We start from the raw sequence: 121,896 nt of genomic DNA on the forward strand, positions 1-121,896 counted from the left end.
GGTACAGTTAAAAGTTATCACCCTGGGGCCGCTCTGGTGGCCGAGCGGAATAAACCGCCGTTCTTGCAACCCGCTCGTCATGTGGATGGGAAGTTCGTATCCCAGACTCGCCATAACCGGTCACGGCCAGAGCGTCCACAGGGTAAGGCATTCATTAGGCCACCCTTACCCGAGGGATAGTGGGTGTAGATCGGTGTAGTGTTCGGGGACTCGTCGTTCTCCAGCGACCCCTCTGGCCCACCCAGGCGCCTGCAGCAAAGCAACTGAAAGCATTCTCTGTACGCCTCCTTCGCGGCCTGAAGGTGATGCAATCCATGCGAGGCTTCAGCATGTAAAATAGCGAGAGCAGCCGACACGAGTTTGAAGGAAGCTGGTGTAACGACTATCTCCTTCCTGTGTAAACGTGAGCCAGGGGAGTTATTCGACAAGAGTTCCAGCCATATGCCATTGGGTTAATCGGGTGGGATAAGGGGAAAAACTAGAAATAAAAAAAAAGTTATCACCCTGAAATATCTATTATAATGGTCCATGGTATTGCTGACTTTTTGGTTCAGCTTGCAGAAATGACTGGCCTCTACTTACCAGAGGTATCAATCTGCACACACAGCTCTGTTTATAGTGTGTGTGTCCCACCTTTACATAAGCTAACATGTAAAATCCAAATCTTAGTATATCTGCTGCAATGGATGAATATTTATCTGACTGTTAGGAGGATGATCGGGTTAAATTGGACTTGCTGAAATTTGTCTGATGCTCATATTCCGTGGGCCCAAAAGACACCATTTTCAAGCTGTGCCTGTGTCCAAAATCTCTACCATGATGCCGGAGAGTACAATGATGTCATAAGAAATATGCATGGTGGCAACAACTATGAAAAAAAAAGAAAAGCCTAGCTTGTAAAAAACAGAATTATCCTTTATGACTGGTAGGGCTACGGGAGGTTTGTCTTCACTGCAGGAAGGACAGTTTCCCAGTTCATTTCTCTCTGGGTTTCTGTCTCACAAAGGATAAACAGCATACCTCACCACAGATTAACTTTTTGCAGCTTTTGACTGTGGTACACACACTGCTCTAGGGGGAGCTGGAAAATGGTGTTTGCTTAGTCCGTAAACACACGGTCCAAGATCTGGTGGGGGAGACTCACGGGGCAAGCCAGTGTGGGCAAACACTTTGGGTTGACTATGTCGGGCCATTACATTACAGACGGCATTAGCTTTTATTAGATTTTCCCCCCCGATTTTTTCCCCTTTCTCTTCCCAATTGTATCTAGCCAATTACCCCACTCTTCCGAGCCGTCCCAGTCACTGTTTTACCCCCTCTGCCAATCCGGGGAGGGCTGCAGATTACCACATGCTTCCTCTGATACACATGGCGTCACCAGCTGCTTCTTTTCACCTGGCCGTAAGGAGTTTCGCCAGGAGAACGTAACGCATGGGAGGATCACGCTATTCCCCCCAGTTCACCCTCCCCCCTGAACAGGCGCCCCGATCGACCAGAGGAGGCACTAGTGCAGCGACCAGGACACACACCCACATCCGGCTTCCCACCCACAGACACGGCTTAATGTGTCTGTAGGGACGCCTGACCAAGCCAGAGGTAACACCCCATGTTGGTAGGCAACGGAATAGACTGCCACACCTTTATTAGCTTCTGACGGAGAAACCCTTGGGACGCCAGGCAGGCGGGCCGGTACACAATTTCTTGCCCAAGTGCAAGCTCAACCTGAGAGTGTTAGCATGAGGTCTGAACCGACAAACAAAAAAAGAGGAGTTGCAGGATCTATAGCAAAAAGTGTTGACTTTGCTCTCCATCCTGGTAAACTGCAAGGCATCAAATATTCTTAAATCCAAGTTAAACACATTCACCTGAAAATATCCCTTTTCATCTTACAGGGTTTCTCATTTAATGTTCATATTGATATCTCACGAGAGCTGTCCAAGTATCTGTTTTTAACTTGTTTCTTAACTAACTTCCAACATGTCTTGAGATCTATTTCGGGTGCTGTTCTACACTAAGCTGCCATTTAAACATGCAAGAACTTAAACAAACAACCAAAAATATTTGACAGGGGCCATGAGAGTACATTTGTGAACTACAATAATTTCCTTTTAAATTAATCATTTTGAAATTATTCATTTGACTTAAATCAGAGACTGCCGTGACCACAACATCACTAAATAGAATGGCTGAATTTCAAACGTACCGCCACAAAAGGAGGCAGTTCAACCCACATCTCTGAATCTTTCTCTATGTTTAAATCTAAACTTAAAACAAACAGCCTTTGGATAATATGTGAGGTCTGGTTTTTCCTTCTTCTCAGATGCTTCCTATTGCCTGATTATAATACTTTTGCCTACTTTGGCCTTGGTTTGCAAGTTATTTTATCATTGCAGTTTTATTTATGTTTTGTCAGTAGTTCTTCCTCTTTCATTGTGTATGGTGTCCTTTGGTGAAAGGTGCTTTCTATCAACTGTATTATTAGTAGTAGTAGTACGGATTTTAAAAACAAGCCTTGCTCGGCTATGAGTGTGGATCCCTCCCTAGCTGACAAACTGAACGTGTTTTACGCACGCTACAAGGCTAACGACACCAACAACAACCAAGTGGCCAGTAGACAGTGGGGAACCCCCATTCACCGTCACTGAGAGTGATGTGAGGAGGGTCCTTAGGGGGGTAAATGGCAAGAAAGCTGCAGGGCCTGACGAGATCCCTGGCCGGGTCTTAAAATCCTGCGCTAACCAGCTAGCTCCAGTATCTAATTACATCTTTAACACATCCCTGGCCCATGCCGTTGTCCCCTCATGCGGTCCATTATTGTCCCTGTGCCAAAGAACAACAGTCCATCATGCCTGAATGACTACCGACCAGTGGCCCTGACGTCAGTCGTGATGAAGTGCTTTGAGAGGTTGGTGAAAGATTTCATCTGCTCATCCCTGCCCAGCTCATTCAACCCCCTCCAGTTTGCCTATAAAACAACAGGTGCAGAGATGATGCCATCTCCAACCTCTTGCACACCACCTTAACCTACCTGGATGGCGGGAGAGGGAACTACGTACGTATGCTGTTCATTGACTACAGTTCAGCATTTAATACTATAGTCCTCCTCAATCTGGTCACGAAGATGAGGTCGCTAGGAATCAACACCCCGTTGTGCAATTGAGTGTGTAACTTTCTCACTGACCGGCCCCAGGTGGTTAGGGTGGGCGGCCTAACCTCTGGAACATTGATCCTCAACACAGGTGCTCCTCAGGGTTGTGTGCTGAGCCCTCTGCTGTACAACATCTACACACATGACTGAAAAGCCACGGACAGTTCCACCTCCATTATCAAATTTGCAGACGACACAGTGGTAATAGGCCTGATTTCCAACAACAATGAACAGACCTATCTGAACCAAGAAGATGACCTGGCACAGTGGTGCCAGTCCAACAACCTGACCCTGAACATCGGCAAGACCAAAGAAATGGTGGACTTCAGGAGACAGCAGGGGAAAGGATACAACCCACTAAAGATCAACGGGGAACCTGTGGAGAGGGTCTCCATCTTTAAATACCTCAGCGTACACATCGCTGAGGACCTCACCTGGACTCTTCACACTCAGCACACTGTAAAGAGGTCCAGACAAAGGCTCTATTTCCTCCGAAGGCTGAGGAAACCCTCACCCTCCATCCCGAAGACATTCTATTCCTCTGCTGTGGAGAGCGTCCTAACAGGTTGCATCATCGCCTGGTATGGAAGCTGTTCTGCCCGTGACCGAGTTGACCTGCAGAGAATGGTGCGTTCAACTGAACGCACCACCAGAAAATCCCTCCCCATCAAGCAGGACACTTACACCAGAAGGGTGAGGACGAGAGCCAAGAAGATCATGAGCGACACTTCTCACCCAAACAACGGACTGTTCAGGCTATTGGGGTCTGGTAGACGCCTCTGCAGTCTTAGGGCCAAAACAGAGAGACTAAAGAGAAGTTTCTATCCACAGGCCATAAGAACTCGCAACATATACGACCTTTCACATACTTGAGACAGCTAGGTTTTTGTTTTTTACTTATTGTTTATTTTGACTTAAGGATGCACTGATCTTTTGTCTTTTATCTAGGCCTATGTCTTTTTTCACACAGTGACAGATGGAGTACCCCCCCTTCATTTCACTGCATGTTTTACTTTGTATTTCTGTGCATGTGACAAATAAAGTACTTGAACTTGAACTTGAGCAGGAGGACTAAAAGTACTAGTAGGACTAGTACTAGTAGTAGACGTAGTACTAGTAGTAGTAGTAGTACTTCCTTATCCCATGCGAGGGTCTAAGGACAGGATTTTGTGTTACTGTAAAGCCCACTGAGGCAAACTTGTAATTTGTGATATTGGGCTATACAAATAAAATTGACTTGACTTACTAGTAGTAGTAGTAGTAGTAGTAGAAGCAGCAGTAGTAGTAGAAGTAGCAGTAGTAGTAGTAGTAGTAGTAGAAGTAGTAGTAGTAGTAGAAGTAGTAGTAGCAGTAGAAATAGTAGTATAAGAAGTAGTAGTAGTAGTAGTAGTAGCAGTATTACATGAATTAGGTGAAATTATCTTTGCTTCAGATTATGCTGCACTAGAAGTTTAAAGAATACATGTTTCATGAATTGAAATGAAAAACTTTAGCCTCGACTGTGGCCTTAAGGCAGCCCACACAACATTTAGGCTTGTTGTGGGTAAGCTATGGGCATCCCACAAGTAGCTAGAGCTGAGTTAGGGCTGCCTGCGCAGGCCCAACATTAAGGGGCCAAGCATTTGCGAATGAGCAAATTATTATGGATAAATTGTCCCATGATGGGTCCAGTAGAGGCAGCCCACATAACGTTTTGGCTTCATGGTCAGCCATGGGCAGCCCATGATTAGGGCTGCCCGTGAAGGCCCAACACTAAGGGGCCAAGCATTTGCCAATTAGCAAATTCTAATGGGCCCTGCCCTTAGTCCAGACTCAAGGGGGCCCCTGCAGGGCCAGAGCAGGCTTGTTAGCGCAGCGCCTGAAAAGAAACAAAAAAGTAATATGGATTTTGCTTATTTATGTGTCAAAAACAGTTGCCAAGTTAACTACTTTCAGTGAACCAAACTGTGTGAAGTACTGTTTTCTTGTGTTCTATCAATTCAAATGCTATAACATTTAAGCAACTACTATATCTTAAGAAACGCTGTTCTACTATATTTGAAATCCAGTCCTGCATGTGATAACTATTAAAGTACATTGACAGTTGTAAAATAAAGGGCAGAATTGAGTCCTTCCTGCTTGGTTATTTCTTAAATTTAATCATGAGAAACTGGCCATCTTTGTTTTTACTGAGATGGGAATATGAGGAATGTGATTTTATTATCTGTCGAAAAAAATCCCCATTTCTTCCTGGTGTCACTTTATATAGTGATTTCGCTTGTACAGTAAACCACTTCTGAAAGTTATGGTGACTGCATGTATGTGAAAGTATTTGCAATGAAATCAGTTACCTGATTTCCCTCAACATGCTTTTACGTCAAAGCTAATCCAAACTGGACATATCATTGCTCATAGACATTGAACAATATGGGTCAAAGGTTCACTATCAGGGTAGCTAATCTCTAATGTGCAGGGAGGATGTGGATCATATAACTGTTTGAGAGCAAAAGGTACTGAGTCCACTTTACAAACAATAAGGAAGCTAATGAGGACTGAGACTTAGGCCAAGAGATAACCGGCATGTCAGCCAAATCTGACTGAACCTGTTGCAGACAAAACTGCTGCAATTCGGAACTGACTCTCAGCAATTTTTGCTGTATTTTAGCTTGGACTAATATAATGATTTGAAATTTGATCTCTTTAAACATCAAAGGATCTACAGATAGCCCATTTGATTAATGTAAATAAATCTCACAATGAGGGAAACTTTTACTTTATAAGTAAATAAAAATCAATAAAATCAATGGGATTAGGGAAAATCCAGTAGATCTTTAGGTAAAGAAACATGTGCAGGCTGAATGATGTGGTCTAATAAGATCCGCTGTGTTACTGATTAAACAAACACGACTCAGACGGTCCTCAGACTTCTTGTGCTTTGGCCTGTCTACCTGACTTGAATGAACATGCTCTTTGTGTGCCGACTGCTTGACATTAATTCTTTGTGAGTGTGACATTCCTCGTGGTCCAGCAGGCACGAGGAGGAGGAAGGGAGGGAGTGAAGTCAGTAAAGTATGAGAGAAGGGGAGGGAAAACGATGGGAAAGAGCGGGAAGAAATTTTAAAATGGACCGATGGAGTAAAAGCTGGAGGGATGAAGAAGGAGAAAGCGGCAGAGGGGAAAGGCAGAGAACGTGGATGTGAGGGAGAAAAGTGGCGGGACGTAAAGAAAGCACTGGAAAAAAGGGGTGTATAAAATGGGGAGGGAGGGTGGGAGAGATAACAGAAAAGCAAAAAAACAGGAAGGAATTCAGGCTGTAGACAATGTCTGGGTCAGAGGTACATAACAAGAGGGTTTGACCATGTCGCTCAGAAACATCTAACAGTAGGTCAAAGTCGTCAGCTTTGAGGCTGTCATGTGTGCCATTCAGGTTGTCCTTTTTCTTGGAACCTCTGTTCCATCATTTACTGTTGGGGTTGCATTCATCATATTATGAGTGGGATTTTTGAGGTCAGTACACTCTGGATTTTTTTTGGCAGATTAGATAATGGATATTTTGGAGATGACATATGCACGTATGGTTATATAACTAGCTCACCTGTTTTTGTCAGTATCTCTGCCCCTTGGCAGGGATACTGACAAAAAAAGAATCTTGCCATTAAACACAGTGGGAGCAAATATACAGTGTGTGGACTACCTTTTTCCAATTTGATGATGATGATGATTACTACAGCTTCTCAAAATTATAAGCAAGCGTATCTGGCTCTATTTTGTTTAACCTTCTGTCTTAAAAATTAGCCAAAGTACGCGACACAAATGGCATACATGGCCTTCTTACTCAAATGGGCCATTAGACAATATTTCCCCAAGATTCTTTTTCACGCAGGGTAATAGGCTCCCCAGAGTCGCAGGTGCCATCATGGGGAGCTGCTGTGCCTAATGACTTGTTTATTGAAATTTTAATATTTCCATTTCCATAGTGGCGTCGAAGGTTATGTGGGGTTGCCCACCCTCCCAAGACAATTGTAGGAGAGTATCTGCTAGACCTATTCAGGCAAGACCGCAATGTGCCCCATCTTATACACCAACACTGGAGGGTTTGCTTTAATATATGGACAACAGCAATGCTCTTCTTTAATTTAATTACACATAGCTATATAATATTTTATGGCAATAAGAAAAATGACTGTTGATGACTTGCATATTTCCAGAGCAGGAAGTCTCTGCAACAATGTGGAGAGTCTGGTTCAATTTTTAAGACAGCATGAACTCTTTGCAACAATGTGGAAAGTCTGGTTCAGTTTTGGAGACAGAGAAAAGCTGTCGAGGTCATTGTCTTACAAATGGGGAATAACCAATGTATGCAGATGAAAACATGAGGGTTTATCAGCTGTAGAGTGTCCATCACCCAAAATGTTAATCATGTCAAATGCTATCTTTGCAGTTCTGTCAGTATTTGTTTAAGGCGATGATAGGCAGGCAGACAGGCTGTCTCTGTCTCCCACCTGTGCCTGAGGAATGTGTATGCATCCTGCCCAGCTGTGCCAGAGCAGACAGCCCAACCAGAGAGGACCTCAAGTTAACTATGTGGACAGGTGGTGGAGATGAAGACACGGGGGTGCTGTCACTCTCTGTGTCTGAAGCCCCACTAGCAGAGTGAAGGAAAATAGTCCTAAAATCCCATCAAATAACTAAGATTGGACACTAAAATGTTATTTTTATCATTACCATTTATTCTATTTTATATTTATTTTTGAGCTAAACATATGTATTTATCCAGAGGGGAGATAAGAACATTTTGTAACATAGTGACCCTTTAAAAAAAAAAAAGATTAAAGGAAAACAATCGCAATTTTCAAATACAACATCAGCATCTGTGGGAATAAGACTCCATTAGCAGCCCTAATGCTGACCACTTTACCATGTGTCTCTGAAACCTCACCAAGATGTGTCCGCTGGTGACATCACGAGCACCATTGTTTCCCTTTAAATTACTCTATGATCAAGGTCATCTCTCACTATATATACTGCAGAATACAACAATGGAATGAGCAATATACACTCACTAAGCACTTTCTTAGGAACACTATACTAATAAGTGTCACAGAAAGGTGATTCAGTTCATCTGGACACAACATTTAGTGGGAGAAACATTTCATCACTCATCCAAGTGACCTCATCAGTCTCATCTGACTGCAGGTATCCTTCAACCTTATAAACAGCACAGTTGCATAATGACTCAAACCAACAACTGGTTTCATATGCACATAGGCATGACCATTAACTACTGTTTCAATGGCCATGTGTACTATTCACAGAGGATTGGGGAATACTTGCAATCACAACATTATAAGATGGCGACAGATGTACTCTTAGCCCCCCCCCCAGTTCAGCGACGGTCGTTCCCGCTGATGGTTGATATGAACATTAACAGAAGCTTCTGACCCGTATCAGCATGATTTTATGCACTGCACTGCTGCCACATGATTGGCTGATTAGATAATTTCATGAATGTGTAGGTGTAAAAGTGTTTCTAATAAAGTGCTCAGTGAGTGGGTGTCCAGGTAGCGTAGCGGTCTAGTCTGTTATCTACCAACACGGGGATCACCAGTTCAAATCCCCGTGTTGCCTCCGGCTTGGTCAGGCGTCCCTACAGACTCAATTGGCTGTGTTGGCGGGTGGGAAGCCAAAAGCCGGACACATACCCAGATGTGGGTATGTGTCCTGGTCGCTGCACTAGCACCTCCTCTGGTCGGTCGGGGCGCCTGTTCAGGGGGGAGGGGGAACTGAGGGGAATAGCATGATCCTCCAACGTGCTACGTTCCCCTGGCGAAACTCCTCACTGTCAGGTTAAAAGAAGCGGCTGGCGACTCCAAATGTATCGGAGGAAGCATGTGCTAGTCTGACAAGCGAGACTTGAGCCCCCAGTCCGACCCCCGTACATGCACGCACATGTATGCACATGCATGGTGTTCAGATCTGAAAACTGTGAGATCTGGCAACCCTAGCTATGATATGATTACCATGTAGCACGTTATGAGTCCAAACAGTAACATTCAAATTTATATGCTAACTGCTGATTCTCTTGGAAGTCACTTTGGATAAAGGCGTCTGTTAATAAGTAAATGTAATTAACAATTTGGCTAACAAATTAAAGGCTGTTTGTCTAAAATAATTACAGGAATGGAAGAAGATTCATACCTTCGTCATATCTCTGCCTGGATACACTTCCTGGAGATGCACTAGGCACGCCTTCATAAAGACCTTCACCCACGAAGTCTGTGTAGAAGAGCATGAAAGACATGACTGCCATCCAACTGCAGAGCTGGGCCACACACAGCTGCCTCATTACCCGAGGAACATGGCAGTAGCTCCTGTATATTGCCGGGGTCATGGACCAGCATGTTCGCAGCAGGCACAGCAGGGGCCCAGACTTCAGCAGCCTGAGCTTGCATTTCAGTAGGTAGCAGCAAGAGCGGGGGATGCCACACCGTCCGGCTTCCAGAGAGCCAACTCCTGACTCCAGTAAAGCCCCTGATCCAGCCATGCTGGCACTGGCGCAAGAGGGTTCCTCAGATACCTTCATGGTGATGAGAACACTGGAGACAAAGATGAAGATGAGGAGGGAGAAGAGACACTCAGCTTGACCCCCCAGGTAGATGGAGAGCAGACCGCGACTCCAGTCCAGTGCAGGCAGCAGGTAGCCCACACAGCCTCCCAGGCTAACCATGAATGAGAACATGGCAAAAGCCTGACCACAATCTTCCTCATCCCGGTATAGGTCCGACAGTAGCGCCTCCAATGGGGTAAAGCAGACTTGGCCACAAAAGTCAAGAAGCCCTACCCCAAGGATGAGAAAGCCCACCTAGTGAACAGAAATGAAGACATTAAAAAGAGGAAATTATCATAATCCTTAACCAGCATTGCCTAACTATTCTTCATTATGCAAATCCAAAAAATGAAAAACGGATAAGCCCAACTGAAAGTTCACTTGATTGTCCAATTTACACAAGGTAATTTGAATCTCTCTTTTTGCATATCCTAGATACGCAATGGTTCAAAGATATCAAATATGGTCCGCTGCAATGCACAGGGTCTTGGGAGTTTGGTGACTTGCAATTTGAGGTAGATCGTGTCAATATAATACCAAGCACCCTTCAGTTTCAATCTCACAGCTAAAAGACACTCTTGTGCTAATTCCACAGATTGATGGTCTAGCTGTTTCACTGCAACTGTCTACATTAAAACCAGTCTCGCAGCTCCCAACCACAAATTTGATAGTGATTAGTGAACCATACACTTGGTCATATAAAACAACAATTTGGTACACTGTGTTGGTCTAAGTGACCAAAATTTAATCTGATCACCAACAAGTGAACAAGTATCTCACCTGGAGTGTGCGTCCGCCCCATGCAAGGCGTGCAGCCAGGACATCTGCATTAGGGATGATAATGAGTGCCAGGAGCACCCCCAGAGACAGCAGCCAGATGAAGGGGCGCCGTCGGCCGTAGCTGCTGTTGCAGTGGTCACTGGCTGAGCCAATCAGAGGGATAAACAGGAGGCCCAGCACAGGACCAATACCTGTGGAAAGATCCAGGGAAACATGTAGTAGATGAGAGACAATAATAACATAGTGCAGCAAATGCAGAGGTACCACAGAGCCCGTGAAGAAACAGAGGGTATGGATGGAGTAGTAGAGAGAAGTTAAATACTTTTTCAGAAAGCATGTAGAGGTTTAATTACTTCAGCTGAAGAAAAACTCACATTTAGCACTACCAAAAGATAAAAGCAAATTGACATCAATCTTACACAGAGTACTGGGAAAACTCAAGAGAGATAAATTAACAAGTCTAAGTTTGCACTGAGTCTTTCATTCCACTTCGACTCATATATTACTATATTAATAATGTCTTTCCACAGTATTATTCTCTAAACAATCAGGAACTTCTGGGTTTGTTAAATGTCAGCTTTAGTAGTGTACAACAGCTACCATGGGCACATAGTGTATGCATGCTGTAGTAGTCTTACTGACTGGTGTTTTCCATTCTGCCAAGTCCTACTAGATGAGAATTTACCAGGCGTGCACACAGAGTATACTATATATATATATATATATATATATATATATATATATATATATATATATATATATATATATATATATGTGTGTGTGTGTGTGTGTGTGTGTGTGTGTGTGTGTATGTATGTATATATGTATGTGTGTGTGTGTGTGTGTATATATATATACACTACTGTTCAAAAGTTTGGGATCACATTGAAATGTCCATATTTTTGAAGGAAAAGCACTGTACTTTTCAATGAAGATAACTTTAAACTAGTCTTAACTTTAAAGAAATACACTCTATACATTGCTAATGTGGTAAATGACTATTCTAGCTGCAAATGTCTGGTTTTTGGTGCAATATCTACATAGGTGTATAGAGGCCCATTTCAAGCAACTATCACTCCAGTGTTCTAATGGTACAATGTGTTTGCTCATTGGCTCAGAAGGCTAATTGATGATTAGAAAACCCTTGTGCAATCATGTTCACACATCTGAAAACAGTTTAGCTCGTTACAGAAGCTACAAAACTGACCTTCCTTTGAGCAGATTGAGTTTCTGGAGCATCACATTTGTGGGGTCAATTAAACGCTCAAAATGGCCAGAAAAAGAGAACTTTCATCTGAAACTCGACAGTCTATTCTTGTTCTTAGAAATGAAGGCTATTCCATGCGAGAAATTGCTAAGAAATTGAAGATTTCCTACACCGGTGTGTACTACTCCCTTCAGAGGACAGCACAAACGGGCTCTAACCAGAGTAGAAAAAGAAGTGGGAGGCCGCGTTGCACAACTGAGCAAGAAGATAAGTACATTAGCGTCTCTAGTTTGAGAAACAGACGCCTCACAGGTCTCCAACTGGCATCTTCATTAAATAGTACCCGCAAAACACCAGTGTCAACATCTACAGTGAAGAGGCGGCTGCGGGATTCTGGGGCTTCAGGGCAGAGTGGCAAAGAAAAAGCCATATCTGAGACTGACCAATAAAAGAAAAAGATTAAGATGGGCAAAAGAACACAGACATTGGACAGAGGAAGACTGGAAAAAAGTGTTGTGGACGGATGAATCCAAGTTTGAGGTGTTTGGATCACAAAGAAGAACGTTTGTGAGACGCAGAACAAATGAAAAGATGCTGGAAGAATGCCTGACGCCATCTGTTAAGCATGGTGGAGGTAATGTGATGGTCTGGGGTTGCTTTGGTGCTGGTAAGGTGGGAGATTTGTACAGGGTAAAAGGGATTCTGAATAAGGAAGGCTATCACTCCATTTTGCAACGCCATGCCATACCCAGTGGACAGCGCTTGATTGGAGCCAATTTCATCCTACAACAGGACAATGACCCTAAACACACCTCCAAATTGTGCAAGAACTATTTAGAGCAGAAGCAGGCAGCTGGTATTCTATCGGTAATGGAGTGGCCAGCGCAGTCACCAGATCTGAACCCCATTGAGCTGTTGTGGGAGCAGCTTGACCGTATGGTACGCAAGAAGTGCCCATCCAACCAATCCAACTTGTGGGAGCTGCTTCTGGAAGCGTGGGGTGCAATTTCTCCAGATTACCTCAACAAATTAACAGCTAGAATGCCAAAGGTCTGCAATGCTGTAATTGCTGCAAATGGAGGATTCTTTGACGAAAGCAAAGTTTGATGTAAAAAAAATCTTATTTCAAATACAAATCATTATTTCTAACCTTGTCAATGTCTTGACTCTATTTTCTATTCATTTCACAACATATGGTGGTGAATAAGTGTGACTTTTCATGGAAAACACAACATTGTTTAGGTGATCCCAAACTTTTGAACGGTAGTGTATATATGTGTGTGTGTGTGTGTGTGTGTTGGGTGTGTGGGTGTGGGTGTGTGGGTGTGTGGGGTGTGTATAGCGTTTTTTTTCTTCTTCCGGAAACCATCAATGTACTAGTAAGTGCTCAACAAATGAGGAGCGGAATATTAAGATTAAGATTATATATATATATAATCCAGTGAGTCAAGTAAATTCTTTATGAGACAGTACAAGCCTGTTTCATGCCATAAGCAGGGGTGAAAATCTGATATCAACGTTGGAGGGGACAATTACATGACATTTTCTCAAGCGCAATTCCTGAGGGGGACACCAAAAGTACTGCTGTAACCAGGGGCGAAAAATTTGGGGGGACATCCCCCCGGGATTTCCGCCTATGGCCATAAGCAATCATCAGCTGTCAATCTATCTATTTATCTATCTAACTAACTATCTATCTATGTATATATATATATATATATATATATATATATATATATATATGCGTGTGTGTGTGTGTATGTCGGTATGTGTGTGGGTGTGTGTGACCCTCACAACTACCGTCATCTCTCAGACTACTGGTGATAGCTGCCTACAGATGGTCCAATGCCTGAAGGTAACTCATGCCCAGCTCTCTTACCACTTGGCTGGGACTGGCTAATTAGAACACCCCATGGTGCATGCCCATGCACATGTCATCTAAAATGACAAGACGTAGGGACTAAAGTTTCACAAATAGCAGCATGCTTGTCTTGAAAAAAACAACGTTTCTAAGTCCTCCAGCACATGAGAAAAAATATCAAGTCAGGCAAAAATTATCAAGTCAGGCGCACACACACAAAATTTAACACAAAACTGGGGAGAGAGTTTGTGGTTTGCGTGTCTAGAACCTATTTCAAGGCAGAAATTCAGGCAACACCGACAGGAGCACAGACGAGATGAGCAGACAGATGAGCAGAAAGAGAATCAGGTTGGGCTAGCAAAGAGAGACATACTGAGATAGACTGGGACAGAGAGACAAACAGATAAGCTGATGGCAGCCAGGTGGTGTTTTTCCTTGACACGTTTCTTCCCGCTGCAGCTGTGGAGGCCCATCATAACAATCCACTCCATGCACAGCTACACAATACTCTAGAAAGAAGCTGCTCTCTTCAAACCATACAGCTCAATCAACTGTGTGTGTGTGTGTGTGTGTGTGTGTGTGTGTGTGTGTGTGTGTGTATATATAAAAACCTTGTTAAAAGAAACACTCAACGGTAGGAATAGTGCTCAACAAAAAATAAGGAGCAAAATAATCCAGTTAGTCAAGTGAATTCTTTGAGACAGTACAAGCCTGTTTCATGCTTGCTTATAGCATGAAACAGGCTTGTACTGTCTCATAGAGAATTTACATGACTAACTGGATTATATATATATATATATATATATATATATATATATATATATATATATATATATATATATATATATAAAACAAGCAAACACACACACACACACACACACACACACACACTCCCCAATCTATAACCATATATACACCCACAAACCACAACATGATTTCCAACCTCTGAATTATTATTGCCAGCTTTCCAACCTGCTGATGCTGACACATGCGTCACTTACATACAGCACACAGGAAGGTCTGAATTCTACCGATGCAAGACATATGACACCAACAAAGATAGACCACGGACAGCCCACAATGTGACTCAAATGACTCAAATACACACACCACAATGGACTCCAAATATGTGTAATGGACACCACAAGTCATCTAAAAAATCCTGGACTCTCCTCTCCTCTGACAGAGGAAGAGAGGAAACTGGAGAAAGAGAGTAGCAACTGGGGGATATAGCAGCCAACAAATGGCTATTAGATAAAATAGAAGACGGCCATCTGAGAACCTGACACTATTGCTCGGGGAAATTGGCTTTAAGCCTCCCAAGACACAATATCTATCTTCATTCACGTAACATGCAGCCACTCCGTTATAATATGAGGTAATGAGAATTAGGTTGGGTACCCTTTCCAGATTTGCTTACAATGCAGTCTGTTTGGGAGGAACTTCACAATGACATCGTTTTTCTTCATTTAATGAGCAGCTGCTACATTGCAAGAGAGAGAGACAGAGAGAGAGAGTGAGTGTGAGAGAGCGAGAGAGAGACACGCACACACACAGAGTGAGAGAGAGAGAGAGAGAGAGATCGTGCAGAGCTGAGAATTTTAGTTTACAAACATTGCATTATCTTTCTATTTGAATGCTTCACTTCTAAAAACTAAAAACCAAATAGATGTTTTGGTTCGGTGAAGTTGTATCTTTCATCTGTTTGGTCACAAGACAATCTCTCAAAGAGATGCATTTACACAAAACCATGTGAATGTTATTTGTGCTGACAGGATAATGCAACTATTCACATCTTCTACAGGAAAACTGCGCACCAGTGTCTAAATTTATACCGCATGGGCACTATCAATAGTGTGTATTTGTTTTTGTGTAGGTGCACACACGATTGTGTTTTCTCTGGAATAAACTCAACCAGTGAAACCCAGTTAAACACAGTAAGTGAACAATGACTTTGTAGCAACAATGCAACTAACTGATCATATTCAAATGAGTAAGGACTTTTTTTGTACTTATTCTGTCACAACTGACCCCCCCACCAAAAAAAAAAAAAACAATAGTTGGGGCATCCAGGTGGCGTAGCAGTCTATTCCGTTACCTACCAACACGGGGATAACACGGTGATCGCTGGTTCGAATCCCCGTGTTGCCTTCGGCTCGGTCAAGTGTCCCTACAGATACAACTGGCTGTGTCTGCGGGTGGGAAGCCGGATGTGGGTATGTGTCCTGGTCGCTGCACTAGCACCTCCTCTGGTCGGTTGGGGCGCCTGTTCAGGGGGAGGGGGAACTGGGGGGAATAACGTGATCCTCCCACGCGCTACGTCCCTCTGGTGAAACTCCTCACTGTCAGGTGAAAAGAACTGGCTGGCGACTCCACATATATCGGAGGAGGCACATGGTAGTCTGTAGCCCACCCCGGATTGACAGAGGGGGTGGTTAAAGTGGCACAGAGGTTAAAGTAAAGATTGTACTACGAAATATGCCCTTACTGCTATGTTTATATTTTTAGTCAGTCATAATACAATGCTTGAAAAGAATAAAAACATAACAGGAAAGGTACTGGTAAATTGCTTCTTCCCATATGCAACCTGATACATGTAAACAGCATTGAATAATGGTTCAGCAATGGGATGCAGGCTTACAACCAAAGAGAGCAGTCAACAGGGGAACACTACAGCCAGCTAACCACACTGGGGTGGTGAAGTCTTTTTGTCAGAGAAAATAAAGTTATCCTTCCTCACACTCTATCCATGTCCTTCTTGACACCTTGGCAGTGATCCACACTGAGACTATCAGGGACGTCTCTGTGGGCCTCAGTCCTCTGGCCACACCTAAAACTACAGGCCTCCGCTGTAAACACATCATTGTTGAAATATTGCAACAAGAGAAGTGACACCGTCTAAATATTGTTGGTATGCAACATTTGTCGGAACTAGGTGAGATCAAATTAGTGCTAGGCAATATGGAAAATATTATGATCATGGGGAATTATATATATATCACAGTATCTGTTTACAAATTCAGATATACCATATTTAAGAATCCAACTGAGGGGCATCAAATTGAACTGTTTGGTACTGCAAAGTATACACTCTTAAATATTTCAGACCTAATTTTGTGTGTGAATTTTTGGGTAATAGATTCTTGTTGTGTCTCCCCGCCTGCCGCCCAATGACTGCTAGGATAGGCTCCAGCATCCCCGTGACCCTGAGAGCAGGATAAGCGGTTCGGATAATGAATGGGATGTATGGATAAATTCTTGTTCATTTAGGCAACAGAATTGTGTATCACGATATGACAATGTCTAAATTTCACCCCAATATACAACGACTGAAAGAAATGACACTGAATTATTGCCCGGGCCTAGATTAAATACTTGTGAATGGCAGCATTCATTATATTCTGTCTTTTGAAGAAGAATGTGCCTTGGTAGGACAGTTCATCTAACCTGGAATATTCTCATGGTCTGATCCTCATTATTCAAACCCACTAAGACACCATCAGCTCTCCACAGCTGGTCGGTACAGGACAAACTGGGGTCTATAATCTGATACTGGCAACTCCAATGTCATCCAAAACATTTAATTCCACAGTAGTAAAAACAATTTCAAGGCATATCAACCACTGCAGCTTATCTCTGCAGAATCATGTCTCCTACTCAGCTGTATAATGTCTCTATTGCTGGTGTCAAACACCAGCAAAGGATAAAGGGACTCAAATGTCCCTAATATAATGCCTCAATTGCATCATATCACAGCTATGTAATTTTCCCAGAAACTGACGTCTTGAAACTTTATAGTAATTTGAGTGTGCAGACTTTGCCACGATAACATCAAGACGATGTCATGAATTGACATCAAAAAGCAAACACAAAAACATGCTCAGTGAAATCATAGGTGCTCCTCATTTCATTACACGAAGTATAAGGGTAACTCTCTTTGTGTATAATCAGACAGGCTACGTGTGAGAGTCTGTCGGAGAGACAGTTGCTCTGCCCCTGGCAGTTTCCTCTCCTGCTGCCTTTCAATTAGCATGTGATTACCACCTCCACAAAACAACAGGTGATTTGGCCGCTGATTTGCGTAACAGCCCCAATCATGTCTTTACAAAACTGGGGGCCCCGAGGCAGTCACACCCTTATACAGTACATTATCAAACAACCCCCGCAAAACACACGCACATGTGCACACACACATGCACGGAATGTTTTGAGTATCCAAATTAATTTGCAAACACACACGCCTTTGGAGGACACAGGCAGGCAATTTGATCAGTTAAGGGCCATCTACAACAAACAAGTCAAGTCATCAAACAGTAACTGATGTGCACATTTCTGTTATGGCTTTAGCATATATTAACTATTCATTAAAATGGCACTGATGCTTCATATGTCAGATAGTGACAAAAAAGGACCACACATGAAATATGACAAAGTGAGATAAACCATAATCAATTTTTTAAGCCCCACTGACATAAGCAATATACTGCAGATGAATAACAGCATCTAAACACTGTAAAAAAAACAAAAACTACAAGATAAAAAAACGCTTGATTACAATCAATCATTTATGCGGTTAGCAAGCAAACCACACAAAAGCCAAATGAACCCCAGCAACTCTCCCATTCCTCCCTGAGGGGAGTGTGTGTTTGTTTGTGCATGTGTCTGTGTGTGTTGCACAGGCCCGTGTGTGCACATGTGACTGAAGGAGGATCTCCCTCTCTATTTGCCTTTCATGTTTAATGAATGTCCTGTCAGAGAGACAGGTAGAGAGAGCATGCATACGTGTATGAGAGAGATAGTTACCAAACACGTGCCACACACACACACACACACACTCTCTCTCTCTCTAAGGGAGAGAATTGAGGCTCAGCAATCAGCTCCCCCTCCGTCTTCACCTAGTCCTTACCTAAGACCATGGTCATATAGCGCTCCTCGACCCCAGCTTCCAGTAGCAGCGGGGGCACGTATGTGATCCCTGCTGCCACGCAGATCTCCAAGCCACAGGTCATGGAGTTCAGCAGGACGAGACGCCACTGAGACCTCCATCCAGGCATATTTACAGGGGCTGGCTCGCCTTTCCTCTCCTCTGGGATGTCCCCTACTGAAGGAAGGGGAGGAAGGAGAGACCAGGGCAGGGACCAGGAGGGCAAAGAGGGCAAGGGGAGGCAGATGGTGCCCCAGTGGGACGAGATGGCCACCTGGGAGGGACAGCAGCAAGAACACGTGGGCTTCTCAGATGACTGGGAGGATCCATCCTCTTCTTAGCATTCTGGATCTGTGCAGAAGAGAGGAATGGACAATGGTATGGTAAAACTGTAAAGTGAAAGACAAAAGAACAAAAAACATATGGATGTGATGCACTGTCATTGAATGGCACATCTTATACCATGGACCGCGCAGAAAAAGGACTTCAATGCAGAAGTGAACAGTCACACAAAGGAAATGGTACCACTAAGAACAAGACTAGGTCAAAACCTAGTATATGGCTGGACCATGTATGGTCAATGCTGTTACAGGGATAGTCAGTGGTAGTGTCTATTATGTGAATTCCTGGATATTAAATATTAATCAGCAATTTTCTGTAGTGGTCCCAGTAATATTTGTTATTAAAATTTACTGAAGTAGCATAGCACGTGACATGGTTAAGCTACGATTTTAGTAAAAAAAAAAAAAAAAAGAAGTTGCAAGAACGTCTTTCCACTCATATCGTGGGATATTTAACTTGAAAGAGAACTTGATTTAATTGTAAGTATACCTATCTAATTAGCTGTTAACTCTCCCTCCTCTTTCATCTGTTTCTATCTGCGGATGTCTCATTTGGAGAATTCACAAAGAATGGATTGAGAGGCCGCTGACAACACCATGAATTGCGCTTCACTTGCAACTGCTATCTGGCCCGTCACAAGGTCCGATTCACAAAAGATATGCCACGATAGGGCTGGACGATTAACCGAATTTCAATTACGATTTTTGCTTCCCACGATCATAAAAACAAGATAATCGAAGTAAAACGATTATTATGCCGCATGCTGCGGCGTGTAGGCCAGTGTTAGGTTGCGCTGTAAATGCAACGCACCCATCTTTTCCAGCTAGTTGTGTGCCCCGCCCTTCCCCTAAAGCTCAAACAGTTTCAATTTTCCCGTTTGTCTTAAGAGGTCGGAGGGGCGGCGTGCGTTTTTCAGTCTTCAAGTGAAACAACGTTTAGAAGATGGCGGAAAGGCGGCCTTTGGTGGAAAAGAAAGGTAAAACTAATTCAGTCGTCTGGAAGCATTTTGGTTTCGAGGAGTCGGATGTGGTGGCCAGTGATACAGAGAAATTGCAAAAAAAGTCAATGAGACAAGGATCCTTCAAAATAAGACTTTTATTGACGTATCAACAAAGTCTGAGTAAGGTCTGCAGAGTGACTGAAAATCAGACAAAAGCCTCCCTGTCTTTATACCATTTAAAAATCTAGTGAACAATCTACTTGCGTCAGTCAATGTCCTGCTTTTAATCAGGGACCTTGTCGATCAGGACATGTTGGCGGAGCAGGAGCCTCTCTATCGATGCAAGGATGACGTTAGGATGTCGTCAGTCCTCCCCCTTTGACAGTCTAATGGTTGTCTTGCTATGCTGCTACTACTGCTACTACTGTTTCCTGCATAATAATGGTTACTCTTACTTGATGGAATGTCACTTATCATACTTTTGGGCATAAACAAGTTTACCTTCTACTATCGTTCTATCCTGGTTATATGGCCTTGTGCTACTTGCCACAGTTACTTGTCACTCTAGTCACATAAAATGACAGATACCCACATGTGCCCTTACGTACTACCATACGGACTTGGAATAGACTAAAATAGTGTGCAAGATTTGTCACACGGTCGTGTCTGCACCCCAAAGCAACACGACCAATTTATTTAATCACCTGAAGTCCACTCACAAAGTGGTCTATGACGAAGTTATAAAGGAGCAAAAGACACAAAAAAGTAAAAGCTTGTCGACTTCAGCCAGTTCCACCGCAACATATCTTCTATTAAGGACACGCTCTACAATGCCACCGCATATCCCACCAGCTCCAGGAGACATCAAGAGATAACAGATGCTGTAACATTCATGCTAGCTAAAGACATGTGCCCTCTATCAGTACCGTTAGCAACCCGGGGTTCAAGAAACTAGTGAACACTTTGGACAAGCGTTACGTGTTGCCATCGCGTAAACATTCCAGCAGAGTTGCACTGCCTGTCCTGTATGATAAATGTCGTGCTGAAGTTGCAAAAGATGTCTCTACAGCAGGGTATTTCAACACGTTAACAGTTTTAACATGCTGATTATACTAGGTTTTGTAGGGGGCTGGGATAGAAGTACGGGACCGGGATAGAAGTACGGGACTGGGTGGCTACACCATTTAAAAAAAAAAAATCCTTGGCAGCCAGGTGATTTTTTTTTTTTGGGCAATGTGTGTTAGTGGTGTTTCTTGGAATATTCATTTTTGACACAAGTGCGCCAGTACCTCAAATTATAGTTTACATGTTAATAGTTTTTAATAATGATACGGATTATAACAAAGCGTGTTAAATAGTTTTTGCTGTAGGTTGTGCTTATGAGTGCACTAAAACATAGTTGGTGATATTTATTTTTATTTGTTTTTACATATTACTATCATTATTTTTTACTTGATTTTAATCTATTTCTTGTTTTTCCAGTTCAATTATATTTTAAGTTCAAAGTCATTGTGTTTTAATGGTTCAATAAACGCATGTTTTCAAATGAATGAATAATCGTGTTTAATAATCGGGATTTCAATATCAATCAAAATAATCGTGATTATGATTTTTGCCATAATCGTCCAACCCTATGGCGCGAATTATATTACAGCCAAAAACACGCCCATAAAGTTTTGCAGCTGAGTGCAATTTACCCTTGTTGTGCGTCTGACTGCAATTTATCCATGTGGGAAAGTATAAATGGTGGCTTTGCTCCAGGAACACAGTAGGCAGGTTCAATGTCATCCTTGGTGTCATCAAGTATAGGAAGAATTGTTAGACCTGACAACCTGTATCTGCGAATGATTTTGGTCTCAGTTAAATCAAAAAGTGATATTCTCCTGCAAAATATCCTCTCGTGAGCACGCCTGGCATGACGATGCCTTTGCCTGGCTACAATCACTGCTGCCATGATCACTGGAAAGTCAGGGCGTCAGTTACCACCAACTCTCTGAAGATGGCAACACTTTTCACTCTGAGTGTAGCTATTAGCGCTGGTGTTTTTAATGAGGCTCATTTGCATAGAAAGGGGTTAATTTTGCGCCAAATGTACGCATATTACCTAATTTAAATACATGCAAATAGCACTGGAGCACCAAGACGCTATTTGCTTAGCCGCACAGTTAATGGTGCATTTCACCCTTTGCGGTTGCATTGAGAATTACACGGTTTGTTTTTGTCTTATTTGTGCAGGTTTAGCGGCCGCAAAAGCCGTGCAATCCTTTTGTGAATTTGCCAGTGAGTGCTTTGTCAGAGTAATTGTTATTTGGGGTGCGCTCTCCCTCATGTCTCTTGCCGCTCGGACGACCAATCGTGTAACTTCAGGGACATTGTTGGTCACCTGATCCAGCAGCCCAACCATGTCAAACTTGATCACTCAGTCAGTCAGCCAGGGACATTCGTGTTTGTCGAGTTGGTCGAGCGAGCTAGAGAGTGAATGGAGAGAGGGAGCGGTGATAGTGAGAACAAACGTTTTTTTAAGGTTTTGAATCACTGCAACCATGAGATTCTTCATCATACAATCATTCGTAGCTGCACAAAAATTTTAGGCTGATAGGCCCAGTTGTTTGCAAGATTAGCAGTGAATCGACACATACGCGCGCGTGACCAAACCCGTAATCCCCTCTGGGCTACCACCGCATGGTGGAGATAATGACAGCCTTCACCGTGTATCCATGGAAGAGCACTCACAAAAGAGAGAATATGGGAGACAATCTCATTCTCACATTGAAGGTAGCAGAACAATGAGTCACATTACTATGTTATGCATACACCAAGTGTGTCAACAGATCTGTGCCTATGCATTTGAAGCAAAGTCAAATTAATTTCAAAGCAACCCAGTCTCTTCTTATTAAACACATATGCTACTTGCACTTTGTACCAAAACTGTAAAAAAAAAACACTCAGGTGAACCACCATGACTATCTAATGTTCTCTCATTATCCCCTAGAGACAGATACGTTGATCTAGTCACCGAAGGACACTTCCCTGACAAGGAAAATGAAAAGATTGACCCTTCTCCATTACATGGCTTGGTGCAAAGACATGCTCATTCCGACATTTGATCTTTTTTCCCTATAGTTAAAACTGCTTGTTAATACAAACCACAGCATCTTCTTTCACTAAGTACAATACCTTGCCTGTTGCATTTGTAACAGTGGACGTAAAAGGTCACACTGTCATATCAGCAGACCTGTGTCAGTCCTCTTTACAAAATGGCAAATACGACAGGGAGCAAAAAAAAAAGTGCTTTTGTGATTTTAAAATGAACATTTCCAATTATCTGGATGCATAAAGAATATACAAGTGCTGCCTAAATGATAACTGCACAAGTTATGAGAAAAAAAGACAGGCCTCTTATTAGTCTCTGGTTTTAGAGCTATTCTAAAACAGTCATTGTAGCTGTGTCTTCTTTAGGCCATTTTCAAGTGATGTTTGAAGTTGTGAATCAAAAGTCAAATATCACAAACACATTTTTATTAGCCATTTTGGGAGCTATTTTGATAAAAACACAAACAATTCACTTGAGGTCTGTGCGCATGTGTAACTTAGATGAATACAGACAGCCTTAGAGAGAGACAGAGACAGAGAGGAGAGAGAGAGAGAGAGGGAGGCCGTTTTTACATCGCTGTAACATCCTCAATTCTCACTCAAATCAGACATGATACATCAAAATGTCTGTCAACTTCTTGTGACACTCACGATGAGAAACTCTAAGCTGTGCAATGTAGATGTGTGTGTGCATGGTGTTATTATTTTTTAATAAATGAAGCACAATTGACTGAATTTTTTTTACTGAAGTGACTGAATGCATTTTTATGGGGGGGGGGATTCGATGGGCTTCCTTGCCTGGGGCCCCCCCAGAGTCTAGGATCGCCACTACATGGAGAGTCATGTGTAAGCAGGTTTTCATTCTAATCCTACAATTTCAACAATACACCAGCTGTTTTCACTATTTAGGCCTCCCATGTCTGGATGAAGGTGTGTAAATAATTGAAATCAACAGGTGAAATGTGGGGATGGAAAGAAAACCTGCATACACAGGACACCTCCATGTGACATGATTGGGCAACCTGTGAGCTGTCCAGTCTCCCTGGGGAGCCTTCTGGCTTGAACGGCCAGGACCAACCAGGTAACTCATCCCAGATGCTATGATTGGTAATACTATTCAGCCGTGAAGGGGAAGTCTTGCCAATGTGGAGAAGATTGGAGCTGGTCATGGTGCTGAACAGGTTAGCTCCATTTGACCATTGCTTGACCTTTGTCTATGGTCCACAGCCTTAACACTAGTAAAGAAGTGCCTACATCTGCAAGTAACACAGGAAGGAAAACAAGATGGAAAGGCACAAGAAAAGAGCAATATATGATCTATGAAAAGTGTTAAGCCGCGTTAGCCTCGAAGGTTAAACATAAATTAATCTAACAAGGACACAGTATCATGGATGCATAGATTGGACGGTTCCCTTTGGCTATAGATAAGATTTATGAGATCTCCAAATTACCAATACACTACCCGGGTAGTATTAGCAGTAGTAATAGTACATGTATGTACAAAGGATCTGGATCTGAGCTTGGAAACATGCCAAGGAACTGAACTGAACTGAGTTTTTAAAAACTGACTGGATTGTTTATACACTGACTCACTATTAGGGGGGAAATTGTTCATTATTTTGTTTCCCACACGTGATTTACAATTTTATGGAATACTGTTAATAAACATTTACCAGTAACAACGTTTATTAACAGTTAATGTTTATTAACCATATTTATTATATCAGTTAGTCAGTGTATAAATAGTCCAGTCAGTATATACACTCAGTTCAATTCAGCTCCTTGGCACTACAATTTCAACACACTCCCAAGTATCCGGAATCGCTGGCTCGCCGTCAGAACGATCACAAGTGGCAGAATATGCACCAAAAAAAATAGGGAAAAAACAACTCTGCACACAACAGTGCAAAAATCTAACATTAGTACTTTACAGTATCTTGTTATTATTAGCAACATTCATTCTGTAATCACCGTCGATAATCATACAGATAATTAACATGAGGTACTACATGCTTCACAAATTTATATCTAAATAGACGCCTTATCTAAATAGCCGTTTAAACCATTATCGTCATGAGCTATGTGCTAATCCACTCCATGAAAGTCGCTTAAAAGAAGTTTATGAACATCTTCACAATGGCTTTAAGCCTCGAAACATTAGCCCGTTATAGTTACCTCATAGCTGGAAAATATAACGTGGAACATGCTAGAACACACTCCATTTCATTTCACTAATGAGCGCTCATGTATATAAAGAAAATGGCGTTCTAGCTTGCAAAGGGAAATTAACACCGATCTCACGTTCATCTGCCAGCTAGCTAGCATTTTTCCTTCAGCTGCACTCACTGGAGAATCGCTCGAACTTTGTCCAGAAGGGGAAAAAATAATGTATCAACAAAAAGGCTTCTGATGATTACAACTCGCTAATAACCAAAACCAACTATTGAGTAAACCTTTTGCCTTCTGGCAGCTTCTCACAATTTTCACTCTCAAAACAGGAGACTGATCTGAGCTAGGCCACAACTACTACTACTACTACTACTACTACTTTCGGCTGCTCCCGTTAGGGGTCGCCACAGCGGATCATCCGTTTCCATTTCTTCCTGTCTTCTGCGTCTTCCTCTGTCACACCAGCCACCTGCATGTCTTCCCTCACCACATCCATAAACCTCCTCTTTGGCCTTCCTCTTCTCCTCTTCCCTGGCAGCTCCATATTGAGCATCCTTCTTCCAATATACTCAGCATCTCTCCTCCACACATGTCCAAGCCATCTCAATCTTGCCTCTCTTGCTTTGTCTCCAAACCGTCCAACCTGAGCGGTCCCTCTAATATAATCGTTCCTAATCCTGTCCTTCTTCGTTACTCCCAGTGAAAATCTTAGCATCTTCAACTCTGCCACCTCCAGCTCCGCCTCCTGTCTTTTCGTCAGTGCCACTGTCTCCAAACCATATAACATAGCTGGTCTCACAACCATCTTGTAAACTTTCCCTTTAACTCTTGCTGATACCCTTCTGTCGCAAATCACTCCTGACACTCTTCTCCACCCACTCCAACCTGCCTGCACTCTCTTTTCACCTCTCTACTGCACTCCCCGTTACTTTGGACAGTTGACCCCAAGTATTTAAACTCAAATGCCTTTGTCACCTCCACTCCTTGCATCCTGACCATTCCACTGTCCTCTCTCTCATTCACGCATAGGTATTCCGTCTTGCTCCTACTGACTTTCATTCCTCTTCTCTCCAGTGCATACCTCCACCTCTCCAGGCTCTCCTCAACCTGCACCCTACTCTCGCTACAGATCACAATGTCATCCGCGAACATCATCGTCCATGGAGACTCCTGCCTGATCTTGTCCGTCAACCTGTCCATCACCATTGCAAACAAGAAAGGGCTCAGAGCCGATCCTTGATGTAATCCCACCTCCACCTTGAACCCATCTGTCATTCCAACCGCACACCTCACCATTGTCACACTTCCCTCATACGTATCCTGCACCACTCCTACATACTTCTCTGCAACTCCTGACTTCCTCATACAATACCACACCTCCTCTCTCGGCACTCTGTCATAAGCTTTCTCTAAATCTACAAAGACACAATGCAACTCTTTCTGGCCTTCTCTATACTTCTCAATCAACATTCTCAAAGCAAACATCGCATCTGTGGTGTTCTTTCGTGGCATGAAACCATACTGCTGCTCGCTGATCGTCACCTCTCCCCTTAACCTAGCTTCTATTACTCTTTCCCAAATCTTCATGCTGTGGCTGATCAACTTTATACCTCTGTAGTTGTTACAGTTCTGCACATCGCCCTTGTTCTTGAAAATCGGTACCAGTATGCTTCTTCTCCACTCCTCAGGCATCCTCTCACTTTCCAGGATTGTGTTAAACAATCTAGTTAAAAACTCCACTGCCATCTCTCCTAAACATCTCCATGCCTCCACAGGTATGTCATCAGGACCAACTGCCTTTCCACTCTTCATCCTCTTCATAGCTGCACTCACTTCCTCCTTGCTAATCCGCTGAACTTCCTGATTCACTATCCCTACATCATCCAACCTTCTCTCTCTCTCATTTTCTTCATTCATCAGCCCCTCAAAGTACTCCTTCCACCTTCTTAGCACACTCTCCTCGCTTGTCAGCACATTTCCATCTCTATCCTTGATCGCCCTAACTTGCTGCACATCCTTTGCAGCTTGGTCCCTCTGTCTAGCCAATCGGTACAAGTCCTTTTCTCCTTCCTTAGTGTCTAATCTGTCATACAACTCACCATACGCCTTTGCCTTTGCCACCTCTCTCTTTGCTTTACGCTGCATCTCCTTGTACTCCTGTCTACTTTCTTCATCTCTCTTACTATCCCACTTCTTCTTTGCCAACCTTTTCCTCTGTATAATTTGCTGTACTTCCTCATTCCACCACCAAGTCTCCTTGTCTTCCTTCCTCTGTCCTGATGACACACCAAGTACCTTCCTAGCTGTCTCCCTCACTATTTCTGCAGTGGTTTTCCAGCCATCTGGCAACTCTTCACTACCACCCAGTGCCTGTCTTAACTCCTGCCTGAACTCCACACAACAGTCTTCCTTCTTCAACTTCCACCATTTGATCTTCGGCTGTGTCTTCACTCGCTTCCTCTTCTTGGTCTCCAAAGTCATCCTACAGACCACCATCCGATGCTGCCTAGCTACGTTCTCCCCTGTCACAACCTTGCAGTCTCCAATTCCTTTTAGATGGCGCCTTCTACATAAGATATAGTCCACCTGTGTGCACTTTCCTCCACTCTTGTACGTCACCCTGAGCTAGGCCACAACAATCCCCAAAAAAGCCCACGAAATCCTGGAGGGACTGACAAGGGCTACCGAGTCTAGTCATCCGTGGTCGTTACACTAGTCCCCTTTCGGGAAGCGCGTCCCCGCACTACGCCCTTCCGATGGCCTCACGGTCTCACCATCCCACTTCTGGCACCAATGTAGCGAATTCAGGGGGCAGCGGGAACCGCTGCAGCCGGGACATGAACCCGGGTCTCCCGCACCAGGGGCGATTACGTTAACCAGTCGACTAAAGTGTCCGACCCATTAGCCAACCACCTAGCGAGTCTACTCATTCATGATCATTACACTACCCACCTCCTTCGGGAAGCACGTCCCCGCGCTTCAGCATATTAGCTCCCTCACGCCTCTGGGCGCACGCGCTTTCCAATGGCCTCACCATCACACTTCTGATATCAATGTAGCAAATGGACTATATGCACACTCTTCCGCATTACGACTCGGCCAGCTCGATCATTTCCGGGCAGCGCCGGAAGTGATATGGACAACTGACAACAACAGCGAAGCAATGGTGTTTTTCACTCGGTCTCTTCAAGATTACCCAAACTCACAGTTAACGACGTTAGTCGCATTATCCAAGAAGCATGCCATATGTTGGTAACCAAAAAAGAAGAAGGGCTTCAAACTTTACGTTTCAAGCTACATCCAAAATTACGAAGGTAAGATCCGGACGTGTAATGTTAGCAGCATATTTTTGTATTAGCCGATGCTAGCATAGTGATGTTACTGCTAACGTTATGTTTCTATGTCAATCACTGTTACAAGTTTCCTAACGTTATTGTCAATCTCAGTTTCAAACAAGGATTCAAAAGGAGAACTATTCATTAGGGCTGAGTGTTACAGATCTATGAGGAAAAGCCAAAAGCCTCACAGTTTGAGCATACAGGAAAGTTATCCTGCAGGTTCAGTGCAGACTGGTTCATGGCCTTACGCATATGAAATAGATAGCGATTGTACAGAAAACGGCTTGTGTTCTATTATAACAGGTGTCTGAAATTCAGATTTGGCCAGAAATGTAAAGCGATTTGAGTGGCTGTTGAAGCTAGACAAGCTCTATATAAAATGCAACTTGATTGATTGATTGATTGATGAGACAGGTTCCTGTTCGTCAAATCAATAAAGTTTCTGTGAGTCATATCACTGCTATGAATCTAATACTGTTAAAGGCTACATTAAATATATATTTCGCATGATACCCCATACATAACGTGTAAAAATGTGTAAAAGTAATGGGATTCACAGAAACTATATTGCGTTCTTAGTTCTGTCACTTCTTTTACACACGTTCTGTGTTCCATATTATTTTTGATGAGTAAAATTAGATTAATAATTATTTGGCTACAAGTTTTGATTTACATATTAGTGCATATCACAGCCACAATCGAAGAAAAATTTGACTATTTCTTTTTTTACCTCTATGCTTCCCTGCAATAGAGAACTGCTCTGCGTGCTGCCTTACTCAGCTACATTTGTTACAGGGATAGTCAGTGGCAGTGTATGTAACACTGTGTGTTTAAATGTTATCTGTAATTGTCTGTAGTGCACCAATATTTGTTGTTAAAGTGTACTGAAGTGGCAGATCACATAACATGGTTAAATTAAGTTTAAGTTAATGCAAAAAAAAGGTTATAAATGCAGTTGCAAGAACAATACTTTCCTTATATTTTCGGAGGTTTGGTTAGAAAGAGAACTTATTTTAATTGTAATTATAAATATTGTGGCGGACACTAGGGGCTATGCCTCTCACCCAGCAGGACTGTGAGCTGGGGGCGTGGTTTAGGTTCCCGGGCTCGCCGGTGCAGGGTTGTTCCTGCTGCAGTTGGTTTTTGGAGTTGAGGAATAAACATCAAACTCGCCTTCGTCTGCTGTGTTTTTCCTCATCCTGCCACAATATTCTAATTATCTGTTAACTCCTGTTCTTTCATCTGTTTCGCTCTGCGAATGTCTCATTTTTCTCTCTGTATTGAGTGTTTTGACAGTGATTGTTGTTATTTGGACTGTTTTAACTCAGTGTAATAAAGATAAATGATTAGCATTGGAATGTTGTGTCTTGTATTAACAACAGTAATTGTTATAGAAAGGTAAATGAGCAGAACTGACAGGTGGGTGACCAAAAAAATCTGAGTACCAGTTATACTGAACAAAGTGAATGTCTTTCAGTAAACCAATATCCAATAACTTGAACAATATAAAACATATTTCATGTACAAATGATTGCTATTTACAAGACTCACATTTTATCCTCAAGATAGTATACAACTCATTTTATCATCATTGAACATGAAACGATTTCAATAAACTAATATCAAACGACTTTTAACGATATAAAACAGCAATTATCTGTAAGTATACAGATAATTGCTATTTACAGGACTGACATTTTGTCCTCAAGACAATACACATCCTCTGCTAGGCTTTTTTGGGGATGGAGGCGGTGGCATCTTCAATAAAGCTACTCAGGTTTCTTAGCCCATGCCTTTACAAGAGACATGTTTTCATCGAGAGGTAAATCGACAACTGCAGGATCTGGAGCCGAAACGAAGTCGTGGTCCCCGGGGATTGTTTCAGCCTCCTCGTCCAGTGTGTGTCATCCTCTGCTGCCAGTCGCTCTCTCCTCTCCCAAACCTCCGGTCTTGGAGGTGGGACGGAGAAATTGTTCCACTCAAACAATGCCGGAACCGCTCCCTTCTTTTAACACTCGCCGACCTATTTCGGACCCTGGCTCACAAACGTCCTCTTTTTTAAAATGCGGGCTACAAACGCGGGTATGGTGGCTAATGGTGAAGTTGCTCCTCCAGATAGTGACAATCCATTTTCGCCTGGTTTCCGCATCGGAGGGAAACGTATGAAAACTAAGCACTTTGTTGTACTTACTGGATGGAGGCTTGGCACAAAGGCACATGGCCATGTTCAGCTGTTGTGTTATCGGTACGTTGAAACTTAAACTTATTTTTCTGAGACGGCGTCGCCATTTGATAAAATTCATATGAACACTATGGATAGCAGAAACGGAGCGGAAGTGAACAAGCTGGCAGAGATTTTACCAGAACTACGTTAGAACCATTGTGTGCATACAGGCTATTCAGGGGGGCAGCTGGAAACCGCCGAAGCTGGGACGCGAACCCGGATGGCACGCACCACAGGCGACTGCGCTAACCAGTCAACTAAAAGGTTCGATCCATTAGCTAGTGAGTCGTCATCTGTGGTCGTAACACTACCCCCCCCCCCTCATTCAGTGTATCAGCTCCCTCACGCCTCTTGGCGCAAGCCAGCTGGCTAGCGAGTCTACTCATTCATGATCGTTACACTATGGTGGAGGATGCGGGCACTGGATGTAGTTTCGACACACTCCAAAGTATCCGGAATTTCTGGGTCTCCGTCGGAACGATCACAAGTGGCAGAATGTCCACACAAAAAAAAATCTGCACACAGCAGTGCAAAAATCTAACAGTACTGTACAGTATCTTGCTATCATTAGCAACATTCATTCTCACAGTCAAAAATCACACAAATAATTAACATGAGGTACTGCATGCTTCACAAATTTATATCTAAATAGACATCTTATCTAAATAGCCGTTTAAACTTAAGGATGTGAACGTGTACTAAAATCTGTACACGTTTACACGGTGCAATGTTTGCCGTTTAAACGTGTACACGTTTCAGGATTTCTGTGAATTTTGAAAGTATGTCGGTGCTATACCGCTAGAGGTCGCTGTAGCCTTATTATTCCATAGAGTCACTGCTGTTAAGGTCGCCGATGTCGTACGACACAACTAGGCTTTACCATTTACAAAAGATCGAATATCTCTGGATGAGTATGCGTTAGAAACTTGCTGTTTTTTTTTGTTTTTTTTTTTTTTTTTGGGGGGGGGGGGTTACCGCTTCCGCGCAGCCCTTCGATGCGATTAGATCCCGCTGAGAAGCTTTCTAATCCAAACTCCCACATGGGGCTTCGCAGATTTTTACTAGCCGCCATCCATGCTTCAATCGCGCTTGCACTTGTCACGCAGTAAAGAATGATGACGTTATCACGCATTATGTATATATATTAAAAAAACTTTACGTTTATCCGTTAGGGATTTTTATTAAACGGTTATGGTTTTATTTCCGTGTAAACGTGTACACGTGTACACTGACACACCCATAGTTTAAACCAGGGGTCCCCAATAGGGAAAAAAAAACCTTTTAATTTTTTTTGGAAATAAAAAAATGTTTCTTCCTTCTGGTATTTCTACACATTTTGTTTGGGAACACTATTCCAAACATAATTTCAGCAATCAATCCAACAAGAAATGCTACCTTGGAACTATCAGTTCCACCCCGCATTTCCCCTTGTGGGCTAGTCCAGCCCCCCTCACTTGCGCGTCACATGACCTTACCAGCATTACTGAAAATTCTTCAGTTATGGTGGGCTAGAATCGAGAATCGAGACAGACGCATAAGACCAAATAAGTAAGTTCCCAATTGCAATGGCTACAAAGAAACGCAAAGTTGACACCGAAAATAGACTGTTTAATGAAGATTGGACGGATCAATTTTGCTTCATTCTACCTGAACATAACAATGCTAAGCCAACTTGCTTGATCTGTTCGCAAACGGTAGCGGTCAGCAAAGTTGCTATCATCAAACGCCATTTCGAAACAAAACACAGCAGCTTCAATGAAAGATTTCCACCGAAATCAGATACCAGAAAGCAGAAAATAGCTATCTTAAACTCTGCGTATGTTCACTCTGTTAAAGTTAATTCATAAAACGGCTACTGCTCAAGAAAATGCTACCGCAGCATCTCTCCGTGTATCATGGCGTCTCGCAAAGAGCAAAAAACCTCACTCAGACGCAGAGCTTTTGAAGACTTGTGCTGTGGATATGCTGGAGGAAGTGCTCAGTCACGACGAAAAAACAAAAAAATCTGTGACAGAGATAATCAAACAAGTCCCGCTGTCTGATAATAGCGCAACAAGAAGGATAGAAGTTTTAGCCGAGGATTGCTTCTCATCCCTCCTTGCCGATCTCAAAAAGGCAGATTCCATGTCACGAGCCGTCGACGAGTCCTGTGATGGAACTGACGTTGAACAGCTTTCTGTTTTTGTGCGTTTTTTTGACGAGAAGTCTTTTCGAGAGGAGTTGCTATGTTTGATCCCATTACATGGGCACACTACAGGTGAAATTATTTTTACAGAACTAACCCAGTTTTTTGAAAAGAATGATTTGGACATGAGCAAAGTTATAGGAATTGTAACAGACGGAGCTCCGGCCATGATTGGTTCTCAAAAGGGTCTGGTAAGCAGGCGTGCTGCCGTTAACCCAGCGCTCCTGCCATCTCACTGTATCATTCACAAGTCCGTTTTGTGTGCAAAATTGTGTGGGACGATGAAAGAAACCATGGATACTATGATGCGGCTCGTAAACTTTATTCGCGAGAACTCCAGTCTGCAACACAGACTTTTCAGGGCTCTACTGGAGGAACGGTCAGCGGCACACAAGGACTTGCTGTTGCACAATGATGTACGTTGGCTAAGCAAGGGCCGGGTACTTGAGAGAGTGTGCGAACTGCAAGACGAAATACTCGTCTTTTTAGGCAGCCAGAAGGCACAAACATTTCTTGACGTTTTGAATGACAGCAGTGCTATGGTAAATGTGCATTTTCTGTGCTTTGTCACATCCCACCTCAACCAGCTCAATTTGCAAATGCAGGGCACACTGTTGCTGACCTGCACGAGGCCGTTGAAGCTTTCCGCCTCAAACTGAACATTTTTGAGAGAGATCTGCATGGGAGAATGCTCCACTTTCCTCGCCTCCAGCAGCACTGCGAGAAGAACCACACACAGGCTGCGCCACAGATGCATGCATTCATGGCGCGACTGATCGAGAATTTCAAGGAACGCTTTGACAATTTCAAACTCTCAAGCGAAATCCTGATGTTTCTCCGCCAACCCTTTGCTGTGAAACCAGACGGACGGTGGACTACCGAGGCTAAAAGGCTGCTTCCATCGCTGCAGGAAGCATCTCTCCAGTTAGAAGTCGTGGAACTTTCAAATTCGGATTTACTGAAAGAACAGCATAAGAATGTCAAACCTGCCGAATTCTGGATCAGTGTGCCCGAAAAATTCAGATTCGCAAGAGCCATTGCATTGTTCTTGCTCACATTGTTTCCATCCACTTACATCTGCGAATCATCATTTTCAATGATGAATATGATCAAAAGCCAAGAAAGAAATCGGCTGACCAACGAACATCTTGACCAGTGCCTTCGCATAGTAACAACGGAGTACGAGCCCAACTTCAGGACCATGGCCGCTTCCCGACGCTGTCATTTCTCCCACTGAGCGGTGAGTCTACAGTAGTGGACAAAAGTTTAATCCGGAGGGCAAATTCTCATGGACTCAATCGGTTATAAGTTTAGGCCAGTGATATTATGTTTTTTTTTCAGACAATAACTTTATAAAACGTTTATTAAAAGCTTATGTTTATAACATTTCTTCGTTGTTAGTTTCTTTTCATTAAACATTGAGCGCCCATGTATGTAAAGAAAATGGCGTTCTAGCTTGCAAAAGGAGATTAACTCCGATCTCATATTCATCTCCGATTGGCTTTTAAATTACAAAGGGCATAACAGAAATACAAAATTAACAAAAATACAGTGCAAGCTCATTAAAATGCCTTATCTCACAATTGCATAATGCATCAGAATGTGGCTAATATAGCCAGCTAGCTAGCATTTTTCCTTCAGCTGCACTCACCGGAGAATCGCTCGAGCTTTGTCCAGAAGAAGAAAAAAAAATATCATGTACCAACAAAAAGGGTTCTGGCGATTATCACTCGGTAATAACACTGACCAAAACCAACTATTTAGTAAAACCTTTCCCTTCCGGCTGCTTCTCACAATTTTCACTCTCAAAACAAGGACACCGATCTGATCTATCTAGCCAAGACAGATGACTCAGCTAAAACAGCGCCATCTAGGGGAATGGAGAATTGCAACACTTTTGGCTCTACATTTTAGACGGATTACAAGTGCAACCTCACCATTCCACTTCTGACACCAATGTTGCGAATTCAAGGGGCAGCCGGGAATCCACCGCAGCCGGGACGCGAACCAGTCAACTAATGGGTCCGACCCATGAGCCAAGGGCTAGCGAGTCTAGTCATCCGTGGTCGTTACAGGTGTTTATGTGAAATCCACGAGTTTCATACGAGTTTCCCTTGGTATTGCCCTTGCAGTTGTATGCATGAAACTGCATGGGCAATACCAAGTGATAGAATTCAAGAGAGAAGCTACGGGAGAATAGCGGTGGGTGTAAAAATATACATTTTGCCAATTTTCTTACCAATGAACTCTAATGGCAATAAAGGCACATCAATATAAGATGCACTCAACATTTTTGGAGATGTTGTAATAAATACCCCCTTTCTACTCGGATGTTACAGCTAAACGTCGGTTTGTGAGTGAGTGAGTTAGAAGCCAGGTTTTTTTGAGGGGCTTCAAATCTGAAAAAGCTAAAGAATTTTAGTTTATACCAAATATAATGGAACAGATTAAAGCTGAAGAGCTGTTATGGGAGGTGGCTTAAGTCACAACTTGGAAATAAGACAATATATTTAAAAAATATGTATAATGGACTACTGTTAAGTATCTTTGTGCACGTGTATGTGTGTGCATGCGGCTCTAAAACTAGCATCCTCACCATCATCATCAGGTTCCATTTCAGCAAAGGGGGAGTATGAGAACACTTAGAGCAGCTGCAGACACAAACAAGGCACTATATTTATATTTGGCGAGAATTTTCTCCATCAATGCTGCCCATCTGTTCTCTCTTGGCAGATAAAATGGATGTGTCATCATGTCCAGTATCAGACTTGGTTAATCTCGCAAAAGCACGGCTCTGTAAATGATATATGTGTATACATGATGTCACCAAATGAATTTAAGTGGTGGATGTGATGGGGACCCGCATACATTAGGAAATATTGTTAAAGAAATACAATATAAAAATTGTGAGAAAGGGGAAAACAGGAAAGGCACACTGGTTAACTTATTCATCTAGCAGCTGACATCAAGTAGTTTGAATATCTAGACAGGATTTCCATCTTTACAGGAACCTTAGTCTTCCAAGTATTTGAGACTTAAAAGAGTAGTTCAGAATTTCTTAAGTCTACAGCCTGCTAATGTCGAACATTGGTAGGTTTGATTTTCAAAAGTACCTTTCCTTTATACTGGATACACAGCTCCAGCTTGCCAACTAGAATTCAATGCAATTAATGGGGGACAAATAAACAATCCTCATTTAGTGCAGAAAAAGCATTCCATGGTTCAACCAAAGCTAATACAATGCTACCGCAGTCTGTCATAGTAAATTTAAGTGGTCATTTTAAAAATGTCGTCGATTTTACAGTTATGGTTGTTTACTACTGTGCAACTTCCTGCAACACAGCCTACAAGTGATTAGCAGCAGGAGTCACTCCACCGTGGCACAGCAGGGCAGATATAAAGAGGTAATTTTGTAATTAAATTACAACTGTAAATTTTTTAAATTTACTATGATAGGTGTTCGGGTAGCATGGCAGTCTATTCTGTTGCCTACCAACACGGGGACCTCCGGCTTGGTCGGGTGTCCCTGTAGACACAATTGGAAGTGTCTGCGGGTGGGAAGCCGGATGTGGGAATGTGTTTTGGTCACTGCACTAGTGCCTCCTCTGGTTGGTCGGGGCAACTGTTTGGGGGGGAGGGGGAACTGGGGGGAATAGCGTGATCCTTCCACGCACTACGTCCCCCTGGCGAAACTCCTCAATGTCAGGTGAAAAGAAGCAGCTGGCGACTCCACATGTATCGGAGGAGGCATGTGGTAGTCTGCAGCCCTCCCCGGATCGGCAGAGAAGGTAGAGCAGCAACCAGGATGGCTTGGGGTAATTGGCTGGATACAATTGGGGAGAAAAGGGGGGGGGTAGACATTGTGTTAGCTTTGGCTGGCTGTGGAGTACTTTTTTTTGTGGATTTGTCCCCATTGCAATCTAGAATTTAATACAATTTAATACAACTTTACATTGCAAGAATGTGTGTGCACAGTATGAAGAAAAGGATGGATGACTGTGAAAATTAAATCTACCTAGTATGTAATACAGTAAGAGCACATAGTAGAAAATAAGGTTAGACTTTTAAAAAAAAATCCAAACTATTCCTTTAGAAGTGCTGATCAAAATTCCCTTTACCCATTTGGATTGTTACAGCTGTGCTGGTTGAGGCGATAGGATTGTTGCATGAGAGTGGCATCCACTGTTATAAGCCCCACCTGATAAAACACAGGCTTGTGTCTCTAGAAAATACTGACCTTGTTGGTAGACTGAACCCTGTAAGGGGCCTGGGTCTCTGGGATAGAGGACCATTTCACACCCATCATATCTCATTCTCGCCTGGTCCAGACACACTAAAAGACACCCATCAGGGGACCCACTGATTTCCCCATATCCCCTGTCAGCACTCAACCCAGCCCCTATGCAGTATTCTGTGAGTGTGGGCGTGTGTATGTTTCATGCCCCCCCTCACACTTTTTCTCTCTTCTCCCTTCTGCAGCTTTCTTTTCCTTCCTCTGCCCCTGAGGTCAGCATCGTCTCTGAACTGCATTTTAAGAGGCGCCTTTTGACATATCTGCCCATGACTGGTTATGCTTTTATGATTCTGAATCACAGTTTGAATGCCCTCTATTCCAGCTCCAGCTGACTCCCCGTCAGACTTTCTCACAGAAAACAGTAGGGCCCCAGATGGCATGAAAAGAGAAATCTGATTTGTCTGCCCCTGTGGCCGCAGCCTGTCTGGATGCCCGCCCGAGAGTGGGTCAGATTCCAGGGTTTTTTAAATTGCATGGTTTCTGGAATTTTGACCCAAGCACTAGTGGCTAGTTTAAGTAGGGACTATGGAGGAGAAGGAGGAAGGACAAGGCAGGAGGGAGAGAGGTGGATGGTGGGAAAGATAGAAGAGAAAACCAGAGCACTGTCAAGCAGTACTTATCAGCACATTCATCCACCTCTAAATTACACGTAGAAAGAAAAACGCATATGCGCTTTAGTTTGTCTTTTTTTATATATTAACAAGATTTGCTTGGCATGGTGCAGCCTCAGGAAGCTCGTCCTTTGGGAGAGGAAGAGGGGCTAACAGATCCCTTGGGAACACACACAGTCATTCCACTACTTGCTTAATGGCGCCTCTGGTTCCACAATGTATTCCAGTCATGAACCTTGATTTGTCTTCCCATAACCTCATACACACAAACACACGCACAAACACTTCTTTATCACCTGCTGTGTTTAAATACTACTGGCACAGCCAAGACAAGGAAGGGGGAGGGGGAGAGGATTTGGGGTGGAGGGGGGGGGTCACGACAGCTCTCCCTTTGCCCCATTACCAAGCTCTATTCAGCCACAGGCCTCCCAAAATCAGCCCTAATGACTCTGAGGGGTATTCTTACAATACAAAACAGGCTTTGTGTACATTGTGCGAGAGAGAGTAACTTGATATAGTGAGGTATCAGGCCCATTCAGTTGCGCTTTCATTTAACATAGTGTTCCTGAAAATGGCAGAATATAGAAAGAAGTGAATAACGCCCACACACACTAAACAGAATACATGGTCTCGAGACTGAAAGAGGGGAGGAGAAAAATGGGAGGGAATTGCTCTGGGATGACATCACAACCACAAGTGCCATTTGGGCTGTGACAGCAGAAACCTCAAGAGAGAGTTCTGGCAGTGTCTTTGGCTTAAGCTGAATGGTTGCAGCTCAGAAACCCTCCTCCCCTTTGAATCCCTTCACATTCATGGACCTGACCGTCTGCACCAGCGGGCACAAACTGCTGTCCATGACGGCAGGCTCAGCCGCCCGTGCCGACAGCTACACTGGCTTACTTCCTGCCATCTCTTTTACTGTGGCTTTGCTCTGCTCCCCTCTGCCACCCCAATATCTCCTCCATTCTACATTCCCTGTTTTCTCTCCCCCCTTTTTCACTTGCTCCCTTTCTCTAACCTCTCCTCTGTGTTTCTTCCATTTTCATCACCCCTGGGCATTCTCCTCCACTGTTCCATAGTGTGACTTCCAGATGGGGGGAACGGCAGCAGAGCATTCTCTAGCATCAGACCTTAACTGAGAAGAGTTAAAAAAGTTTTCTTCTTGTTTTACTGTAATAAAAAAATTAAAAAAAACTTCACTCCAACATGTTTGGCCAATTTTCAAGTTAGAAGCTTTCAAGGTTTGATTTGTGTTCTATCACCCGCTCTCTTGTAAGAGCTGTCCTGACCTTGGTGACCCTCCTTCAGCCTGTTATCTCCAGCCCACATCCGTCACCATGACCCCTGACACCGCCTGTCACCGCAAATCACCTGACCAACCTAGCATTTTAAAGACAGCGCCAGCAGGCGGATGGCAGGCTATTGGTAATGTTAACCTCCTGCAGAGCAGTGCCTGGCAGTGCCAAAATTAAAAATAAATAAAATAAATAATAATAATACTTCAGACAACAGTTACTTTAAGGTAGTGCCTCTGAAAGAAGATTTAATGGAGAGGCCATACATCTAATGTAGGAGGAGGAGAGACAACCTTGTATTATTTCTAGGGAGTCTAAGAATACTCCTTGCCGCGCCCAAACTTGAACTCTCCAACTCTCCACATAATTAGGGCGATGACTCAGAGCATGTCTCGTTAGTTTAAAAGAACAAACTGGAAGACCAGAAATGGAAGAGTTATGGCTTATGAGAGGCCTATGATTTGGTTTCATCAGGTATCACTTAAGCAAAAATGAAAGTCTATTAAGAAGTATACATAGTCTGTATGCCACAACATAAAAAACACTGATCCAAATACTTACTTAAATTCACTAGTGCTGCAATGATGAGTTGATTAATGGATAAACATATCGACAGCAAATTAATCTATTTCCATTTTAGTATTCGATTAATTGTTTTAGACAATCATCAAGCAAAAAATACCAAACTTTTACTGGTTGCAGCTTCACAAATGCTTTGATTTCCGTTGCCTTTCTCCAGTTCATTTCATTGTAAAATTAAATAAAAGGGTCTGCTGGTCAGACCAGGTAAACCGCTATAAGACATTACTTTGGGCTCTGCTTGTGAAGAGCATTTGTCAATATTTTTGACATTTTATAGGCTAAATGATTAATGGAAAATCATAATATAATAACAAAATTATTCATAATAACGACAGCAATAATAGTAACAGTCAGATTAATTGATAATGAAATAACCGCTAGTTGCAGCCCTAAATTTCACACCATCCACTTATGTCAAAGGAAAAGGATGTTAGCAACAAACCTGTGGGGACACAATGAGTTCTTTCTTTAGAGCCCCTATAATATAATATAGCATAATATAATATGGGAAGAACACGAGGCATAATGCAGGCAATCTCGGGCGGTGCTAGTGTATGCATTGGTTATTGTGTAGAAACGTCTCTGAGTCTGTGCGTGTGTGTGTTTGGGTGGGGTAAACTAAGGAGAGGAGTGCCATTCCACCTCCATTCACACAGGAGAATGAGGCCGGCTACAGGTCAGGGAGGGGACTGTTATCAAACCTGGCAACACAAATAGCACAACAATGGAACACAGCAGAGCGCAGTCCTGTATCCTCTTGTGAGTCAATGCGGCTGATAAGGTGCCTCCCTGGGGGCCTTGACTCTTCATCCAATGAAAGCCTGTTGTGTGTGTGAGTGAAAGGGCTAATAACAGCGCATGAAAACGCTAATGGTTTTCATTCATACGAGATCGGCAGTACTTACTAATGCATCCAAACCCCGAATTAATGTAAATTTTACAAAAAAATTTTTTATAACTGCTGTTGGTTAGTCTTGATGCATGCACAATATGAATGCTGTTGGTTAGCGTTTCTGGCGAACACAAACATTCCCAGAAAAGTTGAATTGGTTCATCTGGACACAAGGTCCAGGTGGTCATGGTTATCTGCATATGAATCCAGTGTTGGACCACCGGTTTCGGCTGTTATGCAACTGTGCTGTTTATAAGGTTGGGGGATACCTGCAGTCAGCTGAGACTGACAAAGTCACATAGATGAGTGAATGAACCGTTTCTCCCTCTAAACCTTGTGTCCAGATGAACTGATTCAACTTTTCTGAAATTCTACTCCTGGATTACTGAGCTTGTATCAAGATAAATGCAAACATTATTTTAACGTATAGTGTTAAGCCAAAACGGTTAAGTAGGAGAACTTGCATTAAAAAGTGATTTAGATTACATTGCAACTGTACTGTCAATCCAGAATGTAATCAAGGAAATAAAACGTTTAGCACCTCCAACCCACACCATGCAGAGGTAAAGTCTCACCTCATACGCTATACTGAGCATATCCAGTCCAATGGCAAACTATCATGCCTGGCTGAATGACAATATGTAAAAATCCAAACTGTCAAAGCTTGACTAAAAACCTGACTATAAGCTATTGCACAAAGAAAGCTTATCCTTTATAGACACCATTTGCATCTCTGAGCTCACACAAGAATCATTTTGCCTACATCAATTTACAAATAAAACGAAGAAGAGAGTCAAAGTCGGGTACCTGCAGGACAACTGGAATGATAATAAGAAGAGAGGAGGCATCTGGAAGGATACTCACTAACCAAAGGAGAGATGTTCAGAAGTCCATCCACTGACTTGCATTGCAGAAATCAAGCGTGTAATTCTCATTCACAGGCCACTCACATTCTTTATCCAATCAACACACTCCACTCACTCGCAGAGCACATCTCCACAGAGCCTTCACACTACCTGCCTCAACTCTGTGCAACAGTCTGACTCTCACTTCCACTGCACCCCTGTCCCCTCCCCTTTATATATCCCACCTCCTTTTTTTCTTTTTCCTTTTTTTACATACTTCCCATTATTCTCTCCCTCCCTCTCTTTCTTTCTCTCCCTTCTCAGTCTGTGAGGTGGGAATTGGGAAAATCCCAAAGCACTTGAGGAATCTTGTCGCTTTTGATGTCTGTCTGTCTCACGCACTCTTTGTGTTTCTCTTCAGTTGGTTAAAGACAAAAGAAAAAACAAAAAAAGAAAGCAGGTTTAAACCTTGGCCTAATTGAAACACAAAGACATGCATGCACATACGGGCACACCCATACGCTCATTTACCTGCAGTATGTCATCAATTCAGACCAACCAGCTGGAAACAAAGCATGAATTGATATCACCAAAGACCCGTTTTTTCAGATTGCACCCCCCACCACCACCACCATCACCGCTTCTCTCCATCTACAGACTAACTCCTCCTTCAAATTCTGTTTCAGCCCCTAGCCCAGTATCATGTTCAACTGCCTATCATGGCAAAGATAGTCCTCCCATCCCTTCCCACCCCCTACTGTCACCTCCCCTCCTCCAGTCTAGTCTTAGTTAAGCCAATAGCCCTGCATGTTCGCTTGTCCCAATCTGGACTGCTTTGACCCTTCTTCTGGTTCACTGGCTCAGCCAGCAATAAGCCTATTCAATTAGACACGCACACACACACTTTCTCACACTCCACTCATGGCTGGCAGCCATGTCTGTACCTCATGCCTGCAGGCCAAGACCACTCTTCTGTACAAAAGCTTTTAATTTGATAAGAGTGAGAAGAAGAACAAAATGGAACCAGGAGAGATCCGTAATAGAAAGAAGAATGGCGGAGAAGCTTAGCAAGTCATTAGTCTATGGCTGGCTTAAGGAATCTCCATTTCTGGAGGCCAGAGGCGGATCAATATGAAGACAAAATGCAGTGAATGGCTGCTGGCAGCATTTCAGCTCTGCAACAGCAGAATTCAGAGAGTGCTGGAAACCCCAGTTTGGAGAATGGCTAGTGGCTTCATTAAACAAGCTTGGACTTCTGCTTCCTTACTTACAGAAAATATTTTATCTATCTTTAGGTCAGATAAATTTGGAACACGTTGTTACCATCACACAAACACACTTGTCTAGAATACACCCCTTTCACAAATAATTAACAAGGAATGTTGGCCAAAATGCTTTCACTGTGCCAGTCCAGAAGAAAAAAAAATATTTACAAAAGGAAGAAAAATGAGGTATATCCTGAGTAAATGAATATAGGCCCAAATGTGCAGTAAATCTTACTCAACACATTATTTTCCCTGAATCCTGCAGCTCTTTCCCCCAAATGGCTATGCGTCTAATATATTATCCTAAAAATAAAATGTAAGCCTGCATAAGATTTTGTAGGCTGAGAATCATTTCTTTTAAAAAAAAATAGCCATACTTCTTGAACCTGTTGATGAACACAGGATTTCTTTTGGTTTTGCTAGTTTTTAAACGATTGTTGTTGTGCTCCCCTTCAGTTGGCCTTAGCTAAAGATGCATCAGCAAGTCACAGCAGGCTGAGTTTATGCTTCCATGGAAGCATTTTCCACAGGGCCAGCTTCTCCATTGCTGGTCAAACACCAAAAATTTGTTTTGATAAACCAAGAAAAACAAAGCAGCATGTCACAAATGGAGTTTAAGGACCATAATCCTTGGGGTGGAAGCTGGAACCAAATAAAATGCAAATGTCTCTTGCCTTATAGAACCAGGGATGGGACAGATCAATCACTCATTGCGTGTTACCATTAACTTTTAAGCTAATATGGGATGCTGATGCTTGCATGTAGCATAACTGTACACACCAATTAGAGTTTAACATGTAGTGCCTTTAGGACTAACTGTAAGTCAGCTTGTGCTCACCAGACACTTAACATTCTCCAGGAATTATAGCTGTCCTGGGATATAGTGCAGCTGACTCTGAGACTTTTTTTTGTCCTTTCCTCAACGACGAGAGAATTACAGACAACCAAAATAAGACGGTGTCCCAATATAATGTCAAACACAGTGATAAAACTGGCGCCATACTTTCTAAACCCTGTGAGTTGTTCTCGTTTGGCATTATTTCTTATTTCCTAACTGTTTTAGATGTGTAGCTTAGAAGTTTGCCGAAAAGGATTTTTCACACGGAGTTAGGACTGAACACTGCCAGATTTGGGCTCAGTAAAATGAACAAATCAATCATTAGGGCTACATTTTTGCATTTCCTGGTAAACATTACTGCTATTAGTTCACAACCACACTTGAATATATGCCTTGGCAGTCTCAAAGGACTGGTAATGTTATCTAGTAGATACCTGGAATTGCTCAACAAACTGAATTCATTAGACTAGAGGAATTCACTAAATTAATTATTCTAATTAATCATTCTGCTATTGCAACAATATCTCAGAAGCCAACAATACCAACCCTCACACGGGGGCACCAGAAGATGTTGGTGCAACAGGGTTACCAAATCAGTCTCATAAAATCACTCTCCCGTGATGGACTGGCGGCCTGTCCAGGGTGTCTCCCTGCCTGCTGCCCAATGACTGCTGGGATAGGCTCCAGCATGCCGCGACCCCGCCTGGGACAAGCGGCTTGGATAATGGATGGGTGGAAAGTAAACATTAGAAACAACACCGTGTGCATCTGGGTGGCGTGCCGCTCTATTCCTTTGCCTACCAACACGGGGATCGCCAGTTTGAATCCCTGTGTTAAGTACCTCCGGCTTAGTCGGGCATCCCTACAGACACAATTGGCCGTGTCTGCGGGTGGGAAGCCGAATGTGGGTATGTGTCCTGGTCACTGCACTAGCACCTCCCCTGGTCGGTCGGGGCGCCTGTTCAGGGGGAGGGGGAACTGGGGAGAATAGCGTAATCCTCCCACGCACTACGTCCCCCTGGTGAAACTCCTCACTGTCAGGTGAAAAGAAGTAGCTGGCGACTCCACATGTATCGGAGGAGACATGTGGTAGTCTGCACGGGGGGGGGGGGGGCAGCGACTGGGACGGCTTGGAAGAGTGGGGTAATTGGCTGGATACGATTGGGGAGAAAAAGGGGGAAGAAAAAAATCAGAGACAATGCCAGGGGGAAAGGGCTGCTGTTGTGTCCCCTGAGAAAATAGGAGTGTGGGAACATTTATTGGTGTGATTTCTTCATGAAAAGCAACCTCACTGAAGGACATGAGTTGAGCTGCTGAGAAAGACAGGTGGTCATTATGATAACGCACACACAGACAATACTGCAAGACCAAAAACAGACAACCACTCACGAGATTTGGACAAAGACACTTTCATGAAAGGGCCCACCAAGAAGCCCAATCAAGAACTTTGGAAGTTATCACGAACACTTGGGGACTTTGACCTACAGGGTAATTCTATCTCTGTGATGCTCTTCCCTACTTGAGAGGACAGGGATGTGAGAAGATGCTGGTTCAGTCAGTCCGGCAAAAGAGCATGGGGCTGCAAGCTCTTCAACCAACACTCACCCAACTGCATTCGGTAATGCTCTTGGTCCGTACTCTGTAAGGATACGTGACTCCTTGGGAGACATCTTGCAGGGAAGAGGACGTGGACAGGGGATGGAACATGTGTGTTGAGGTGTCCCTTTGAGTAATATGTTTCATGGCAAACCAGAAGCTTAAGGTTATAACCTCTCTGAGGCCCTCCCAGAAATTAATTGTGCTGTTGCTTGGAAACACACACAAAAAAAAAATGCCTAGTGCCGAGTGTGCTGGTGACTTATAGGAAGTTGTGGCTGGAGGATATGGTGCGTAGGAGGTAATTCCAGCTGTTTTTCAGTAAACTGGAAAGACAGGATCATAATGAGCCATGTTTCTACAGCGGCATGGATAAAGTTGATGCAGCACAGTGTGTGGAACGGTCAGATAGACGGACAGATGGACATCAACAGGTCCGTCTCTGGATCCAGCTGTTCTGAGAGCAGAGCTTGCCCCAGGACCCAATGATTAACGCCTCAGTCAAACACTACACAAACCAGATGGTGAAGAGGGAGGAAGAGGGCAACAAAGGTCTGTCTTTCCTTCCCTCGCTCTCCCTCTTTCTGCCCTTGTATAACAAACGAATAGTATGCATAAACAGGCATGCAATTACACACACACACACACACACACACCATCTCTCTCCCTCAGAAATACAAACATAGGCCGATGTAATCCTCGGCACAGACAGTCTCTTCTGAAGATAAATATTCAGCAGGAGAATTTGTCTTGAGAGGAAGGGGGTACATTTTGTGACACAAATAAAAATTGGATTGGATGGTACAAATCATTGTGAAAATCATCTAGTGGCCCCCTCTGATATATATGCAATAATGACATGTTTAATATGTGTACATGGTCAACATTTTGTTGTAAAGGCTTAGGCACAAGATTGTGTAATATAAAGTGCCAGTGGGCATATTCTATTGGCACTTTTGAAGCCAATAGACTAGATTCTCCACATAAAAGGCTGGACACTAGACAACTTGTAGGCTTTAAATTTCTAGTGCTGTAACGTTAGCAAGCAGGCAAGCTAAGTACAATAATACAAGACAGAGAAAAAAGGGCATATATAAAACAGAGTGCTAATGGTGCAGATGTTGAGACAGTTGCTAATATATAAATACTAGTGCAGTATACTAATACAAACGCTAGTGCAGACAGACATGAGGTGACTGAATGGATGGTCCTGGATGTCAGTAGACCATTAATGTTGGACTTAAATCCCTTTTAGAATTAGCAAAACTGCAAATTCTACCTCTTTCCATAGAGAGGGAGAGGAAATGTTTGTTTTTTTTTCTTAATGAGTTAGGGTATAACTCCAAGTACAGATGTTAAAACCAACTAAGTTTCCCTCGCTTTGTCATTGCACTATGGCCATGGTAATTTGTCAACATCTCCCCCTTGAATTTGCAAACCTTCTCCTTCATGCTGGCTGTGACAAGACCTCCTGTCTGTCCCGGTATCAACTAAGTTCTTCAAAATGTCCTGATGTGTAAAGATAGTGGTGCATTTGTTGCATGCATTTGTTGCAAATTAGTTTGGGGGTTGTCGCTTGGTTTTTGTTCTTCACATAACAGAAAAGTTTCCTAGAGGATAGTCGGAACATGCCAAACTAGGAAGTTTTTTTGTTTTTTTTTGTAATCACGAAGATACTGGAAGTGTACTGTGGTAAATATTTTGATATTTAGTCGTAAATTCTACCAACTGAATTCCACTTGAAGAAATACAAATACCCTGGGGCATCCAGGTAACGTAGGGGTCTGTTCCGTTGCCTACCAACACGGGGATCGCCAGTTCGAATCCCCATGTTGCCTTGGCTTGGTCGGGCGTCCCTACAGACACAACTGGCTGTGTCTGCGGGTGGAAAGCCGGATGTGGGTATGTGTCCTGGTCGTTGCACTAGCGCCTCCTCTGGTCAAAATAGCATGATCCTCCGAGGTGCTACATTCCCCTGGTGAAACTCCTCACTGTCAGGTGAAAAGAAGCGGCTGGCAACTCCACATGTATCAGAGGAGGCATGTGGTAGTCTGCAGCCCAGAGAGGGTGGAGCAGAGAGGGTGGAGCAGAGGGGGTGGAGCAGCGACCAGGATGGCTCAGAAGAGTGGGGTAATTGGACGGGTACAATTGGGGAGGAAAAAGGGGGAAAAAATACCCCTTTGGGTAATAACACATTTCAGCATCACAAACTTGTGATTGGTCGTTTACTCATAACAAGTGCTCTGCAATGTACAGGAATTGACCCAAGTCCACCAGACTCGGCCAGTGCTTGACTTTGAATTTAAGTCTGACCCTTAAAGTGTCCAACAAGTGTCTGAGTCCAAAAAAAGAAATGTCAGTTGTCAACTCTGTTGCACAAAAGGAGTATAGTAACAAATGCACCAAATAATCCAAGACAAAGCCTTTCTTCCTTCCTTCCTTCACTGTAATTGCGTCCTCAGATGTACTCTAAAGCCAACATATCAGATGTCACATTAGCCAAGCAAGTTCATAGGCATGAAACTTAAACTCCCCAAACTTGCTGAACTGCCATTTCGTCAGTCATGGCTTCTATCGTGTATAGCAGGCGTCCGAGTGTATCCATCTCATTACACACACAAAGTACAGAAATAAAAAGGTCCCTTTCTAATTATAGCAGTATGATATGTTATATATAGTAGTATTAAAACGCTTGTCTCTTATATTTCCATTTAGTCGTCATATAAGTAGATGGTGTGCTGACACATCACAACAGAGATTCTGCTTGTCTAACTGGTCTCTGAGTCAGCAACAGGTTAACACACAACTCTGAATCATACTGGGCCGTTGATGCACATTGGATAAAACTCAGATTTGACTAACCACCTCGCTACTATAAAGTTTTATCTTTTCATTGTAATGGACGTGTGTAGGTGTCCTCGGCTCAACTTAACCCAGGCCTCTCCTCTCTGAATCGTTTTCCTCTGAGCAACCTCAATGCCCGAGATGCAGCGCCATGTTGTTTGCGTACTCAACCGTAGTCACCAAAATAGGAAAGAAAAGGAAACAAAAAACAAAAAACACACACATCTTGATAAGAACTGAATGGAATCTACAAATGTGTGTGGGGACCATCAGGGCGGGGCCATGGAGGCCGATTCCATAAGCCTACTTCACGAAACATTTCTGACAAAACAATAGTCTGGCTGAAACAGGCATCAAAGCATCAAAGCAGCCACACACATATTGACTTAAATCATAGGCTTGATCCTTTCACAGGGCGTCTCACATATCAAAGGTCTCCCTTAACCACTCCACTAGCATCCCCTTCAGCTTGGCACATGAAAGAGAATAATGTGGTGTCTTATACATTACCAGTGTTTCACAGACTTCAAAGAGGAATAAATAACGAAACTTGGTTCTTTGTTTTTTTATCTTTCACTCCTCCATTTGCCAGGCACATCACCTGGTATTTGTGGAAATCGTTTATCAATCGACAGCAGTGACAGTCATGATTTTGCGCTCTGAATACCTTTACCCTAATTTTTGCCACCATACTTCACATACCTAATGTGGCTTGTTTTTAATTGTGTGGAGGATTTCTGTATATCTGTGTGGGGAAGGGGGGGGGGAGAAGGAGACACACAGACAGTGTGTGTATATCACATCTGGCCAACTCCTTATCACTATGAGAAAATGTCTGAGGACAAGCCCTCATGTTATGCTAGGCTCCAGGGTCCAGCCATGTCTTGCCCTGACCTCAACTGTGCTTAGCATTCTCATCATGCTGTCAGATCCATGCTTCTCATTAATGGAGAACTGGCAGAAATGTGATGGTCTTTTCACCTTCTGCCGCGCTTTCATGAGAGCCGGACCTGAGGCTGTTTAGCCTCCGATGCCACACTGGCCCCCAAACAAAAACACTTGAAACATGTGGGCAGAACAGAGTAAAGTCAGTAAATTGAATTAGGTGGAGGGAGGGGGTGTGAGAGTGAGACAGGGCTACAGGCTCCAAGACTACTGGGTCTGCTGTTTTCACTCTCCCAAAAGGAAGCGAGTCCCGCTGAGTTAGCTATGAGTAATTCAGTCACTGTCAACAGCGCTCAGCAACAGTTGATAAGAGAGGAGAAGGCATCTCGAAAACAACAGAGAGAATCTGTGTTAATTCTACTGAGAAAACCTATACAAGCTCAAACTCTGTGGTTTTGTGGTGAATCTCAAATTCATATTAAAACTATTTGCATTCTTGTCCTTGTTTTTTTAACCAACTTTCTTGTGTTTACGGAAAAGAAAATAGCCAGCTGACAGTATTTTATAGCAGCGAAGACAAAAAACTTTTTTTCCTCCTTTTCTTTTTTTTCTAGACTGGACATTATTCTGCTTCACCTAATAACCTACACAACCAAAATGAGAGTCGTTTTTCATCCGTTCTTGAACAGCAAAGAGTAGATTGCATTTAGTCATTTGTTTTGCTCGCCATACCATACAAAGTCTTCCCGAATGTTTCCTTAATTAAAAAGGAGCCTATTTGAAGAAATCGGAGTTTAATCAGTATATACTGTCATCAACTGCATTAGCGCTATATGGAGCATTTAAGTTCAAATGACATAAATATGGAGAGGTAAAGCGAAGCAGTTGGTTGGGCACGACACCGCACTGCTGAGCTCGTGCCAGAGCGCCCACACATGCTGATTGGCATGGAGCGATTTCATGCCATACTGCAGAGATGTGAGGGTTTGTTGACGTGTTAAATCAGATCGGAGATCAAAAAGCATAAAGATGCAACCTCAGATGCTCACCTTGAATATCCTCTCACTCTTTCCCACCAATTAAAGTTAGCCATGAGGAGTCGTCCCTGGAGCTCTCCACCCTGACAGAAGCTAAGGCTGTGCACAAAACACAATGAGAGGACTATGTGTGGGTCTTCCGCCAGGGTTTATATGAGAGAACAGACGAACAGTATGAGCTCTTTGTCTTATCATTCACACAGATAACAGACATAATTCATGTGTGCTCAGTGTTTACTTAGCTTGTGTAATCCCTCTTGACTCGAAATCCTGCTTGCCACAAAAGTTGTGGAAAGAACACGGTGCCACAACCACCAAGAAGACTAAAATATATATATGTTTTAATTTTTATGCAGTGGTGTAGCTATCATCCTTTCATACAGATCTGACCCATTCGTAGAGCCCGTTTGCAGCCTTTCTCCTTTACCCAGATGGCTGTGGATGGCTATTAGAGGGAAGCTATTTCGACTTTGACCCCGAGGCACGGAGAGAGCCGGGAAACACTTCTGTGCTCCTCAATGAGCGGTTGAGGAACCGGACAGGGCGCCCAATCCCCAACCTCTTCGCCTGCTGCTAGTGAAATACGGTGATCCAATCATGTGCATTCCAGAAATGGCGCCACCTTTCCCAGTCAACGAGCAGGTGTTTTGTCACTTTTGATTGGTGGCTGTTGTCCTCTCAGGAGACATGTGGAAAGCAGAAGGGGGGATATACAGCCAACATTTGCCTGTATACATTCTTCTTGTCTTTTTTTTGTTGTTGTTGTTGGGTCCCTCTTGTCACGGCAAATGAGTTCACCGTTTGCCCAATAATAAGCGCTTAAGGGACACGTTCGGTGCGGCAATACAAGGCCCCGGTGGTTTGAATGTTTGGCTAAAGATAGCGACAAAGAACCACCATGTAGACTGGAGAAATGTACTCGTGCTCATTACGCGCTAAGAAAATGGGCCCAGACGGTATAGATTCCACCAATATAAAGCCAGTGGCTCAAATCACGTGAAAACCTGAGGCATGTGTTCAGATTTAAGTGTCGACAGGATTTCACTTTACACCGAAAGAAAGTAAAAAGAGCGACTATTACTGTAGAATCTGTAAATGAAGGCGCTTTAGCAACTGCAGTAAATCTCCGATGACTTAACACCAATTAACTCTTCAATAATTGAGCAATTTCATTATGATAGGATAAACTAGCAGTTCAACACTGACTCTTGACTAAAAAGAGACACAAGAGTAGAAAGGTGAACAAATGCGAATAAATATGATCGTCGAGAGGCAAAAAAATAAAAGTGCTCATCACGAACTGGGAGGATCATCTGCAGTACTTAGACTACAGACAACCATTGTATAGATTACATACCTCTGATTGTTCAGGCCTATATACGACACCAGTGCAACAGCGGCATACAACGCTTTGAAGAGGACGCCAAGCTTAAGAGAGAGAATGGCCTAAAAAAAACCCACAGGCACATACTTTTCTCGGGCCTCTCCTCAAAAGGGATACCTAAATTCACACTCACCCCTTTAATCCGCCACCCGTTGAGGGAAAAAACGTTTTCAGGCACCCGGGGCCTACACAGCTCTTGTGAATCCAGGTACAAAACCAGCACACTACTGTCAACTGAATGCAGTCATAGCCAACGATAAACAGCCGACAACTGATTAAACTACAAAGCCTTGAGTCTGTCTAAGTAGCTTGTTGTCCTGCCGGTGGGTGATTATCCTGCACTTGGCTTGGGATACATTAAACTGCAGGGAGCAGCCGGAGAACAGACAGCGGGTCTAACTGGAGCATCCTGGGTGAAGTGTTGCTCCTGTGATGGAGCAGTTGAGCTTCAGGGAGATGAACAGATCTCTCTTCCTTGAGCTAAGTTTGCAAAATGGCTATCTTCAACAGAGCAACTGCTCCTGGGGTCAGCCTTACAGGATTATTACAGCCCCATTCACACATACACCCAGCGAAGCCATTTTCACACATACATGCCATAACACTGCAGGAATGACTTTTCCAGCACCGCTGGTTGTTTCACCTGTTCACGAATACAATTTCTATGACGGAGGACTTCCGGATAGCACATTTGTTCATGCATGACGTACATATGAGGCCCCGTGAAATCTGTTGTATTTTTTTCCCCCAAATTCTGTTTTGTTTTTCATTTTCAGTTTTCTTGGGTTTATTTTTTTTTTAAATTCAGATTTTGGGCTTTTTGCCAATCGTTTGTGTGATCATCTACATTTATAAAAAGAAAAGTGTGGTCAAGTTTCTTATTTTTGTTTTTTCTTTGTTTTTTTGACGTTGTCCTCTGTGATGCTGGTCATTTTGACTTTTTTTTCTATCCCATATAAATAAACCTACGTACATTTACTGACATGTTCACAGAAACAGAAGTGCGACAGGGTTTCTGTAAGGTTGAGCGACAAAAAGGCAAAAGAAAAATTACTTTAAATTCTCAATATATGTTCCCCAATTTTATATTAATCGCTCCCAAATCTCCAAATTCTGTGCAGCTCCGTGTTTATAACTGAAACATTGATTTATAATAAACTTTGGATTGATGATGTAAAATCAGTGAATTCACCGTGACTCCATCTTGGTATTCCCAACACAGGTTTTGCAGGGGCAGACACAGATAAGAAGACAGAAATCGTCAGCAAACTTCTTTCCCACTAGGTAAGCATGTATGCCACCCATATTATTTGTTGTAAATTATGACCACGAATGTGGGTGATACCACAAGCTTCCAAAGCATGCCGTTAACTACTTTTAACATTAAAAATAGCATTACAACCAAACATATGATAAATTACCATTTCTTCTAATGTCGTTAATCAATGTGGTCTTGCAACCGCATGCTGCACATAGTGACTAGGCGGCAGAAACCTCAGATGCAGTTAACCTTTTAAAAAATACAAATACGGCTGCTGGGGAATTTCTGTTGGCTTCAACCTTAGTGGGCGTTGTATCATTACATTATCAATGAGTTTATTATAGATCAGTGATCTGAAATCTGCTTTTAGGTTGCCATTCCATGATTCTGTCAGTTTTCCATATTGCAAAAATCATTGGGCGCGGGACATGAGAGTGTCTCGTTACATTCCGCTCATATAGCATATCTTTTATTTTATCATAGATGTTGACATCTCTAACTGTACCTCACAGCATGCCTATTGATTTCTTCGTCTCCCGCAGACTGAATGTAGTTCTCTCATTTCCTTATTGGTCCATTTTCCACACAATTCTAAATATGCTCTTACTTTTGCTGGTTTACAAACAAATCTCCCGTCTCAGACAAAATGCCGGCCCTTACCACGTTGGAGATGCATTCCTCGTGATCAGTTCACTGGCTGCCATAAAAGTGTTTTATATAAGTCTGATGTTAACCTTTGCATGCCTGACCCAGCAATCTTACAGCTTTTGTGCAAACGCTCATCGTTCTGTATTAATTCCGGATAGCTTTACAAGGTCTCAAGCTGGCAAATGCCAGTACAACCCAACACAGAAAATTGCTGGAAACTTAGGAGGTTAGGCTGCATGTGAGGAAGGGGTTTATTAGCGTATAGGTAGGTGGATCCCTAATCGTTGAACTTTGATCAGTAGTTTTACTTTGAGATCACTTGAATACAGTGACCAGCCCCCCGGCAAAAAGACCAGTCTAACACCTCTTCCTAGCATACAGCGAGCTCTGGCAGATGGGAGTGTGAAAAATTGTCTAGATATACCACGAGTGATGTCGCAGCGCAAGGAAGGGATGAGATTTTTTTTTCATGCCACTTGTGATTTCTCCCTCTGCAAAGGAGTACTACTTATAATTTTCAGAAGTTTTAATCATTTCCTCAGTCATTTATTTCCCTTCATTTCCTTTAATGGCTGGTGTTACTGCTGACTGGAGGGGAAATGGAAACATCAAGGATGGTCAGTGTCTATTTTGACCAGTGAGGTTGGTGCTGGAGCAAGTACGTGAAACGTTGCAAGAATAGAGTCAGGGCAAGCGATTTTTCAAACAAGCAACATGTCGCTCGCCTGTTAGCTGATGCACGCAGCAGGTTAGGACATCTTCATATGGGAAAAACTGAAACAATCGGATGTTTGCTCGTCCGCACCGCGTCCAGTTAGGAACCGCTGTGACTTGGACACTGTGGCTCTGTCGGTTGACAACACAATACCGATGCCAGCATCTGTCTGCCCCGTAGACATAATTTGATTTATGCGTCTCCCCTAAAGCACAGATGAGATTTTTTTTAGTGTGATCAGATAACGAAATGATCATAGAAAACCTTTGTGAGAAATCTTCCATTTGGAAGAGAGGAGAAGAGAGGAGAGGAGAGGAGAGGAGGAGAGAAGAGAGGAGAGAAGAGAGGAGAGGAGAGGAGGAGAGTCACTGGGGTTAGCAGGATTAGACCATGGAGTCTATTTTTCAGGGCAAATGAATAACACACATGAGCAGTCTTTGGAGAGGAAAGAGGTCTTTGTGTGACGGCAGAGTCATGGTCATGGTGACAATAAAAGTTCCTCTGTCATGGGTTGGAGCTGTTTAACCTTTTGATCCTTTCCCTCCTTACTGTGATTTTGAGTCCCTGCGCCCTTGTTAAAAGAGGGAGAGAAAAAAATAACTCACACACACAAACATAAAGCATGGAAACTTTTGGGTTCAGCTAACGTTTGCTGTTTACTATGACTACCACTGTTTATGAAAGAACAAAACTTGGTGGAAAATGTGCTTTAAATTCGAGTACTTTTATCCTCACAACCCAGCAGACGGAGAAAGAAACGGAGGAGGAGACCGGAAAAAAAAAGTAGAAATAAGCTTAAATCTGAGTACATTCTGGAGCAAGAGTATATTTTTTTACAAGGACGGATTCGTTTCTGAGCAGATAATTTCACTCGTTTCTTTGTAGCCGTCAACCCTTAAAGCTGTAAATGGGCATATCATGAAAAATTAATGTTGGGTACATAGGTCAAAATTATTTGCAGGAACTATTCTTGCATAACAATGGTAAAACTAATGCAATGCAAAGATAAGCCAGAGAGAGTCAGATGGGGGAAACTGTTCACAGGAAGCTGCTGGTTTAAATCCCCAGATATGTGTGGAAACTATTAGGCTGGACAGCGTACACAGAGTGTAATGGTACCGTTGCAAAGGTTGCAACTGGGCCCATCAGTCATGTTAGGCTAACATAGAAACACCAAATAACACACTTCCTTCCCCCCATAACTACTGCCGAAGTGCTGCTGAGCAAACCAACGCACCGACAGGTCCGATGGGAGCTGCCCTGTGCATGAGCATGTGAACCCCGCTGGGATCAGTTCTGATTCTGATGTGATTTATTTACACCCATCATCCCTCCTTGTTGCTATGCACGTTTAGGGAACTTGCCCGGTTTAAAAAGGCAACACCTGAAAGCCATTAGAGAACCACGAGAGGGGTAAGCAAATAAATCACAAATCACAAATCAAATGTAAAATGAATGGATGTGGGCAGCAGCTTGCTCACAGCCTGTTCATTAGTGACTAAGCACACCTGACATTCAAATATGTGACAGCTTGCCGCCGTTACGTAATTTGACTGACGGCATCTCGCCCTTTCGCACCATCGGAGAAGGAAAAAATGCTCTCTCTCGCTCGAGACGTATTTCTCTATGGTCCACGATTCGCCGAGAAATGCATGGATAGGTAGGCTAATTACATGCAAGTCTGCATTATATAAAAAAAAACTTTAGCGAAGTCTTTAACTTTAGCGCATTTCCCCCGATTCTGCGCAGGCAAACTGCGCAGAATCGGGGAAATGAGATGAAATGGGAATCATGGAGCCGCAGATCGGGACTTTTAATCAACTCTTCCAAACAGGCTGTCCTATAACACCGCCCCCCCCGTATGCTTGTGTCAAAACAGCAGGGGTCTTAACCAACAGCGCCAAATATTTACAACGACGACCAACGTCGCATTCGAGTGAATGGGGGGGGGGGTATCGCAGTCGACAAGCCCGGAGTGCCACCATGGCACTTGGCACCACATCACCTCTACGAGTCTCCGTACGATCCGAACACGGAGCAAAACTTCTAGAAAGCAAAACACGCCGCTCAAGAGAGCTCCCGCCGCCTTTCAGCCGCGGGTCCGGCTCCACGCAGCCACAAGCGCCTCGTCACCAAAACCAACCAAAATCCAAAACTGGCATCGTTTCGATGTAATTCGCTGCTCACAGCGCCAACACATAAATCAGGTAACATGCGCCTTCGTTTCGTCAGGTTAAGAAAAAAAAAGAAGAAAAAAAATCCCTAGTCTATGGTCGGCTGGATCAGCCCGCTTCAGAAGACGAGCGAACTCAGACACAATGAAGTTTTAACCCGTTACAATGTAACGCGCGGGCTTTGTCCGACCACAGCGGCGGTTTGGCGTAACAAGCGCACAGTAACGCGTATTCAGACAAAGACAGATTTCTCAGTTCAGGCTTTACCTTACGTGCGACTTTCCGAGAATGTAGGCAGCAACTTGCTCACTTTAACTCGATGTACCGATGTTGCTCAACTTGCAGGAAGGACTACCCGTCTGTGACGCGAGAGAGAGAGAGAGAGAGAGAGAGAGAGAGAGAGAGAGAGAGAGAGAGAGAGAGAGAGAGAGAGAGACTAATCATAGGAGGAGGGCTGTGGAATGCAGGGACTGCTCTGCACGACAGAGACGATGAGTCCAAATGTTCTTGATTATGTGATGATGGGCAAGTCAAAAACCCGAGGTTCAGTCTGGACCGACCCGTGCGTGTCACCGAGATACACACCCGAATCTCTCAAACGATTCATCTTAGAAGTCTGGGCGCATCTAAAATGAGCAGTCTCATTTTCAACAACATTATACACAACGAAAGATAAAGAACAGACAGAGGATGGAAGATGGGCTTTAATTCAAACCTACCCCCACCCCACGACTAAACTGAGCCACCGCTTTGTTGTGTTGACATTTTTATTGCAGACCCCCCCCCCCCAACAGGACCCGAATATGAATTCAGGCATCATCTGCTCAAGTATTTAGGCTGCAGGCGGCCGACAGCTCTTTGTGCATATGGAGAAAAGAAAATGCTAAAATCGGTTTCCATAATCAGGACACACAAGAATTTAGCTCAAATTCCCATATATGAGGTGACTCACCCGCAGACTTCAAGTTGAACTCCAAGGTCCCATTACGGATAATTGAAATATAACCTATGTCTTTACTTGGCTTGTGCAAACATGAAATGACATTTGTTATAATGCAAACACCTATCATCTTACCCCTATCTTCAGAAGCCCAATATGGCCTCTTTTGAGATATACTGGCATCTTTAAGCCTTATTGATTCCTTATTTTCTCTTTATTTGGGCTGCCAAACATGATGAATGGCATCCAGCCACTGCTGCAAATGATTGTGTATATCTTATGTGGTACAAGCTGACTATTTGGCATTTTCATAGCGTGGGACATGCAGAGGCGAGACTACCACCCATTTTGTATTTGCACACCTGTAAAGATCTCAGCACATTCATACCACTGCAATGTACTAATCCCTACATGGATAGAGCTATTGTTTTCATCCATTATCCATGTAGTCTCAGCTTTTCACATAACGTATTGATTACTCAACATTTTGAGTCAACAGGCACAGACACAACTCTCACAAGTTGGGGGCCAAACAGCATTGATCTTGTGTGGACATGGGATTATTGAAACCTCTGCTCCATCCGCCTTGTTCAAACTCACACGTTCAAACTTTTCAGTGACTGTACTTCCTTTGAAATTACCGGTCAGCTGGATCTTTTCTTGAAGCCAAAATCAGATTATGCATCATTGTAATATTTTACATTTTCAAATCATTCTACCATCCCACTGGTATCACCAGGTTACCGTCATCCAAAGGAGTTGAATCAAGTGCAACTGGACTTGGTATATATATACACCAAGTCCAGTTGCACTTGATTCAACTCCTTTGGATAACCATGACCTGGATGAATGAGAACATTCACAGACAGGTTACCGTCATTCTGTCTTCAGGCCACTTCCCAGGGTTGTAATTCCCCAAGCATGCCGAATGGGGCGAGGCATATCCCACTGAAATCAATTTTCACTGAATAATTGGCTTTTCCTCTGCTTTACGGTAGGCAAATTATGTGAAAAATTCTCACCACGCCGAGAGACAGGGGCAAATTTCTCCTTCGCACCCAACCAGAACTTTTTTTTTTACCCCGAATATTGAGAAAAACCCCATTACCTCACAAATTAAGATGTTCGAAGTCAAGAATCGTGTGTGTGGGGGGTTCCCTCAATTGGCCCCTGGAGATCACAGATGAATTCCAATCTGATAAATGCACATAAGATCTTTTTTATGTCAGATTAAAAAAAAAATGAGGGGTTTCGGTTACTATTTAGCTAATGAACACTGCCTTTCATCTCAGTCCTGTGCATCAATGTCTCCATTCAAACAGTATTACTGACACGTTATCACATGCTGTACCGTCTTCCTGGGCTTGTTAATTTATACTATACATATATATATACACACACACACACACACACACACACCTGTGCCTTTCTGGCCTTTGTCTCCAATTCATGATGGTTTCTCTGAGGAGGGCCGTGGGTTCCACCACTAGATTGAAACGTGTCCAAAAGAGGTGCCACTTAGTCCTAGTTGGGCACCTGACCTAAAGAGCAGTTTATTTGTAGTTGAAGAAACATGCTTTGCCTACATGTTTATAAGACATACTTTTGTAATCCCCGTGGGGAAATTCATCCTCTGCATTAAACCCATCCTAGCCGTGTAGCCTGGGGCAGTGGGTAGCCTTCTTCTTACCATGCCTTGCTCAGGGGTACAGACAGAGTATTAACCCTAACATGCATGTCTTTTTGATGGTGGGAGGAAACCCACATAGACACGGGGAGAACATGCAAACTCCACACAGAAAGGACCTGGGACAAAGCCTGGGGTTTGAACCCAGAACCGTCTTGCTGTGCTAATCACTGGGCCACCGTGCCCCCCCCTTTACATGTTACAAAGCCAACAAGTCATTTCATTACCCAAATTGTGCTTATGAATGTATATAGTCCGTTTCACAAGCATGTGTATCAACCAGGCTTTTTGCACCACCATAAGGAGAGTGAGGAGAGGGGGGTTTTTCATGCTGATTTGGCACCCTGAGCAACCCAACACTTCATGCCGCTGAGACCAATGCCAAGAATGGCAAACATTCGGTGATACATTTCCTTGCAGTTTTGTGGGTTCTCACCCCAGGGGTATGACATAAACAAAGTTGCAGGTCTTCACATGATACTGTGGAGCTATTAAGAAAACTCCTCTCTCAGGCTGCCAGCCATCTTGTCTTTCTATCCTAAAAGTGGAGAAGGCAACGTGTTTTGATACACTTGAGACCGTTTTAACCATCTTCACATAGTAACTGTACATCACAGTCATCAACCTTCAGACGAGCTGAATAGATTTCAGTTCATCTGCCATGTCTCAAACCAACCATAAAACTAGTGGGAATGTAATTCCAATGAATGACATGGATTATTAACTTCAGACTCCGTGGAACACCCATCAGTTATAAATAAAATGTTGAACCAAATGAAATCGTAATGGCATTATTTTTGGCAGGGGTAAAAATAGTTCGTTCATCCGAGATGTAAGACCTTAATATAGCATTACGATTGGTTTCATGGGGGATTCACATTAGATTGGCATTGAGTACTGTTCAGTAATAAACAACATAATCTTTCTAGATTTCCCATTTAAAAATGTGCGACATATAAACAACATGTAAACATATGGGGTAGACGGAAATATCAACAATGCACATATGAACACGTCCAAGTGTACATTAAATAACTGAATTTGACATTTATCCCATAGGAAGTATTGGACCCAAAAGGGATTAACTTTCAGAAAACTATCACATCCAAATCTATCACGTCACAAATCTGGAGGTAAATGGTTTTCACGTTTAATTTCAACAGAGGCAGCGAGCCTCTATCCATTTCAGTAATACAAGTCTTTCCAGTCATGCTTTTACAGCCTGTCTTCAGGAACAGTGCCATCTGCTGTTTAAAAAGTAGAAGGGCAGGCCCACCAGCATGTGTGCGTACACACGCATGTGCGCACGCACGCGCTTCCTCACTATGATTCACTGCAATGCAGCATAAATACACGTATGCGTAATGCCCGTTTCAGCAGCAACACAATTCATCTTTCGGGGTAGAGGAGCCAAGTTCATGTCACTTTTTTCCTGGACAATACTCCCGCCAAATATGATGCCAATTACCTGTGGGATTAAACTACTCAATCTCATGTGACAGCTGAAGTCTGTGGTCATCAATCTTGATTAAATCTGAAGGAACCAACGAATGAAACAAACCGATGTTTTTTGTAAAAAAAAAATTATTTAAAAAAAAGCTTAATGGAAAGCTAGTACGGCAACAGTTGCCTTCATTGTTTCAAACAGCTGAGAATATGCTTTATGATTGTACAATCATTCATCCAGTAAAAGTTTGCATATGAGGTGAAAATTATTGTTATAACCATAAAATTGTACATCACAAAAACTCCACCCATAAGGTTTGAAATGTTAATCACCATATCTCTTTAGGTGAACGGCTGCAGTGGGTGTGAAAATAACACAGCTTCTGCAGATCAAGCACCGATGCCTCTTGAACCTTCAAATCCCACCTCTATTTCAAATGTGCTTTAATGCCACTGTATTATATCTTGATCTTATCTCTGAAATGTGATATGGATGCATGCTCCACTTCACAAATCCATCCCTGGTATTTTTAGTCCCTGTTAGTTAAGTAATGTGGTAGTGTGAAATGCAATGAAAAAAAATTGAGCTTTCCATTCCCATAAAAAAAAGCAAGTTCTTTGTTGACCCCAACGTTGTGATGGTGCTGTGTTGAGCGTCACTCCATTAGTGCTTGGATGTGAGTGTAAGGGTGGAGGAGACACGGAAGATCTGAGGCAGCATGTTGCTCAGCTGGTAGAACATCTCCTCTGAGATACTCTGTAAATGCAAAGAACAAGAGTGACAAGTACATTGTGATGTTTGCTAAGAAAATGGGGAACTTGGGATTCTATAGCCGAGACAGTGCGCAAAAAAAGTCACCCATACCCTCTAACGTGCACGTTCACACATTTGTGTTATGTGCGCACTGAAAGAAATGGAAAGAAAAAGAAAACTCAAAGCCTTTTAAAACACGCAACATTGTGACCGCCCAACAGAAATACATTTGGACTGTTTGTGTAGAGCCAAGTTTTAACAGCCTCAGTGGTGTCTTGATTTGTCTCCAAAGGGCTCAATTCCTGAGGGACCAGTACTCAAGATGCTGGAATGATGAGAGCTCTTGCAGCTGTTAATAGGGAACACTGGGTTAAACTGAGCATCGGCACCCATCAAATGAGAATTTCAAGTATTAATGATGGAGCACAAACATATGTGCACATAAACCATTGAAACAGATAAGTACAGCACCAAAGGCCCACTGAAACACACATATCAAATACGTATTTAGCCACTGTGCCCTGTTGGGGTATAGTAAAAAAAAAAAAATGCTGTTTTAGAGGAGCTATTTTGAATGGTGTCTGAGCTCATAGTGTGCAGGAAGCATTCACTGCCTGAGTGCTTTGATGCAACTCTCTTTATCCTGTCAAGATTTGCTATCATACTATGGGCCTTATACTGCCTGCCTGGTGTATCAACACATTGTGTGCTATGGGCAGAACATTTCCTATCAAGCCTAGCATAAAGCAATAGTTGTATTTTATAAAACATTTAACACAATCTGAAATTCCACAATGCGAGGCAGAATCTTGAAGTAACACTTGTGTTACCGCATGAAGAAAAAATTTTTCTTCAGCGCATCATTAGCAAAGCTTTCCATTGACCTTTCACAAACTACCGCCCCAGAACGGTGCTTGTCCAATCCTACCTTAGCAACGGTTTCTATGTGAGGGAGGTCCGTCAAGCTTTCAAACAGACGGCAAAACGCTGAAACGGTGTGCCTATGGGATCTGCAAATCGAATACTAGATATCTGAAAAGTTTGGAGGGGGTGTAATTTTCTTTCCCCTCCCAAAACCCAGAACCCAAGAAACGCAATGCCGGCAATGGATTTCGCAGTATAGTAGACCCCATGGCCAGCTTAATCCACTCAAAACCAACAAAAATACGTCTGCTCCAAGCTAAGCTTGCTACTAGCTATTATTGATAGCTAATATAGCTAACGTATTATTACTGTTACTCTTACACACACAATGATTATTACCATTATCAACATAACATTTTACTGACTAACAAAATAACACTATTAATGTACCTGATGAATGTAACCAGCTTAGTCTGTGGCCAGAGACACCTAATTTAATGATAGCTAATGGTAGCTAGCCCACTAACATAACTTTGTTATGCTAGTCACAGGTTAGCCAGGTTCCACCTTTCATTTCAGAGCATAAAGACCCGCAGGGATGGTCGACTGGGATGGTCTCTGGCCAGTCTGACCTCCCCATATCCAGCCTATTTTAAATGTTTCTACTCCTCTGCGAGCTCCAGGTGGGGACCGGCCGATCAGAAAAGTCATCCTGCCCGCGGAGGCATCTCGTTTGCCTTATTTTGCTGAAAATACCGGTTCTGGTCCGAAGGTAAAAAAAAATCATGGGGTGGTTCCCCCGGCCCCGGGGCATATCCCTGGCCGCCCTGCGACCCCCAAGAGCCCATACAGAACCCCCGAAAAAGCCGCGATAATAGAACGCCATGGGAAACCTTGGCCAAAATCAACACTATAATACGGTGATGTTGACAATGGATTATTAAAAATATACCAATAACAGTTGAAATATTTAACTTACCCTACAGTGGAAGAGCACAATTGGTCCACAATGTGTTTCGGAATTAGTTGATGGGGTTTCTCATTCTTTGATTGCGACCGGTAAGCTTTACACTCAATTACAATCGCACCCAGCAGCCCGGAGTCAGTTTTACTTTTAATATTCTGAATGTATCCCTCCTGCATAATGTAACCCCTTCTGCCTTTCACATGACGATATTAAGGATGAATTACTCCAAAATACATCACTTATTTGCGCTGATTTCTTCCTTCGTGTTTTGGTGTTTTCCGGCTACTTCCTGGATGGTTCTGAAAAGCTTGATGGGCATAGCAACAGTAACTAAGCGGAGGGGGACTTTGCGAAAGGTCAATTGAGCTACTTGAGGTTAGAGCTGGAATTCAAAGTGAGTAGATAGTTACTAATTCTGTAGAAACTTTAGTAACATCTGCTTTAGCATGTCAGCGATGGGCCAACCCCATCGGTTATAATATTTTTGTAACAATGACCCTGAAAAGTATGCTCTTTCGTTACACTAGTGTACAGAAAATAGTCAAGACATCCTATAATCTACGATTCATGGCATACTTTTCACTATCTCACTTTTTTCTCTCTGTATTCAAAGGGGGCAGTCTACAGGGCCAGGTGGGCCTTTATGATGATTGTACTGACATCTACGCCTTAATTAAAGTTGCTGAAAGACAATTATTCAAAAGATACATTAGAAGCTTTGGCTGTGAAACTGAAAACACAAGTATTACACAAGTATACACAGTTCTCACCTTTGGCACTAGGAATTGCACTGTGCGTGAGATACCTCCATCCCACGAGGCCATTTCCATCATAAAGCCTACAAATAACAGAATTTAAAAAAATATATATGTTGTAGAAACATATGGGAAACTTGGATTTCAGGTCGGACAATGATGAAAAGGCAGCAGAGACAAGAATATGATAGAATATTTTGTTTCTTCACTTATCTAAATATTTGATTCCTTAAGAATAATTTCTTGCTTTTTTTCTTACCTTTGACACATTTGAATACCAGCTCAGCTCTCTTGAGGCACCATGGGATGGTCATTTCCTGCAGAAAGACCAAGAAGAATCAAAATATTTTTTTTATCAAGAGCAAAATATGTGCAGAAATTTGGTTTTAGTGTGCACTGCACTGGGGTATATTGATAATAACACTGACAACAACATACACACAAATAGGACAAGAGCTCCAAGAACTCCAGGACCTTAAGAGGACTTACAGTATACAGTAAACTACATATGTTTAACTCTACAAATATACATTCAGTCTTTTGTCAAGATGACCATTCATGGCGCTTTCAAAACATCTTGATGGCCTTCATGAAGGAAGTATAGTCAGTGTCATGCTGTACATTGGATCAGTGAACCATAAGTCGGTTGCACTAAGTAGGACAGAAGCGTGAAATAACTTATAGGAGTGTCGTGATGCATGCTCAATAACCCAGATAAGAAAATCAAAAAAGGTTGAATCAGTTCATCTCGATACAACGTTTATTGACAGATACGTTTCATCACTCAACTAAGTGACATCTTGTGACAGCTGCATAACGACCGAAACCAATGACCAGTTTCATATGCAAATATGGGTGTGAGCATTAACCAGAGTTTCAGTGGCCATGTGTACTATTCACAGAGGATTAGGGAATGTTGCAATCAGCATTGTAAGATGGCGACAGACGTATAATGACCAAAACCAACGACCAGTTTCATGCCATTCAAAAGAATGGCACAACACAGGAGAGCTAACACGTCAGGCCAGGACTCCGCAGTCTACATCCATCCATAAGCCAATGGCCACTCTTTCAAGGATGAGGATGTGCACATCCTTGATAGGGAGGAACGCCGGTTTGAATGGGGTGTCAAAGAAGCCATATATGCTAAGAGGGAATGACCATCCCTGAACTGCGGGGGCTAAGAGTACACCTGTCACTATCTTACAATGCTGGAATTGCAAACATTCCCAAATCCTCTGTGAATAGTACACATGACCATCGAAACTCTAGTTAATGGTCACACCCATACTTGCACATGAAACTGGTCATTGGCTTCGCTCATTATACACGTCTGTGAATGTTCTCATTCATCCAGGTCATGGTTATCCAAAGGAGTTGAATCAAGTGCAACTGGACTTGGTATATATCCGTGAAGACGTTTCGCCTCTCATCCAAGAGGCTTGTGTCCCAATGTTTACCATCGGGACACAAAGAGCCATGGACATCTATAGCTCTGACAACGACTCCAAGAGGATAAATTCTGAGTCTCATCACCAGCCAGTCAGACTAACTTCGTCTAGTCAGAAAGGCACGAACTGAGGAAGCCTCTTGGATGAGAGGCGAAACGTCATTATACACCTGTCGTCATCTTACATTGCTGTGATTGCAACATTCCCTAATCCTCTGTGCATAGTACACATGGCCATTGAAGCTCTAGTTAATGGTCACACCCATATTTACATATGAAACGGTCGTTGGCTTCAGTTGTTATGCAACTGTATTGTACTGTATTGTTTATAAAGGGTGGGGATATCTGCAGTCAGTTTAGACTGAAGATGTCACTTAGTTGAGTAATGAAATGTATCTGTCAATAAACGCTATATCCAGATGAACTGATTCAACCTTCTTTGAAGTCATAGGAGTCATTTCTGAGGCTAAAAGGTTATTTGTGCAAAAAATGTGTGGAACTTCCAGTTAGCACAAGAACTCTTTGGTAACAGTGTATAGGACTGCTGATTTATTTGGGCTAGATCCTTCCAGAAAAAGATCCAGCCCCTCTCAGTTTTGTACCACCTCCTTCTGGCACTTATTTGCGAGGATCCCACATCTCTTTTAGCATGCAAAGTCATTTTGTGTACATTATGTTACAGTCCATTAAAAAAGCCAATTGTCGATTTTTTTTCTCCATTTCCATCCCTCCTAAACACTTAATTGGCTCATCTCTACCAGGATGGGCAACAAACTTAGTGATAGCTAGCTCAAAGCTATAGCCAGTCATAGCAGGTCAGTCAACTAACTGTTTCTGTCAAAGAGAATGTGTGGTAGCTGAAATTCAGCGTTGCCATCATGATGGCCAAACGGCAATTGGAATTATTTACCCATTTTTAATGTCTGAACAGGTATGAATTTGCTTGTAAATGATTTGGTAGTCTGCTGTGGCTAACGGGTGATTGCTGTCACATCTTGTTTTTTTTTCACGTAAGGTACGCCAAGCAAATGGGCATTTGTGTTGCGAGGTGGTAATGATTTGATTATATTTGAAGGCTACAGTATACAATTTCAATCGCCTCTCAGTACAGTATAATCAATAATGTTAAATATACATGTAGATCATGACAAGACAATTGTGGTGATTGCTGCACAAATGTAATGACAGCCTACATTCTGGGACCACTCCTTTAACAGTTGACGTGCTAGATCACCACTCACCAGGGGCCTCATGAGTTAAACAATAAGCAGTGCATAGGACAGCACCACACGGTATCAGCTGAAGGAGCCATAGTCAGTTCTCTGGAGAGGTGAGCACATGCCCAGAGATTGTATGGGTATGTGGAGATTAATGCTTAGGGATAAGGTGAGTGAGGTGATAGCTCCTGAAAGTATGCTACCGAGACTGTGACTGGTCTTTATTAAGGAATGGTTGCATCTCATACAGTGCTTATACAGTCTACCTCGCTTGTCACCTCTCTCTTGATTTGCAACTTATACAGAGAAAGGGAGCAAAGTTTGATGGGCACCGTTCACTGTGGAGCGGTTCTGGGACGATAGTGTTGCACACACAGAACTTCAGTCAATGAAAGGGCACTCTCGGGTGGCAAAGTGGACTAATTCACGGCATTATCAGTTTTTTTTAATTTTATTTTTGTATTTGTTTCACAGTTTTGTACCCTGGCACTGCCTCTAGCACAGCCAGAACTTGCTATTGTTTAAGTCTGTTCATAAGGAAAATGTGAAAAATAAAATAAATCCAAGAACCAGAGGCATGGCTGTTTTGGGAGTGTCAGCATCAACGCTAACCCAGTGTTATCCACTGATGGAATTAGGCATCTTACGGGTGTTGGTGGTCTGTAACAAATGTGAGATAAAACAGTGTAAGTGTCCAAGTTTGCTGCTGCAGGGCCACCCTGTCCCTGCCATTCCAAAGAGTAGTAAGAGCTCTTAAAGTCTTGGCAGATGTAGGGGAAGGGACTGCCATTTCCTTTTGCCAGTAAGAGAATTAAGCAAGCACCGAACTGTAAGGCATCTCTGATTGCAAACTGGCTTTTATATTACATCAGCGTGGCAGTAAGAATTAAAGAACTAAGACCTTCATCACAGCCTTATCTTTTTATCCTTATGAAGCTGTTTATACTATGTTAAAATGACTTCCAATACTTCACAGCATGTCTTTTTCCTCAGTTTAACACTGTGACCGTCTAACTGCTCAAACACAAGAAAAGGAAAATTCCTCCAAAAATACCAATGTGAGGGTGTGGCCTTGTGGTGTGTATGATTTTCTGATTGTAGTCTGTGTTTCCTTGCGCAAAATATAGTGGTTGTTTTCACGCTATGATGTGAACATAGTCCTATGCAAACAATGCAATATCCCCTGTAAGCAAAAACAAGCATGCAAAGATGGAAAATGTTTGAAATCCAATTACCCAATTTCCCCTCTAATTCTGATTCTGAAATGAAACTAAGGGAAAACAATTAAAAAGTATTTATTGATTTAAGCTTCGCAAGAAGACTTGAGTACTGTAAACAAAGACCCTTGATTGGACGAAACAGGAAACGTCTCACTTGGGCATGTTGTGGCTTGGTGTTATGAACCAGAATGTATCCCACCCTGAAAATTAGGCTCCTTCTCATGAGATTTTTGTTTTTATTCATGTTTTCACTCAGTTTAATAAATACAGCAAAGCTGAAATTCAGTTCAATACGAGCATAATTGGACTGAAAAACAACATTTTGAATGTCAACTTTTTTTGTCTTTCTCTCAATCTTGTTATCTTGAAGTAAATTCTGCCCCATCCACCTAAATTTGATGGATATTGGCATTAACCTGCTTGCATCCAGTCTCAGGCTACCAGTCAATGAAAGCTGCTGCTTTTCCATTCCTTTGCCCTCATATGTCAGCAGAGTGCTGATATAAACCTTTAAGGGACTGGGTAAACATACAAGTTCACGACTCTATTTTGCCCTGCTTGTTTAACTGCGGAAACGGAGGAAATGCTATGCTGAATTCACAAGCAGTGTTCAATGAGCTTGCCCACTGCACGTGGAATGAAGGATATAAAAGAAGCACAACAGACAGTGTGTACTATTTTGTACCCTTATCCAAAGTCAAAAAATGTTTTTTAAAGGCTGTACCATCTGTGATTAAGACCTGAGAAACCTGTGTGGCTGGCAACACCTGTTCTATATTATCCAGTCGTCTCCTGTTTACTTAATTTACATTACAGAGACAATCTAAACCTATCTGCATTCCCACTTGAAACTGTAGGACTGAAAGGGATTGGCACATGTTTAAATGGGAAAGTCTGATTGAGAAAGAAGTTTGAGTGAATGTGGCAGTGTCTACATGTGCCTTTTTCATGTCTATCTTACCTCTGACATATCATGTACCAACAGCAGTGGGACCGTGATGGTAGTGACATCGTGGGTGCAACAGACCTTCAGGATGTTTCTGAGGCCCATGATGGCCGGGTCTCGGGCCGTGATGTTCCCTAAGCGCAAGTTGTCATCCACACACAGGTGAAAAATGACATGGACTTCTGACAGGTTGGAGTGCCGTGAGATGTAAAACTCACCTTGAGAGAGATTAAGCAGAGCCAGTACAAAGGTTAGCTGACAGATGAAATTCTGTTAATTGAGTCTTCATAAGACTGAGCAAATATCAACATGGTTGATTCTGCTTAACCTGTCTATCAATTTGATCTTTGTTATTAACTATCATGGCCATAGTTACCTGGCAAGATATTAGCAGGATTTCTCTCAACATTTTTGTTCTTATCATCACTGCCATTCCTTGGAGCCTCTGAAAGTACAAAAATGGACACATTTTCCCACAATATCAGTATGGAAACAAGTGCACAAAATACCTCAAAAAGAAACTCAACGGCTATGGAAAAGAAAGTGGAACTTTTTGCTAGGGAAGCATCAATACCAATACTGGTATTGGATATACAAGGCTGATAACAAGGCTAAAATCAAGTATCGGCATCAAAGATTTTACCCAAGACTAAAATCTGATACTAAAAGCTATGAGTAGCATGTCATAACTAAAAGCTAAATGGCTTAATATACTGCATCTTTGGAACACAGAACCCTGTGTTTCTTTAATGGGGGGGGGGGGGGGGACTGATTCTATCGCAAGTATTTTGTCTATTGACCCCAAACTAATGGTTAATGTCTGCACTCGACAAAGGGCCTTTCATTGTTACCTTTTAATGCCAGAAAAAAAGGGGTTTAACCATTTGATAATAACTTAACAGTGCTATTCGCCATATATTTGTTTAAGCAGAAGTGTGATTCTGTTCCCATTTCCTAGTGTTAAAGTTTCCATGAAACAAAATGTATTTTCATTCTTGTTATCTCTTTAATCTGCACCTAATATACATCTACTATACTAATACTTTGTTCTAGAAATGCACAAAAAAATGTTTAATTTTTGTAGTTATAACTGACAAATACAACAATTTTTAGTGAAGTCATCCTGCACTTGCAGGCATGCACAAACAAAAATGTCCCATAAATGAGAGCAAGACTGTGAAGATGAGTGATCTTCTCCTCACCAAACTGAAACTAGCCAATAGCATACTGACGTCCACATTCTTCTTAAAATGCCTTGCCATTATTGGCCGTTAATCAAATCAAACTCCCTCCCTCAATAAAATCTCAATCAACTGTTCCTTTTCATTCAGATATGTGTGCGTTGTTCTAAATGCCATTTCATGGAACCTTTAAAATAATCAGTAAGTACACACTTATATGTCAAGTATCAACTATGAATTAACACAGAGAACCTAAATTTCCCTCATATGAGTTTCTCTTAGAATACAACAAGAAAGAACTAGGTAGAAAAGAAATCAGAAAATATCCTTTACTGTAATTGCTGGTAGCTAGTACTTTAGAGCCATTTGCAGCAGTGCTAATCAAAGCTATGATGAAAGACATAATGGTAGACTGTGTTTTCTCTATTTTAACATTTTGACTGTAGCAGTACATCTTATGTAATGGCTAGCTGGAGTAAAGCGTCCTGGCTACCTAAAACTACTGATCTCCTTAAGTATTGCCTAAATCACTAGCTATGCTCACCATTACATTTTCTCAGTGAGGTGCAAAGTGCAAAGTCCATAGAGCAGATTCACGTAATTGGAAGTCTGTCCAGGTTGGCTGTTCTGCCTGCTATTCCTCTGGGCATGTTCTCTCTGCACTACGGCTGTGATGTCAGTCAAAAAAATAGCATGGCCAGGAGTCAAACCATTCTGGTCTTTTTGCTTGCGGCTCCGCTGGGCTCTGGCATAGAGCACCACCTGCTGCACCACCTCCAGCTGCTCCTCCAGACGGAGAAAGTGGAAGTCTGTACACTCCTTTGCCACTGTTGCGAAGTCTGGGGAACAACAGAGAAAACAAACAAAAGGTCAGAAAAGTCAAACAACTAATCTTGTGTGTCCCCACTAAGGTAGAATAGAAGTTTGCCAGAGCTTTCCATTGTTTTTCTGCCCTACTATGTATATGATACTTTTTTCAAGTACAAAGACCAAAACAAATAATACTAATGTGTGTTTAAATATTTCTTTCCATAAAACAAAGAAATGATCCATGACATAACTCAATTCTGTTCTTCATTCTCTCTTAGGAGATGTAAAAGATCAGAACACAGAGCTAGTCAGTGGGGCCACAAAAGAAATTGCAACGCAACACTGTCAAACCAAAATAAACTGTCACAGAGGTTGCAGTAGCCCACATAGACCTACTTGTTATGTTAAAGAACAATGACAGAAGTCAGTTATTATCATTCAATGTCAAAAAGAACACCACGCAAATAAATAAAAAGGAAACCTGAGGATTAAATTTCAAGCCTACGGGTCAACATGACAATTACATGACAATTACAACCCATGACAAGCCTCCTTGACACTTGTCATTCACCTCTAACTGGAGATATTGATCAACAACAAGTACTGATCTCTGAATATGAAACACTTGGACTGAAAACCTTTGAATTCACCGAACATAAAGGACATGATATGGAGAATGATATTTATCCTGAGAACAATTTTCTACATCAACACACACAGCCAGTGTGAATACTATACTGAGGATCAGTTTAACAGAAATTTAAAAATGAATGAGTAACATCAATTATACATTTCAATAGTAGAAGCCTGAATTCAAACCTTTCAAAGATCAAACACTGTTTACGACAACTGAACAACCAAGTCACTGTAATTGCAATCTCTGAGACTTGGGTTAATGAGGAACAAACTGCCATGGTTGACATTGAGGGATACGAGATGTATTCTATAAATAGGAATAAAAAAAAGGGTGGAGGAGTTGCTTTACACATTGACAAAAACTACGATAGTAAATCTTTCAACAGTATGTCACAAGTAGTAGACAATATCATGGAACGCATTACTGTAGAAATAGAACTAGAGAAATTAAAAAACATACTAATAAGCTGTGTATACAGAACTCCAGGATCATGTATTGATACATTTAGGGAAAAGTTACTGGCGATATACGAGAACATAAATAATAATAAAATGGTTTTTGTTTGTGGGGACTTCAATATTGATTTGTTAAACCCACTTGAAAACAACACCATGACAGAATTCATTAATTCAATGTACAGTATGAGCCTGTATCCTTCAATCACACACCCGACCAGAATAACAACTCACAGTGCTACACTAATTGATAATATATTCACTAATGTAATTGATAGGAAAGTAATAAGTGGGCCAATAATAAATGACACAAGTGACCACCTGCCAGTGTTTGCAGTCATTCAGCGCTATAAAGGGGCAAATAAGGACGTTACAATATACAAAATAATTAGACAAAAAACAGAAAGGACAATTAATTCTTTTAGAAACGATCTGATGGTACAAGACTGGAATAAAGTCTATGTTGAAGATGTAGACGAAGCCTATAACACATTTTTGTCAATCACAACAGCTCTTTATGAAAAAAAAAAACTGTCCTCAAGTGAAGAAAACAGAAATTTGCTGAAAAGCAATGGCTAACTAAGGGAATATTAAATGCATGTAAGAAGAAACATGTATTATATAAGACTTTTTAAAAAAGAGAGCAAAATAATCGGAACACAAATATAAGACATATAAAAACCAACTGATAAAAAATTATGAGAAACAGCAGAAGGGATTACTACATGAAATTACTAGACAATAAAAACAACATAAAAATACATAGAAGGTATTGAATGATATTATTAAAACTAAAAAAGGGAAAACTGGATACCCAAATTACTTCCTAACCAAAAATAATAAAACTATCAATGATATACTTGATTCAATTCCTTTGGATAACTATGACCTGGATGAATGACAACATTCACAGACAAGATATCAATGATATGGCCTTAATTGCTAATGAATTCAAAGATTTTTTTTTTTGGTGTTGGTCCTGGTTTGGCTGGGGAAATTGCAAGCACTGGCTGTAGAAATGATGTGGCAAGTAAAGATGTACAGGTAAAAGAATCTTTGTTTTTAAAAGGGAACAGATGAAAAAGAAATTGACATTGCCATAAGATTTAAGAGTAAGAAGTCAACAGACTGCAATGGTATTGAAATGTCGCTAGTTAAAGATATTATTGAGTGTGTGGTGAAACCTCTTACATATGTAATCAATCTCTGAAAACTGGTGTTTTTCCATGTAAAATTAAAACGGCTAAAGTCATTTACAGACCTGTTTCTTTGCTTTCACAATTCTCTAAAATAGGCGACTTTATCACAAAACATAATGTACTGTGTGAACAACAATATGGATTTAGAACCAATAGGACTACATCATTTGCACTCATTGGTTTTGTGGAAGAGATAACAACTGCTATAGAAAATAAAGAATATGCTGTAGAAGTACTCTTAGATCTGAAAAAAAGAAAAGAAAAGGCATTTGATACGGTTGACCACGACTTTTATTAATAAAACTACAAAAATATGGAATCAGAGGAGTAGCTCTTTCTTGGCTATCCAATTACCTAAAGAATAGGTACCAATACATGCAAATTAATAATTTTAAATCACAATTAATGAAGGTTAAGTGTGGAGTTCCTCAAGGCTCAGTGTTGGGTCACTGTTGTTTATTTTGTATATTAATAATATATGTGAGGTTTCCAAAACACTAAAAATAATTTTATTTGCAGATGACATAAACCTACTTTGCAGTGGGGACAACTTGGGACAACTTTTGGATACAGTAGGAAATTAACTGAAGAAACTAAAGAATTGGTTTAATTCAAATAAACTAACACTAAATTTAAGCAAAACAAATTTTACAATATTTGTGAATTGGTCAACAAACTCAAACAAGAAGCTCATGATAAATGATGTAGAAATCGAAAGAGTGCCAGAAATCAAATTTCTTGGAGTAATAATAGACAACAAATTATGTTGGAAGCCACATATAAAGTATACCAAAGCAAACATATCAAAGTCAATTGCAATATTATATAAAGTCAAAGATCTCTTGCATCAACCAACACTATACACCTTGTACTGTTCCTTCATACTTCCATACATCACCTACTGTGTGGAAGTGTGGGGGAACACATACAAAACAAACACAGATCCAATCTTCATCCTTCAAAAAAGAGCCATAAGAATTGTAAACAAAACCACTTACAGAGAGCCTACAAACCCACTATTTAACAAACTGAAAGCACTAAAATTTAAGGCTTTGGTTCAATTCAAAACAATTTAAATCATGTACAGAGTAAAAAATCAGCAGTTACCAAACAGTGTCCAAAAGTTTTTCCAAATGAGGGAAAGTAAACACGATCTCAGAGGAATATGTATAAAAAACAATTAGTGAGGACAAATGCAAAACTTCATTGTATAACATTCAAAGGAGTTGATCTATGAAACTGTAGAAAAGAAATGAAGATGTGTAAATCATTAAGTAAGTTTAAACAATTCTTTAAAAATAACATACTGAACAGATATAGGATGGATGAACAAAGAGGTGGACTGGAATAACATGACATGATACATGTCGTGTAAGGTGCCTTGTTTGACTTGTGCTCGTTTGTTTTGATTTCTATGCATTGGTCTCTCTTTTCTTTTTTCACTTTTGTTTAGTTTTGAAAGTTTTGTTTTGGTTTGATTTGATTGATAATGTATACAAAAGGGGTAGGACCAGAAAAGTTATTTACTTCATCCTACGTCCTTTTCGAACATGGACTAGTTATTACTTGTGTTGTTACAGAGTTTGCAAAATATGTTCAGTGGTATTTCCATTTGTTTTGTATTCCTGCCTATATATTTTATTTTGTTATTTTAACATGTTCGAAATAAAATCGATCATTCATTCATTCATTCATTCAACAAGCACCTATTGAATCCCAAACAGCTCTAGGGTACAGTTCTTCAGCTGACTCTGCATTTTGACCTCCTTAAGGACAGGGCCAACTGAAGAGAGCATTCCTCATATAGCAATCAATAAAGTATCACATTAAATCAATCAATAAAGCATCACATTAAATCAATGTACAATATGCTCCTGACCTCTCTTGATCCCACTGTAGGAGTTGACCCTGTTGTCAACGAGCAGCACCAGACCGCAGAGAGAAGTGGAGTAGAGGGACAGGGCCGTCTGCAGTCGACGCAGCTTGGTGCCACTGCTGCCATGACGGCGGTGCTTACAAAAATCCAGCACATCTGCCCTGACAAGCCGCAGGTTGTGCATGGTCTTCAGCTGGGCGCCTTGTCAAGAAGGAAGGAACACACACACACACGCACGCACACACACGCACACGCGCGAACGCACGCACACACACACACACACACACACAATAAAACAAATAAAACAAACACACACCTATGTTCACATGTACCAGGAACATCATAATGGAGGGTTGGATAGAGGGCTTGCACTGAACAGCCAAATATTTAGATTCTTGTTTAGCAGGTTGGTAACCCAGCCACTGTGGATGCACAAGCAAGTGCATCCTTAGTGCCGGTCCCAAGCCCGGACAAATGGGGAGGGTTGCGTCAGGGAGGGCATCCGGCGTAAAATCTTTGCCAAATCAAATATGCGGATCATAAATAAGACTTACATACCGGATCGGTCGAGGCCCGGGTTACCAACGACCACCACCGGTACGGTTAACCAGCAGGGTGTCTGTGGAAACTATGCTACTGTTGGGCGAAGGAGAAGGAGAGGGGGAAAGCATGTCCAGAGGCAGCTAGAGAGGAGGAAGGGTAGGCATGTGGAGGTGAGAGTTGGAACTTTGAATGTTGGCACTATGACTGGTAAAGGGAGAGAGCTGGCTGACATGATGGAAAGAAGAAAGGTAGGCATACTGTGTGTGCAAGAGACCAGGTGGAAGGGGAGTAAGGCCAGGAGTATTGGAGGTGGGTTCAAACTCTTCTACCATGGTGTGAATGGGAGGAGTAATGGGGTAGGGGTAATTCTGAAGGAAGAGTATGTCAAGAGCGTGCTGGAGGTGAAAAGAGTGTCAGACAGAGTGATGAGTATGAAGCTGGAAATTGAAGGTTTATTGCTGAATGTTATCAGCGCATATGCCCCGCAAGTTGGGTGTGAGATGGAAGACAAAGAAGAATTCTAGAGTGAGTTGGACGACGTGGTGGAGAGGGTAGCCAAGGAGGAGAGAGGGGTGATTGGAGCGGACTTCAATGGACATGTTGGTGAAGGGAACAGAGGTGATGAGGAGGTGATGGGAAGGTATGGAGTCAAGAAGAGAAATGTGGAAGGACAGATGGTGGTCGATTTTGTGAAAAGGATGGAAATGGCTGTGGTGAATACATATTTCAAGAAGAGGGAGGAACACAGGGTGACGTACAAGAGTGGAGGAAAGTGCACACAGGTGGACTATATCTTATGTAGAAGGCGCCATCTAAAAGGGATTGGAGACTGCAAGGTGGTGACAGGGGAGAACGTAGCTAGGCAGCATCGGATGGTGGTCTGTAGGATGACTTTGGAGACAAAGGAGAGGAAGCGAGTGAAGACACAGCCGAAAATCAAATGGTGGAAGTTGAAGAAGGAAGACTGTTGTGTGGAGTTCAGGCAGGAGTTAAGACAGGCACTGGGTGGTAGTGAAGAGTTGCCAGATGGCTGGACAATCACTGCAGAAATAGTGAGGGAGACAGCTAGGAAGGTACTTGGTATGTCATCAGGACAGAGGAAGGAAGACAAGGAGACTTGGTGGTGGAATGAGGAAGTACAGCAAATTATACAGAGGAAAAGGTTGGCAAAGAAGAAGTGGGATAGTAAGAGAGATGAAGAAAGTAGACAGGAGTACAAGGAGATGCAGCGTAAAGCAAAGAGAGAGGTGGCAAAGGCAAAGGAAAAGGCGTATGGTGAGTTGTATGACAGGTTAGACACTAAGGAAGGAGAAAAGGACTTGGCTAGACAGAGGGACCAAGCTGCAAAGGATGTGCAGCAAGTTAGGGCGATCAAGGATAGAGATGGAAATGTGCTGACAAGCGAGGAGAGTGTGCTAAGAAGGTGGAAGGAGTACTTTGAGGGGCTGATGAATGAAGAAAATGAGAGAGAGAGAAGGTTGGATGATGTAGGGATAGTGAATCAGGAAGTTCAGCGGATTAGCAAGGAGGAAGTGAGGGCAGCTATGAAGAGGATGAAGAGTGGAAAGGCAGTTGGTCCTGATGACATACCTGTGGAGGCATGGAGATGTTTAGGAGAGATGGCAGTGGAGTTTTTAACTAGATTGTTTAACACAATCCTGGAAAGTGAGAGGATGCCTGAGGAGTAGAGAAGAAGCATACTGGTACCGATTTTCAAGAACAAGGGCGATGTGCAGAACTGTAACAACTACAGAGGTATAAAGTTGATCAGCCACAGCATGAAGATTTGGGAAAGAGTAATAGAAGCCAGGTTAAGAGGAGAGGTGATGATCAGCGAGCAGCAGTATGGTTTCATGCCACGAAAGAGCACCACGGATGCGATGTTTGCTTTGAGAATGTTGATTGAGAAGTATAGAGAAGGCCAGAAAGAGTTGCATTGTGTCTTGTAGATTTAGAGAAAGCTTATGACAGAGTGCCGAGAGAGGAGGTGTGGTATTGTATGAGGAAGTCAGGAGTTGCAGAGAAGTATGTAGGAGTTGTGCAGGATACGTATGAGGGAAGTGTGACAATGGTGAGGTGTGCGGTTGGAATGACAGATGGGTTCAAGGTGGAGGTCAGAATACATCAAGGATCGGCTCTGAGCCCTTTCTTGTTTGCAATGGTGATGGACAGGTTGACGGACAAGATCAGGCAGGAGTCTCCATGGACGATGATGTTCGCGGATGACATTGTGATCTGTAGCGAGAGTAGGGTGCAGGTTGAGGAGAGCCTGGAGAGGTGGAGGTATGCACTGGAGAGAAGAGGAGTGAAAGTCAGTAGGAGCAAGAAGGAATACCTATGCGTGAATGAAAGAGAGGACAGTGGAATGGTCAGGATGCAAGGAGTGGAGGTGACAAAGGCATTTGAGTTTAAATACTTGGGGTCAACTGTCCAAAGTAACGGGGAGTGCAGTAGAGAGGTGAAAAAGAGAGTGCAGGCAGGGTGCAGTGGGTGGAGAAGAGTGTCAGGAGTGATTTGCGACAGAAGGGTACCAGCAAGAGTTAAAGGAAAGGTTTACAAGATGGTTGTGAGACCAGCTGTGTTATATGGTTTGGAGACAGTGGCACTGACGAAAAGACAGGAGGCGGAGCTGGAGGTGGCAGAGTTGAAGATGCCAAGATTTTCACTGGGAGTAACGAAGAAGGACAGGATTAGGAACGATTATATTAGAGGGACCGCTCAGGTTAGACGGTTTGGAGACAAAGCAAGAGAGGCAAGATTGAGATGGCTTGGACATGTGTGGAGGAGAGATGCAGAGTATATTGGGAGAAGGATGCTGAATATGGAGCTGCCAGGGAAGAGGAGGAGAGGAAGGCCAAAGAGGAGGTTTATGGATGTGGTGAGGGAAGACATGCAGGTGGCTGGTGTGACAGAGGAAGACGCAGAAGACAGGAAGAAATGGAAACGGATGATCCGCTGTGGAGACCCCTAACGGGAGCAGCCGAAAGTAGTAGTAGTAGTTTAGCAGGTTGGTATTCGAACATTATTTCAGTATTTGGTATGTGGATGTGAACAGTATTTGGATGCTGTGGGTTTTTTAACCATGTCAGGAGTTTTACTCAGAATCTAACCTCAATGACAAAATAGTTAACCCAAAACTAGTGACACTTTCTCTGAGGAGCCAATCTGTACTTTATCACAGACAATAAGAGGGCAGGTCTAGAGGACTGCATTGGGATTGGGATCGTGTGGATCCCACGGGACCCGAAGCAAATCTCACAGGAGCAGGCAGTTTTAACTTTGCTGCGGGCGAGAGCAGGCAGTCAAAAAATAAACTGCAGGTCCCGCGATTTAGCTAGCGCTAACAAGAAAGTGCACTGGAAGAGCTGTAATTATTGCACTAGTATCAATGTAATTATGCACTAGAACGTAATTTCGCTCAGTTGTTACTGACAGGTATGCATCCCTTTATTAACAGTACACAGTAAAATAATGTGTTTTCCCTGCGGGACGAGAGAAGACACAAAATCAACGGAATTCTACTGTGCGGGTCTGAATGGTCAGAATGTTTGCGGGAGCGGGCGGGAGTGGACAGGCACATTGCGGGAGTGTAACATGCACATTGTGGGTATGGGCGGTAATGTTCAGAAATCCAGCGGGAGCGGGATTAAGAAAACAGTCTCACGCAGGGCTCTAGACAGGTCTCATCATTAATTTAAAAAAAATGTAGTGGTGAAATTATCATGAAATTAAAAATTTTTGAAGAATGTTTTATCAACTTATTATAGTATGCTTTTACAGATACAAGCTTCATGGATACCATTCAGACAGCCTATCATTGATCTGCAGCCACTCAGAATATATATGAGGCTGATTTGTGTATGTTTGAAAGGATGCATATGTGGTAAGATAAGAAATTATAATAGAAAACAAGTACCGAGGTGTATAGTAAAGCTCTCTTCAAGTTGTGGCTGTTCCTCATACAGCCTGGCCCCAGAGTCTGCAAGCTCCGATGACTGGCTGGGCTGCATCTTGATCTCTTCACTGGAGATCAGTAATAAAAAGTGGCCACAAAGACATTAAAGCTACAATGTTGAAGATTTCTATGCAAACATGATACTTGGGATGCTTTCTATCTCTGGCATATTTAATTTACAAATATCCAGAAATATAAGGTTAATTTCCTTCGGAGGTGTGTTGCAGTATTATGAAATAAAGGTAATTACAAATATAAATGTTATGGCTCTGCAAGATCAGCCCGGTTTACACTGCTAATGGTGCATACAGAGCGGCTTTCTCGTGGAAATTCAAAAGTGAAACCTGCCAAAAGGGGGATTTTTTTTTTCCGGCATTACAGTCTTAGCTAAAACCCCAAGTTTATTTAACGAGGGTGTCTATACACAAATTGGATAATGATATTCATTATTTAAGGAAAAAAATGGATATAAGGTCAGCAAGTCATCACCATCTCTAGAATGCTTTGAATATATAAGCTCTGGTTTATCTGGACATTGACCAAATTACTAGTGCGTTAACTAATGCAAGACCTGAATTTAAACTACTAACCTCTATCAGCATGGGCGCGGTATCGTAAACATCTAATAGATTTTTGCCTCTGAAACTTTGATCCTGAGTGATGTCATAATCCTACAGAGCTTTGCTGCACAAGTTAAGCTATGATGAGTTTTGGCCGCCTGTAATCATCATCAGAGTTTTAGACTGCTTGGAATTCCAATTTCTATGTAAATGTACTCTACACTTCAAACGACCAGTAGACATGCAATGTATTAGGACTGCTGTTTACAGTGTGCTGTCCAGATCCCAGAAATGTAGAGCCACAGCTTGAGTTCGAGTTGAGATGTAGATGGAGGACTGCACCCAGTAGCCATTTTCCCATATGATAAGCAACACTAAAATGCCCATGTGTTTATTACATGCTAACCTCAGCCCAGACTTGCAAACGGCACTGCATAGATGAAACGCTGTCAACTAACAAACAAGGAGAAACGCAACCTGTTACACTATGCCAGTGCTATGTCTTTCAGCCATTCCTCCAGCAAACTGCAGTACCTGCAGATTGCATTTATCTGTATCTACACTGCAGCTTCTCTTTCTCTCAGGAGCAAGCTTTAATCACCTGACTCAAAGGTTCACTATCTTGATGTGCTCTATTTTGCTGATATTTGGAAGAGCAAGTGAGCTTTCCAAAGAGCTAGCTAGTTGCAGCATCTTGATTGAATGACAGTGCTTGTGCAATTGCACACATAAACCAACTGTCTCGAATGACAGGCAGACTTGTAGAGATAAACACAGACGGAGAAAAAGTGTTCACATTTGCACACACTACAAATACATTAGCCTATTTTTTTTTGCCTTGTCACTCATACTACATAAGCTTTGTATTTCTGAAAACATACACAGACTGACGTGATTTTACTACTGTTATTGGATTTCTGCAGGTCCTGGTGAAGTTTGATAACCCACTCCTGGTACTCATGCTTTTGGATGCCGGTCACCTGCTTCAGCTCACTAGCCCACTTATTCTCCAGCACCTGTTGAGAGAAAAAATATACACCACTGAGGGATTTTAATAAAATTGGGGGATGAATATCACATTATAGGCCTAAACAGGAAAATTGGAGACAAGAAAGAATAATTTAACTAATTAAGGAAGTGGCCCATCTCTGTAAATAAATTATTTAACAATATCCTATGTAGGATGATAAACCTTTAACCTAGTATTTTGCCAAGACACTTCACTACTAGACGACTGAAACAACTTCTTGCCTGTTGTGCTTCAAAGTGTTGAGCAGCAACTGTGTTTACATCCTGGTCATTCAGGGTATTCCCCAGCTCCAGCATCACTTTTTCCATTTCTGCTGCCTGCCTGAGAATTTCAGACAAAGGAGATAATAGATGAAAGACGTTATCTGAGTCAATCAATCAGGGGGCACATTAAAACTTAATAATAAATTTAAAAAATGAGGACACGGTCATTATGCTTGCCCATAAAAATGGCTGAAAAGAAAACACAAACCACTTAATCACTGTTTGAGGCAAGCTGTGCCTTGGGCATTTTACTTTCAGACAAGCGGAGACTTAGCCCACTTCCATTTAAGGCGATCATTACTTTGCCAAGTGAGCATCTTGTCAAGTGCCCACTTGGCAAGGCTGAGCTTTGTCACTAGGAATGTGACAACCTCCAAAAGCCTCCAAGAACACAGAATAATGGGCTCAGTAATTCTTTGTACAATGAAACGCGTATATATCAAAATGGATGTAGGAAAAAAAACTTTTAAAACATAGCAGTACAAGCTTGTTTTGTGCGTCGCGCACTCATCAGCTGCCAAAGTTTTTTTTTCCTACATCTATCTTGATATTCCGCTCATTTGTTGAGCACTTTTATCAACACCATTGACGGTTTCCTAAAAAACACAAAAAAACACTATATATCTATCTATATCTCTACCTATATCTATATATATATAGCATTAGCAGCTGATGAGTGCAAGATGCACGAAACAGGCCTGTACTCCAATGCATTTTTTTTTCCTGTATCCATGTTGAGATATATATATATATATATATAGGTAAAACTTCACTCAACGGCAGGAAAAGTGCTCAGCAAATAAGGAGCAAAATAATCCAGTGATTCAAGTAAATTCTTTATCTGTATTGCACAATAAATAAAGAATTTACTTGAATCACTGGATTTTATATATATATATATATATACACTACCGTTCAAAAGTTTGGGATCACATTGAAATGTCCATATTTTTGAAGGAAAAGCACTGTACTGTTCAATGAAGATAACTTTAAACTAGTCTTAACTTTAAAGAAATACACTCTATACATTGCTAATGTGGTAAATGACTATTCTAGCTGCAAATGTCTGGTTTTTGGTGCAATATCTACATAGGTGTATAGAGGCCCATTTCAAGCAACTATCACTCCAGTGTTCTAATGGTACAATGTGTTTGCTCATTGGCTCAAAAGGCTAATTGATGATTAGAAAACCCTTGTGCAATCATGTTCACACATCTGAAAACAGTTTAGCTCGTTACAGAAGCTACAAAACTGACCTTCCTTTGAGCAGATTGAGTTTCTGGAGCATCACATTTGTGGGGTCAATTAAACGCTCAAAATGGCCAGAAAAAGAGAACTTTCATCTGAAACTCGACAGTCTATTCTTGTTCTTAGAAATGAAGGCTATTCCATGCGAGAAATTGCTAAGAAATTGAAGATTTCCTACACCGGTGTGTACTACTCCCTTCAGAGGACAGCACAAACAGGCTCTAACCAGAGTAGAAAAAGAAGTGGGAGGCCGCGTTGCACAACTGAGCAAGAAGATAAGTACATTAGAGTCTCTAGTTTGAGAAACAGACGCCTCACAGGTCCCCAACTGGTATCTTCATTAAATAGTACCCGCAAAACACCAGTGTCAACATCTACAGTGAAGAGGCGGCTGCAGGATTCTGGGCTTCAGGGCAGAGTGGCAAAGAAAAAGCCATATCTGAGACTGACCAATAAAAGAAAAAGATTAAGATGGGCAAAAGAACACAGACATTGGACAGAGGAAGACTGGAAAAAAGTGTTGTGGATGGATGAATCCAAGTTTGAGGTGTTTGGATCACAAAGAAGAACGTTTGTGAGACGCAGAACAAATGAAAAGATGCTGGAAGAATGCCTGACGCCATCTGTTAAGCATGGTGGAGGTAATGTGATGGTCTGGGGTTGCTTTGGTGCTGGTAAGGTGGGAGATTTGTACAGGGTAAAAGGAATTCTGAATAAGGAAGGCTATCACTCCATTTTGCAACGCCATGCCATACCCAGTGGACAGCGCTTGATTGGAGCCAATTTCATCCAACAACAGGACAATGACCCTAAACACACCTCCAAATTGTGCAAGAACTATTTAGAGCAGAAGCAGGCAGCTGGTATTCTATCGGTAATGGAGTGGCCAGCGCAGTCACCAGTTCTGAACCCCATTGAGCTGTTGTGGGAGCAGCTTGACCGTATGGTACGCAAGAAGTGCCCATCCAACCAATCCAACTTGTGGGAGCTGCTTCTGGAAGCGTGGGGTGCAATTTCTCCAGATTACCTCAACAAATTAACAGCTAGAATGCCAAAGGTCTGCAATGCTGTAATTGCTGCAAATGGAGGATTCTTTGACGAAAGCAAAGTTTGATGTAAAAAAAATCTTATTTCAAATACAAATCATTATTTCTAACCTTGTCAATGTCTTGACTCTATTTTCTATTCATTTCACAACATATGGTGGTGAATAAGTGTGACTTTTCATGGAAAACACAAAACTGTTTGGGTGATCCCAAACTTTTGAACGGTAGTGTATATATATATATATATATATATATATATATATATATATATATATATATATATATATATATATATATATATATATATAGTAAATGCTTTATGAGACAGTACAAGCCTGTTTCATGTCATAAGCAATCATCAGCTGTCAATCTATTTATATACATATGTATATATATATGTATGTGTATATATATATATATATAATGTATATATATATATATATATAAATAAAACTGGATTCTCCTCAGAGTAATTTTGTGTACTGAGAGACTTCAAAATGATTATCCATATGTTTTTTTTTCTTTTAATTCCATCAAAGAAAGCAGCCTAATAGTGGGAACCATTTACTTCTTTGAACTCTTTCTGCTGCATGTGACTTATTATTTCAAGCTCAGTTTCAAGCTCATGTTTATTGAGTTTACACTTTAATTTGTCTTGGTGGGGTGCACAACATAAAAATCTGCCAACGCTTCTCAACGAGTCAGATTTATTGTTACAATTATTTCCACTTGCAAAGCCTGTCAACTTTGTTATTGATATTGATTTATTTACCAGATAACCAGCGTGCAAATGTAAAAGTTATCCAATAATTATTCCCAGATGTCTCCATTGTGCCAAGAGGTTACAGACAGGCTAAATAGCATAACTGACAACTTGAAACTTTTATTGAATGGATAAATATTGCACCACAAAATTTAGCATAAAGAGTGCATACTGTATTTTTTGTCTTTTGTTATACTAACCACTATCTCTTGAATTATATCTACACTATAGAGTTGGGAAAAAAAAGTATATGCAGCAAATTATAATCAAATAGAGAGTTTATCTTGACTGCAACTATATGACCATTTAAATGTGTCTACAGTTAATTTATTTACTACTGTAATGCATTGTTAATTTCGTCAATGTAATAATTTATTTTTCTCATTTAAAAGATATTGGAAAAAATATATTTTCAGTTATAACAAAGTAAGATTAAACTGTCTACTGTAAATCACTGATGCACTGCACTTAGGGGGAAATTTAATTGATTTTCAAATTTATCTCTGTCTAGCTGAGACAGGGGTAGCAAATGAAAAACTCTTGCAGTTGTTCTCGATTGTTTCTGCATCTCTGGGGAGGCAGAGAAACAAAGCCACGTCACTTGGTGGCCGAAAAACCTACAGCCTACAGTTTCTAATAATCTAATATACTCTAAAAATGCTGTTAAAAAAAAACACAAAAAAAAAACGTACATCTTCGTTCTCTTGACTAAGCTAAATTTCCAACATCCTACAACACTAGCTCAGATTTTATGGATGATGACAGAAACTAGCGTGGAGCAGTGCATTCTGGTATTTGTAGGCACTATGGGAAAGACTGAGCAGGACAACGATTTTTCAATCAGTATAGTACGCAGCGAGGACTTCATTGCTTCAGTGCACTACATTACTCATCAGCACTGATAGCACATACACAAAACCATCGGTGAAGTTTCCCTTTAACATCAAAATATTGATAGACATTTTATAGTGAGGAAACTGCAACACCAAATGGTTTTGAGGCTTCAAAACAAAAAAATTAACAAATTTACGCTGTACCAAGGACTTAATGTTCTTTGTATATCCTGTTTGGCCTCAAATTCAACAAAAAAGCCAGGGATAACATTGTCCGGGTTGCTGGTAAAATGTAATGTGCCTGAATGTACTTTGCATGTATTCACAACGACAACATAAATACAGGATAAACTGCCAATATGCAGACATTAACATCAGAACGTGAAAAGAGAAAAGGGTCATCAAAATACAGGTCAACAGTGATGGATTATCATCCAAACTGAACATAGCTCCTGTGTATTGCACAATAATATCTGCATGGTACTGCATTCCTCTATGTATGGCAGCTATGATTCTAATTCGGTAACAAGTTTCAGATATCAGAGTGGCTTCGGTTTAGCATTTATATTTACCAGCTTTTTAATTTTGAATGGAAATGACAATTTAGCATCAAGCTGTACAACGGTAAGACATTTTTCATTTTTCCTGATACTCAAATTCAAATCACAGGGATGGATGGGTTTGAATCCCGGCTTCCCATTGTTAATACCTCCTCATTACTAACCTCTCCTGTAGCTTCTTGATCTCCATATCTCTCTCACTGATCAGCTCGGAGATGCTAACAAAGTAGTTGTGCTCCAGATTGAGAAGGGTGTCTGAGGCAGGGGAGTGGATTAGCTCATGATAAACATCTGCAAAGTCCTCATCCCAGCTAGGCTCCTCAGGCCGAGCATGCTCCAATGTGGTCTAGACAGGGTCAAAAGAAAGACGATACCAACTTCAGAATTACATTATTCATTCTGTGATAATTTGCTTTTTGTAAATTACTAAAATCGTAATAAAATCCTAAAACAAACACCCCACGTCCAAAATTGAGTTGGTTTACAGTATGACATTACAATTACCATTTCATCTTTGCGTATCTACCACATTTGCCATGACTCAGAGTGACCAAAATGAATATGGCTTCCAGTGAATAGTATAAACACCACTGCTCAAACATTAACATAGTATCAAAATCACCTGAATTAATTCCAACTTTTGTTCTGCTCATGACACTCTGCAGTTGGTTTATGCCATATTTAGAAGTGGCATAAAGGAGTATTTATAATCCAAAACTCCTCTATTTATACAGGCCCGAAAATCTTTATGACCCAAACAAGATGGACACTGGAAAGCTTCCATGAGTATTTCTGTGTGAGTGCAGTAAAAAGTTAATGGTTAACCTATCCAAAATGCCCTACTGCAGTGAGCCAAGGTGGCTTTATAATATGAGCTGGGGGAGCCCCTGTCTTTTTATAAGTGCAAGGGCAAGTGACAGCAGAATTTAAACTGCTGCATTTTGAAGTACAAAAGCAGATGATCACATTGACCTTTTTGAAGATGACAAAAAGAGATAATCCCTTTCAAAGGAATGTGTCTATGGAGAGTCCCTACAGCACTTTCATCAATATAATTTGGAAATCACAAGGTCCACAACTAAGTCTTACTACAGAACGTTCTTTTGGTTGACCCTCATGTAAAAAGATTACTCATTTCCCAGATAAATACAACACTCACATCATACAGTGTAGCAGGAAGGCATCAAAGTGAAGCCATGTGCAATGAGTTGTGAAGACAGTAAACAGACTAATCTAATTACTTTTTTTTCTCCAGTCCTCATGAATAACCAATTTGCAGTTATAGTGCACTACTTCAGTATAAAATAGACTACATTAACGATCTGTGACCACCCTCAATTTAGCAGAGGCATTCCAGGACATTTTCAAGCATTTTGTTATGCACCAACAGAAACATAAAGCAATACATATACATTAGAGGTATGTTAGTAGCCAAAAATCTTATGGAGATTAAGAACTTCTACAGAAAACAACATAAAACAGAGTCAGCAGAAAGTGGAAGTCTCAGGAAGCAGTGGGGGAAGCAGAAGCGCACCGCAAACATCAGGAGATTGTTGGGATGGTCTATCAAGGATGGCTAGCACTTGGAAGCTACAACGCAAAGGGATGGAGCAAGGCCAATTCCAAAGGCAAGACAGGACTCGTGGTGCAGAGGGTCCCAGAGGCAGCAGAAGAAGACCACTGTATAAAAGTGGTAGGGCTCGCCTGCTAGGGACAGTGGATGCAGTGGGACCAGGCACTCAAACAACCATTGTCCTGGAAGGAACGCTTGGATACCGACCAGGGTGTGTTGACCTTCCTCTTGCATGCTGTGGCTGACCTCTTGCCAACTCCAAACAATCTAAATATCTGGGGCAAAGAAGATGACCCATCCTGCAGGCAGTGTGGAGCAACCCTTTGCACCCTGAATCACATCTTGATGCAGTGTCCCAAAGCACTGGAAGAAGGCTGATACAGGTGGGAGCACGACAAAGTCCTTACAGAAATTGTCAAATGGATGGACCTGCAGAGGGTCAAAGCCAATAAACACCAGGCATTACCACCCGATGTTGTCAATTTCCAAAGGGAAAGAGATGAGACTTCTTGGGCAAGAAAAACTGCCAAGAACCCACCCTCCATTTTGCATCGAGCGTCTGACTGGGAGATGCAAGTGGACTTGAAGAAGAAACTTGTCCTTCCAGAAAAGGTGGCAGTTTCCTCACTCCAACCAGACATGGTTCTTCTATCTATCCAGGAGCACAAAAACCATCTTAGCAGCTGAACTCACTGTTCACAGGTTGGGACAGTTTGGAGACAAAGCAAGAGAGGCAAGACTGAGATGGCTTGGACATGTGTGGAGGAGAGATGCTGGGTATATTGGGAGAAGGACACTGAATATGGAGCTGCCAGGGAAGAGGAAAAGAAGAAGGCCAAAGAAGAGGTTTATGGATGTGGTGAGAGAGGACATGCAGGTGGCTGGTGTGACAGAGGAAGATGCAAAAGACAGGAAGAGGTGGAAATGGAAATGATCTGCTGTGGCGACCCCTAATGGGAGCAGCAGAAAGTAGTAGTAGCTGAACTCACAGTGCCTGGGAGGACAGGCTAGCCATCTCTCACCAAAAGCATAAAGCCAAGTACCAGGATTTGATTGATGAGGCTCTTGTCCAAGGATGGCAAGCAACCTTATTTCCCATTGAAGTTGGCTGCCACGGTTTCCCTGCAACATCAGTGTGCTATTTCCTACAGAAGATGAGTTTGGAACCCAAACAACTGAAGAAAGCTAATGGGGAGATAGCCATGGCAGCTGAGACCTGCTCAAGAGGGTGGTGATTAGCGAGAACCCGCAGTTTGAACCCTTCTGCAGGTGAAGGCTTATTTGGTCTTCATGGCCCCACTCAGGTGAAACAAACAGGCTAAGGGGTGAAACGCTTGTGACCCTGAGATACCTACTGAAGATGCAGAAGGATTCCCAGCATTGCGAATGCTCTTGACCACCCTGCCACCAAGGAACACCATCAAGACGAGTAACTTGCAGCACCATATCTTGTGTAGCTCCTGTAGTCTTTGCTTGTAGCAAAGCATCTCTGATGTTTATTTCACTTTATTGGAGTGCATCACAGTAAAGGCACTCTTGCACCAAATAGTTGCGAAGGAGTAAATCTTGCAGAGATGAGCCACAATTTGCAGAGCACCTACAGAATATAGAAAAACTCTGAACCCAAAAATCTTTCAGCAAAAATAAAATTTGTTAAAAGTACATAATAGCTTAAATAATAACATGTAAGAGTTGTATTCAAAAAGTCCAGAGACACTAAACACTCTCTTGAAATTATATCTATCTACATCTTGCAAGGAATAACATAATCATGGTAATAATCTCAGCACTTAATAATGTATGGGGATTCAAGCACTAAATCTGACTGCTTCTTCCAGTGGTCGAAATCTTCAGCAAGTGGACGTCATTGGATGTGTCAAAAACATTAGGGCCTTTGTTCAACTATACTGTACATCATTGCCTTTCACAATGTCATCACTGTGTGCATGTTTATCCAAGAAAGTATGTTCCTCTCTTCTTTGCCGAGCTGTTTAGTGGGCTTAGGGTTTCATCACGCTCTTTTTCAAACTTAATGGAGAGAGACGCACCTTTTCCATTAGAATGCATTTTTCAGCTTTTGCCACTTCAGCAATATTCTACATGGGTTCCCATATAATTCATAGTTCCCATCTTCTACTGGTTTTTAACTTGTAGTGTTAATTATTGTTGTAATGGTAGTACAGTTGCTGATTTTTTTCTGTTTAGCTAAATAACCGTGTCAGTCGCTTTGGACAAGTGTCTGCTAAATGAGAAAAAGAAAGTAAATAAAGTGGGTAATCTCTTTCAAATGATTCTTGTCAATATTTTTGCAGTCTGAACTTAATTTTTTCACTTTTAAGTTTTCATTAATTATCTTGAAAGGAATGGTTCCTCAAGATCTTTGTTTTTAAATGTGGATCCACCATCAGGTTACATATGTTCTCAAGTTATCCCAGAAAGGCTCCCCTCTGATGGCATATAATGGCACTTGCTGCTATTATTGCGGGCACACATGTTTGCAACCATCAAATTTTCCTCAAGCTGTTCACATGATAGGCTGTTTTAGGTGGTACTTGACAATCATCTCAACTGTTGACTGAAAGAGGACACAACAACCACACAAAAGATCTAATTTCTTCAGTCACTGAAGAGAGAAGATACTCGAAATGACCACTGTGACAAAAGCACCATAGGACAGTGTTGTTGTTCTTCACTGGTCAGTGGTTGTTTGCTGCAACATGCAGAAGAAACAGTTAAATGTGTTATTACCTCAACATAGGACTTGGCCCATGCATTTGTGAGCTGGTTTATGTCCATATCTCCTGTTGTGAGTCTCTGCAGAGCCAATTCTGCCTCCCTGTCATAATCCTGGATGGTCTCTCTTTCAATGAAGCTGTAGAGTGAGGTCTTAAGCTCTAGAAGAGGAGATTCACGTACACCATCATGTAAACATGTGGACATTTCACTTATTTCCTTTTAGTGCAAACCCACAACTGTATAGTGAAGGGCTTATTTAAACATGAAGGCAGATCCTAATTTTGGGCAGGTTACAAATGAACATGTTGAAAACGTTGCCTTTTTCGACAGGAGGAAATCCTATGTAATCTAATAAATGTTTTGGTGTAAAACACATGGTAAACCCCCCCTTTTTTTTCCCCTTTTTTACTTTAACTGAAAACATGGTATAGGTCTAGGATGGTAGAACTGACTGCCCTTATGATGAATTCACAAAAATTAGACACATCACAAAGCCACTTTGAGGGAGAAAATCTACTTTTTTTCTTTCTTCCAGGAAAACTCATTACAATCAACCCCCCCCCCCCCGTTGCAGTGCCTAATTCATGTGGGGGCATCAGACACCGAGACACACGTGATATAGGCAACACATGAGGAGTACAGCACATTAGGACATGAAAAAAATTAGCACCATAATGTAACATCACAGATTACACACACAGTGAGGTAGCGTAGAAAAAGTAGTCAAGTATAGTCAATGCATAACATTTAGCAAATTTAAATGCACTGGGTAATACAATTTATGAGTATTGAATTATGTCATTTATGCTTTTTCACTGCATATTTTCCATTACAAAGGTTTGAAAATAACTCAAGAGAGCTCATTTACGCTTTGGCGATGAATCAGGTCAAGCAAAAAAAATTTTTTTTTTTTAACTGTATAACATTTTTCTAGGATGTCTTTTCATTTTAACAGCATAAACGCTTTCTTACCATTTTCTACAAAGCAGGGTATTTTGTGTAGTAGCACAAGACGACCATGAAGGTCACTTATGTTCTCTTGAACAGGAAATTGCAGGGGCACTTTAAGGACACAATTGTGTTTCCCTGCTCTGAACTCAAACACAAATTCCTTCTCCGCAGCATTGTTCACTTTCCCCTTGTTTTTCTTCATATTTATAGCTGAAAGACAAATGTAAGTTTTACACACTCATCAACAGGAAGACACGATGACATGAAACACCAACTATAGCCTATTTATTGCCTGCTGGGCTGCTGATGTGCGGTTGGCAAAAAGTAAATTATCTTGGGAGTAATTTGGCCATTTTAGTGCATGAATATGAGCGACGATCTTGGGACGACGACAAAATAATTGCAGCCAATAATCCATTACGAATGATACCATCAACAACGTCTGTAAGTGCAACTCCTTTTACCCAAGAGCTTTTACGAAAAATGTTATTGCGTAGCTGTATATGTGAATGACTATAACTGACAAAGGAAACTGGCTACGCAATTAATTTAAATCAATTAACTGTAGCTGCAATCTGACTGCGGCCAACTGAAAGTATCAGCTAAGCTAGCAAAATGAAAGTGGACACTCCGCGTTAAATGAGGGTTAGCTAGCTAGCTATCCTAACATTAACGAAACTAAAAGGCAAACTACATGCCATCAAAAGGCGGTCCATTTAATCAGTCGGCCACTTCGATTATTAGACTATGTGCTAAAAGAATGATTTTTACCTGCGAGGTGAAGTTCGTGACAGCTCGTCTTCTCCTTACAGACATGAGAGCGCTTGTTTTGGGACAGCCAGCTGGCTATGATTTTGATAGTATTGCCGCGTTGACGAGAACACTTTCACCACATTTTGTCTCCCGAGATGTTATCGTATTTTGCACTGTATTTGCACGTACCCTGTACTGAAGCTTTTCCCTTTTTTCAACAAAAAATATTTGCGTTTCTTCATTGTATTTTTGCTCTCACGTTTAAGACATGTAAGATAAATCAACCCCAATGCCACGAATCATGTCAAACGAAACTCAAAATGATTTTACAGCAGTCGTTTCCCTCTTCACTACCTCCGCCTGTTGGTCAGATATCGGCTTCTTCGATTTTTTAATAGCGTAAGGGGAGTTCTCGGTAGTTTGAATAACAGCCTAAAAAAAGCTAAGACGTCGACTGAAATTGTACAAATAAACATATCAAATGAAAATTGAACTCAGTGGAAAGACATGAAAATACTGCATCCAGAACAACAGCAATGTATATATATGTTAACAAAAAACTGGGTTTTTGTTTTGTTTTGTTTTGTTTTGTTTGTTTTAGTCTTCTGATAACTACCATAACATGGGTGACATAGCCTACAGAGTTTCCCAACACAATAATAAAAACATTTATGACACAACAAAAATATTTTAATGACAAATTTACTTCGTTGTATAATAATGACACATTTCATTTTATATGGACCAAAAATAAAATCCAAATTGAATCTCTGCATTTCTTTTCTTAGTACCCACCAAGGCTTTAATGTGGTGATGTTTTTTTTTTGTTGGTTGAATGGTGTATTATTCACGTGGAGACGCTATTCTCCATGTTAACAGGTAAATGAAAAAGATTTCATGCAATACTCTGGCTCAAGTCCAGCAAATCCCCTTGGAACTCCCTGATAAACCACACCCAGCTAAGTGTTCACTGGGGTTATGCCCCAAGATGAATATGAAAATACAAGAAAAAGCCTGTGGCTAACAGTACAGAATTGCCCGATTTAGATTCACTGGTACATGGATATGTCTTAATATTCACTACAGCAACCTAGACAAAGTTGCAGTCATTCAAACCACTCAATATGTTGAACATTTTGCATCTTACAGTATCATGTCTCAAGCAATCTTACATCCACCTCAATCTATTCCACTATGTTTGGGCTGTTCAGCCTCATCAGCGTTATGGATGCAATATATTAGATTTTTGCCGATATTCCGATATTTTCAAACTCATTTTGGCTGATTGCTGATGCCGATAGCGACATATACCTTTTTTTTTATTTAATTGAAGAGAACGCCAAGTCTCTCCTGTACTAGAATTAACATATTACTCTTATTGTGATGGCCTATTTGTTTAAGATACAGACATAAAACATTTCCTTTGATTCTACCCTAAATGTATCAATTTACAAATGTAGACATTTACTCGTGAAAATTAGGAAATAATTTCAATTTGGACTAGCTGACATATTGAAGCGTGTTGCTGGTGCTCATAATAAACATTTAGCGTCATCGCATGCGCACAGTTAACGCGTCACCTTATAGGCCAAGCACATCAGCAGAAATGTTCATATCTGCCCACGCCAGTAATTAAACACTTGGGTTTTTATCGGCCGATACCGATGTTGTGACGATATCATCGTGCATCCCTACTCAGCAGACATGAGACCTGGGCTCATGGACAATATCTGCTAAGAGAGCCACGTCAGGGTTAAAAGAGAGGACAGGCTGGGGTCTTTGGGTTTTTTCCCCCTTTTCTCCCCAATTGTATCCGGCCAATTGCCCCACTCTTCCGAGCCGTCCTGGTCGCTGCTCCAACCCCTCTGCCGATCTGGGGAGGGCTGCAGGCTACCACATGCTTTGTCCGATACATATGGCATCACCAGCCACTTCTTTTCAACTGACAGTGAGGCGTTTCGTCAGGGGGACATAGCGCGTGGGAGGATCACACTATTCCCCCAGTTCCCCCTCCTCTCCCCCCTGAACAGGTGCCCCGACCGACCAGAGGAGGCGCTAGTGGAGCGACCAGGACACATACCCACATCTGGCTTCCCACCCGCAGACACGGCCAATTGTGTCTGTAGGGATGCCAGACCAAGCCGGAGGTAACACAGGGATTCTGTGTTGGTAGGCAACAGAATAGACCGCCAGAGCACCCGGACGCCCCCAGGCAACCAATCTAAGACAAGGAAAACTGATCTAAAACCTCAAGCCCTCAATAGTGAACCAGGCAGATGAAGATTTTATATCCACAATGACTGGAAAGGTGGACAAAGACTGAAGTGGAAGAGATCCCCTTGTCAGCGTGGATCCCCTTACCACTGAATAAAGGTGACTAATTCACTAAGTTTAAATTGTCACCAGCAAAAGATTCAACCCACTTAAACTTCTCACACACAGCCTTCCTTTCACAGGTCTTTAATGTCATGTGGTGATAGGCAAGTGGTGACTAGTACAGCTGAAATGCTACTGGAGATCCTTGGCCACAAGCCAGCACATAGACAGTGTTTGTAAGATGATTATCAATACTCTGGACAAGGTTGGGAGTATATTTTTGGTGGCCACAGTCATGACTTAGCAGAATTTACCAGGGACACCCCAAACTCCTGGCTGGAAGATAGCCTCTAGCAGGAACACTCACACATGTTTGAAACACAAAGAAAATAATGATGAACATTGCTCCTGGGTTGTTTGGACCCAAATAAATGAAAGGCATCTTGTCAATTATGTTTTTGTTCTTTCCAGGGATGTCAGAGACTTAGTCTTTTGAGGTCTGATCTCGCCATAAGGCTGGCACCAAAACAACAGAGGAGAGCAAAAACCACACGCTGAAAATACAGCATCCACAGGCTTCTAATCACATGTCTCATTTGCCTTGGAGAAACCGCTGCTGGTAGAGTTATTTTCACATAAAGTTTCCTGACATCTGCAAAGGAAATGGTGCAGCAACTTCTTAGGCAAGCTTTGTGTATGCAACAGTTGAACTCGAGGCCCCAGAATGCTGGTGAGAAAGAGGTTACAGAAACCTAAATCACAATAAGACAGCACTAAGTTCACAATCCTCCAACCTCCTCTTGTGAAATGAAATGAAAAGGAACATGTCAACATATGTGTAATTTTTTATTAAATGTGATAGATTTGCACTAGGGCCTAGGCCCTCCCTGGTATAAGATTCTACATGTGAGTGTTTGAAGGAAAGAGAGAGACCACAGGAATTAAAAAGACAGAGAAGAAAGTCAACGTAACAGGTGATCGACTATATACAGGTAATGGAGTATAAGAAAGAGATGGGGAAACTAACTGAGAGGGACAGAGGCATGTGAATCGGTGGGTTGGTCTGCTTGCTGCTTGTTTATATTTGTGTTGTAAAATCATAGTTCTTTCGACTGGTTTCATTCATGGGCTAACATTAGAACAAAGTTCTCACACACTATCCATCCATCCATCCATCCATTATCCAAACCGCTTATCCTGCTCTCAGGGTCGCAGGGATGCTGGAGCCTATCCCAGCAGTCATTGGGCAGCAGGCAGGGAGAAACCCTGGACACCGGGCCATCACAGCGCACACGCTATGCATGGGTGAATTTTGATGCCATGTTGAGTTCTTTCGCTCAGTTATTACTTCTTCTTTTTTTTTAAAGAATAACGGAAAAAGTCATAATCAAGGAAGGTGTGCCTGTCTTCGTGGCTGTAACATACATGGTGGGTAAACCTCCAAAGCAGGGACTTGACACTTCCCGGCTAATTTCATCCAATTCTGCAGTTAGCTTTACATTTTCAATTAAGAACACAACTCCTTTGAACATTTCACAATGCTTTGATATTCAACATATTGCATGTGTAATTTTTTGATGAAATCAGATAAATTGCGCTATGATTACCTCCGGTGTGCAGGGAATCTATGAGACAGTGCCCAAATTACATCTAGAATGATATTCACTTTTTTTTAGGTTTAAGCTCAAGTTTACCTAAAATAAATCTTATCTGAAAGAGAGCAGACTGTTTACCTGGCATTGTTTTCTTTACAGTTAGGCACGATTTCAAGGCACACCTTATGACACGACGCACCCGCTAGTTTCAACAGGAACGACGGTCGTGAGACAATGATGCGTTGTGGCACATGTGCGCCATCTACTGGTCAAATAAATTAACGATTGCTGTAGAAATGGCTGACTAAATTATGAAAATGGGTTTATATTTTATAGCATTATAATATAAGTATTGCATCTCTCTCTCTCGCTCTCTCTCACACACACACACACACACACACACACACACACACACACACACACACACACACACACACACACACACATTTCCTCAGAAACTGCTACCTGAGTGCAACCTTTAAGTATTAGATTGGAAAACAGTGGCATCCATACACAATTAAACAATAATGATTACATGTATTCTAATTAACGATACTGTGCGCGCGAGTGCCTTCATAAGTTTGAGTGTGCAAGGGCGTACCGTAAAGGTAGAGATGGTTCACAAGTGCACATAATGTAAAACATCAAATGTTGTTACCCTGAAAATAAAAATAAAGACGCCTGGCTTTTGTTTTTTGGCCAACATATGCATATAACTAATCATACAATGTGTCGCGACTCTGTTGTATTTTTAAAATGTGCTATTGTAAGTATTTTACGCTTCTTCAAGTGTCGAGATTTTCATAGACGGTCCCACAGCTAACCAAACCATCCCAGCATACCCCGCGTGTTCAACGGCTCTGCTCCGTATGGTCGAACGCTCATTGAGATTATTTCCAACGGCCCGGTTTCGGTCGATTTATCGGTGGAACAGTTTTGGACCAGGCTTCGTCGAATTTGCACAGCAAACATTCATATTTCCATTTTGCTTACCGCTACTCTGGACAGCAAAGTGTAGAGTTTGGGTGTGTGTGCGTGTGTATTTTTTTTCTTTCTGCTTGCTAAACGGGGGTCGGAACTATTCGACTTGGGGAAGCAGGGAACTCCGGATCCGCGCACCGTAAGGTCTGACGGTGAGGCCGGTTCCCGAGCGATGGAGCTGGAGTCGGCAAGTAGAACCGAACTGGGAGCAATGGGAGACCCGCTGCAACCCCAGACCCCTAGCCGACACGAAAAGAGCCTGGGCTTACTGACGACCAAATTCGTGACTTTGCTCCAGGAGGCGAAGGATGGAGTCCTGGACCTCAAAGCTGTAAGCATATGTCTCCCAGTCTTTGTTGTTAAGCACGAGGATATACAGAAATGAGCCCTGCCTGTTAGCATTGGATGCACTCTTAGCTAGCCAGCGTATCGGCTAGCCTTGTGTGTGTGCGTGTCATTATAATTTGAATGGACGACCGTTCTTTTATATTTTTGCGCTCTCTTGATCGTTGTTGAACACAGTTTATAAATGAGACCACGTTCAAATTTCGTCGTCGCTTTGTGTCACTACCAGAGTGGGTTGTAAAGACCTGTATTTTAGTGCAAAGGAACTTGGGAGAAAGTTGGTTAACTTTTCAGATTATGCCCCCCCCCCTGTAGATTCAAAGTTAAAAAGTGGGTCAGCTTTTGTCGTACTCCTCTGGGCTAACGCTACCACGTCTTTACACATGAACAGGTTTTTTGCTGACTGATAATTGCATTGTCATTTAGGTTTTCCCCCCTTCCTTCTCTGACCGCCGTCTGACAAAGATGGGCGGAAAATTCCAAAGTTAGAGCTGATTTTTTTTTTATTGCATCCAAGTGTATTTAAAAGTTCGTCATGCGTAAATGGGTATGACTAGCGTTCATAGTGCAGAGAGCACCTTGCAGGTAAAGAGGTGTGAGGGCACAAGAACTTTGGCCTTTATGCACAACACTTTGGCCTTTATGCACATCAGTGACTTAATTCAATGTATTGAACATGAACATTTTTGATTTTTGTAAACCTTATCCTGGATTTATTTTCCCCGACAGATCAGTAATATCAACAACACTATAGGCTCTCACCTTGAAACTGTTATAACATGTTTATTATTTGTTGTCCCGAGGCCCAGGGTTATTATAAAACATGCTGATATTCTTTTTATATCATAGTTCCAGAACCATAGTTAACCATTTTTGGGTTCTGATTGCAATAAAACATTGAAATCAAATTGGTTAGTCTGCGGTTTTTCCAATGTAGCACAATGTACAATAGAGCTGTACAGTTTATAGACCTCCGTAACATCACTGACAGATGGAATTGTTGGCTGTTGGCACTTGGAAAGACAAAATCCTGTAATGGCATTGTACTTCTCCCAAGTTATGTGCTAAACTATTTTGCCCTACCATATGCTCACATTTTTCTTTCACTTTCACTTTTTAACTCGTGTTTAAGCCTACTCTATGATTACTTTTTTTTTTCTGGCTTACAAAACATTCAGTGTCACTGCTATTTCTTTGGTTGTAAAAAAAATTACGAGATTAATGCAGCTGTAAACTTAAATATCATGTCAATCATTTTGTCCTGAATCAATGAAAATGTATGCCATGGGGAGAGATAAGTGTTGAGGCTTGTTCTCTCAGAGGCATAAAGTAATTTTTGGCAGCATCGGTCCTGTTTGTCAGGAGTTAGTTAAAGTTGATTGACCTGGTGTGCTTGAGGTGGGATTAACAATGTTTGACATACTTACCAGTCCAACAAACACTTACTGACACAAGAGCCATGGAAAAGAGCAGTGACATTTTGGTGGGTATCTAAATTCAAAGCTCTCTGAAAATGAGGAATACCAATGTCTTTATGCATGCTCAATAATCCACGTAAGGAAATCACAGAAAGTTGAATCAGTTCATCTGGACACATTTATTTAGAGAAACGTTTCATCACTCATCTAAGTGACCTCATCAGTCTCAACTGACCGCAGGTCTCGCCACGCTTATAAACAGTACAGTGGCATAATGACCGAAAACAACGACTGGTTTCATGACCATTAACTACTAGAGTTACAATGGCAATGTGTACTATTCACAGAGGATTGGGGAATAGTTGCAATCACAGCATTGTAAGATCGCAACAGATGTACTCTTAGGTTTGGTTTCCCTGTGACTTGTACATCGGGGAAACAGACAGACTCTGGCCAAGTAGATGGCACAACACAGAAGAGCTAATGTTTCAGGCCAGGACTCCGCAGTCTACATTAGGAGTGGGACGACTCACAAATCTCATGGTTCGATACGTCTCATGATTCAGGGCTCACGATTTCGATTCAATACGATATAGTTGATGCCTTGATAAGCAAGAGACAAAACACCATTGCAGTTCTCGATTTTTCATTTATTTTAAAAATTAGGCCCAACATTTTGGCATTATCAAGGCACGTATTCGAATGTAATGGAAGTGAAAAAGTTCGAACAAAAATTTGTGCCATCTTTTCTTGTTGTGTAACACAATTGCTCTACTTTAAAACTTTAAACTTAAAAAACTACTAGAATGACCAAGGTGGTCATTTTGACTGTTTTGGATTTTTAAAAGTTGAATAACTGGAAAAAAAGATACAGACCTGCCTTCCCTGAATGCTCTTAAAATTGCGTATGTTTGCATTAAAATGAGCTTTAGATGAATTGCAAAAAAAAAGTTATGATGAGAGCTACCTAAAATGACCATGAGTGGTCAAAATGACTGCGCGTAATTTGCGCTTCATGTCACTATTTATGACGTGTGTTGTTCACGTCATTTCCTTCGCAACATTCAGTTATTTTTTTACATTTCACTTTGAGTAGGCCTTGTCACTTTTGTTAGATAAGCAATATGTGTTTTCCATTTTGTATTTCAGGTATCATTTCCAACATGTCAAGGTACAGTCGCCGTTTCAGACGCACCATGACTACACCGATATGTTGCAGTATTTATAGGCGTTAGACAGCGGCGATTTTAGTTTATTCGAAAAATAGTATTGTAACGATCACGGATGTGTAGACTCGCTAGCCCGTTGGCTAATGGGTTGGACCCTTTAGTTGACTGCTTAACGTAGTAGCCCGTGGTGTGGGAGACCCGGGTTCGCGTCCCGGCTGCAGCGGTTCCCAGCTGCCCCCTGAATTTGCTACCGTATTAAAGTTGTTAAAATGTCAATTTTGGTGTCAGTCATTTCCTAACAGACATAATAACATATGCAATGCATTAATATCTCAATTGGGTATTTATCTTGACAGAATATAGAGTTTAAAAACCGGCGATCATTTTGACCGTCCATGGTCGTTTTAGGTATGAGTGAAATCCTGGCTGTTCTTTGATAACACATGATCTTGTGAAATGGGGAGTGAGCGTCTCGAACTGTGAAGACCATATCGAACAATTCAGAATTCGATCCAGTTTCGTCCCACCCCTAGCCTACACCCATCTACTGGCCAGTGGCCACTCTTTCATAGGGGTGGGAATCACAGAGTAACTCACAATACGATACCATCAAGATACCTTGCCCACGATAACGATAGTATCACGATACAGCAATACTCAGTACATTGCAAGACAGTCATCTACGATACAAAAGATACCCCTAAAAAGGCAACAAAAAAAAGGAATTATGTATTTATTCACTGCATTGTGGTGTCAGTTTCACAGAATTTGACAACTGAAATGAAACCATGTACAACAAAGTGCAGAGTCTAAGCTTAGTGTCTTTAACACATGCAAACGATGCTGCTCTGTTCTTGCATTGTTGTTCTTGCAATTTTAGTAATGACTATGTTGCAAATTATATAAAATATTTTATATAGTTCGGAACTTAGTTATTATTAAAATTCAACTTACCTAAGCTTTAATGCAAGAGAAGAGCAGCATAGCACTTTAATTAAAATTCATGAATTCATATTTTGGGCTATATTTTTCACAACCTCATTAAAATTGAATCTATATGATAAACAAATCAGATACATACATATTTTAATACACTATCATTAACAATTTACAATAACCAGTTTACCTCGGGAGATAAGAGGGCAGCACAGATAGTCCATGGGCCAGACGATATTTCGGTACACTCAAGGTGGCAAAACTTACTTATTATTTTTGAAAGGATCCATGTCTGTAGATGATATTTTGGTATGATAACCATTCCTGGGTGGCAGCTGTATCACAGTTATCAGCTCATGAAGTTAACCACCCGCTAAACTAAATTGCATTTTAGACGCTGGTGCATATCCTGGTTTAGCCTCATGGTCAGGACATTTTTCAATGTTCTATAATATTGTCTTTGGTATCATTTTAAAGGGGACCTTCTTAGCTTTCATTCAAGCCCTGTTGTGGATATTTCTCACAAATATAGAGGTCACTTGAGCTCTTCAACCCGTCAATAACCCACATCTTTCTGCAATTTTCGCCTAAACTATATACTTTCTTTTAGCCCTGTGGCATCTAGGAATATCAGGGACACAAAACACAAAAACTGGAATACTCACAGGACTGTAAAGATTCAGGAAATGTATAATATACCCATACTATTTCATTGTGTGAGGTGATTGTGAGCCTTAAATGAGAACTAGACCAAAGCCAGTTAGGTCACAAACTGGTCTCTATACATTTGTTTAAATACACAATCAAAATACATGATAAAAAGGAATACCATAGTGAGGTAATGAACTATTTTAATATTTTAAACAACATTGACATTTACATATACTTAGTCAATGATACATGTAATCCCATATCATTAGTGGGTATATGTAATGGTAATGGGTAGGGTAATGGGTATATGTGAATATGGTTACATTATTGTTATCAAGCTCTGGGTAACCAAGTCCAGAATCAACATCCTGTGCATCAATAGACTACTACCACAGTAATACCATCAGAATCATCACACTGTCATTCATCAAACTGCTCGTTTCTCTCATCATCTGACTCCCCAAGTTCAAAGTCCAGTTCTGGACCATCCTGCTGTTTTTGGTTACTGCAGGTCTGTAACCTGCACATGTCTGTGCATGGAAGTCCATTTGACAGGCACATGCAGCTTGACATTTTGCATGAATGCACACACTTGCATGTTAGCATTTCCAAGACCACATCTGGTGCAGGTGGGGAGCGCATCCAGTAAATGGCCAGCTTGCCTTCATCGTCTGTCCATCCATACTCAGTAGGGCTTGGCACCACAGGGTTAGCCTGCAGACAGCACTTCCATATTGCTGCCTGATAGTTGGCTCGTTGAACATGCATAAAGAGACAGTCTCTACATGGTGGCAGCTGGCTGGACTCAACCTCTCCCCTTTTGGTGCAGAAGAGCTGGTAACGCAGTTTGTTCACTTCAGCAGTGCTGCTATTAGCAACATACATCCGACAGGTGAACTGCTCAATTTTCAGGAACAGCTCATCACTCACATTCCATGTCTGTCCCAGCTGACTAAAAGTCTCTTGGCAGGAAGTGTGCTTTCTCACTATCTTCAGGGCATTCAGCTTCCCTCGACCAGGGAATGCACTGACAGTGTCGCAGCCTGTGAAGGCATGTAAGCCAATTAGGCTGTCACAGATGCTGTCTCCAAGTGAACTTGCCAGTTTGGTGATGTCGACAAACCGTGTGCGGTTCTGAGTCCCACACTTCTGGTAGATGGGACAGGTGATGTCCTTCTGGAAGCCAAGACAAAGCACCATGACATCAGTGTCCTCAGCTGTGATGATAACTGACTTTGAGCCCGCATTTGCTGCATGCAATGCATGCAGGAGCAGACGGGTGTCAGCTTCTTCATGTGTGGAGTGCAGTTCTGCTGCTTCCTCACACCCATCTTCTGTCAACTTGTAGCAGGTTTCCTCACAGGTCATGTACAACACCTTGCCATGCAGCATAGCTCTGTATCGTGGGAGTTTCCACTCTTCCACCAGAAACTTGATGAGACTGGTCTTGTTGGAGGAACTGCACAGAAATTTTCTCCACTGCTGGACGTGGTGTCCCCCTGCAAGATTCTTGTACTGGAGAGTGATGTCTCCACCCCGGTTCAGTCATTCAGCATCTTTGATCGAAGTCTGGTGATAGACATCAAAAACAACATCAATCCTCCCACTCTGTGCTCCCTCATGGAGGACCTGGGTCAAGGCTGACTCTGCCACCTGTGCAAAGGTTTTGTTGTTGCCATTCATTTTTTGGACCAGGCTGATCCCATCAATGATGGAAGTAGATGGGATTGGGATGTCTTCTGCAGGAGATACATTCTTTTCAAGCTCTCTGGCAAGTGCAGCCTTGTTTGTTTTTCGTAAGGACCCATCAGCATTTGCCAGTGCCCATGGTAGTGGGCCCAATGGGTAGGCAAGGACATCCTTCAGATTCACCTTCCTGCTTTCAGCCACCAGGATCATGTGACTGAAAAGGTTTCTATCTGCCTTCAGAACCAAATCCTGTGCTTTCTTTCCATGAGCTTGTTTTGTGCTGACATTGGAGAATGTTTTCAGACTTTGCTTGGTCATCTTGTCGTGGAATTTCACAGGTGGTGGGTCTGCATCTAACCTTGTTTGCTGGAATGCTTGGTAGGCCTCTTCTCCTTTCTCAAGAGCTCTCAAGAGATCTATGGTCACATCAGGTGGAGCCATGTTGCCAGTGGAGAGGCTAACCAAATCAATCTCATCAGGGGACATAGGATTGAGCCAGTTATTCTCCATAAGGTCCATGAGAGACTGGACATCTGCTTCATCTCTCTTGATCCTTGGACTCTGTAGATCTGGATGAGACCATTTGCACCTGCCTTGACCTGTCAGGTCTCTCAGCTGTCTGAGGTACATGCTTCTATACTCAGCTGTGAGATAATATTTGGTCACAGCTCCTGGCTTCAAGCTGAATCCCTTTGTCCCTCCAGCTGTTTGGGTGTCTTTGTTCACCGTTTCTTCTATAGCTTGGTCAACAGGGATTCGGCCAAAGGGATTGGTGGAGCCCAGTTGGACTGAGAAGCCTCCTTCCATGAATTCTGTGTACACATCTGGGTGTGTGATGGGCAGCTCAGACATCTGGGCGTAGTAGTAGGGGAGGTAGCGTGCATAATTCATCCTGTCATAAGCAAAGCACCATGGGATCATTGCTCGAATGCTAGCCAAGTGTAGCATCCAGTCTCCCTCTCTGGATGCTCGGATGAGCCCCAACAAGATTTCAACCATGTCCAAATAGGACATCCAGAAGTTCGAGAGGCTGCCGTTTCCACCTCTAAGGAACTCACGGTAGACTTCAAATAGATCCATGATGCGTGTACAAGAGCTGTTCTCGAGGACCTCCTTCAAAGCATGTTGTGAGACTTCTTTCCCAAGGCTGTCAATGGTCTTCAGTGTCTCATTCAGGTGAACCATGTCATTCCTGTGAGTTTCTTCCAACCAGGACAGGAAACCATTCAAGGTCAGTCGCATGAGAGCCTCATACAGGAGCTTGTGTAGTCGCACTGCCCTGTTGTACTTGCGGCCATCCATAACACCAGCAATTGAGCCTTCTGCAATCATGCCAGACTCAATGCAGAGGTCTTTGAGTCCAGCATCTTGGAAACGCTTTCCTATTATTGCCAGCAGTGTGCAGATGGTGTGGAATACCCCAAGCCTAACGATGATATCATGGAACTTGTCATGGTGTTTCCATGTGATCTCGACAGCCTTCGCATACAGGGCTTGGTCAAAGACACAGACAATCTTCCTCAGGCCTAAGCACTGCATGATGCTCAGTGACTGGTTAAGCACCTCGTTGACAGTAGACATTTGTGTCGCTGGAGCATTGATGGTAGGCAGATAGCCTATATTGTCGGGGATGACCGTCATCTCTCCTCGAGTCAGGATGTTGAAGCCTGTCCAGCTGCTGACTGACTGTTCTTCTTGTTGTGACATGCGTGCTAGGACCCAAAGAAGGTTTTTCTCTCTGGCAAGCTTAGTATTGGCTGCAGTATCGGCATCTGACTTTTTGCTTTGTGGTGGCCCTACCCGTTGTCCAGCATTGTAAGTTGGTAACATTGGTGGGGGTCCATCAATGCTTCTCTTCTTTGTTTTGGGAACAGTGGGCATGGGTTGGACAGGAAGTGGGTTGAATGGCTTTGCTTGCACAGCAATCCCATTGACTCTGTGAGATGTTCCCTCACCACTGACAGTTTCTTCAAGACGGTCGATATTGTCCCAGGCTAAAGTTGTGAATATGCCAGGATGGATGTTAGCTGGAAGGGCAATGCCACTCCCTGATGATGAGAGTTTCTGGAGACACATGGCAGTGTTGATCTCTTCCATCTGTGAATAGGACACACTGTGACCAAGTCGGTTGAGGATGTTTATCAACTCTACATTTCCTGTCAACGATTTGACACTGAATGGCAGAACAATGTGCTTGGAAGGCTTGGTATTTCCACATGTCACTGCATATACTATGTCATGGCCAAATGACTGCAGAAGGCACTGCACTCTCTGGGATGCATGATCAGGATCATTTGAGCCTGTGAGTAGAGAGTACAGGAAGATAATGAGCGACTCTGGAATGGTAGGACATTCTGCTTCTGGTTTGACTTCAGGCGGCCAGGTTTGAGGAACATCTTGACTTTTAATGTCTGCTCTCAATTTGATGGCTGCTTTGGCTATAACATCTTGTGCACTGACACTTTTCAGGGTCTGCAGCTCCCTTTTGAGAGACTGATTTTCTTTGGCAAGTTCCCTCATGGAAAAGTTATCAGGATAGAGGAGGAATTTTCCTTTCTCATCAGGGAATATCTGCAAGGATCCAGCAAACTCACTCTCCAGGTTTCGCCTTATGTGCTTCTTGGTTGATTCCTTGACTTGGGCAATGCCTTGGGAGTTCATTGAAGCTACCAGTCTAGAAGAGAGATCAGTCATTGTCATCACTTGAGGATTGCCAAAAAGCTCCATCCTGATGAAGAGGAACAGCTCATTGTATGCCTTATTCACAGCAGCTTCATACTGGGCTGCAGCATCATCATCTTCATTGCTGGCAACCTCTCCTTTGGAAACCTCTTCTTTGGTGTAAAGTCTATAGCATGACCTGTGGTAGTGCCCTTCAGCTGCTACAAGGTCTCTACTCACAACGGCAAGGATTCTGCTGTCCCTTTTCTTTGTGGCTGCACTCCTGATCTTTGCATCAGCTCGCAGTTCTCGACACTGCACCAGTACTTCTCTCGTATTCTGTCTCTTGGAATATTTGCTGTTTTTCTGACAAAATATGCACTCTGCATCATAAGTCCTAGATGTACTTGGAGCATGTCGAGCTACTCTCTTAGATTGTTTCTCTTCAGCAGAGACACAACTTTTCTTTTCTTTTGCAAGGAGGCCATCAAGAATTTGCTTCATAGTGAAGATACTGCGACACTTTCTGTGGTAGTAGATTGCTGGAATCTGTCCCTCAGGAATGTCTTTTGCCAGTTTCAAAACTGGTGCATGATTTCGTATCTGAGCTGCCCTGAGCAGAGTTCTCCATGAGTCGACACTTTGTAGTGAAACCAGCTTATCTGTATCATCAGAACAGTGGATAATGCACTCCACCCGTGGGCGCTTTGGTATTGGGTAAAAACTTGCTTGTTCACCAGTGGCCATATTCAGTCAGTTTTCACCTGCCACATACAAACAAATACATGTAACTTAGGTGTATGAACACTACTAAAACAAAGTTTACTTTGCTTCACCAGCGTCATATTACCATTATTTATCTTACATAGCCACAAATAGATACATTACCTAGTTGCTATGCAACAGCTGTATTTTGTCCACATGAGGCCGCTAAAATCAACACAAGATGAAAGTTCCTCGTAGCCACTTTAACTAATCATATTAACATATACATTAAAAGAACATGCTAACATTATGGGAAATTAGCTTACAATCTTCTCCAGAGTGAGACAAGAAGATAGATACCAGTTTCCTCTATATGTGTTTAGTAGAAAGCTATCTGGCTGCACGTTAGCCTAGCTTAGCACAATGAATGGAAGTACACAGTACTGGTTATCCTTGGTTGTTGGCCAACTAAGAATTGTCCCAGAGTTTAAGCTAGGCTAATCAGTACAAGGGGTGTTGAAATGCTATATTTGTAAAAATCTGGGCAAATACACAATCGTGAGAGGCACAGAAACAGGTTTCCTGAAAGAAAAATGAAATGCTGCTCATTTGGAAAGGTTATCATGTATTATTTTACTTCTGTTAGTGTACCAAATAAAATGGCACCAGTGAAGTTGTGTCACCTTGGGTGATATCGATATCTGGTCTGACCCATGGACTAACTGGCTTTGGTCTAGTTAGTTTCTTAGTAATAATGCCCTTCTAATTTAAGGTTCACAATCACCTCACACAATGAAATAGTATGGGTATATTATACATTTCCTGAATCTTTACAGTCCTGTGAGTATTCCAGTTTTTGTGTTTTGTGTCCCTGATATTCCTAGATGCCACAGGGCTAAAAGAAAGTATATAGTTTAGGCGAACATTGCAGAAAGATGTGTGTTATTGACGGGTTGAAGAGCTCAAGTGACCTCTATATTTGTGAGAAATATCCACAACAGGGCTTGAATGAAAGCTAAGAAGGTCCCCTTTAAAATGATACCAAAGACAATATTATAGAACATTGAAAAATGTCCTGACCATGAGGCTAAACCAGGATATGCACCAGCGTCTAAAATGCAATTTACTTTAGGGGGTGGTTAACTTCATGAGCTGATAACTGTGATACAGCTGCCACTCAGGAATGGTTATCATACCAAAATATCATCTACAGACATGGATCCTTTCAAAAATTATAAGTAAGTTTTGCCACCTTGAGTGTACCGAAATAGGAAATTTTGGGCTCTGGCCCATGGACTAAGAAGACAGGCTGCTGCTCGAGAAAACTGGGAGAGCATCGCATAGGCGCTGTTCCATCGGGCAACAACATCTGTTATGAGCTTGTGTTGTGGAAGGTCCAGCATCTGCTGGTTTCTCTTCAGTGCATCCGTGGCTATGATGCTTCTGTGGAAGATGACGGAAATCATCCGAACTTTTGCAAGCACTCGAGCAACGGCTGCCAGTTTCAGGGCACGCTGTGCCATGAGGTTCAGTATATGTGCAAAACACCAAAGGTGTTGATATCCAGCCAGCTCAACAGGCTACCGTCATATTTGATGCGTTGTCAGTAATGACTACTGGGTCTTTTTCAGTAAGCTTCCATTCCTCTGTAGCCTTGTGTAACACTTTTGCCATATGAACAACACCGGTGTGATTCCCATGCATCACCCTAGTTTGAAGTACGTAAGAGTGCATTTCCCACTCGTCAATACAATGAGCGGTGATGGTCACATAGGACTCGGTGGCCCTTGAAGTCCACCTGTCGCAGGCGAGTGCAACTCTTAGCAGACTGAAGTGCATCCTGCACCTTTGTGCTCGTCTCAGCATATAACACTAGAATAGTTTTTTTTAGTGAAATATTTTCGGCTCGGTGTGTCATATTTCAGTGTTTGAAGTATTTGAAGAGGGAACGACCATCCCTGAACTTGGGGGAGCTAATAGTACATCTGTCGCCATCTTACAATGCTGTGATTGCAACCATTTCCTGATCCTCTGTGAATAGTACACATGGCCATTTTAACTCTAGTTAATGGTCATGGCAATTTGCATATGAACCCATAGTTGTTTTGAGTCGTTACGCCACTGTAATGTTTATAAGAGTGGGGTATCTGCAGTCAGTTGAGACTGAAGAGGGCACTTAGATGAGTGATCAAACGTTTCTTTCAATAAACGTTGTGTCCAGATGAACTGATTCAACTTACTGTGAGTGATACCAATGGTAATATTAGCCAATAGATTTTATTACTTGCTGTATTTGTTTCAGCTGCCAGGTGGGGTAACCTAGCTCATGATATTGAAAACTATCATGAAGAAATTGCAATAATTAGTGAAACTTCCAGTGACTACAAAACTCTTAACTCTGCCACCTGTAGATGATTGCAAAACAAAATTAGGGTTGTCAACTACATCTTGAGATGCATATCATGGATGACAATATTTTACTTTTGAGCTGTCTCAACAGAGAGGGGTTTTGAAAGTCATAACGTAGAGCATGCAAACGATGATGTTTCAGTATACATTGCACACACTTGGGCCCAGTGATGAAGCTTGAGTTATCAGCAGCAGCCATATGCTTATCATTAGCTTTTTACATATTGGGATGTACCCCAGGAAGGACAGGCACCCAAATCCGGTTAGAGTGATGCATTTGGACAATGGATAATGTTCGATAACATAGCATGTGTCCAATGGGGCCAGCTGCCACTCTACTTTGGTTTCATGAATGGACTGTTCTAAGTGTTTTTCTTTCTTCTTCTTTTTTTTTTGGTCCTGTCCTTCAGGCAGCAGACACCTTGGCAGTGCGACAGAAGCGGCGCATCTACGACATCACCAATGTACTGGAGGGAATTGGACTGATAGAAAAAAAGTCCAAAAACAGTATCCAATGGAAGTGAGTTTACATATTGAGTCTTCATTTGTACCCCAGAAAGAGGGCTTACCAAATTTTGTTACCAAACGAGCTCCATACTGGCAATTCTAGATGTAGTCATTGGGTGTTGCTGACAATAAGACAATTTTGATATTTTTACACAGAATTCCAAATTTGTTTGAAATGGCCTTATTGTGGCTTCACTTTGGTCAGAATACTAAAGTCCTTGCTTATTAATGTGTCCTATAAATAAGTAAATGAGTAAATCCATTTGTGTAGGCAGATAATGAATTGGTGATGCTTTGAGCATTATAAACACTTGATTCAATTTTCTGAGCTATACAGTAGTTGGTATTTTAAAAAATGAAGGTGAAAAAGTGAAGCTGTTTCAAGTTATTAATGCTGCCGCCCTCCATGGTCTGTGGGTAGTGTCATGTTGAGGAGATTGTGAAGTACAGGAGTCATCTGCCTCAAATAATTGCTAAGTAGAGAAAATAATGAGACTCTCTCACTGTTCTTAGTAATGGCTAAACAAGCTAGTAGGCTACTGGGAAATGCTTAGCTGAGTTCATCTATCACAGTCATCTTCCCCCCACCCAATCCTGTTGGCACTTACCTCATTTATTAGCCTTTATATTTTTATCCCCCACCCTCCAGTTTGACATGTCTAATTCCCTATTATTCTGGGGTCCTATACCATTGCACAACTCCTACACGGTCAGGGAGGGTAAAGATTTTAATTGTATTTTTAAATGTGGATCAGACCAAGTCAGGCTGGAAATTGTATGTTTCAGTACACTTTAAGCCTCACCAAGCACGTGTTCCTGTCCAGCCCATCTCCCAAATACATTTTTAGGGAAACTCTTAAGTACTTGCATAGTTTAATGCCAGAGAAATGGCTGACAAGCTTATTTTCTTCTGAACAAGCGGCTCCTCATGTTTGAGTTTTTGTGTCTGAAGGTGGGTGAGCTGTATGTGCCTTCGTGAGACTACTTCTGAGTGGTAACTCTAGAGAAGTGGTTATTAAGCAGCCTAGTATGAAGGAATAGGCAAATTCAGAATTTCAGTGTGTATGAGTCACCCTCGGCTGTATTCTAGAAGTGACTCAGTAGTTTGTGCTGTATTCTAAATTTTGCTGATTATATTTTGCAGCCATCGGTGAGTAGTTGGCTTTGTTGAACCCTGACATAACTTGGTTAAAATGGAGCAGTTCACACTATAAAGGAACCTGTCAATGGCAGTAATTTGTGATTTGTGATATTGGGCTATACAAATAAAATTGACTTGACTTAAATCCCATCCGAAATTTTATGCATTTAATTATATCTGTTTGCTCCAAAGCTCAACAGGACACATATTATGCTTACTAAGCAGGCTTTATACTGCCCAGTCACAAGGTCAAGATTGTTGCAGTCTTTTATCCATAGCAGTTGGGGCCATTTGGGTGGGGAAAATGAAGGAGAAACATGCCTCATCAAACAACTTCTACTTAGGTTCCCTTGAGCAAAGTTCTTAACCTTTTACTGCGCCAGTGTGTGTGTGTCTTTGTTTTACCATGTATGTGTCCTGCTTGTCTCAGGGGTGTAGGTCCAGGCTGTAACACCAGGGAGATAGCTGACAAGCTGATCGATCTCAAAGCTGAGCTGGAAGACTTGGCTGTGAGGGAACATGAGCTGGACCAACAGAAAGTTTGGGTCCAACAGAGTATCAAGAACGTCACAGATGACTCCAACAATAGCCCATATCCTTCTCTTGGCCTCTTGGCATCTTGGGATTGTGAGCGTGTGTGTGGGATTCGTTACCAAACTTTGCAGTTCTTTGTGCACCTGTGGGGTGAAATGCAGCTCTGCAGGAAGATAAGGCTGTCAACCTGTAGAATTTTAAATCTAGCCAAATCGCCAGCTGTATGACTGAAAGTACCGTTCATATGTTCTCTACATGTTCTGTTCATATGTATCTCAAACTAAGGGTGCATATTTTTGCTTACAGTACAACCCCCTCGGTGTTGTTGTTTTTTTTTTTTTTAACTGTGCACATGTTCATCAGGAACACTATCAGGAATCAGGAACACTTTTTTTATTTGTCATTTCACTTCATGCACTTGCATACATGAAATGAAACAAAATGCCATTTTCCCCAGCCCACAGCAGTACAACACAAAGACAAAACACATCCAGAAACTACAAGAACACATATCCAAACTAACACATATATCAAAACTAAACAAAAAAAAAATCACTGTCCAAGGGAATGAACGCCAGCCAGGATTGATGTCAGAACCACCGGTCTGCATGGGCTAGCAGTTAGCTTAGCCTGCCCCGCTTCCGCGTCCTGTCAGACCCCCCTTAGCCTTTCCTCCTCATGCACAGCTCCAGTCGGGCCGTGGTCCCCGGGCCCACTGGACGAAGCAGACCAAGCTCTCCCAGCTAATCCAGCACCAGCTCTCCCAGCCAGACACCCTCAACATAACCTCCCCGCACTCCTCACGACGATATCAAAACCACCACAGTCAATGTCAGGTGAGGCCGTCGCCAGACCGCCCTCAGTGTTATCGGAACTGCTGGTCTGCATGGGCTAGCAGTTAGCTTAGCCTGCCCCGCTCTCCCAGCCAATGCAGCGCCAGCTCTCCCAGCCATCAAACGATTCATACACACCTTTGTCCTTCCCTGTATGCCATCTTTCATTATGTCCAGAAATGTCCACTGTATTTACACATGCATATATTTGTATTTGCCATTGCTAGGTATTCTTAATTCATAAAGGAACTCTCTTCTTACAAAATCCATACTATCATCTTTAGAAACACTTGCCAAAGGTATACATCCAAGGTCAATTTGCTTTGTCTCTTTATCAAGTCACTAAAAGTCACCTCCTGTGAAAAGGCTGGAGTGTTCACTTGTTTTATCAATGCACTTGGTAAGTGATAATATTGATATTGCAAATTGGCCCTTAACACAGACTTACTATGGCTTATGTCAAGCATGAAGACCTCTGTGGTGCTTTCAAAGGTAACATTTTTGTGGCATTTTACCTTATTTCTCACCCATATTTTTGTCTATTGCAGTCACACATATCTTGTCTCTCATACACAACAACGCCATCTCCATCACTCTCCATCACTTTTCCCTCCATCTGCAGGTGACACTCTTCTAGCAATTCGTGCTCCAACTGGCACACAATTAGAAGTGCCTATACCTGAATCTGTAAGTGTTTTTTTTTTTTTTTGTGCACATGTGTACAAGCTTGTTATTGAGAGATGAGAGATTCGGCCTCTCGCTGGCACATAGCTTGATGCTGATATTGAAGTGTGTATTTGTTCAACCGTCAATGTTTACATAGGAACCCACACCCACTGAATTTTATTTCAGTCATGTCTCAGATAAGGATGTTTGTGTCTGACCCTATTAACATTTATATCCAGGTTCTCAACGGGCAGAGAAAATATCAGATCCGCCTGAAGAGTTCCTCTGCTCCCATTGAGGTCCTGCTTGTCAATAAGGACCCATCTAGCTCCTCTCCTGTTGTTCTGCCAGTCCCCCCTCCAGAGGATGTCCTTCACAGCCTCCCAGCAACAACACCTACCTCCCAGACATCCAGTGCTGCCTCCCAGGTCCCCAGAGATCTCTTCTTTATGTTGCTATGATTTATAGAGTTCTTTATTGAAGGCATTGGGTAGACTCCAGTCTTCTGCTGTGTATTCCTCTTTATTGATACTGTGCTGAGATGCTTGTGTGGAAATGGTGAAAAGAATGCACATTTCTAGTGGAAATTTATTGCAGGGAATAGTGTACTATGTAGTTTCATGAGTGATAGTCTTAACTGTGAAACCACATGTTGGCACTTCAATTCCAGTTGTTACTTCGCTATCTTGGCATAACACAAAGTTTAGTCTTGCGTCCCGGTGGCATGGCAGTCTATTCCATTGCCTACCAACACGGGGATCGCCGGTTCGAATCCTCGGCCTGGGTCAGGCGGCCCTATAGACACAATTGGCTGTGTCTGCAGTTGGGAAGCTGGATGTGGGTATGTGTCCTGGTCGCTGCACTAGCGCCTTGTCTGGTTGGTCGGGGTGCCTGTTTGGGGACTGGGGGGAATAGCGTGATCCTCCCACGTGCTACGTCCTCCTGGCGAAACTCCTCACTGTCAGGTAAAAGAAAGCAGCTGGCAACTGCACATGTATCGGAGGAAGCATATGGTAGTCTGCAGCCCTTGCTTGATCGGCAGAGGGGATGGAGCAGCAACTGCAATCCGGGATGGTTCAGAAGAGTGGGTTGATTGGCTAAGTATAATTGGTGAGATAAAGGAGGGGAGGGGGAAGTTTAGTCTTGACGATTGGGTTTTTTTTTTTGACGTCCTGACAACTTTGGTTGTACTTCAGCACCACCTTCCCCACCACCAAACAAGTACATGGGATTGAATCTGCTTTAGTTCTTGATGTATCTGTTAGAGGTAGAGGTCTTTCAGTGTGCTGGTTTTGCCCTATCTACTTGCTAGTCACAGCAACTTCAAACTCACCGCCACCTGCAGTCTTCTTTTGCATTTGGCTAATACACTGAGGACTTAAATTGCGTCACTGTGTGCCGTATCGTTCTACAGGGAAAGTCCAGCCTGATGGTAACAATTAAAATGAGGAACTACAAAATGCTCATCATTATAATATTCCTGGACAGGTTATTGTTTATATACACATCAGTGACAGAAAGTATTAAAAACCTTTGTTTGCATGCAGATCTTCAGGAATCTAACAAGATGGAAAACTTTGTTGTCTAAGTGTGTAAAACTGTCACATCACGGTACTTTGTAAAATTTCATTCGTTACTGATTTTTGTAATTGGCTTGCCATATTGCAACATAAGCTTTCCTTTGCCCACAACATAATTTGTAACAAAATATTATTTTCTTAACTTGTCTTATATTTTCCTTTTCCGACTTGTCTCCCCCCTCCAGGTCCCCAGAGCTGCCCCACTGACTCCCACCCCCTCCATCAACCCTAGCCCTGCGGCAACATTAGCAGCTACAGCAGCCAACCGCACAACCTCAGCAGCAGGTACAGAAGAACTGATGCTCGATAACAGTGCACTGTGTTAAAATGCTTGTTCTTTTCATTACATAAATCTCGAGTCTTTTCCAGCCAACAAATTTAAGCACTACTTGTTCATTTGTTCATCAGTGTGTCATATACAAATTATCTCTGATTCTACAGATTGGAGTTTCCCCAAAACTTTGGGAAATGGTGCATCTTGCTGCTACATTCTTACATTTTCAAAGTTATATTGATAAAAACCAAGTGGGGTAATGCAGCTATGGGCCATAATTCAAGTACATGTTACAATTCTGATAACCAATCGTATTTCCCACTGCAAGTTTAAGTATAATTTGGTTCTTGTTTCCATTTATCCTGACTCTGTAGATTTGACTCCAGGACTATTAATGTACACCATAACCAAGTTTTCACAATTTTGGCTTTTTCTCCAAAGGCTTTCTTATTAATTTTATTGACTGACCTAATTCAGGGCCAAAAGCATTGTTTTTTGGGAACATCATGCTTTCTGTCACCCTGTGTTTAGATCTTACAGCATAACATTCACTTAATAATGCCATGATCCCACATTACTCCCAATAACACAACAATAATGGCATATTGCAAAAGGTAATTCATGTTCCTGTATATTTTTATCCCAGAAGTGACAAGCAACTCTTCGCTCATGTCTGCAATAGATACACCTGCTCCAACACCTCTAGTTACTCAGCAACTCCAGTCATCTGCTTCACTGGATGGACCCACCTCCTCTAACGCTTCTGCAGTATTTGAACCAATCAAATCGGATCCCGCCGAGTGTACGTGTTCTTTCTATCCGCAAGCTCTTTTAAGATGATTTCACATGGATATTTGTACAGTGCTTTGCCTTGGAGGGCTGTCTTGCTCCAGACAAGGAAGAAAACCCCTCAAACAATGTGGGCGGCCCCCATGGACGTAAACAAAATATGGTCGTGTATGCTCCCAACTATTTATCTTTACTGACTTAAAGTTCTAATCACACTTTACAGAGTTGCTAGCTTGCTGGTGCTAAATTGCTTCCATCTCACATTGACCCGGCATGTAAGTGATGTCAAACTGTTGTACAATTATGATTAGTCAAAGAGGAAGCAGCAGGGAATTTCACTTTGAAATGTTCTATTGTCCTTTTTTCCTACTACATCAATTTTGAATACATTTCATGTGGGCTCTCCACTCATTCTCCCTTGCCTGGTCTAGTGAATTTGCCATCCAAATAACTTCCTTGAACCGTGTGAAAAAAGACTAATTGTTTAATTTTGTGTAAAACAACTGCTGAAATGCAACTGCTGAAAACAACTGCGGGTGGCACGGTGGTGCAGTGGTTAGCGCGGTCGCCTCACAGCAAGAAGGTTCTTGGTTTGAGCCCCGGGGTAGTCCCGCCTTGGGGGTCGTCCCGGGCCATCCTCTGTGTGGAGTTTGCATGTTCTCCCCGTGTCTGTGTGGGTTTCCTCTGGGTGCTCCGGTTTCCTCCCACAGTCCAAAGACATGTAAGTCAGGTGAACCGGCCATACTAAATTGTCCCTAGGTATGAATGTGTGTGTGTGTGCCTGTCTCTCTGTGTGTGTCAGCCCTGTGATGGCCTGGCAGCCTGTCCAGGGTGTCTCCCCGCCTGCTGCCCAATGACTGCTGGGATAGGCTCCAGCATCCCCACGACCCTGAGAGCAGGATAAGCGGTTCGGATAATGAATAGATGGACAACTGCTGAAATGTCTTTAAAAATACTGATACTTTGAAAACTAGATCACTGGATAAATTTTAATTTCAGTGTGATTTTTACTTTTGTGGCACTGTACTACTCAACTGTATAAGTTTGATTATAACATATTTTGAGGAGTTGAGCATTTTAGGCATACTTTATAAGTTCCTGAGGCAGCATTGTTTATCATAAGGCATAAATAATCAAACAGTGGCACAGTAAAGTTCACATAATTGGATAGTGGTTTATTTTCCATAAGACAGACATTTAGTTTTGTGAATGAGCTGATTCTATTTCTGTTGGAATGACATCTGAATGTTTCAACCCAGGATTCACAGTGACCTTATTAACTATAATCAGTGGTCTGTATATAAAGTTGTGGCTATAGAGTTAAAATATTTGCTGGTGTCTTCCTTTAGTGCTGGACTTCCCCAAAGACCTCTCAGAAATGTTTGACCCAACGAAAGGTAAATGGTTGTAGAATTTGTTGTAAATAAGAAATTTTGTGTGTGTGTTTATGTGTGTGTATATATATATATATATATGTGTGTGTGTGTATGAGTGTGTATGTATATGCTTTTGCGTGTGTGCGTATGTGCATATATATATAGATACTATATATATACACACACATACACACACACATATATATATATACATACACACACACACACACACACACACACACACATATATATATAATATATCAAGGCATAATTCCTTTCCTCTCTTTCTCTGATAGAGATCATGAGTGGGGACCTGTTACAGGACTTGATGTCGTCAGAAGGTGAGTGTGTGTGTACACTCACAGATGTTATTAGGCCAGGATTACAGTCAAAAAATACCATATACTGTAAATTCTCAAATAAAAGTCTGGTTTGGGGTGTCCGGGTAGCATAGCAGTTTATTCTGTTACCTATCAACACGGATTGCCGGATCAAATCCCCGCGTTACCTCCAGCTTGATCGGGCGTCTCAACAGACACAGTTGGCCGTGTCTGCGGGTGGGAAGCCGGATGTGGGTGTGTCCTGGTCGCTGCACTAGTGCCTCTGGTCGGTCGAGGCGCCTGTTTGGGTGGGAGGGGGAACTGGGGTGGAATAGCGTGATCCTCCCACACACTACGTCCCCCTGGCGAAACTCCTCACTGTCAGGTGAAAAGAAGCAACTGGTGACTTCACATGTATCAGAGGAGGCATGTGGTAGTCTGCAGCCCTCCCCGGATCGGCAGAGGGGATGGAGCAGCAACCAGGACAGCTCGGAAGAGTTGGGTAATTGGCCAAGTACAATTGAAGAGAGAAAAAAAAGGGGGGGTTAAAAATAAATCAATAAAAGACTGGTTTCACATAATGGCTTGTTTCAAATAACAGCCAAGGATTCAGTTTGTTTAGGCAAATAAATGCCAGTCCCAAATAAAGGCTGGGTTGAAAATACAGAAATTACAGAAAGGTTTTAGTGGTCTGTTCAGCATATTTCGACGACATTAATTTAATCAAAACAAGTCATCAGTCACGTCATACTCGGCACTCTGTTGCTCTAAGTTTACTTTTTTAAGACTGAAATACACAAATTTTCTCCATTATTGAATAGATTTTTTTTCCCACCTTGACCATGGAGTCAGGTTACATAATAACAGCTAGTATTTTTTTTTATCATAGTTGGAGACACTCTTCAGTCTCCGTATACCACTGTTATCATTTTAAGATTCAGTTCCACAAACACTGGTACAGCAGCAAACACATACATGTAGGAAACAGCTCTAGCTAGGAAAAAAAAAATGTAAACATGATGCCAATGTGGTGATGCTTCTTTCAGACAAATAATTAATATTACAGTAGAACAGTGATGACAAAATAATGACATAATAACTGTTAGAATAAAGGAATAATTGCAAGGGCAAAACTGCTGTATGTCTTAATTAGAAATTAAATATGATACAAAAATAAAATATATTCCTGAAAAAGGGCCAAATTAGAAATAATGGCCTGTCTTTAATAATCCCCTTTCGCAATTAAAGGCCTGGTTCTCTCTTCAGTTAATGTAAAGGGCCCAGCCCCTATCTGAGTATTTACAGTACATTAAAAAGTCTAAAAAAAAATTATTTTTTTTAAGTGTCACATTTTTGCCTTGTGACTCTTAAAGGGTAATTTCAGTATTTTTAAACCTGGGCCCTATTTCCCCATCATTTGGGGTCTAAATGACTAATGGGGACAAACCTTTTTGGAATTGGTCCAGTATTGAGCGAGAACGCTTCAGCCAGCAGCTGCAAAACTGGCTGCAATGTAATCCTTGGGGGAAATTACGACCGTCAAAGCACATCCACTAAAAGTGCTTGTTTTTGCGATTGATAGGGTCAGATTATTATAAGTGTCTGACAACATTATGGAAAGGATCCCTACAGAGACAGACCTTTTTCTTTACGTTTCGCTTCTTCCTGTCTCTGTTGTAATATCCCTTTACTGCTGCTACTATTTGCGCGCAGGGGTATGGTTTCGAATGATAACAAAAGAAGACGTCACGCCGAATCTTATCAGAGCTGACCATTAATTTGAGGTAGCTTAGCCAGGGACATAGAGGAACTACTAGCACTAATTTATTTCCAAAGTCACAGCTGCATGTTAAGCTGATTTCAACAATGTGGATGAGGCAATTGAATTCGATGGCTGCCTGTATTTATTTGAGCCAGAGTATACGGATGAAGAGCTCCTAGAAATTGAAGAGAGAGGCAACAGGCAGAGGAGGGTGAACCAGTTTCTTTGGCTGACAGTAGTCATCAACCGAAACCAACGATCGCATATGAAACCAGCAACCGATCGCTGGTTTGCCAGTTTCATATGCATGCATTCATATGCCGCTTTCATATGCATATGAAACCGGTTGCTGGTTCCATAAACCAATTGCCACCATTACACTTCAGGGTGTGATCCCAGAAAGTTGAATCAGTTCATCTAGACACAAGGTTTAGTGGGAGAACCGTTTCATCACTCATCTAATGCCCTATTTCCACCGCATGGTACCGGCTCGACTCAACTCAACTCTACTTGCTTTTTTTTGGTTTTCCATTAGGCAAAAGTTAATGATAGTACCAGGTACCTTTTTTTTTTACATTTATTTCGGATTTTTCCCTTTTTCTCCCAATTTAGTGGCCAGTCGATCCCTATTCTAGTTCAAACACCCACCCTCGTACTGTATGCGTTCGCCAACTGCATCTCTCCGGCCAGCAGTCTCGAAGGAGATGCCTCGCCACTTCCGTGACAAGGCGAATCCAGGCCAAACCACTGCTTTTTCCGACACACACAGAGACGCATTCATGTGATGAACACAAGCCGACTCGACTCCGCCCCCCTCCCAAAGACAGCATTGCTGATTATTGCTGCTTCATCGAATCCGGCCATAGTCGGATCTGATGAGACCGAGGCGCGAACCCCGGTGCCCAGTGGGCAACTGCATTGACACAAAGTTGATGCTTAAACCGCTACACCACCGCGGACCCCCAGGTACTTTTTTTGGTACCAACTCTGTCGAGGTTCCAAGTGAGCCGAGCCAATACTAAAAGGTGACATGAAAATACCACTATATATAAATAAATATATGTATATTATATTTATTTAAATATAAATAAAATCTTTAAAAAAAAAATAGTCAACACGCCCACAAATGACCAGCAGGGCTTCGCCGTGAGGGGATACTATCTGCAGAGGAAAACAAAATGCCAAAAAGTAAAGTGAGTAGAGTCGAATAGAGTAGAGTCGAGTTGAGCCAGTACCATGCAGTGGAAAAGGGCTATTCGTGACTTTGTAAGTCTCAGCTGACTGCAGGGTATTCCCAACCTTATAAACAGCACAGTTGTATAATGTCCACGAAGTCACTTAAATGAGTGATGAAACATATCTCCCTCTAAACTTTGTGTCCAGATAAACTAATTGAACTTTCTGGGATTACTGCCTGATGTGTAATGACAGTGATAAGTTTATGAACCGGCATATGAATGCACATGCATATGAAACCGGTGATCGACATTTGAATATGAAACTGGTGACCGATCGGCAGTTCAGTCAATGAATACTGCCAGCCAAAGAAGCTGGTTCACCCTCCTCTGCCTGTTGTCTCTCTCCCTCTGTCCTCATCCTCTCTTCAATTTCTAAGAGTTCTTCATCCATATACTATGGCTCAAATAAATACGGGCAGCCATCAAATTCAATTGCCTCATCCACATTGTCGAGATCAGCTAAATATACAGCTGTGACTTTGGAAATAAATTAGTGCTAGCAGTTCCTTTATGTCTCGGGCTAAGCTACCGCAAATGAATGGTCTGATGAGATTCGGCGTGATTTCTTCTTTTGTAAACATTCGAAACCACGCCCCCGCGCGCAATAGTAGCAGCAGTAAAGGGATATTACAACAAAGACCAGAAGAAGCGAAACATAAAGAAAAAGGTTTGTCTCTGTAGGGATCTTTTGCGTAATGTTGTCAGATACTTACAGTAATCTGACCCTGTCAATTGCAAAAACAAGCACTTTTAGTGGATGTGCTTCACATTGCAGCCTGTTTCATGGCTGCCGTCTGAAGCATTCTTGCTCAATACTGGACCAATTCCAAAAAACTTTTTGTCCCTATTAATCATTTAGACCCCAAACGATGGAAAATGGGACCAGGGTTTAAAAATAATGGAATTAACCTTTAACACCAACCTCTATATCTTTATTGGGTCTCTTTCTCCTATAGTGTTCTCTCCCCTCCTCCGACTCTCCCCTCCTCCTGGTGACCATGACTACATATACACCCTGGATGAGACAGAAGGCGTATGTGACCTCTTCGATATCCCCATCCTCAATCTCTGACCCCTAACCATGACCTGAGCATCGGGGCAGTTGGCATAACATGATGATGTGTGGTCAGTTTTGCAATTTTCCCCACCGACGGTCAAGAGGAGGTGAGGTTGGGGGAGCAGGGAAGCTGACTTTTAGTCAGTATTTGAGGACAACTCCGCCCTGGTTCTGGAAGCTGATGGAGCTCAGTGAGCCAGTAGAGTGTTTTGCAGCCATGTGAAGGAACACAAGCAAGAACAAATCCGTTTTATCTACTGCTTTTCCATGGAAACAAAATCAAGACTGAAATAATGATTTGAGTAATTCTATTTTTGGATTCTTAAGTATAATGAGTTACGTTTGTCCGTGTGTCTACTTTCCCTTGTGCTTGCAAGTGAATGTGTGTTGGTATGTGCGTGTGTATGTGGGCATCATTTTCTGGTGTTGGTTTTGAACCCTTTCTCTCTCCTTTAGCTGTATAATGAGGTTAAAATTCCCAGAAATTTCTCCAGAAAAATACCCCATTTTTTTATCAGGTCAAGATTTAGAGCAGTTGAATGGAGCAACGTTTTTATCACTCCTGACAGCAGCTCACACATGGGATATTTCTTGTCTGTCAGCTTAAATGTGTCTAAACACAGCTGGTTAAATATGCACTGTCCTCATGTACATAGAGAATATATATTTTGTATTACCAGCATATGAGACAAATGTGTAATAGTGAACTACCCTTCTAATACATACAGCAATAGTTGGCAAAAAAAACAAACAAAGTTATCAAGCTCAATGCAAAAGTGATTTTTTTTATTTCACTAACATGTTTTGATAGCCTGTTTCTTTCTGGGAAATCTTGTCTGTACTCATCAAACTTCTCAGTGGTTGGAGTGTTGTCATATGTCAGTAGGGCAAAGGGGATCTTTATATTAAGATACTTATCAGAGAATCTGATCTTTGTTGCTTTGGCCATCTAATTTAAAGTCAACAAACTTTGTGGTATTGAGAGCTAAAGACTATAAAGTGAAAATTGATAGCGGCAACCCTTTGGCTAAAAATTTAATTTGACTGGGTGCCCTGGTGGCTCACTTAGTAGAGTGCGTATCACATAAGGCTGAGTCCTTACGGCAGTAGTCTGGGTTCGAATCCGGCCCGGGCGCTTTGCTGCATGTCAACTCATCTCTCTCCCCTCCCTTTCCTGTCTCTCTATTATCACTATCAAATAAAGGCATAAAATGCCACAAAAAAAAAATCTTAAAAAAATTGACATTACCAGCATATTAAGTATTCAAGGGGCTTATAGAATGTCATCACATGCCTGCTTGTCTTATGCTATTAAAATCAAACGAAAAAAATGTAAAGGGCCTATATTATTCATGCAGGCATCACTTTTGGCAAAGTTGTTTAGAAATGGTTCTAAGCTGATTGTAAATAAGCCTTCCTGCTCAGTAGCTTGATGAAAAGATACCAGTATGTTTTCAATTTGAATTTCCTCCCTGTACTTTTTTCTCTCCCATTTTATTAACAAGACTGCTACCCCACCCAATTGTTTTTTCTGACGTCACCTCAGAAAAGGTGGTATGCTATATACATGTTGGTGCCACCCACCATTGTTCTCTAATATTACTTCAGAGAAAATTCTGTGGCACTCTGTCTGCTATCATGTATGTATCTTCCTCTTTTGGCTGCTCCTGTTAGGGGTCACCACAGTGGATCATCCGTTTCCATCTCTTTCTGTCCTCTGCAGCTTCCTGTCACACCAACCACCTGCATGTCCTCCCTCACCA

At 42.1% G+C, this 121,896-nt stretch overlaps 3 protein-coding genes across 4 annotated transcripts in view; 1 reads left to right on the forward strand and 2 right to left on the reverse strand.

Annotated features, from left to right (window-relative positions):
• slc45a3 (solute carrier family 45 member 3) overlaps positions 1-18,636 on the reverse strand; it is a 21,505-nt gene extending 2,869 nt beyond the window's left edge. The window contains exons 1-3 of the mRNA XM_056282572.1: positions 18,489-18,636; positions 10,515-10,705; positions 9,326-9,989 (exon numbers count right to left, since the gene is read on the reverse strand). Of these exons, the coding sequence (XP_056138547.1) occupies positions 9,326-9,989; positions 10,515-10,705; positions 18,489-18,636 (1,003 nt within the window). The remainder of the gene's footprint in view (positions 1-9,325; positions 9,990-10,514; positions 10,706-18,488) is intronic.
• A 40,886-nt stretch (positions 18,637-59,522) lies between these two features.
• c6h12orf4 (chromosome 6 C12orf4 homolog) lies at positions 59,523-91,262 on the reverse strand. 2 transcript variants are annotated; one of them, XM_056281906.1, is made up of 14 exons: positions 91,200-91,262; positions 90,450-90,638; positions 89,490-89,635; positions 85,333-85,514; positions 80,677-80,776; positions 80,317-80,441; positions 78,827-78,933; positions 74,371-74,568; positions 70,101-70,229; positions 68,586-68,654; positions 68,225-68,427; positions 63,636-63,693; positions 63,392-63,459; positions 59,523-60,793 (listed from the first exon to the last, which is right to left on the reverse strand). In XM_056281906.1, exons 2-14 carry the CDS (start codon positions 90,628-90,630, stop codon positions 60,701-60,703), a joined length of 1,659 nt encoding a protein of 552 aa, XP_056137881.1. In that variant the 5' UTR covers positions 90,631-90,638; positions 91,200-91,262; the 3' UTR covers positions 59,523-60,700. The 2 variants fall into 2 exon arrangements, with proteins under 2 accessions (XP_056137881.1, XP_056137882.1); XM_056281907.1 differs by lacking the exons at positions 85,333-85,514; positions 89,490-89,635; positions 90,450-90,638; positions 91,200-91,262 and having other exon boundaries at positions 80,307-80,441; positions 80,677-80,770.
• A 4,983-nt stretch (positions 91,263-96,245) lies between these two features.
• On the forward strand, positions 96,246-120,148 carry e2f4 (E2F transcription factor 4). The gene is made up of 11 exons (XM_056282258.1): positions 96,246-96,404; positions 108,467-108,576; positions 110,135-110,296; positions 111,520-111,563; positions 111,694-111,758; positions 111,977-112,165; positions 113,503-113,602; positions 114,238-114,393; positions 115,730-115,777; positions 116,053-116,097; positions 120,033-120,148. Exons 1-11 carry the CDS (start codon positions 96,246-96,248, stop codon positions 120,146-120,148), a joined length of 1,194 nt encoding a protein of 397 aa, XP_056138233.1.
• The last annotated feature ends 1,748 nt before the right edge of the window (positions 120,149-121,896 follow it).

The sequence above is a fragment of the Lampris incognitus genome, chromosome 6 (assembly GCF_029633865.1).
Source record: "Lampris incognitus isolate fLamInc1 chromosome 6, fLamInc1.hap2, whole genome shotgun sequence".
Classification (NCBI taxonomy): Eukaryota; Metazoa; Chordata; class Actinopteri; order Lampriformes; family Lampridae; genus Lampris; species Lampris incognitus.

Excerpts from the sequence above, each read along its gene's own strand:
- c6h12orf4 (XM_056281906.1), bottom strand. The coding sequence starts at position 90,630 with ATGAAGAAAAACAAGGGGAAAGTGAACAATGCTGCGGAGAAGGAATTT. Across the intron at positions 80,777-85,332 it reads ATCAAGAAGCTACAGGAGAG|GCAGGCAGCAGAAATGGAAA; the intron begins GTTAGTAATGAG and ends TGAAATTCTCAG. Across the intron at positions 63,694-68,224 it reads TGGTACATGATATGTCAGAG|GAAATGACCATCCCATGGTG; the intron begins GTAAGATAGACA and ends GTCTTTCTGCAG.
- e2f4 (XM_056282258.1), top strand. The coding sequence starts at position 96,246 with ATGGAGCTGGAGTCGGCAAGTAGAACCGAACTGGGAGCAATGGGAGAC. Across the intron at positions 111,759-111,976 it reads AAGTGCCTATACCTGAATCT|GTTCTCAACGGGCAGAGAAA; the intron begins GTAAGTGTTTTT and ends ATTTATATCCAG. Across the intron at positions 116,098-120,032 it reads GGACTTGATGTCGTCAGAAG|TGTTCTCTCCCCTCCTCCGA; the intron begins GTGAGTGTGTGT and ends TTTCTCCTATAG.